The 144,179-nt window shown below is 39.1% G+C and overlaps 1 protein-coding gene and 2 long non-coding RNA genes across 12 annotated transcripts, besides 3 other annotated features; 1 reads left to right on the forward strand and 2 right to left on the reverse strand.

Moving 5' to 3' along the window:
* Positions 1–16,108: 16,108 nt before the first annotated feature.
* On the reverse strand, positions 16,109–23,257 carry LRRC3B-AS1 (LRRC3B antisense RNA 1). Its single transcript, NR_183726.1, has 4 exons — positions 23,095–23,257; positions 21,427–21,466; positions 20,196–20,342; positions 16,109–20,000 (listed from the first exon to the last, which is right to left on the reverse strand). It is a non-coding gene; the product is annotated as an LRRC3B antisense RNA 1 (long non-coding RNA).
* Positions 22,600–23,115: an enhancer, noted in NCBI's record as "H3K4me1 hESC enhancer chr3:26663597-26664112 (GRCh37/hg19 assembly coordinates)". NCBI's record gives its function as "activates a minimal SCP1, AML or CMV promoter by ChIP-STARR-seq in primed H9 embryonic stem cells {active_cell/tissue: H9 hESC(primed)}" and the evidence as "EXISTENCE:reporter gene assay evidence [ECO:0000049][PMID:30033119]".
* An 8-nt stretch (positions 23,258–23,265) lies between the features above and the next one.
* Positions 23,266–111,270, forward strand: LRRC3B (leucine rich repeat containing 3B). Of its 10 annotated transcripts, none has more exons than NM_001317810.3 (3): positions 25,140–25,263; positions 25,678–26,005; positions 110,007–111,270. In NM_001317810.3, exon 3 carries the CDS (start codon positions 110,167–110,169, stop codon positions 110,944–110,946), a length of 780 nt encoding a protein of 259 aa, NP_001304739.1. In that variant the 5' UTR covers positions 25,140–25,263; positions 25,678–26,005; positions 110,007–110,166; the 3' UTR covers positions 110,947–111,270. The 10 variants fall into 10 exon arrangements, with proteins under 10 accessions (NP_443185.1, NP_001382575.1, NP_001304737.1 ...); NM_001317811.2 differs by lacking the exons at positions 25,140–25,263; positions 25,678–26,005 and adding exons at positions 94,999–95,263; positions 101,719–101,790; XM_011533332.4 differs by lacking the exons at positions 25,140–25,263; positions 25,678–26,005 and adding exons at positions 95,283–95,482; positions 101,719–101,790.
* Positions 24,708–25,677: an enhancer, noted in NCBI's record as "H3K4me1 hESC enhancer chr3:26665705-26666674 (GRCh37/hg19 assembly coordinates)". NCBI's record gives its function as "activates a minimal SCP1, AML or CMV promoter by ChIP-STARR-seq in naive H9 embryonic stem cells {active_cell/tissue: H9 hESC(naive)}" and the evidence as "EXISTENCE:reporter gene assay evidence [ECO:0000049][PMID:30033119]".
* On the reverse strand, positions 73,667–74,522 carry LOC124909488 (uncharacterized). Its single transcript, XR_007096251.1, has 2 exons — positions 74,346–74,522; positions 73,667–74,068 (listed from the first exon to the last, which is right to left on the reverse strand). It is a non-coding gene; the product is annotated as an uncharacterized LOC124909488 (long non-coding RNA).
* Positions 86,691–86,899: a silencer, noted in NCBI's record as "fragment chr3:26727688-26727896 (GRCh37/hg19 assembly coordinates)". NCBI's record gives its function as "represses an EF-1alpha promoter that drives an FKBP-Casp9 reporter gene in an ReSE screen in K562 erythroleukemia cells {active_cell/tissue: K562}" and the evidence as "EXISTENCE:reporter gene assay evidence [ECO:0000049][PMID:32094911]".
* Positions 111,271–144,179: the final 32,909 nt, after the last annotated feature.

A 144,179-nucleotide genomic window follows, 5' to 3' on the forward strand; every position in this document is an offset into this window, starting at 1 on the left:
AGGAAGCCAAGGTATAAAGAGGTTAAGTAAATTACCTAAATTCATACAGTTAGTAGGGCAGGACAGAGAGTTAAACTCAGTGCCTTTACTCTCAGAAAACTTGCTCTGAGAAAGATCATCATGATGGCTGTTTAAAATATCAGGTGTTGGGAGATAAGAATTGTGCCAGAAAACCAAGTAGGAGGCTCTTGCAAGAGTTCTAGCAAGAGATGGTAAGTTTGAATCAGTACATTTCCCACAGTGGAGAAGAGAAGATGAACTTGAGACACATTTATGAGGTGGAATTGACAGTAGTTGATGACTAATTGGATGTAATGAGTGACAGAGAGGTAGTTGAAGACCATGTCAAGGTTTCTGTTTAAGGCAGTTAGCTATTTGTTGATGGCATCAACAGACTTTGTGGAGAAAGAACGACTTTGCAGAAAAAAATAGTTGGACATATCATGATTTGATTTGTTGAGACTGAGATGCCTGGGAGGCACCAGTTCTGGCATAACACTTGTAAAACCTTGAATGTGTTCCAGTGATATGAATATATTAGGAGATAATTTGAGCATAACAAGAATTTTGCATTTGCTTATGTGTGATTTCATCCACAAAAAACACTAGGTGAATGCAGAAAACTGCACACAGGTGAACAAAACTACACAGGAATACCAAAATTTGCACACATGCTTACCTCAAACATCTATCCACTATCTCAGTTTGCAGCATGTGTTATGAGCCACACCCATCCACATCTGGTTTCACAACTTTCCGACTGATTTTACATAGCCCTCTTTCTACCACTTCAGAATAACACAGAGTACAACGATTTCAAATCACATTTCTACAAGCAAACTTCAAGTCTTCTTTAAGATAAAGTGCCATATTTATTGTAGTATTTGTGCATTTATTAACCATTTAATATGTGTAAAATTGTGACATTGCTTTTCTTAGGTTTCTATCTTTTTCTCTGTGTCATTGTCTTAAGTGGATTTGGCTGCTGTAACAAAATACCATAAATCCAGTGGCTGGCTTATAAACAACAGAAACGTATTTCTCATAGTTCTGGAGGCTGGTAAGTTCAAGATCAAGGCATCAGCAGATTCAGAGTCAGGTGAGGATTCACTTCCTCATAGATAACCATCTTCTTATTTGTAACTCACATGGTGGAAGGGGCAAGAGATCTCTCTGGGGTTTCTTTTATAATCCCATGTAAGAGAGCTCTAGCCTCATGTTTTAATCACTTCCCAAAGGCTTCACCTCAGAATACCACCACCTTAGGGGCTAGGATTTCAAGATATAAATTTTGGGGAAGACATAAACATTCAGTCCACTACAGTTACTGGCAGACTGTTCTTCTAACTCTGATTTTCTACAAGTCCTATTGTTTTTGTTGCATGATTTTGCATAATGTTGGAATACATAAGTCACATTATAACAGAAATGACTATGTTTGGTTGAAAATAGAAATATGGATCTCAGAAAAGGGACAAGATACAGATTTTGCAAGATTCAGTAGGTCAACGGTAGTCAAGGCCATGGGAATGGATAAGAGATCTCTGAGAGAACTATGGAAAAATAAAAAGACTGAGGACAAGACTGTGGGGAACACCAGCATTTACATGGACAAAGAGCCAGTAAAATAAATTTAAAATGAACTACTGTGAGAGGAAAAGGAACCTTGAGAAACAATGCTGGGAAAACATAAGGGTAGGAAATTTCTAGAAGGAAAAGATGGTTGTAAAAAGAAAAGGTCAAATGAAGTATGTTGGTCAAGGAGAGTGAGAATTAAGAAATAGCCACTGGACTTTGTCACTCAATCATTGGTTCCTCTTTTTAGCCACAACCACGTGAAGAGAACCTTTACCTAAAAGAGCATAGACATCAGAGCCCTTTAACATTAAATTCAGAGACACAGAGTAGATGAGAAGTGTTTTATTCAAAGCACAGGGTAAGCAGGATTGGAGGAAAGAGGTAAAAGGGTACAGTAAAACGTACAAGACTGAGACTCAGGAGCTCTGCTTTACTCTTGTATCTGTCACTTAATAGTGGCATGATTGCAAGCATTTCCTCTAGGCACCATTCTCCAGAAATACTTCCTTTAATTATGACATATCTTTATTAATGGTGTAATTTATAAATCTATCTGGAGCATTTATTGTATTTTTTCCATTTTTATAAAGAGTTGTTTATTTATCATAAATGATGGGGTAACCACTTCTAGGGAAGCCAGGCCTTCTGGATCATAAGGCCAAAAATGAATCATCACCTACTTGGCAACAATATAATATAATTGTAGGCAAAGCACTGCATTGAAAGCATGACGAATTGATGGTTAAGGAAGTATACACAGAAAACAGGACCCTTGATCAGAGGTTGGCATACTGTGGCTTGCAGGCCAAATATTGCCTGCTGCTTGTTTTTGTAAATAAAATATTATTGAACACAGCTATATCAATTTATTCATATATTGTCAATAACTGCTTTTGAACTACAGTGGCAGAATTGAGTGGCTGCAACACAGACCTCATGCTTCACAAAGCCTAAGGTATTTACTATCTGGCCCTTTACAGAAAAAGTCTGCTGGTGTCTGCCCTGGATCAAAATGAACATGAAAGATCTAAATGAGGCTGTCCAACCAAGGTTAGATGAGTGAACCAAGTTTACCAATCCAAAGTCATGAACTCTTCATTCCACAGCCAAGGTCAAGATCATAAATTCAATAGCCATAAGTTTGCAGGAGGATCAAGAAATTCTGAGTTATTAGTACTGAATACCCAATAAACAAGCTAAACATGATAAAATATTTTTAAAATGCAATATTCAATGTTTCAAGATGCATTAATATATTCATCATGGGAAAAAATAAAACTTTATTGGAATTTCAAAAATTTATTTTATTTTTTATTGCTTTAATTTAAACTGCATATGGCAGGTGAGGCAGAGACAGGCAACTTCAATTCTTCCATGCTTAGGGCCTTTAAGGTCTTAATTCAATGTAAGGTCTTAATTGTGTCTCGAGGATTGGATGTTACAGGCTGACCAACAAAATGCCATCAGCTATCATTGTAGCTACTTTTCTTGTTGTATTTCTATTCCCAAACCACCAACTGTCTTTTTAGGTTTTGTCATAGCTCTTCCACTTTCCAATAGGCTATCTCAGTATAAATTCAAACTCCACTGTATTAGTCTGTTTTCATGCTGCTGATAAAGACATACTGGAAGCTGGGTATTTCATTAAAAAAAAAAAAGAGAGAGAGGTTTAATGGACTCACAATTCCACCTGGCTGGGGAGGCCTCACAATCATGGTGAAGGTAAAAGGCATGTCTTACATGGCGGCAGACAAGAGAGAATTGAGAACCAAGCAAAAGGGATTTCCCCTTATAAAACCATCAGATCTCATCATTCACTATGATGAGAAAAGTATGGGGGAAACTGCCCCCATGATTCAATTATCTCCCACCAGGTCATTCCCACAACACGTGTAAATTTTGGGAGCTACAACTCAAGATGAGATTTCGGTGGGGACAAAGTCAACTCATATCATTCTGCCCCGGCCCCTCCCAAATCTTATGTCCTCACTTTTCAAAACCAATCATGCCTTCCCAACAGTCCGCCAAAGTCTTAAATCATTTCAGGATTAACTCAAAAGTCCACGGTCCAAAGCCTCATCTGAGACAAGGAAAGTCCCTTCCACCTATAAGCCTGTAAAATCAAAAGCAAGTTAGTCACTTCCTAGATACATTGGGGGTACAGACATTGGGTAAATACACCCATTCCAAATGGGAGAAATTGGCCAAAATGAAGAGACTAAAGGCCTCATGCAAGTCCAAAATCCAGCAGGACAGTCAAATCTTAAAGCTCCAAAAGGATCTCCTTTGACTCCATATCTCATATCCAGGTCACACTGATGGAAGAGGTAGGTTCCCATGGTCTTGGGCAGCTCTGCCCCTGTGGCTTTGCAGGGTACACCCTCCCTCCCGGCTGCTTTCACTGGCTGGCATTGAATGTCTGTGGCTTTTCCAGATGCACAGTGCAAGCTGTCAATGGATCTACCATTCTGGGGTCTGGAAAATGGTGGCCCTCTTCTCACAGCTCCACTAGGCAGTGCCCCAGTGGGGACTTTGCTCTGTGTGGGGGCTTCAACCCCACATTTCCTTTCTGAACTGCCCTAGCAGAGGCTCTCTATGAGGGCCTTGCACCTGCAACAAATTTCTGCCTGGACATCCAGGCATTTCCATACGTCGTCTGAAATCTAGGCAGAGGTTCCCAAACCTCAATTCTTGACTTCTACGCACTGGCAGGCTCAATACCACATGGAAGCTGCCAAGGCTTGGGGCTTGCACCCTCTAAAGCCATGACCCAAGCTATACATTTGGCCCCTTTTAGCCATAGCTAGAACAACTGGGACACAGGGCACCAGGTCCCTAGGCTGCACACAGCAGGATGGCTCTGGGCCTAGCTCATGGAACCATTTTTTCCTCCTAGGCCTCCAGGCCTGTGATAAGAGGGGCTGGCATAAACGTCTCTGACATGCCCTGGAGACATTTTCCCCACTGTTTTGACAATTAACATTTGGCTCCTCATTACTTACGCAAATTTCTGCAGCCAGCTTGAATTTCTTCTCAGAAAATGAGATTTTCTTTTCTATGGCATCATCAAGCTGCAAATTTTCTGAACTTTTATGTCTGTTTCCTTTTTAAAACTGAATGCCTATAACAGCACCTAAGTCACTTCTTGAATGCCTTGCTGCTTAGAAATTTCTTCCACCAAATACCCTAAATCATCTCCCTCAAGTTCAAAGTTCCACAAATCTCTAGGGAAGGGGCAAAATACCACCAGTCTCTTTGCTAAAACATAGCAAGAGTCACCTTTACTTCAGTTCCCAACAAGTTCCTCATCTCCATTTGAGACCACCCCAGCCTGAATTTCATTGTCTATATCATTATCAGCATTCTTGTCAAAGCCATTCAATAAGTCTCAAGGAAGTTCCAAACTTTTCCACATCTTCCTGTCTTCTTCTGAGCCCTACAAACTGTTCCAGCCTCTCCCTGTTACCCAGTTCCAAAGTCACTTCCATATTTTTGGGTATCTTATCAGCAGCACCCTACTCCACTGGTACCAATTTACCGTATTAGTCTGTTTTCACACTGCTGATAAAGACATACTCGAGACTGGGAAGAAAAATGAGTTTAATGGACTTAGAGTTCCACGTGGCTGAGGAGGCCTCACAATCATGGCAGGTGAAAGGCACATCTTACAGGGCAGCAGACAAGAGAACGAGAGCCAAGCAAAAGGTGTTTCCCCTTATAAAACCATCAGATCATGAGACATTCACTACAATGAGAACAGTATGGGAGAAATCACCCCCATGATTCAGTTGTCTCCCATCGGGTCCCTCCTACAACACATGAGAATTATGGGAGCTACAATTCAAGATGATATTTGGGTGGGTACACAGCCAAACCATATCATTCATCATTTTCTGTTACTTTGGATGAAAAACTTAACCTCTTTCTGCCTTCTGTTTTTCATCTATAAATTGGGGATAGTTGTACTTACTCAGGAGATAATCAATATAAAGTGCTTAGAACAGAATCTGGCACTTATTCAAGCATTCAGAAAATGTTAGTTATTATAAATGCATATCTAAATTCCCAATACACTTTCTTCAAAGGTTAATAAAAACTGAAAAGGGACAGTGGGGATAAATTAGTTTTTTTCTCTATCAATGTTGGATCTTTGAGGTAAAACCATGTATCATGTTCTAATTTGTATAAAATGGTCTTTTATATCCACTATTCTATTCATAAGAATGCAAACCAATTTTGAAAACATTTCAGTCCAGAAGGAAGGGAAGAGAAGAAACACTGACTAATATTTCAAGTGGTATGCTATATAATATTATCTACTTACATCATTAGAATAAGCCTGTAGAATAGGTATTATTCCCATTTCACAAATGAGAAAACCAAGGCTTAGAATTACTTTTTAGCTTGCCCAAAACACAAAGTGGATAGCCCTGCCATGACTCCAAAGATTGTCCTGGTTTCCTTTGGCTTTATCAGTGGTACTCAACTAGGAATCATTTTACCTTCCAGAGGACATTTGGCCCTATGAGGTTGAAGAGGTGAAGCAGACATTCCATTGACATCTAGTAGGTAGAGGCCACGGTGCTGCTAAATACCTGTATTAGTCTGTTCTCACACTGCTAATAAAGACATACCTGAGACTGGGTAATTTATAAAGGAAAGACGTTTAATGGACTCACAGTTTTACATGGCTGGGGAGGCCTCATAATCATGGCAGAAGGCAAAGGAGAAGTGAAGCAAAGGCACATCTTACATGGCAGCAGGCAAGAGAGCATGTGCAGGGGAACTCCCCTTTATAAAACCATCATATCTCATAAGACTTATTCACTATCACGAGAACAGCATAGAAAAACCCACCCCTTTGATTCAATTACTTCCCACTGGGTCCCTCCCACAACACATGGAGATTATTACAATTCAAGGTGAGACACAGCCAAACTGTATCAGTACCCTGCAATGCACAGGACAGCTCCAAATTATCTGGCCCAAAATGTGCATAGTGCTGAGGCTGGGAAACCTTGAGCTGCATTAGAGAATTATTTTAAAAAGAAAATTAGCGAAAAAAAATACATGCAAATAAGATTTCTAAAGGACTTGCTGAAAGGGTTTCAGTTGATCATTATTCAAAGTTATTGGTAAATAGACTCTTTTTTAACTTTTAAATTTGATGTTTAACATCTTAGTTTTGTCTACTGTTCTCTGAGACTTGTTAGTACGACTCTTTGTAAAAGGCTTGGAGCATTTCAAGGAGAGAAGAAGATGTTATTTGGCTTTACAAATATCATGTGGACATTTCCCTATGTTAGTAGAATTCCCTCAGAAAACACTCAGGATGCCAGACATGATTCCCAAGGCCACTGTGAATAATGCTGTGCCAAACAGTTATACTTAGAGAGAGTACTTTGGGGTTTTTTTTCTAACTAATTGTATTTGTGATTCATGTCTCTTTGAGACACTGGCAGACAGGAAAATGCTGTTGCTCCCTCATCCAAGTGCCCTTCAAAGTATAGGGGCACTTCTTCCCCCACAGCTGTCATGATTGTTGGTTGCTAAGGTCTCATAGCTGCCTCCTTCTTAGAGAATTGTCCTCCATGGAATGGGGGAGCTCTTCACCAGGGAGGTGACACCCCATCCTATGGAGCGGCCAAAGGCCAAGGATTGCCAAAGGGTATGAAAGGCTGGTTTCCTTGCTTTTAGGAGGACCAATTCTGCAGTATACTTCATGTTTCAGAGCTCTGCATAAGATCAGACTAAAGCTAGATTCCTGTTAAGACTACATCCTAGTTTAGATTCTTCTTCTGGCCCTATTCTGCTTTCTATACTCCCCTTCTCTGGACAGTAGCTCCTAATAAAACACTTTCACCAAAATACTTACTGCAGGCTCTCATATTATGGAAGCTGACCCAAAACACATGGGGTCCATATATCCAAATGATGAGTATTACAGGTGCTTCTTTTTCCATAACAACATTCTCCTTGCTCTGCTACACCTCTGTGGTTCTTTAGCCAGGGGGTTAAATGTGATGTATGGGGACAATCAGAGCTCAGAAAAGTTTGATTAGAGATGACAGCATATGCTGCTTGCTAATCAGAGGACTTCTGGGAGCCTGTCTCTCCAAACTCAAAGTTTTCTCTGAGAGAAGTTTGTCTCCTTGGCCTGAAACCAGACCCCAAGGCAATTGCAGTTTTGTCAGACTCCCAGCTCCCATCAAAGTTAATGAAGAGGAATTTTCCTTACTTCACCATTCCTACTGAGTTTACACATTTAATATTGTCAGCACAAAATAGTCCATAAAATTTTGTATCCCTTAATAAAGGTATTAATTATATCTTATGTGAATAGATCGAATTGAATGTTTCCCCTTTTGTCCATGATACCTGAAGTATTAGAAAAATATCCTGACCTATTTGCAATACTCAGTCCACAAAGGTATGATCACCAAATAATTAACAGAACAATTAGGACTACTTCTTAAGTATAATTTTGCAAGCAATACTTGATGAGTGTGGGATTTTCTTTTTTTTTGGTAATGTTAGGTTTTTAAAATGTACCTCCATCAGGTTAAGAGGACATTTGTGATTTTTCTCTCTACTCTGACCACACACACATTTCTAGTGGGATTTTTTTTTTGTCTAAGTGAAAGTATGCATTCATTTGTTCACTCCTTGCACATTATCCTAATAACTTTTCTGTCCAGGCACTGTTTTAGGCACTGAAGAGACAAAGATGAGTAAACAAAGCCCCTGCCCTCTTGGAGCTCACTTCCTCATAGGAAAACAGATAATAAACAGAATACACTAACAAAATAATATTAGCTGTTGATAAGTGAAATGAAGGAACATTCATCAGACTAACCTCTCACTTTAATAAGGAGATGATAATTTAGTTAAGATTGTGATTTAATGTTTCTCTAATGAGATGACAATTTAAGTGAGGTATCTGAATGAAGAGAGGGAGTAAGATATTTGGATAATTGAGGAAGAGTTTTTTAGGCAGGGTCAACTAGTGCCAAGTCCTTGATATTAAAACATAATTTGCAGGCCCAAGGGTCATGGGGGATGGTCAATGGCTGGAGCATAGAGAGCAAGATGGAGAGTGGGGTAGACGGTGAACTACTGCATCCTACCAGAGGTGCTAAAAAGCTTGGACAAGTCAGTTTTTCGTAACCTCTCCCATTGCAGGAAAATTAACTTTCTTTGGCCCCAGGTGCTAAATGCCGGTAGCACCGAGCTTATCATGACAGCCAAAAATATGCCCCACACATTTCCAACAGCACACTGGGATATAGCGTTAGTCTGAGTGGAGGACTAAGCTTTATAAAAAGGAAGTGACATGATCAGGTTTTCATTGTTAAAGTTATTGTGGCTGCTGAGTTGAAAACTGGCTGAATGGGTACAGAGCTGAAGAAGACATTCCACCTAGGACGCTAATGCATTGGTCCATGCTAAAGATAATGATGACCAGAACTAGGAGTCATCAGTGAAGGTGGTAAGAAGCAGCTGATTTGGGGATCTAGTTTGAAGGTAGAGATGACAGGATATGCTGACATTGGAAGTCAAGTATGAGTGAAAGAGAAGAGCATAGAAAACTCTAAGGCTTGCTGTTGTTATTACCCTTCTTGATTTTGCTTATAAGCAAGTGTTAGAGATAATTTAGATAGCTATTTTATTCTCTTTTTGTCATCTTTGCATTTATTTGCACGTTTGTGTGTGTGTGTGTGAGTGTGTGTATGTGTGCACGCATGCGTGCACATGAAGGTGACTCTATCGCTGGGTTTCTCAGCCTTGGCCCCACTTGGTTGGACAGCTATTTTGCGTGTTTTAGGATGTTTAGCAGCATCCCTGACCTCTACCTGCTAGACACAATTAGTGCCTTCCTGCTTGTCGTGACAATGCAAAATACCTGCAGACATTGCTCAGTGTTCCCTGGGGGACAAAATTGCCACTAGTTGAGAATCACTGCTCTAAGCAAAAGTGACAATGAGTCTGTGGCCCTGGTTCTACCTCTAATTGTGTGTGCTTGGGCAAGCCACTGCACCTCTTGGGGCTCTCTTGCTTCCTGTGTGTTTATCATAAATATGAGTAAGACGTCTGTTACCCAAGTTGGAAACTCTATAAATTGGTTAACCAAGTTCTTTCTGGGGAATTAACTTTCAGTGAATTTCAAATGAATAGTGCCTCGAAACTATCTTATTAATATAAACATAAAATTAGTTCCTTCTGTGAGGAAAAAAATGCCCTTACCAATTAGAGAATTGATTTTGTCAATTTAAACCATAATCTAAACAGATATAATTTGCTATTGGGCATTCTCAGATCCTTAAATAGCTTCTGTAATTTGCCTCTTTTCAAAGGACAATTGAGGACTTATAGCCACAGCTGTCTGTGTGTGTGTGTGTGTGTGTGTGTGTGTGTGTGTTTTGTGAGCTTTATCAGGCAATTTGGTACAATAAAGTTTAGCTTTTGGTTGAAAATATTGAATTATTATAGTCACTGTTGAGAATTATTTTGCTACATCACGTTTGTTTCTTTGCCCAATTAGAGCTGTCCATAAGCAGATAAAAAAGTCAAAACAGACAGAAAGATTTAGTAACAACCTCTTCTAAATTATTTTACAAAACTCCTAAGAAGTTTTTGAAACTAATTCCTCTAAGTAATTGTATGATTTTTCTCATCCACTCCCAACTTTGAAGTGGAAGGGTGTTCATCATCTAAAGAAGTACTTATATAAATATACTGAGGCTGATATAGGTCCACCTCTAACCTCTCCTCAGTACAGAGCTGGAACCGTAGCTTAGAACTCTTCTTTAGTTCTTGAGCTTTGATCACCATAACTACAATGTCTATTTCTTTGCCAGATGTTGAGGAAGCAGGCAAGCACACAGATTTATTGGATGGGCTATAAAGGTATATTTACAAATAATAGATAGAGCATAACATCAAATGACATGGCTACATATGTGTGCATGTGATGTAAGATGGCTAAGAGCTATTCTCTCCCTCTCTCCATCTCTCTTTGTCTGTCTCTCTATGTGTCTCTGTCTCTCTCTGTTTATCTGTGTGTTTTCTTTATTTGGATGACCTATATGCAGGGTTTCTTCTTTATGAAATCTATAGATTTTTTTTTATTAAATGAAAAAGATAAATCAATTTTCTATATTTAGCCTTGCATTCTAAGCTTCTCTAAGTTAGACCACTTCCAGAGCCATTTAAGGGAAGCAGAGTCACCTGGATGGAATGCTTCTGTCCCTTTTAGGCTTTTCCTGAATTCTAGGAAGCCAGGGATTTCTTTCCTGACCTTATTCAGTGGTCAGTTCTTGATACTAAATGGTGGATTGATTTGTGGCATTGATTACTTTAAATTAAGAATCTATGTGTTTAGAGTGGTATCAATAGGGCTGGATTTGGTGATTTTAACAGGGATAACCTTGAGATGATGTTCATTATTCCAGTAACAACGAGGCAATAAAGCTTTAGGAAAATGGCAGTGATGTGGCCCACCACAAAGAAGATCCAAGGAAGAGCTCTGTGGAACAGGGCTCTATCTGGAAATGTGTTTGCATAAGAAAATGGAATACATTCACAGCCTAAGGCAGATCATCAGCATACCTTAGAAATCCATTGTACCTAATTATTGGAAGTCTAAAATTCTCATTGGCCAGAGGAATTTCAAAGAAATGATTACTCTTTATTCTTTCATTCAACGAGTATTTCAATGACTAATTTTCACAGGGCTTAATGCTAGGTAGCAAGGGAAATGCAAAAGTGAATAGGATATACAGCCTACCCTTAAAGAATGTGTAAATTGCACGGGTCAGATGATCATAGATAGTTTTAACCATTCTACATACACATGACAAAATAAAATGTGTTTTATGATAGAGGAGGTGGTCAAATATTGTAGAATAACAAAAAATGCAATCAATTCTAGTTACGAAAGGAACTGTGTGTATAGTGCGTATGTTAATTAGGATGCCTCCAACTCCAAACAACTAAATACCCAATTAAAAGTGGCTTAAACTTATTCTGGGAATCTTGTTAACATGCATGTTATAATTTAGTATTTCTGGAATACTGCCCAGGCTTCTGCAGTTTTAGCAAGTTCCAGGTGATATTGATACATTTGGTCCACTGACCTCACTCTGAGTAGTAAGAACTTTTAAAATGAGATTTTGTATTATCTTATGTAACCAAAGTTTGGATGTAGGTGTTGACCTCAGTAAGGACACAGGCTCTTTCCATTGTTCCACTTCCCCATACTGGCTTTTCCCTTAAGGTCTCAAGATGGCTGCACTGATTCTAACTAGCACATATAGACACGGCAAAGCTCATGATTAGTAGGAGAAGGATATTGTTTCTCTTGTGATCTTTTTATAAGGAGAAAAGTCTTTGCTACAAATCTCCCAGCAAGCTTCTTCTTAGGTTCCTTTGACTGGAATCATGTCTATTTCCCATTCTTCACTGCAAGGGCATCTGAGAAAGTAGATTTTCAGCTTCTGTAATGAGAAATGGGCTCTACTGGAAGAATGGTGAAGAAGATGATGGTCATTGGGTGAACAACTAACCATGTCTGCCACCGTGGGTCTGGGGTTCTCTTAGTCATGGCAATCCTGACGGGCTAGAAATGCCTCATTAAGTTAGTACATGGAAGGGATGACTGGACTCCATCATAGCACGGGTCACTGAGATAAGGCCATATGCCTTAATTTACCTCAGAACCTTCTTCTCTTATTGGTCTATGCCTCCCCATACCCTCTTGTCTTCTTGATTCAGAACAGCAACTTTTCTTACCTGGAGTGTTCATATGGTTTGGCTGTGTCCCCACCCAAATCTCAACTTGAATTGTTCCTCCCAGAATTCCCACATATTGCAGGAGGGACCTAGAGGGAGGAAATCAAATCATGGGGGCCAGTCTTTCCTGTGCTATTCTTGTAATAGTGAATAAGTCTCACCAGATCTGATGGTTTTATCAGGGGTTTCCACTTTTGCTTTTCCTCATTTTCTTTTGCTGCCACTATGTAAGAAGTGTCTTTCACCTCCCGCCATAATTCTGAGGCCTTCCCAGCCATGTGGAACTCTAAGTCCAATTAAACGTCTCTTTCTTCCCAGTCTCATGTATATATTTAACCACAGTGTGAAAATGGACTAATACAAGTACTGTGATAAAGTCCTAAATGGTCTCACTATTCCCATCCCTTTTACACATTCCCACTATGTTGAATACAACTGTCAAGAGATTTCTAGCTTGAAAATGTGCTTGTGACACAATTTGTTCAAAATTATATTATGGCCCCCATATCCTTTATGTTAAAATGTTAACTCTGTATTACAGTCTTCAAGTCTCAGTATAATTTCCTTTCTGCTGCTTCTCTAGCCTCACCTCTCAATACTCCCCACTAAAAGTCAAAGACTTTGATGTTTAAGACAATAAGAGAAAAATTCTGCTGTAACCTGTGATTAAATTCTGTGGATATACAGTTGTGTAGTTAAAAATTTCTTTTAATATCTCTGCAGGTTATGAAAAGTGATCGTTGAACTTCCCCTTACTTGGGACATTGACACTTTCCAATCCATTCTGCATGCTAATGCTTGATCATCAAGGCCATCCTTAAATATGGCAGGAGGCTTTAATAGTGAGGACTCCAGAGTCTTTTTACTCCCTGTAGGGGGAAAGTCACTTGGAGCCAAAGTTCTTATTTCCTTAATATTATGCTTAGTTTGCTTTCCCTTTCATGATTTATTAGTTTTTCTTTCTGGTTTGTTACTTTTCAAAATACATGATTTTTATTATTATCTTCCCCTCCTCTCATTACTTTTATCATTCTACCAGATATAGCTCATAAACTATGCACTGTTTCCCTCCCTGTTCCCCACCTTCCAAATATCATAGCTTTAGTAAAAATTACAAGTATGCATATGACATATTTTAGGTGTTTAGTAAATGTTCTTTTCATTCTCTTCCTTAGGCATGTATTGAGCACCTTGTATCTGGTTTGGTGGTAAGGAGATGAAGACCCAATACATGGTCTCAGCCTTTAGATGATCGCACTTGAGTTTACCAGGACAATGCTAGTTTGATTATTGCCATGTTGGAAGAATGTAGATTGAGCATTGAGAATGAGAAGGAAACAGTCCTTAGGTCTGCCTGGAGAATCAGGAAAGGGCGCTCAAGAGGGTGTTAGTGAGAGACACACAAAAGATGAGAAGCTGGCTGAGTGAATTGGAGATTCCAGGCTGTATTTCAGTGAGAGGCACAAGAATGTGGTGAATTTTGGAGAACTGTGAGCATCTAAGCTCAGCTGTACCACAGAAGAAAGAAGAATGACAGGAGGTGAGGCTAGTGAAATAGGCAGACAGGAGATTATAATGAGACTTGTGGGCTGTGTAATGAAGTTAAAATGTTATCATGAACCATTGAAGAATTTTGAGCAAGGCATGTCACAGTCACATTAGCAGACTAAAAGGATCACTCCAACTGCTGTGCAGAGAATGGAAGGGAGGTAAGGGGAGAACTAGGGATGGTGAGACCTTTTAGGAGAATACTGAAGTACTCAGATGAGAAATAATAATGTTATGATTCAAGACAGCAGCTGGGAAGAGAGGAGAGGGATGGTGTGCTGTGGGCCATTAGATAGTTATTTAGGAGGTACATTTGGTTGCATTTGGTGGTGCACATGGAGGGTAAGGTGACCTAAAAGTGAATATGTGGTGTGTGAAGAGAAGAATATAACTTTCAGGTGTTCTCATTTTGGAAAGATCTCTGCTTGCTGAAATCGTTAATGGCTCCTTGTATACAAAGTTGTGTGCCAGACATACCCAACAACCTGTAAATACAACTCAACTTTGATTCTTGTTAAAACTCCAGCAGGTACCTGTCTCCATTTAACTCTTGAGGAACTGAGTACCATGATTCGTAGAAGCAGGGCATTGGCCGCGAGTAAATATTGTGCTTTTTCTCTAGGGTAAGATCTCTATTTTTATTGAGCAACTGTCAGTAGGCCATGCAACACTGCCAACAACACACTGAAAATAGAATGAAGACAATTACCTCAGCAAAGATTAACGCAGAAAGTAAAATTGCACTTATGTAATACTCATCTTTCAGCCACTAAGACTAGCCTTCGGTTGGTCTCTCTGTGTCTGCATGAACATCATAACAGAGCAACATCATCTGTACTCATGTTGGAGGAATCTACCCTCTGTATCACTCCCTGTTCCTGTGTTCTCTAAAGCTTTCCTCAGAGCAGACATCAGAACACTGAACTGCTCTCACTGATGATCTCCGAGCAAAATGCTGCAAACAGATGAGAGATAATATTAGCTAGCAACATATCAGCACTCTTCTGGTGTTTGGCAACTGCTTGTCAGTAAACTTCAGGAAAATGCTTGCATTTTGAGAGAATGTCAGGCCTGAGTGAAACTTTAGAGACATTCAAGCCAATCCTCTCATTTTACGGAAGAAAACACTGAAGCCTGAAGGGATTAGATGGCTTGTCTCTGGTTTCCTTAGTTCCTTTTAAGTTTAGAAAGAGGACTGAAACCTCCGCCTCCACTCCAGCAAGGGCATTTCCTCCACACCCTTGGCTTCTACGATGAAATCAGGACCATAGGGAAAGCTTCCTTGTCAAATCCTTGAAACACCCCCAGGGAGTGGAGAAAACTTTACAACAAAAGAAGAAAATAAACCCCATAATTAGAAACAGAATTGACTCCAGACCAACTAACAGAAATATTGTGCTGGCTTTCACAAGTTCTACAGAAGGAGGAAGGAAAGCCTGCATCAGCAACTCGAGGCTTACATGTGGATCTGGTGGAATGCTACCATTTTCATAAAACACACATAAATAACAAAAATAGCTATGATGGGGTGCAAAAGAAACAAGAAAAAAACAATTGCTGAGAAGGGCCACACTGGCATCAGTTATTGATGTCACCCTGCTTTATTTTTTGCCCAAATCTCTGGCATTGAAAACTGAATTGGCTTATTATGTCTATTAAATTGTAGTAATAGGGATATTAACTACACCTTATCGGGCCAAATGTTACACCCGTAAAGTAACAAGAGGACATAAAGGATAATGGAGATTTTAGGGAAAAAAAATCAGATGCCTCAGAAGCAGACGTGGTGCTGTCCATATATCTATATATATATGTATACATACATATATATACACACACATATATATACATGTGTATATATATACATATATATGTGTGTGTGTGTGTATATATATATATGTGTGTATATATATATGTGTGTGTATATATATATATCTCCACATGGGTCCCTATTTTAGTTAGAGGGAGAAGGAGGAGGGGGAAAGAGAGTATTTGCCAGGTACAGTGGTGTCATATATAATATCTCAATTGATTATTACAACCTTAAGAGATGACTGTTTTATATTTACAGAGGAGTTGCAAAGATAGCACAGAGCTGTCATGTATCTTTCACACAACATTAACATTTTGCATCACCACGTGGGGCTAGCTTTTACCACTTTTTTGAGACATAATTCATCTACTTAAAGAATACACTTCAATGGCTTTTATTGATAGATATAGGACAACCAACACTTCAGTCAATGTTAAAACATTTTTATCACCTCAAAAGGAAACCTCACACTCTTTAGTTATCATGTTTTTCATCTCCAACTCATACCACAGCCCTAAGCAACCACTAATCTACTTTCTGTCTCTGTAAATTTCTCTGTCCCAGACATTTCATGTGAATAGAATAACACAATATGTGATCTTTTGTGACTGGCTTCTTATTCTACTTACCATAGTATCATGGTCTATCCATGCTATAGCATGTATCAGTACTTCATCTCTTTTTATGGCCAAGTAATATTTCATTATATGGCTATAATATATTTTCTCTTTCCATTTGTCAGTTGATGGAGACATTTGGGTTGTTTCTACCTTTTGGCTATTATGAATCATGTGAAGCTAATTTTGATGGAAATTAAAATGTCCACTGTATTGCAAATAAAGTTGATTGGAAACGTGATTTTAGATCTATAAGGACTTTGATATGTCCTAATACCTTACTTTTGAAGTAAACTGACTTGTTCATTCAGTGACTAAGACCTTCCCCAAAGTGCAAGTCCTTAAGCACATGGCAGGGTGCAGTCTGAACACGTTTGTGTCCTATGTACTTGATATCTTCAAAAGAGATAAATGTAAGGATAATTTTCAGTGTCTTCTTTTAAACTGATCAATCAGGTAATTTGACCCTCTCTTTTAGAGTTCAAGAGTGAATGGGCCAGAGAGATGCCTTAGTTGGGGGTATCCCAGATGCAAACCTTTGGGATAAGGGTGTGAATTCAAGAAATTTATTTGGAAAATTCTGGTAGAGTTAGGGCAGTGAGACAAGGATGGGAAAGAAGCCAATAAAGGGTTCGCTTTTGGGCAAGCTAGTGTTGTGTGTAACGAGTGCTTAATCATATACAGGACTTCTGGGGCACAGTGTACAACATGCCTTAGAGACATCTCAAAAGAGGAGTTGCATGTGGGATATTTATCCATCATTTCTCATCAGTTATTGGTAATGGAGCAGTAAGTCCCCTGGCACTCGTCAAAAGACCAGGCATAGAGAAGCAGGTGCTTCCTTGCAGTTGGAAGCTGTGTGGTAGAGCAGCAACAGCTACAAGAGACTAAGATGTTATGAAGTCTCTTCATGGGGAGGCAAGAGGAGCAAGAGTGGAGCTTCCATCCTCATAATAAGACTTTCAGAGAAGACATTGATGAATACTGAGGCAACACCATAGACCTCCACTTACTTGTCTATAAAATGGGAACTAATTCTTTATTCATTAAACCCTTGATATTTAAAGCTGCAATTATATATGAAGCAAAATACCAGTCTAGCTCTACGCCTTACATCTTAATACCTCAGGAAAGATTTCTGCCCTATAAAGGAACACATTAATATGTGATTGTGGGATGGTAGAAAAAACACATGTTTTGGAGACAGGTGATCCTGGGTTTAACCCCTAGCCTCAATATATAGAACCTGTGTGCCCTTGAGCAAACTGTTTTATCTATGAGAACAGTTGCCCTCCATCCCCACCCCAACATCTGGTAAAAAATGAAATTTTGACAACATTTTAGCACGATGGCTGTTTTATAGCATGAGTTCAATAAATGAGAATTTTTCATATTCCTACTGGGATTAAGAAAGAGATGCAACAAGGAAATACATCAACTTATTCAATAAATATTAATATCCTACCCTACGTAGAATTCTATTCTAGTTGTTGGAATATAGTAGCAAAGGATCCAAATCTCTGCCTTCATGAAGTCTACATTCTAGTAAATTACAAACACTGGGATCATGTTTTCACATTTAAGGTCCTATTTTTACTGTCTGGAAAAATAGTTCAGTTTATGTTGCTTTTGGGCTTTTAACTTTGAAAAATGTAAGCCTTATATCAAAGCATCCCAAAATACTTCTCTCCAACTTTTAATTAAACATTTTCTGAGAGTCATTCCTCAAATCTTTCTTTGATGTTGCATTAGTTGAAATTTTTTGGGTCCCAAATGATGGAAAGAAAATTTGAATGACTTTAAGTAAAAAGGGAAACTTATTGAAATGAGTGGATATATAAAAAGCTATGGGAAGAACAGAGACATGGCTGGACCTTTAAATAGCTGTATCCAGGGGCATAGAAGCTACAGGGAATTGCCCTGTCTCTCACGTCTGTACCTGTGTGGCAGCTTTATCACTCATACTGCAGTATGGCTTTCTCCACATGGCAGACAGTATACCTGCTCATTGCACCTATGATTTAAATCTTGCAGCTTTAGCTACCAGAGAGGTTAACCCAACCCTCCCAGTTTTCTTATACAAAATTTCCAGAGGAGAGACAGTTCCACTTTGGGGCAAGGATTCTCTATTAGATCATGCAGCTTTGTAGTTACATCACAGTAATTATGTGGCTGGGGCACTCCTAGAATTGTATAGGTACCCGTACTATCTGTTAAGACATAGAACCCCAAGAAGGCCGATTCTCATGTCATGGTCACCTTTCTGGCAAGAAGCATGTATAAATAGTGGCTCTGAAAGTTGGAGAAATAAACAAATAATAGAGCTAGAAGAGACCACATCTTATTCAGTCCACACAGGTGTCCATTAGTAGAAATGAGCCAACAATACATTACTTTCTGCAAATTTGTCCAGTACATCCAAAACAAACACACTAAAAAGGGATTATTTACCATTTATGTGTCAGGGAAGTAATAATAATGTATGTATTACACATATTAATGTTCCTGTGTGCTTCTAAAGTACTGTGGAACTTCAAAACATTTTCCAGTTTCAGGGAATTAATTAGCTTCCCTGTGAAGTAACTCATGACCAATATTGCCATTTTGGAAAATGAATGATTGAATTAGAAAGCCAAGGGATGTTGAATTATTCATTTTTTCAGTAAAGGTATATCAAGCACATACTTCATGCATGTCTCAGGGCTGAGGGTTGTGGGGACATAAACTGAAAAAGTCTCTGCTCTCAAGGAACTTAGAGTCTAGTAAGAAAGGGAGACTTCTCAACATTCAGCCCTAATACAAGTCAAAACAAGGCTCAGGTAAGATGGATAAATATGAGAGACTAGAGGAGGTGATGAGATAGGACTGGGAAGAGAGTTAAATTGCAGAGGCCTTTAAAAATACCATGAGAAATTTAGTCTTCCCTATGTGAAGACATCATTAATTTTTTTAATATAGAAACTATTGTGAATTCATTTAATTGACTAAGACTCCAATTGTTGATGAAATTATCTCAACATATAAAAGAAAAATTGATCCATTTGCCTAAATCGTTCAAATGATTCGTTAGTTCACTGGTTCAGTTTGCCTGGTGTGTTCTGGGCTAAAATTTATGATACTGTTTGAAGACTGGATGAATTTGTACAATTGATAAGGCTAAATTGTTCAGGTTTTCATTATCTGGAAAGGGTCTGACCCCTGTTGGAGCTCTCCTGGTGAACCCAACCGCTATGCGGTGAGGAAGTCTTTGAGAACCTATGGTGTGATGCACAGGGAGAGCCCCGCATGGAGAGAAACTAAGGTCCCTGGTTCTCAACTCCTGTCGGATGCTCAACCAATAGCCAACAGCCAACACAGCCTGTCAGGTATATGGCGAGCCATGTGGGAAGTGGATCAGAGGTGCGCATTACTCAGTGAGCCTTGTCCAAATTTTAGATTCAGGCTAAATAAATGATGGCTGTTATCTTAAGCCAAGAAGTTTAAGGATGGTTTGTTATTAGTAGTTAACTGGATCACCTTGTACAAAGGATTCATGGTAATCATATCTTCACATTTTCGACCCATTCATCCATTAGACAGCAGAGTTTCAGGCACCCCAGTGATTCAGATTTCAGAAACTCAATTCCTGGGCTCAGAGAAATGCATTTCCATTTCTGTAAAGAGTGTCAGAGAGAGAATACAATTTAAAATTCAAAGAATTTCCTTTACATGAAAAGTGTTCTGGAACATATTGATTTTTAAATCGCGTGCCCCTATTTCTAAAGAAAGTTAAACTGAAAACACCATAAATCATATTCCCCCCTGTATTTCTATAACATTTTTAATATACATAGAAAACTTGTACAAACCATCCATCTCTGACCCAGAGGGGCCACTAAAGTAGATGTGAAGGTCATGGTCCTGCAGTGTTAGGCTTCCTTCTGTAGTTCACTAATCAAAAGTTACAAATATAGCTTCTGATCCCTCCTTTTTCTCTCTCCCTCTCTCTGTATTGGCTGTCAAGAGAAGGCAAGGGTAGCAACGAATCAGCTCTTTATATTAAACAGCATATTTTGCTGAGCTGGACTTGACTTCTGGTTGCTACAAAACAAATCTAAGTTTATATCAGAGGTGACAAACTCCATGCCCTGTCATTTATCCTTTTTATAGCATGGGTGACACCAACAGTCAACAAGTAATGTTGATGACTTGTTGATGAATCAACAAAAACAGAAAACTTCCAAATCTAGAGGTTTCCTATGTCCATAGTTAGTCGTATTTTAATTAAAAGACAATTAAATTAAAAACAAATTCCGCTGTTATTTACTATATAATTTTACTTTATGATTACTACAGAATTTTTTTAAGACACCCCAAATCCCAGTGCCAACAGAGATAGCCACTGGTAATATTGAAGTATATCTTACTGTAGAAATGAGTCTATATATGTATATATTTTTACCAGAAAATATATCATACCTTAAACTCATGTTTATACATTTGTTTGCCAAATAAATCTATTTAATATATTGAGATTTTACTATGCATTAGGCACCATGCTAAGGGCTTCATAAATGCTATTTCACTTAATCGCAACAATACTACAATGTAAATAACATCAACCCAATTATACAGTCGATGTATTGGAGGTTCAGGTCCATAATCACATAGTCAGCAAGTAGAAATGCCTGGTTTCAAACCCAGATTTGTCAACTCCAGATTTTATTTTTTACTATTCTACTTCTCACTTTGTGCATCTGAAATTTTTGACTAAAATTATATTACAACCATAAATCATGATAATATTCACCTACAACATTTTAGTGTCTGACTGATATTCCATTGTATAGATTTACAAAATATTTTACCATTCCTCTCTTGGTAGACATTTGAGTTTAGTTTTGTTTCTTTTCAATTTTTCACTAATATAAACAACACTACAATGAATATCCAGGTAGATAAATCTTGTTGCTCAACCTTAGTTATTTCCTGAGGATGAATTTGAAGAATTAGAGTCACTGGAAAAATGAAATGCAAAAATGTTATGCTTTCAATAGCATGCCAAATTTCCCTTCAGAAAAACGACACCAAATTACATACCTGCTATCCACATGTATCTATGTTTGTGTTCTAAAATCTCCTTTAAAAAACAAAAACAAAAATTAAAAAAAAAAAAAACTTTAAACCGCAATCTTTTAAATCACAGTATCATAACGTCTAAGAGACAGAAGATATCTTAAGAGTCATTTAGTCTAATCTCCTGCATTATGGACATACTTTTTCATGCAGCATTCCTGATCTGAGGTATCTATCGTGCAATTTGTAGAAGGTGGGACAGAAAACAAACAAACAAACAAACAAATCTTAAATATCCTTAAACTACAAAGCAATTTTCTTCACCTCTGAGCAATGTAACACTGTTCAAACTGTTCTAAAATGCATCCAGAATAAGAGTGCTTCAATAGAAATGAGGAAACTTTGGCAGGCTTTCAACATACTTGACACAGGTCAAGAAATAATCAAGATTTTTTGGTCATTCTCCACTTGGAATGGGTTTGCTCTAGGTGTTGGCAGCTGAACATACATGTCTTGCTCTAGGCAGTTGCTTAGCAGTTTGGTTTTCTTTTGCTTTTGGGAATTCAGGAAACAGAGGTGGGTGGTCAGTGGGAGAAGGTTGATTGTCTAGAGACCAAAATGAATTAAATACTTTATTACCTTTCCAGTAAAGGGGCTGTGAGTCTAACTGTATGTGTGGTTCCCTCCACCACACCCTAAATCAAAAGTTCCATCCCTGGAGTCTCTTTAATTCTAGAGACACTGAGATTTAGCTCATACAGAAGGAGAAAATGACCTTCAACTGGATAAGCTTTCCTTGAGTACCCATTAGATACAAAACACTGCTGGATGTTGCAGTGAGAACAAACAAACAAAAAGCACAGGGAATACTCATATGTGAGTGAAGAGATAAATCTATAAATATATAAGTTCCGCAAGTGATTGGCAAATAAAATTCTGAGAGGGCAAAGAGAGGGGAAAGATTTCTGCCTCGAGTCAGAGGACTGGGGTAGCGGAAAAAAGCTTTAGAAAAAAAGGTGGTATTTGTAGAGTCTGGAGAGGCGGGTTCCTCTGCCCCAAACTGGTGTCTACTGCAGATATGGTAAATAATTAAAATCATGAAATAAGAACATCACTAAAACCATTAATTTGACTTACTCTTAAAACACACGCGCGCACGCGAGCGCGCTCGCACACACACACACTGGCGTGCGCGCGCTTTTTTAAGGGGCCTATAGACTCCATTTCGGCTGCAGGTTAAAGTCATCCCAGGAAGGAGAAAGGAAAATTGAATTCCACCTTCTTCTGATTTAGAAAGCTAGATTGGTTGAGGATCGGGATCAGGGACCACAACTCAACCCCGAAACTTTGGGCTTCCAGAACTGCAGGGGAAACTGATTCTGAGATCAGACAACGGACCCTGGGGCGGGAGGGGGGTACCTTATTCATAACCCTCCCTCACAATAGCGGAGCACAGTACTCAGCACCCAGTAAACACTCATTTGTCGAATTGATTTTAAGCCTCCGCTTTTCCCCCAAGGAGGGCAATCAATCCCTTGCACGTTTTGCTCCTTTCACCAGCTTAATTCAGCTCTGATCTCAGTAGTTAGAAAAATAGGAGAAAGAATGGGGCCATAGCCTGCTGCAAGTAGAGCTGTGTAAGGGGGTGCGAGGAAGGCAGGCGAGAGCAGCAGAGGGAGTTAATACTCCTACCTCAGCTGGTCTCCGGCAGCCAACGCTCAGCCCCCGCCTCCTCTCTCCATTCCGGACCCCGCAACCGCGAGGCGAGAGAGCAGCGCCGGCGAGGCACTGGCTGGGCTCTGACTGTCACGTTAATTCCCTGCTGCTTTTTCTAGTCCCCAGCCGCCTCGCCCCTCCTCCCTCATTCCCAGCCTGGGTTTGGAGGCGATTTCCCTCTATTGACTGAGCCGACTGCATCTCTGGGCAAGCGGCGCTTTGCCTCTCTCCTGTCTTTGTCTGCTCTTCCTGCAAGGCTACGGCGCCTGGAGCAGGGTCTGCAGCGGCCGCCGCAGCAACGCGAGCCAAGTCGTGCCCCGCACGGCCGCCCGGGGCCGCACCCTCGCTCGGTGGCGGCGCCCGAAGACGCCAGCCGCGCCACGCACTGCCTGCGTCCCGCGCCCCAGCCGCCGCGCACCAACGCCGCCGCCTTCGCCGGGAGCCAAGCCCGCCGGGCCGGCCCGGTCCCAGGTGGGCAGCTCGGCTTGCAGCTGGTTGGAGGTGGCGGCCGCTGCAGCCCTGGCAGCGGGCACACCCCTAAGCATACGCACCCAACGCCTCCTCCCTGAGCCACGAGGATGGAGCAGCCACCCCGGCCCGGGACTGGCGCAAGGTAAGGTGCAGCCGCCTGTTGCTTTTCGCAGAGCGCGGGATCATCCCTCTGCCCGGGTACCTAGGCCGTCCCTCCAAGGAACAAGTAGAGGAGAACTATTACACCAGTTCTAAGCCGTGCCTGTCTAAGCCTCCCTGATCCCTTTTGCGCAGACCCTGGGAGAGACCTCCTCCTGGAGAGAGAGAGTCGACCCTCTTCGCTCCTGTTCAGCCGGCTGCTATACAATAGTCTGCAAACTTTTGTGACCCCTTCCCTGCGCGGTGCTCACCCCGTGCTGTGCAACTTGCAGGTTTAGTTCTTGCCCTTCCCCCAGCCCCTCTTGCCATATGCATCTGCCCATTTCTCTCTGTGTGTTCTTGCCAGTCGACTTTTCACTCCCCGCAGCTCTGGCTCCTGAGGCGAGGGTTTGGGACCCAGCAGTGCTCGTCCTGCCTCTAGGAGCTGGGTAGGGACAGAGAAGGTGAAATAAGAGAGGTGGGACATGGAGGATGGCTGCGGCCACCCCTGAAGCTTCGTCCAGCGCGATGGGAGTCAGTCCATCCTTGCACACGCCACCCCCAACTCGGCAATGAAACCTTTGGAGTGGCTTGCGGCTGTGCGCCGTGGGAACTGCAAGTGCAGATATGGGTGGGTGAAGTAAGTGGCTCAGGGAGGGAAAGGCTGCTCGTGCGGTGGAGGAGGAAGCTGAGGGTCGGGTAGATCTGCCCACGGTTGAGGGAAATGAAAAGGTACTGCTAATGTGGGCGAGCGGCCAGCCCTGAGAGGCCATCTGACGAAGAGGAAAAGGGATTTGAGTCCGGAGGGCGCTGGCCTGGGTATGTAAATACAGATGGGGGAGGGGCTGGGTACCTGGGGGCGCGTGGAGACAAGGAATGGAGCCCCGGAATGCCGGGCCCTTGGGTACTTGGGAAGGCAGGCTGCTGAGTGCCTGGGATGGGGCGATCTTCCTCCCCAGAAGCAAACAAACCTCCCCGCGAGAATCTGAATGCGTTGGCATCTTGGGTGGTGACTGAATGGTCAGATCGTGGACTAGGGATGCTTCTCCAAGCTCTAAGAGGACCATAGTCTGCTCTCTTCTCTGGCACCCGCTTGCTTCTACGCTCCTTCACCTCTGCAGCCAGGTCGGTAGACCCACGCCCACCTTCCCTGCCAGGCACTCAGGAGTCAAGGATGTTTCCACAGCCGCAGTGTAGGAAGGGGACTCCTGCCTCCCAGGGGGAGACGTGTGTGCGGGGTAGAGGGGAGTCCCCAGCGCGCGGCGAGTAAACAGGGGTCCAAAGTGGTTGGAGGAGAGCGCAGGAGCGGAGGCTGCGGTGGGAGCCACTTTCCCCCGCCCCTCCACAAATCGCACCTGGGCGGAGCGAGGGAGTGGGGGGAGCCCTGTGCTGCGCCCGGGAGGCTGGGGAGCGCAGAGCTGGAGGGCGTGCAGGGAAACGCAGAGCTAGGAGGTGTGGGCCTCGGGTGAGGGGAGACCCAGCTCTTAGACCTGGGAGCCCAGACAGAGGTGGATCTGCCCACCTTGCAGCTCCCAGGTAGATTCTTCTTGTGGCTCCAGATGCTCTGGCGAATGCAGGAGGGGGAGGCTCTTTTCTCCTTTGCACCCCAGCAATCTGGAGTGCAAGACCGTTTGCGGGAGGGGGCTTAGTCGGCTGTTTCGAAGAGGCAGCCTCCCCTCCCTTTTATCCATCAAGCCCCCTATTTCCTGGTGGGGGCACAGTGACTGCCAAGGCCAGTAAGCACCTCACTTAACCCTTCTCTCCCTGAGGAGGTGCATGCTCCTCTCCCAGAGGTGCCTTTGGCTGAGAGTGGATCCCTGGTTCCTAGTAGCCCTATAGGGAAACATTTGGAGGTTGGGTGGGTTTGGAACCCTGTACAACCTTTAGGTCCTCCCTGTTCAGACCTTCCACGTGCAGGCTTTTCTTACTTTCTCCGCGGGTGCCCTACAGAGGACTCCTGCTGCCTTGTACCAGTTGGGAAAAAGCAAAATTCAGAGCAGTTCCTTTTTCTGGGTCCCTCGCCTTGGCCACATCGGAGGAAACGTCGACTCGCCAGGGCTCCCGGGAGAAATCCCGAGGTCAGTCCCTCCCATTCTGGGGCACCCCTGGAGCAGCTAGCTCCCTGCCTAGCGGTGGCAAACTCCAGAGCCCCAAGGAGCAGAACGGGGATTCCCTGTGCGCAGGCTCCTGGTGCAGCTCCTGAGCACAAAGGCCACACCCTCACAGACCAGGCCTGGTGAGAGAGCCGGGCTTCTTCAGAAGTACCTGGATACCTGAGGTAGGATCCTAGACTTGAAACTCGCACTCCACGAGATTTAGCTCTGACCCCCCCAAGGCTCATTTCTTTCTGGGTGCTTATCTATCGCCTGAATTTGCGCTCTGGCCACTTCTTTTTGCATGTAGAAACAAATTAGACCATGTTCCTTGGCAACTTGAGGAAAGACTCCAAATCCACACCAAGGTGGATTTATTTCAGGTTGCTGAACTGTTCTGGGGAGACAAATAGTAATGTAACAATCAGTGCTAGCTAGCAGTTGTGGAGTTCTTACTATGTGCCAGACACTATCTTTGATGTTGTGTGTGTTTGTGTTAGATTTAACCCTCACAACAACCCTGAAAAATGGGTAGAGTTATTTATCTCATGTTATAGATGGAGAAACCCAGTATTGAAGAATTCAAGTTATTTGCTTATTGACATTCAGCCAGGAAATGGTGGGGCTGAGTGGTCTGGTGATCAGAGAACACTGAGTGTGTCCCATACTCCCAGCCCTATTTGGTACTAAAAACCATTTGTCTGGAAGGAAGCATGAGTGAGGCCCCTCACCCTTTACTCCAAACTGCAGCGGCGTACTATAAGTGCCAGTCCTGGCCTGTGAGCCCCTGTGACTAGAGTATTAGGGAGACTGATGTTACATATCGCCTGTCTCAAAGTTTGTTGGGGTACACCTTGGTATAGTGGAATACTAGTAGAGGAAATCGATTTGGAGAACTGGCTACTGGTAATGGACTTCTCTTCTGAACCTTTTGTAGACATTCCCTTTTTAAATAGGAAGGTAAATGGAAGGAGGGATCCAAATATGAACAGAGATTTGCTCTGTAGTCAAAAACTAGAGGCAGTTTTATGTAGCAGTTGTATTCTGCAAATGAAAGCCTCTCTCTGAATTGAGTCACATAATTAGTTAGAGCTAAGAGGGATCTCAGATATTATCCCACCCAATCCAGACTCAGGGAGGAGATTCAATGCTGAGCTCAAGGCCATTTGGTGCATTTGTAGCATAACTAATGCTGGAACCACTGCCTTTTGACCCTTGCTCAAATATGGTACCATTATACATAAATAAATTATGCTCACTCCTGCTGTTTTTTTAACATCTTAAAATTAATTAGGAAAAGGCTTTTTATTTTTAAAAAGACTGTTTTGCTTATTTTCGTATAAATGCTTCTCAATCAGCATAACCAGAAAAACTCTATATCATATATAATGAATAAGCTACCACAAATGTGACTCTTTTTGCAAAAATAAAACATTGCAGAATATTTGTAAGCCTTCAAATCAACAAAAATTAACTATGCAAACCTCTGGATGATTCTAAATAAGATTAAATGATTTCTAATGATTTTAGCAGTCTTCTGTTAGATTGAGTTGCTTCATCCTTCTGCACTCCCAGGTATTTGTGAAAATAACAGGGAATTTTTCCTATCACAGGAAACATTCTTTTGAATACAGTGGCATAAATTCTTGGATTTCTCCTGGATTCTTGACTTTTCATTAAAGTTTATGCTGATGTAAAGCTGAGGCAAAACAATATATTTCTGTACTTGGGGCTCAGAAAGAGGAAAAATAGTTCTTTGTCACTTCCGATAATATTTGCCACTTCCTCGCCTACCTGGCCCCTTCAACAAAGGGGACTTTCTGCAGTCACTTGAGGATTTCATATACCTTTAAGCGTTTTTGTGGGACAAAGTTCTAGTTTCCAAGAACACCTCATGTCTTTTCTCTGTAGCTGTAGTACCAGGATGTCCTCCCCTTGGAGACAAACCAACAAAAAGTCAGCCAGGGTAAACAGGGAGGAGGGATAGAAGAATCCTGTTTTTCAGAATCAGATCAGCGGGGCAAGAGTCATAGACAGATAGTGGAAACCTGGTGCCTTTTAGGTCACCTGGAATAGGATTTCCATCTCTAATGCTGTGGCACACTAGGACCTAGGCCATCCTATAGTGAGGACCTAGGCCATCCTATAGTGGAGGAAGAAAAGAAGAGAGTGAGGCAACAATATTGTCAGAGGAGGGATGAGGTGGAGGAAGATGGAGGTGAGGCTTGGCTGCTGAGGCACCCAAGTGTGACCAAAATGCCCACAGAGAGCCAACGTGCACTAAGAGCTGCTCCTCCTCTTCCTTTTTTTCCTACCCTCGACCTCAGTCTGCGTTTTGTGTCAGGTTGACTGTTCTGAATCCCCAAGACCCCAGTTATCTCAAGGAGAAGCATTCATTTTCCGGAGAATTCATTAGAAGTCAATTTTGTTTTTATGCAAGTAGGAAAAACTTGCACAGCTGCCCCACTCTTCAGGAAGAGCCATTCAAAACCAGATCATCCAGAAGGGTGACCTTCTGGAGGTGGGGATACCGGCTTAGTTGAGTTGCAGCAGTGTTAAAGAAAAGAGACATAACACTGAAGTTAAGTGTGACAATATCCAAAAGAAATGGTCTATGTCCTAGGAACCACAGGAAGGGGAATCCTTTGGAACCTGGGCAGACATTCTGGTTTCCAATTCCCAGTTTATTCAGGGGAGCTCTATCCTCATCTTACTTATGTGGTCCAATCCCCTCTACTTATTTTACTGTGGCTGCTAGGTGGTGCAATATCAAAAGTCCCACATGACACGTCTGCTGGGGAGATTCTTTGGGGTGTACCTTTATCTTAAATCATATAAATATGAGTTCATTGACATTTAGAATAACAATTATTATTAAGCAATATGCTCTAAGACAAAGGATATGGAAAAATAAAAACTTTTATTCAGAACACAATGAATAGATATGTTTATACAATACATAGTATGAGTTAAAAGTCTTGGGTAAGATATTTGAAAAAAAATAATCAAGATTCGGAATATCTGATCTTGATTAATTTTAATAGCAAGAGAAGCTAAATAATAAGGTTCTGTAGAAAGAGTTTGAAGAAGATACTGGAAAAAAAAAAAAAAAAGCTCAGAGTAGGACCTGAGAAGCTTTACCCTTATTGATTTTATTTAAAAAAATATAAAATATCTTAATCTATATTTAGATTTGAATAATCCATAAGATTAATAAATTTTGTATTCATTTTATTATCTGAAGATTGTGACTTTGATGAACTTTATTTGATAAATGGTTTGGAGCCATGATGGAAGCTCTGAGATGTTAGTATATATCTACATATACTTTATAAAAACTTAGTGAATTAATACATCTCAACATGATAATGACATATGAAATGGCCATTTCATATGAGAATGAAATCTGGAATCTTCTCAAAAGCTGATAGGCTTGAACATACTATTTCTCCACCACAGGTGGTAAGTTAATAGTAAGGGCCATTTAGTTCTTTCAAAATAGATAAATGAGTAAATACTAAAAAAAAAAAAAAAAAATCCTCCACAAATAAAAACAGATTTTATTCTTTAGGAGGATAAATGAACAGATTAGGAAAGGTTATGAAATTTACAGTTTCATTTGATCCTAAGCTCTCTAAGCTACCTTTTATGTTAATACTTGTCCAGTGCAAATGTCACTACCTTTTCAGACAGTTTAAAAAATGCTTTAGGTGCCTTTTATTAGAAATAAAATGGAAACAAATATTATTTAAAAATGTGAAGCTATTCTCAACCATGGAGTAATATTTGACAAAGTGGTAAGTATGTTTTCAAATACAGATTAGTTTCCTTTTATTCTCTTTTCCTCCTCTACCCCTCCCCCTCCCTCCCTGCGTCCTTCCTTCCTTCCCTCCCTCACTCCCTCCCACTCTTCCTCCCTTCCTTCCTTTCTTCCTTTCTTCCCTTCTTCCTTCCAATTTTAGGTCATTGATAGAAGAAGTATTCAGTAACTTACTGGGAGAGACTGCTATAATATTTCAGGACAAATACGTCCTCTGGCGAGGACAGTGCTGAAGGCACAGTGCATAGTTCTCTAAAGCTAAAGCACAAAGGTCATGAGGTCTCATGGCTTTCCCCTGAGTCTTCTAACCTGAGCTCTGATTTGGAGAAATAATCATTGTATAGGCCTGCTACAGAGGGCTCCCCCTGTTAGCGGTGACTAAGCAGTATGCTTTCCCTATGCTGCACTGGGAATTTATACACTGAGAAGAGTCCTGGTCCAGGCTGCTGATCTTCTCTAGATGTCTGGCCATCAGGGATTATTAAGTGGAATACTTTTCACCCTTTCCACAATTATATTTAAGCTTAGGGTTTCAAAGTTTTTATTTTCCTGCTGCTATGTGTTGTGTGGTTTTTTATTGGGGTGGCTAGTTTGTTATTTTAACTGTGGCTCAGAAACAGTGTCTGTTAGTAAACTGAAAATGATTCCCAAAGGGAAGATGTACTGTGGACTGTTGATACCCAATGTTTCTGCTACAAAACCTGTGAAAGGGGTATGGTGTGTGGCCAGCCAAGTCAGGAGGGCCAAGCAATTGGCAGCAGACAACAGCAGAGAAAGGTGGGAAAGGTGGGGGCAGGAGAGAAAGAGGTGTAAGAGAAGCATGGCAAAAAAAAAAAAAAAAAAAATCTATCCAAAGGAAGAGAACCCAATACTTAGCACAGTAAGACTAAGAGATATCTGATAGTAAACCTAAACCAAAGGATAAGGGGAAAAAAAAATCCCATAAGAATAAGAGAAGACAAAAAAAAGAGAATGGGAGTAATAAAGACTGAAAGAAGAGGGCTTATAAGGAAGAGGAATGTACTAAATAATACCTCATAGCATAGATCAGTTCAAAGGCAGCCTAGCTCCCCAGCCAGAGGGCAAGGTCTCTTTCTCACATATCAGAGTGCCACATTAATGTGGCTTTATCAATCTCCAGGCCAAGGTCTTCTACTCTGATTTACTCCATAGTGCCCTTTGACAGTCTGACAAAGCCTGCGGGCCCTGGAATGGTGTTTAAATGCATAAAATATAATACATAAGATTATAGCACAAACCAATTTTATTGAAATATCTGTTTATCGACTTATAAAAGAAACCACTGTTACTAATATATGTGCCTCTTACATAATAATGCCTCTATAACAAGATCTTGTAGTGGGACTAGTGGCTACTATTGTTTCGAAGTAGGAATGGGCATAAATGCTACTATGAGATAACTGTGGCAGCTGTATTGTGATATGAAAATATTTATATTGGTGACATAATCACTAGTATGGCTACTATTGAGGTTTATGGCCTGTGTTCAAATGGGAATGAGATGGTACATTGCCATTTAAGCTTCACAAACAAAGTTGCGACTTTTTTTTCCATGCAAGTTCATGGATGCCTTGAATTCTATTGGTGGATGCCTTGAATTCTATTGGTAGATGCCTTGGAGGTCTCTAACCCCAAGAACTGCAGACAATGGTAACCATAAAATTTATCATTTCCCACTGGGACACTTTGGAGAATGAAAGGGCTCTCAGTTGTTTTTCCAAGACAGTAGGTATAAATCAGGACAGGCCCGGGCAAATGGTAATACAGCTGCTTTAGCTCTCTGGGATCTTCTAGCTGTGTTAGCACTTTGGGATCTTCCTCCCCAGACCAGTTTTCACTTCTCTGGCTCAGGGAATTGGCTTTTTCTGCTCTGTTCTTAGGGATCAAGACTGTGGATACTGGTATTGGAAAGTAGAGAAGACCTTCAGCTGGAAAAGGATCCTTTATCAGGGCCACAACCAAGATATGGGATGCCTTTGTGAGAAATGAAAAATGTGCCTCCTTGGAGAAGCAATAGCCTCCTGGATCCTGGCCCGATGAACATTCGCTTGTGTTTTAGCTCCCAGTGGCCCCCTTGGCTAGGTTCACTGTAGCCTTGGCCAATATCACCTGAAATGAGGGTGAATTATCAGACTACATTGCATTTCAGCCAAAAGTTTCAACTTCCCCTCCAACAATTTCTCTTAAGTAGACTTGCCAAAATAGTTTTTAAAGATTCACTTCGTTTCCCTTCCCACTTCCCAGTTATCAGGAAATGGCTTTGGCACAGGCAGGTAGATGGAGAACCATGGGAAAAGGTCAGGATCTGAAGAATTTTTAAAGTAGATAATAAGGCCCTAAGTGATAAAGAGGGAACTGTGGTCATGGAGTGTTTCCTAAACAGATGGCTCATGTTATCCAGTGTTGGGAGAAGATAACAGAATGTCCCTGTCTTGGAAATTAGCATGTTTTTGTTTGTTCTATTTGATGAAATAGAACCTGCTTAGTAGAAGAAGAAAACTCTTCTAAGAAAGGCTTTGACCTTGTAGGGGTGGCAACATCTCAGAAAATGCCCTCTTTTTGTGCACATAGACTATTTGGGAACCAGGCAACCTAGTTCTAGTTCCAGCTTTGACTCTAACCATCTCTGTGGCACTGGGCTGGTTACATCAAATGTTCTGGGCTCTACTTCCCCCGTAAGAGGGAAATTAGGAGTTAAATGGTTTCTAAAATCCCTTTCAGTTATATGGGTTTATAATGTCAAGGATGTGTCTGACATTGTTTTATTTTTACTCCATATGATGTCTTCTCTGTTTAAGTTGACTCAGACTCATTTCTTTGCTTAGGGCTTCCAGCCCTTATATGTTACAGATCCAACAATGATAGATGGACACTCTGCAGTCCTGAGGGTCTGTTACATCTGGAGCACTTCTGGGAGCCTACAATAAAAGGATGAGGGGGAGTGACACAAAAAGAGCAATAGCTGACTGGTAAAGGGACAAGGTACAAAGGGGTGAAACAATTAATAACTTTTCTTGCAGCAATAATTGCCATGCGGGCAAGATGTTGGAAGATGAAGAAGGTTCCTAAGATTTTGACTATGTGCCCATCTTGTGTCCAACTCTTTATAACCATATGATCATATTACTCTCTGCTAAAAACCTTTAAATCACTCCTGCTTGCATATAAGAGGATTACATCCTTAGTATGGCTTAATAGATCCTTGTTTAGCAATGGGCAGGTCTATGCAAACCTATCTCAAAGTTCAAGGAAGCTGAGAGGCTGAAGAAAGAGGCTGACAAATCTAGTTTATCAGAAAGAAACCTATAATTGGGACTTCTGAACAGAAGCCATATCTGTATCTCGGGCGATGGCGAGACAAGATGGTGGATCCCCGAGCCGTTACCCCCTAGACCCAGGGTTTATATATGGTAGGAAAGGGGTGATTCAGAAAGGATTTGTAGAACTATTGAAGTAGGGTAACATCAAGTTTGTTTGACCTAAGGGCAGGATTTATAGTAAGTAAGTACCTGTTCTTACACAAGGAACATTAGATAAGTGGGAAATCTTAGAGGCCTTCCAGGAACTGAAGTTAATCAGAAGTCAACATGGTGGATTAGCATCCAAGATGGAGTTGCTTTGGCCTCCACAGTCCTTTGTCACCTGGCTGTTACCTGTCGCTTTACCTGCCATTTTCCTTGGCATACCCTGTGCTCTGGTGTGTTCGAACTGGCCTGTGCTGACGATTGTCCACATTTTTTCTCTCCAACTCTGTGATCAGATATTGTGTTGGCATCATGAAATCAGCCATGGTAGGAGGATTTACACCACTATTTATACTACAAAGCAAGCATTTTCCCCTAGAAAGCTGGTTGTAGAGTTTACAAGCATATACCACTGCCCCTGCCCCACCAAAAGACTTGATGTTCCTGCAACAGAAAGCGCTCTTTCACATCTGCCTCCACTGCCATTCCCTATTGCTGACAGTTTATCTGTCCTCCCCTCTCTTCTTCCTTTCTCTTCTTCTCTCTCTCTCCCTTTCTTCCATCTAATTATTCATCCACCTACCCATCCACCCATTCATCCAAAGGTAGCCCGACTAAGTTCTAATTAGTCGGCCATTTAATAGCTGAGTGAGTGACTGTGGGAAATTTTTCTAACCTTTAGTATGCCTCAGTTTTCTCTATGTGAAATGGGTATAATAATAGGTAGTTGTGAGGCTTAAATGAATTAACATGAACAAGGTGCTTTTTAACAGTATCTGGCACATGAGAAGTACTACTTAAGTTATTATTATTAGTATAGAACAAAATATTATTGATTGCTTACAGTGTACTCAGCACTGAATATGCACATATGAAAACAGGTTTGTAAAACAAGCATAAGAAAATGTTCAAGAACCCTGAACAAAGCCTGGTTATTCCAGGGGTATCAGAATTGACTTCATGGTCAATTTTTCATGGAACCAGGGACATTTGAACCGAATCCTGGAAGATGATTACATATACCCACAAAATTGATAAGACAGATAGGAATATCCCAGGAGGAGGGAAAGCACAGACACAGGAAAAGGGAACAGAATAATGACTTGTTAGGGTTTTATGCAGCTGAGCATGAGGTCACAGACAGAGGACATCTTTGATCAGCTCTGGGTTATGGCAAGATCTTCCAGGGAGTGAGCTGCAGTTTCCTTTTAGTCCTTTTTTTAAAATTTTCCTGTTGCCTGCACCAATATAGGGAACTTTGGGTTTTCCAAAAAGTGTCAGAAATCCATATTTTTATGTGTAAGCTCCTAATGTTTTGTAGAACTAATTCAATTAAAACATGGTAGAACTAATTAAATTAAAAACAAAATAAAACAAAACAAAATAAAACACATATGCAGGCTATATTCAGCTTTCCACAGCAAAGTGGAGCCCTGGGTTGCCAAGCTTGGTTAAAGATGATAAGCTCTGCAATTGAAATTTCTTATTTTGAATATGATTCTGCCATTAGCTGTTGACCACAGGTGAGAGTTTCTTCAGCTCTCTGAGCCTTGGTTTTCTGCCAGATGGCTATATTTCTTGTCTTTCATGCCTTGCTGTGAGGAGCTTTTTGGATGATGGAGATGAAAACCCTTGCAAAGAATCAGACAAGTGTTAGAATTCTTCCTGGGTCCTAGCATGCTGTGGCAGAGCCATACACTCAGTACCGCCCTACGCATGGTTTAAGTCACCCAAAGATACCTGAATGTCCTCACCTGCCTTGTTAATTTTAACAATAGATGGGGGAAGAAAAACGTAGGTGTAGTTTTCCCCTTTATTCTGTTAAAAACATCACAAGGAGCTTGACATTCCATTTTGAATGTCTGTGTGTCAAAGATCCAGCTAAGAGTTATTTATTGATTCTGCATGGATTCAGGGTGACAGGGAAAAGGTTCAATTCACCTCGACATGGTGTGTGTTGGCTGTTCCCTTGAGATGGGGGGAGGATTCTCTGAAAAAGAATCTGCTGCACTACTTGTTAGTAGGGATTATGTCAAAATCTGCACTTGCATTTGCGTAATTTCCCATCTTTTGATCCCTTTCCATTCCAGGTTGGCTTTGATCATAAAGGCTTTTAAGGAAATGATCAAACCCTATAAAAGTCAAATTATTTCTGGTTGAGGGGCTGAGCTTGGTGGATGTTGGCTTTGACGCTGCTGAGAGTTGGATATGTACCCAGCTTGCTTCATTGGGCCTGGTTAAAAGCTCTCTGTAATTGCAGCTTTGCAAAAACTCCAGGCTATTATAATACGTTGAATGTTGGCGTTGTCTGATCTGTGTTATCTTTATTTGTTTTGTTGTATTGCCTGATCGAACATGATCATGAGAAGCTTCAAAGATACAGGCAGACCTTGAAATAAGGATACCTAACTTACAGAAGCACATTCATTATGAGTTTTGGCTCCACTGCAGAAATTTTACTACCTCTGCTTCTGGAACTGACCTGAGCCTCAGAATGTGTTTTAGTCTCCTCTGAGCCTCAAGCCACCTGGACCTCAGGACTGCAGTGTCTGATGCCTCTATAGCTCCCATTTCCTGCCAGTTTCTGGAGCCCTATCCCCTGAGCCACTGCAGGAGTCCCAGAGGAGCCAAGGTTCCTCTCCTCTGAGGTGGATTTGAGACACCTTGGTCTACTGAACTAATATTATAGATGAAATACCACATTTGCTATTAAGGAGGTATCAAAGTCCTAACCCCCAATGTGATGGTATTTGGAGATAGGGCCTTTGGGAAGTAATTAGATCTAGATGAAGTCATGAAGGTGGGGTCCTCAACATGAGATTAGTGTTCTTACAAGAAAAGACAACAGAAAGCATGCTTCCTCTCTCTCTCTCTGCCTGCACACACCAAGGAAAGGCCATGTGAGGACACAGTGAGAAGGCGGCTGTCTGCAACCCAAGGAAAGAGCCTACACCAGGCATCAACCCTGCTGGTATCTTCTCCAGAACTGTGAGAAATGAATTCCTGTTGTTTAAGCCAACCAGTCTATGGCAATTTGTTATGGCAGCCCTAGCTAAGACAAGAAACTAATGTAGGTTAGCCTGGGCATCTAGTCACCTTGTAAGCATCTCTTGGGATAAAAATGGACCTCGCTTTTGCATCTGTGTATACCACCAGCCTGGCACATAATTGGCACTCAGTAACTGTCTGTTTAATGAATCAATGAACACTAATGATTTAAGTGAAAAATATCCAATTTATAAATAAACATTTAGTGAACAATTTATTCTAGTGTTGGGGACTTCTTGCAATCATGGAATAATGGTTTGAGATTAAGAAAAAATAAATTATTTTAGGATGCGCATACACACACATACACACACCCCAAAATATTAGCAACCTCTACTTTTTTTTACTAGCTCACCCCACGGTGATATAATGATACAAAAATAAATACAGTCAGCATGCTTTCCTATTTACCCAGGATGCAAGCAAGTGACTGTTTCTAAGCATTTGCAATTTCATCAAGATCTCTTAGAACCATTCCCTATAAAGAGATGCTGAGTGGAGCTGCTGACCTGCCAAAACCTAATTAACTTGAGTTTAGTAAAATAAAGAAGTCCTTTAAAAAAAAGAGAGAGAATTACAGGAAGGGAATTCTAAGGTGCCTTTTAATTTGAAATCCCCAGTGGGCAGGTTGCCATAGAAGGATGTGATTTTTTTTTACAAAATGGTGACTTTAGGATGCTTTCTTGTTGCTCTTAGAAATTCCTTAGACACTATGAGGAGTATACTCCATGGCTTTTGCCATTTGAGAATGGAGAAGCAATTTCCTCAAGATGCTATTCATCTTTATTCATATCTGGATGCAGATGAGTTCAGAATGTGTGGGTGTGGGATTTGAAGAGTCTGAAGTGCTTAGGTAACAGTTGGCGTGCCAGTTGTGTAATGAAGAGTATGTATTGACAATATTAAATTGTGGGCTAAATCTCATTTTTTAGTGTAAAAAAAAAACAGGACACAATTTCTAAAAGCTACAGTGTTGTTTTTATGCCAGGGGTGTTTCTAAATGTTAGGACAACAGTGCTGAAAAATATGGGCCTCCAATATGCATCAATTTCTTCTGCCCAGCCTGGGTTTAGTGTGGAAAGCCCATATAGCTTTCTTTTTAACTGGAGAGTGCTGTAGTCTTTCTTTCCCTCCCTCCCTCCCTCCCTCCCTCCCTCCCTGCCTCCCTCCCTCCCTCCCTCCCTCCCTTCCTTCCTTCCTTCCTTCCTTTCTCTCTCTCTCTCTTTCTCTCTTTCTCTCTTTCTTTCTTTCTTTCTTTCTTTCTTTCTTTCTTTCTTTCTTTCTTTCTTTCTTTCTCTCTCTCTCTTTCTCTCTTTCTCTCTTTCTTTCTTTCTTTTGAGACGGAGTCTAACTGTCACCCAGGCTGGAGTGCAATGGCGTGATCTCGGCTCACTGCAACCTCCGCCTCTCGAGTTCAAGCAATCCTCCTGCCTTAGCCTCCAGAATAGCTGTGATTACAGGCGCCCACCACCATGCCCAGCTAATTTTTTAGTAGAGACAGGGTTTCACTGTGTTGGCCAGGATGTGTTTCTAAATGTACATTCATGTTGTATTCAACTGAGTGAGGGAAATGGCATCAGTAGGAACAGGTAAGAATAATTCACTTTTCATATTGAAGAACCAACTGGTTTCTAGAAAAATTAGTGGTAATTTATGGAGTTACCATGAAGTTGTTGTTTGCTTCTCAACCTCCACCACCTCAAATTCACCGTCAACTTCTAGGGCTTTCTCAGGTGAAATTGTGTGCCATTACTAGTTTTATAAAGTCATGTTCTTTTCTCTACCTTACCTTTCCTTCACGTGGATGGCAATGAAGAGGTCTTCTTTCCACTGAGTTGTAAATTGACCAGGAAGTCTGGACACATTGTGTCCAGGGCTAGGAAACACTTGTGGATTCTGTGGATAGCAGCCATCTCTAGTAATACGTGGATATTCAGGGTCCTAGATTAGTCATGGGATGCCTAGAGCAGGAGATTTAGCTATTTTTCCTACTATAGATCCCTGGGCAGTCTGGTGAAACCTATGTACCCTTTTTCAGAATGATATTTTTAAATTTAAAAAAGTACATAGGATTACCAAGAGCAAGACAATAATAACACAAAGTACACTGAATCTCACAGAATTTACAACATTATGGATGACTAATATCATCACCCAATGTGTCATCAATAATAATCTTAAAATTACTTTGAATAACACATTTCAACATTTTGTTTAACCATCAGATGTGTTTGAACTTGCCTGGTCTAGACTTGTAGCCTACATGTATATCATATTTCAAACAACAATAGTAAGTTATGAAGAATCAAAAATTCTCATTTGAACTTTCCAATTTTGCAAAATTGTAACAACTAATTTAAATGGCAGACTTCTTTCCATTGATGAAGAACAAACAAGTATGAATAAGGAATTCCACAAAGCATTGTAGATGTCTAAATATCTAGGGTGGGATAATGCATCTTCCGCCTTTCATGGCTGAATGACTGCCAAGTGAAAATTGACCAATACTTGTTTCTATATATTATGAGGTGCTATGATCAGGAGAAATTAACTATCATGACTTTAATGTCATGATATAAAAAAAATTTCAGGATTTGTAGAAAACATATTGTCATATGAAAAAAAAAGTTGTGACTTTTATTGGTGATGTCATAGGTACTATAAAGGTAGTGTAGTCTGTTGCCTGCCTTTTAAATGGAAGGAAATGCCAAATTTCAATTAAGGGTCAACGGAAAAAAAAATCAGAAAAGATCCTATACAGTTGTGGATCCCTTGCATTCTAGCCATGGCCTCATCATGGACCTGTCAGACCCTCAAGTTATAAACTTCTGTCTCAAAGTGTGAATCAATACCTGATGATGTGGAAAATAACAACTAAAGCAGTTCTTAGAAAAATAAGACCTGCAGATGGGATTATAAAAAGAATGTAATTTACTGGTTGTTAACTTATTTAACAAACATGCCATAGTTCAACCTAAAGTTTGCAATTGACTTCATAATTGGTCCCTTTGGAGAGAGATGCTGTTGCCTTTATTCAAAATAGTGTTGGGTCTTCTCTGAGAACCAGTGGTATAATGCTTTGAATATTGTCATCAGTGTTCATTCTTAGACTGTTTTGGGGTAGGTCTGGTGTTTTGAAATGAGCCAAAGTCAATTGAAGTAAGGCTGCTGAATGAAGAAGGTAATCAAGGTGTGTGAACACCAGATTGGGACTTGAAAGTCCTAAGGATTTTTTTGGAAGGGGCTCATCAGCTACCCTGAAGGTTGCTTTGTAGCAGGTGGAGACGAGGTAGGGATGAGATTCAGAAAGGATTGCATTTCCAAAATGATAACATCCTTGGAGTCAGCTTATAATCCCCTGGAATGAATACCTTATAGAGGAACACTCTTTTCCCTCATTAAATAGTCCCATTCTATATAGTCTTGAATAGAGCTGCACTGTTCAATACAAATATAATGGTAGCCACTTGTGTAATTTAAAATTTTTTTCAGTAGCTACATTAAACATGTAAAAAGAAAAAGGTATAGTTAATTTCAGTAATATACTTAACCCAGTATATTCAAAATTATCGTTTTGACTTGTAATCTAATAAAATGTATTGAATTTTACAGACTAAGTCTTTGAGATCTGGTGTTATATTTTATACTTACACCATGTTGCACTTTGGACACTAAATTTTCATTAGAAATACTTGACCTATATTTAGAGTTGATAAAATTTACAGTTGAAAAAAACAGGTTCATATGTCTAAATTGTTTCAAACATACTTAAACATTTTCCAATGACTGAATTGGAATCTTTAAATTTAAATTAAATTTAAATTAAATTAAATTAAATTAAATTAAATTTAAATCTTTAAATTTAAATTAATCACAGTTAAATAAACTTAAATATTTAGTTCCTCAGTCACACTAGCTACATTTCAAGTGCTCAATAGCCACATGTGGCCAGTGATTACTGCATGGACAGGACAGGTATAAACTATACGAAGAAACAATTGGAGAGGAATTCAGAAGCACCGTGTGGGCTTTAAACTCACTGGAAATGTTAGAGTCCTGCTTGTCTTTCCAGTTTTTAGTTGTCTTTTCTATGAACCACTTTGTTTAGTCTTTTTGTTAATCTAATATTTTTCCAAAAATCTCCCCACCTTCTCTTTAGAATCCTTTTGTGTGACCCTTCCCAAAGGCCTTTCCTTATGAGTATTTATTATTTATATCCAGAGACACCACATGGTCTCTGCTTCATAGACAGAAGGTTCAGGGGTGAGTTTAGGTGACTAGATGAAGACAGGAAGTTAATGTCTCTACACCAAATCAGGATGGATAAACAGCTAAAGCACAGGAGTGAATGTTCCTTGCTCCAAGCCCCACAAGGCAGCCATCACTTTTAAAGCACCTCTGCCTCTGATTATGAAGATTTGGTGTGGGATCTAGGAAACTGCATTTTTGTTAAGTTTCTCTTACTCCCTTTACTCTCCCCACTAAGTGATTCAAAGAGCCTAATTTAAGAATTGTTACCCTAAACCCCTATCCTCCCACTATATTCTTTTTACGAGTGGTCCTCAAGCTGTGTTCTTCTCTTTTCGTGAGATCACCCTGTGTCTTGTTCAATTGAAGAATTCTAGGCCCTGCCCCAAGTCTGCAAATCAGAATATATGAAAGCATGGCACTAGGAATCTACTTTAAAATAAAACAAAACAAAACATACCCCCAAAACTCCCTAAGTCATTGTTATGCCTTATAAACTAAAAAAAAAAAAAAAACCCAAAAAACAAAAACAAACAAACAAATGAAAACGCTGCTTTATGCAGACCCCAGCTTAGAAATAAAGAATTTGCTAATCCCAGCCTTTCTCATTCATCCTCTTTTCCAGTAACTGACATTTAAAAATCCATGTCATATTTATTTTGCCTCCCCTCTGTCAGGGTTATTTTTAAAATATGGGACTGGGATACAAAGGTATAGATCATGAGATCCTGTTTCTGATCTCAGAGAGCTTGCAGTTGTAGGAGGAAGAGAGACCTGTGGAAAACTGTGTTTATAAAGCACTGTAAGTGGAGTTCTGCATGGCATGCTGGGTGTAGGAAGGACATGGAGAGCACAAGAGTCATATCCATTGGACTGTGAGCTGGCGAAATGGCTTAAAAAGGACTTTGGGAATCCTGAGTTGATCCAGGAAAGGTCAAATTGGTGTTCTCCCAGACAGCTAGAGGCAGGGAAGGACACCTGGAGACTTCATATGAATTGAGGTGTGAACAGGGAAGCAGAGTCCTTATGAATGACATAGAATAATACATTTATTACTAGAATAAACAGACTTTCTACAGTTGTGGGAGATGTTTGGAATGCAAAGGTCTGGCAGTGCACAAAAAGTCACTTAGTAGGGACCGTGAAGGAAGCTGGTGAAGAAATCTATGGCAGGTATTGCCTCTACTGCTAGTGGTGGGACTGAAGTTGCTCTAGGTCAGCAGGGCTCAGAGAAGAAGAAATCGGGACTGGTGTGAAGAGAAGCAAGGGCAAACTAGAACCTATGAGGATGAACTAGGACCTGTGCCCCAGTAGCATAGGTGGCCTAAGGAGGAAGCAGGCACCCTTTGCCCTGGAGCTGCACACCCAGACTAGGAAACTGGGGGTGGAGACCCAGGGGGATGTGGAAGAGCTGTGGGCCCACCTGTGCTCTCCCTAACACTGCCAGTCAGGAGATTAGCAGCAATGTGTGTTAGCTGAGATGGTGCCTTCCAAGTGTAATTCTGCATGGCATGTCTGCCTTCCAGATCTCAGGATGACTTTTTTCATGGCCAACCTCGACTGGATTCCCACAGGAAAGGGAAATCTGGGAAACATGTTCCCACGTAGCTAAGTCAACACAATAGAAAACCACTGCAGTTGGCTTAGGAAACCCGAGCTGGAAGTGGCAGGATGGAACGTGGGCACGTTGGGGCAGGAGACTGGGGTGGTATGATAGGGTGTTAGCCTATGTACAGTGGTAAAGCAGCAATGATGACCTTGAGGAGTTTTATCCTCTGTATATCAATGGATTAAAATGGCGGAGTAACTTGATAAAATAGATTTTCTTTAAAAAAATTAATAAATTTAAAAAAATCAAATTTTTAAAAAATTAAAAAATGTTAAATGTCAGAGTAGTTCTCAAACTTTTTGGTATCAGAACCCTTTTAGACACTCAGCAATTACAGAGGATCTTAAAGAGGTCTTGTTCATGTGGGTTATATTTATCCATATTCACCATATTAAAAATTAAAACTGATAAAATTTTAAAATGTTTACTAATTGAAAAAGGTAAGCCTATCACATGTTAACATGAAAACACATTTTTATGAAAAAAATTATGTTGTGCAAAACAAAAAATATTTCCTGAGAAGAGTGGTATTATTGTATAGTTCTGCACGTCTCCTTCATGTCTCGCTTAATAGAAAACAGTTGAATTCTCATATCTGCTTCTACATTCACTCTGTTGTGATATTCCATGTCAGGAGGCTTCAGAAAACTCCACTGTATGTTTGTGAGAGAAAGAATAAAAAAGGCAAATCACATCTTAATCACATTGTACAAATAGTCTCATCTTCAGGAATCCCCTGCAAGGATCTTAGGGACTTCCTGGAGTCCCTGGACCAAACTTTGAGAGCCACTGGTGTGGTGGAGGAGATGGCTCTACCAGCAAGTGGGGATACCAGCAGACCTTGTAATAGCTTAGGGGAGAAAGATGAAGGCCTGCACCAAGGTGTATCTTCAGGAAAGGAGAAGAGGATGAATGGGAGAGAAGCTAAGGAGAAATAAGCCAGAGAACTTCATAACCCATAGGATGTGGGGATGGCGGAGAGAGCAGAGTCTCTGAGAATGACTTGGCCAAATGAATAGCTGGATGTCAGCAAGCTGCTGGTACAGGTATAGGGTGTTCCTCAGCCACCCCGACCCCACACAGGCCTGTTTCTCTACAGGCTTTGGCACGGTGAAAAGGAAGCAGGAGGTCCAGCTCTAGGTCAATGACTGGACTTTAAGAATATCACTACACATCAGCAGGAATTAAATGCGCAGAGTTGCCCGGGCGTGGTGCCTCGTGCCTGTAATCCCAGCACTTTGGGAGGCCGAGGGAGGCAGATCACGAAGTCAGGAGATCGAGGCCATCCTGGCTAACATGGTGAAAGCCTGTCTCTACTAAAAATACAAAAATTAGCTGGGTGTGGTGGTGTGTTCCTGTAATCCCAGCTATTCGGGAGGCTGAGGCAGGAGAATCACCTGAACCCAGGAGGCAGAGGTTGCAGAGAGCCGAGATCACACCACTGCACTCCAGCCTGGTGACAGAGCGAGACTCCGTTTCAAAAAAAAAAGGCAGAATTACCAGGAGCATTCAAGTGTGGGCTGGTTTAGTCTGCGATGTTCACATATGCAGCGACACAGGGAAAACTAATTGGTGGGTGAGTGACAAAGACAATAAGGGATGAAGTTTGTGGAATACCCTTCTCCTTGGGGCTGGACACATTCATGGTTGTAAGAGGACTTGGGAGGGACTCAGGAATCCAGAATGGTGATGTGGTTTTGTATACACACATATGTGTGAGTGTGTGTGTGTGTGTGTGTGTATACATGTATATGTATATATATATGTGGTTGTATGAAAACACATATATAAAACCATATACACTAGACACATACATGTATGTACACATATATATGTGTCTGTGTTTATATGTGTGTGATATACCTGTATAGATGGTTTTATAGAGAAATGGTTATGTCAGCCCAGGGCTCAGCATGGAGTGGTGGAATGAGCTGGCCTGGGCATTTAGAGTCATCTCCCAGTTTTCCACCCACCCACCAGCTGTGTGATCTTGGACAACTCACAAGGGTCTCTGGGCCTCAGTCTCATTGTCTGGGATATACAGTAGGTGTGAAGTGTCAGGAATTCTGTGATGCAATGTGCCTTTTTTACAGGCCACAAAGAGTGATCTTCTGGAGGACACAAGGATTCCATCACTGTCAGAGTTTGGCTGAGTAGCATTTTCCTGAGCCCCTTTTCAATCTTGTCTGTTGAATGATTTGAAAGTGAATGAGGATGCAGTGAGTCTGATGTCAGGGGACTATATATAGCAGCTGCAAGTCTCAGGAGTTACAGGTCTTGTCATTTATTTGGATATGGTCCCCAGTTTGGCCGGGCAACCTTGGCATTTTCTTGTTTTCTTAGTTCTTGAGAAGCCTTTTCTTACCAGCGAATTCTGCATAGACACACACTCATGCACAAGTATGCACACACATATACGCACAAAGAGCAATTTGACCACGCTCTGCTCAGCATTTCCAAGTATACCACTGCGGTGTGAAAGGTGATTTAGATGTGTACGAATTATTTTTTGGTATTTACATATGCTTTGATAAGTATTAGAAAAATAAAACAAGCATAACAAAGCCATTTATGCAGATATTATTTCTTAGGATGAGGAATCATTTAAATAAGTTGACTTCAAGAAGAAGATTACATAAGTATGAACACAGGTAGAGCTTAGATATAGCAGAAATCTTGAAGGTAGTATTCGAGTGACTAATATGTGGGAAGCACTAACTTAATTGTGTTGATGAGGCTTTTGTTCTAACAAATTCAGAAGAGGAGATTGCCTTAGCAGGTAATACCCAGTACCTATGTCAGAAGTGTTTTTATTCATTCATTTGGTAACTCAGCCTAAAAATTCCTTTGAGAATCTGAGTTATTTCACATCTACTTCATATTGGTCATACCTGGTACTTAGAATGTTAGACTTTAACCTGGATACAATTAGGGGGAACAATCAGACACATTTAAATGAGGAAAAATTATGCAAAGCAACTGACCCTGGAATCTACGAAAATGTCAGTGTCATAAAGGACAGGGTAAAAAACCATGCTGGAGAACAGTTCTAAATTAAAGTAAAATAAAGAGATATGACAATGAAATATAATGTGTGATTCATAATGGAACCCTGGATTAAAAATAAAAAGTTATTAAGGGCATTTTGGGACACTTAAGGAAATTTGAAAACCCACTGCTTATTAGAAAATAGTCTAGGTATCAATTTTGGACCTCCAAAGTGTGATAATTGCAGTATAGGACCATATTCCTGGTCTTAAGAGATTCATATTGAACTATTTGAGGATGAAGTATATCAATGTCTACAACTAACTCTCAAATGGTTCAGCCAAAATACACATACATAAACATACACTCACACATATAATGCCCATATATACACAGGTAATATACAAATATACACATATACATATGCATATGAAAACATAGACCTGCAGACACATACACATACAGACATACATACATATATGCATAGATACAGACAAAGACACAGACATACATCCATACATGGAGAGGGAAAGCAAACATGACAGAATATTAACAATTGGTCAATCCAGAGTGTTTATTTGCAATTCTCACAACTATTCAGTAGACTTAGACTTAAACTTTTCAAATTAATAGTTGCAGGAAAAAATAGACTTTTTGAGTTAAAGAAATCTCAGAGATAAATCTTTGTCATGTGGATTAAGAAGCAGGTGTTGAGAACTTGGATAAAATTTTTTGAGCCTACTAAAGAGGATGTTTACATTGTGCAGAGACCCATAGTTCCTTCCCAACTATTCCACAGACAAGATTCCCTCCACAAAGTAACTATGAGACATAAAGATGGTCTCTGGTAAGCAAAGAAATCATTTAAATAAGTAAATTGACTTGCTCAGACACACTCAGCAAAGATAGTTCATAGTGACTGCCTGGATTCTAGATTGCATAGACTTTATTTACTGTAACAGCTGATCAAACAATACTATTACACAAAGAATGGCCTCTGCTATTATATATGTGCATATATCTATATCTATATATATATAGATATATACACATGTATAATTTTCATTCAATAAATATTTTTTGAATGCCTACTATGCTTCCGGCATTGCTCTTAGGCTCTGGAGGTAAGAAAATTAAGATCCTACTTCTCAAACACATTACTTTCTGGAGTGTGAGGGATAGAAAATAGCCAAACAAGTAATTAAAGGAATGGATGTATTTCAAAAATTGCAATCTTGTAATGGAAAAAAAATTATGAGGGTATCATGTCAGAAAGTGATTGAGGATGGGTTCTCTGAGGAGATGGCCAACCATTAAGATTAGAAGGAAGAGTATTTTATTTTTCATGTCTCTGCTATTGATTCTTAATTCCCCTAGCCTTTGAGTTTGCCGTCATATCAAGGTCAAAGGCCTTCTGAAACTTGACCATTCTGCTGGACTACCCCAGGATCTGTTTCTGACTGTGGTCCATTCCAAGTGACCATACAATGTGGCCAACCCAAGGGTGTGCGCTTGTTTCCTTGTTCTCTTGTTGATGAATGCAGACATTCTCTATACACTTATCGTTCATAATGTAGGCCACCTCATCTTTATGATAAACTTTCAAAGAAGCTTAATCCAAAAACCATAGAAATCTCCTCATTTGTTCATTCTGATACATGGTGATGAAAGTGAGTTATAATCCCTGAATAATACAGCAGGAAGCCTTCCAACCAGCGATTTTCAATAATGCCACATTGGCACCCCTCTGAATTATTATCTGCTTTTACTAATTCAATATGACAGGTTTCTAAAGCAATTTGAATTCATGTAAAAGCAGTGAGAGAGAGAGTATTCAAACTTGCTTGAAGGAGAGTCAGGGTAAAGAACTTATATTGCATTCTCCTTGCAACACCGATCAAGATCCATTTGGATTCATTTCCTGGAGGCATTAAGTATGTTTTATCTTTCTTTTGCAGTCACCTTTTCAGTTTCCTCTGATAATTATATTCTATCTGCAGTGCTTTGAATTTACCCCAGAGTGTAGAACCAGTAAGCTGATTCTTCAGCCCAGAGGCCACTAAGGATAGGAGGTAAAAAAAAAAAAAAAAAAAAAAAAAAAAAAAAAAAAAACGGATTTTAACATGCAGGCCAAAAATATGCCCCTCATGCAAAAATCACTCAAGAGATAGGCCAGCAGGTGAAGAGGATCCTGTGGAGGATGCAAAATATTAATGTTTTTTCTATTTCCCCTGTTTCCACCTGTGTGAACCAAAGCTAGCCTCCAGATGGTAGGGTGTGGGTGAGGCAGTGTGGTATAGTGTCAGATGTACAGGATTTGGAGTCAGGGAACCTAATTTGAGTCCCAGTCCCACCACTTATGGCTGTGAATTTGGCTCAAGGCCTGGCCCATTGTAAGTACTCAGCAAATATGAGCCCCACATCTTCCTTCTCCATCTTAATTCTTTTTACTCAAGTGCGTAGCTCCTTCTCACCTTCCCAACTCATCTCTTTCCATCCGCTCCCTCAGCTACAGCCATACTGGCCTTCCTTCTGTTTGTAGAACATACCAAGAACCTTCCTGTTTCCAAGCTGCTGAACTTACACTTCCTTCTACTTGATGCATTCCTCCCTCCAATCACCCCATGGCATGCTAATCACTTTTTTCAGTTCTCAGCTCAAATGTCACCCCTAAGAGTAGCCTTTCCTCCCTCTGTCACCCTCCAACACATGTTACCCTGAGGTTTTTCTTCATGGCGTTTCTCACTATCTTAACGGTTTTGATGACTCATTTGTGTTTTGTGCATATTGTCAGCCTCTCTCTCTCAACCCAGAGATCCTGGGAGCAGAGACCGTAGCTTTTGTGCTTTCACTCCTGTATGCCAGCACCTGGCACATACTAGTTGCTCAACAAATATTTTTGGATGGAAGTTACTTGGAACTCTAAAAGAAGCAGAACAGCCTTGAAGGGCTGTTTTGAAGATCAGATAACACAAGGCTTCTGAGAGTGCCTTAGAAATTATAAAACATTATGTGAATAAAATGTATTATTAAGCCTTCCCTACCTGTCCATGAAGAAACTCTTCCATTGCCCCAGCCCAAATTATCCTCTTCATATTCTTACAGCGTTATGCATCACTCTAAAGATACGGCGTTTCTGACACATGATTTAACGCCTGATACAGCTCATTGCCAGGAGTTTCAAATGAAACTCGGAGGAATTTGAAGCAAGAGAAAAAAAGTCTCCTAGCTTGGAAATTGCCACTAGGCAAAGAATTTGCAGGTGTAAACTTCAATCCCATGGAGTACACAGAGCATGCCATGTTTAAACAATACCCAGCTTCAGAGGGAGACTGTTAAGAATTTAAGCTACATATAGCTTCCCCGCGCCAAGCTTTGCTTAAAGAAAATGTCATATGCCTGTGTTTGGGGATGAGGAGGCAGAAATCTATGCAGAGGAGAGTTCAGCTTGGAGGCCCATTTTTGTTCATTGTGTTCTGTGACTCGACAGTGCCTTGATGAAGGACAGAACTGATGAGGAAGGAGTACATCTTGCCCATGTATGGTATAAAAAGTTTGGGGTTTTTTTTTTTCATCTACTTACCTTTGTGGAAAATTTTCAAGCTTTACTATTTATAACATTTTCAGGCTTCAACCAAGATGTAGTATGTTGGCTTTGAAAGAGCTTGATTTAAATTGTGGAGGGAAAGAAAGGGGATTTCAGAACTCTCAATCCATTATTCATGATGTTTAGAAAGATGTGTTTTTTTTAGAAGTGTGAAAATCATCCTAATAAAGACTAAATCAGACAGCGATTGGCACTGATTTCAGAAGGTGGAAACCCCTCCTTCCCTGACACCTTGTAGATACAGTGCAGAATAGTACTGTGCCTTTTTGTACACACACTCCATTTTTACAAGAAATGAAAAGGGCTTTTTTTTTGTTTCAGTAAAAATTTAAATCTCCAGTTTTCAAGAAAATGAAACAAAATCCTGAACCTGGTAGAAATCATTGTACTTGGGGCTTTCAAAATGAATACTCTCCATTTTTCTTAAAGTATCAATAAAAGGATTTTGAATCCAGTCTGTGTTTCTCCTGTCCCCTCCCTAGAGAACCAGAATCCTGCCACATCTCCTACCATATGGGCTCTCTTTGTTTGACTCCTAAGAGGACCCCTCACACAAATGCGCATGTCTACTGGGAAAAATGTGTATAGCACACAAAGATTTTGATGCTTGATTTGTAATGTTTAAACTGTAGCATTTTAATGTTTAATTTGAGTGCTTTGAAGAATGGGCAGTTGCAACACCGAACTTGTAATATGGACTCTGCCTTAACATCAGCAAATGATCTGTAATAAAGACAATGAGTATACTGGCTGTCTTAAACTCTCAAAGCTTACATTCCTCCCTTGAGGCAACTCAAAAATAAGAATGGGGCATTTTTCTCCACTTCAGAGCTGAAGGTTTCTTTTAGAGAGCTTTGTTTGAAGAAAGAGGTGGATTAAGTAGTACAGAATAAATCACAAATTAAGTGCAGCCCTGAAATACAGCTCATTTAGAGGATTAAAACACTACCTTTAAAAAAGTGTTTATAATAGAGGCTACTTATTTTCTTGAGAAAAGAATTAGAAATAGAGTATAGATCTGATACCTAAAGGGTTCCAAGGGTTTTGTCATCTGACTTAAGGCCAGGCTGTCCCAAGTACAGGAAAACACTGAACAGAATTATCTTAGAACATCACACAGGTGATCCTTTCGTTTGTTTGCTTGTTTTCGAGAATGGGCAGCCTCTACTGGTCTTAGTGGAAAAACTACCATTGGGGTTCTAAGATTCATAAAGAATTATTTGCCTCTCTGGTTTCTCCTCTATTTTGTTTCTTTGGCTTATTTAGTTGAGAATATTCAGCATGAAATACTTTATCAAGGAAGCGAAGAGAACACTTCTAGATCCCAACTGTGTGACTCTTTTTCCCCAGATCCCTGTTTTCATACTCCTCAAATTAAAGATAAAATCAAACTCTGAGTTTTAATTTCATGATGTTGCCCAATATCCTGCATTTTCATCATATTTGAAGGTACAATACCTCAACTTAGACCTTAACACTTTGTGCCTGTGTCCAAATTCACTGCTCCTTCTCCTTCTCCCTCTACCTCATATTTCACATCACTGACAGATTCATCATGTTAAAATACCACTTTAATTTGGTTACTTCCTTTAAGGCATTTGGTAACCTTAAACTATCTATAATGCCAAATTCCTTAGCCTGGCATCTAAGGCCACCCTATGGGCCCGTTCTTCTCCTAAGATGTTGCATGGTGCTATTCTGTGCTCATCTTGAACATCATCCAAAATGTTTCTTCACTTCTTAACACACTTTCCCTTTTGTATAGCCCCGATGTAGCCCCCACTTGGAACTTTCTCCCTCTTTCCCTCTACTTATCCAGTGCAATTTCATCTTTTTAAGACCCAGGACAAACACAAATACAGAAGTTTCATTGACCACCTGTGATGAAAATAATTCCTCTTTTTAAATAAACTTCTATTTCTTGAATTTATTTGTCCCATGTCTTCTGCCTATATTTCTATGTTTTCTCTCTCAAACTTAATTACAAAAAACTTAAAGTCTAAGACCATGTCTCATAGCTTTGTGTGTCTCCACTTACTGCCTACCTTGTCCTCTTACACATTATGAGTACTCAGTAAATATCTGTCACCTGCTCTCAAAAGTAAGGTTATGTCCTTTCTAAAAACCATCAGGGCCGTATGGCTCCCATTTCTATGGGTATTAAATAAGCTTTTCTGTTGAGTCTCAGTGATTGTGTCAGGTTTTTCTTCTTTTACTTCCAGGATGTGGGTTGCTGGATTCAGAGTTTAAAAGGTCCAAGAGGGAGAGTGTAAAACATATTTGGAAGAAAAGATCATGCTAGATCTGGAAATGAAGAGAAAGGGGTCACACAGCTCCCCCCACCAGTGGCAGACTGAGGTCAGAGCAGTGGGAACAGCACACCCTGGATACAGGCAATAAGCAAGTACAGAGAGAATTTGAAAATATTGTAAACCAACTCGGAGGTGTTTTGCTTTTTTTTTCACCAAACACTAGCATTTCCAAACAATGTTAGTGATAAAATACCCCTTCTTTTCCAAAATATTTTGTTGTAGTAGTTACTATTAAATTTTAATAATGTATGCAAGCTCCAAATAGCTCATTATTATTATTATTGCTGTTATTATTAGTTAGTAAACACTGTAGCCTATAAGAAAATTAATTCAGAGAAGTCCCAGTTATGTCCACTGACACAAGACTTCCGTTATCTACTCGACGGTAAGTGCATAACAGTTCCAGATTTTTGTCTTGCGTCAGGCATAGCTCATGTCTCCAGCCCCTCTTGGTGCCATGTATTCCTGTATCTAAACAGTAAATTGATGTGAAACGTGGAGAGCACAGAGATTGTAAAAATGAAGAAATGCACCTCAAGTTAAATTAATTCTGTCATTCTGTGTGTCCACACTTGTGGTGTTTATATTGGTATTTAATATTTGGATCCTGCAAAGTAGATCATTTTGTTTGGTGAGCGCACATTTTGTATACATGAAATATATTTGTTCCATTCCATGATGATCACTGAAAATCATTTTGTCATATAGAGAATGGGTGTAGTTAAAAATGACTTACTCTGAGACTCATAAGTACTAGGAATTCCTTTGTATCCAATGTGCTTTTGTTTTAGTGAAGAACAATTTTCTGGGAGGTCATCAGAGATGGTTATATGCAAACATCACCTCATCAGAGAGGGTTTCTGTGACCACCTGTATAAAATATGTAATCACTCCCTTTTATTCTCTGCCTTATTCTCTATCATTTTTACCACAGTTTGTTTTTCTTCCCATGCTTGTCACCACCTGAACTATTATAAATGAGCACACGTGGTGTGTACCTGTGTGTATCTGTGTGTATATTTACTTGTTTAGTATTTGTCTCCTCTGTTACTCTCTAAGTTTCATGTGGTCAGAAAATTTACTTTATCAATGCTGTGTTCTAGACACCAATGAGACAATCTGGCATAAAGTCAATACTCAATAAATATCTGTTGAATGAATGAATGAATGAATGAATGAATGAAGTGTAGTAACATATTCTGAAGAGACATTTCATCTCTTCTCTCTGGGGCTCATTTGAAGTGGGTAAAAAGAAGCTGACCTTTCAATAGGTTACAGAAGTACCCTTTTGCCTTTTTCCTAGCCTTACAAATACAGTCCTCTTGAAGTAGATGGCAATTGCCTCAACTTTCCTACCTGTCAGTTCAGCCTGTAAGCCTAATTCAGAAGGTTACCTTATAATAAAAATGGACATATATTGAGAGTTTACTAGCGTTAGACCCTTTAATACATATTATCTCAATGGATTCTCAAGAATAGCCACTTTACAGAGGAGAAATGACATCATATCTCATTGGAACTTGCCCAGGATCCTGGTGCTAGCAAACATCAAAAATTGGATTTGAACCCAGGTCTAACTGCAGAACCGGCTCTTAACTGTTACACTGTCTTGATGCTTTGCTGCCCCTACTATAATTTTATTGGGCAATGGTGGGAGTGCAGGTACAAAGTGGCTGAATCCACAGCACTTCCCATGAAATGGAAGAAAAGTCAGAGGGTTTTTCAACCAGCTAAGGTAATGTTTCGCTTTCTGAAAACCCTACAGAACACTGTATATATGTGGAATAACACCTGCATGATCAACTGGGGCTGCTCTGTCCCTGAGACTGGGAGGGAAGGACAGCTGGGGCCTGCGAAGCAGAGCCCAACCCTTTATGGGATCCTCTCCCGTTCTCACAGTCTCTGCTGACTTGGCACCTGTTCCTGCCAGCATATGCTGCCGGGAAGTGTTAGATGTCACTGCACAGCTGTGAAGTGGGGCGGAAGAAAGAAGCCAAAGGAATCTCATAGAAGAGCTGGGTAACTAAATGCAAGTCTGCAGAGGGGTAGTAGAACAGAGTCAGCTCAAATCCTGCAAGAATAAAGGAGAGTCCAGTGGGGGGAAAATGTGTAGGAATCCTTTAGTCTGCAGAGTCAACGGTACATAAAGACAGTGAGACAGTTTCCTACGTCCATGTACTAAGTATGTCTCTGCAAAGGCACACACTATTTTCTATCTCATTCCTTGGATTACTCACTTCCAAAACCCCTTTATTTTTCTTTTTTTTAAAAAAAAATCACAGATGTTTTAGAGATTTCAAGTCAACTTTTTAAAAAGTACATAATTTTTTATTTAAAAGTATAAAATTCTAACAGTTATAACAGCACTAATGAAAGTAAACAAAGCATCTCCCCAAATTTTATTATGCTAAAAAATATTTTTGTTTCATTCTGCATTCTTCCCTTTCTAGTTCTTGTCTATATCCATACCTATTTTTATTATGGCATAATCTCATATCTCTTACATGCTGAAATCTATTTCTGGAGATAACTGTCATTTCCACCAGTTCCAGGCATTGCTGGGTCAACAAGCAGGGGATGGAGATGACAGTGCCCCCTAGTAGATTCATACTTAAGGAGAAGGCCTCAAAACCTTAGGCTGAGCTTGTGGGATCAAAAAAAAAAAAAAAGAAAAATGAGTCAGATATCAGGTAAGGTGCTAAAGATGAGGAAACAAAAATGACTAAAAGACTGGATGAAAAAATTCAAAAGACTTAAGTGGGGAAAGAGGAAAATGAGGGAAAAAATATTAGTAGGAATTAATGAAAGGAAAATGACTTGCATCTCCTTGACATTCAGTTCAGCTGGTTTGTGTTAGTCAGAGCCTGTACCTGAACAGTTCCTCCAAGAAATCTAGAATTTCTGTCATTTTTTTTACAGACAGGAACAAAGACTTCAAAAAGCTGATTTGAAATATTCTCAAAGATGAGCTTGGATATACATGTGAGTTCAGATGATGTTGCAGAAATTGATCTGTCATTAATAATGGTTTAGGAGAAGCTGACATGTCATTTCTCACTGACTTAAGCCTCTGGGAAGCTGAGAGAGATGAAGTATAAAACAAAACATGTAAACTGTCAAAAAGAAGAACTCACAGAAAAAAAAAAATAAGCTGACAATGTCCTTTAAAAAACAGTAAGATAACCTGAAGTCTAGCTGAGATTTTTGAGAACTCTTGATCATGCTGGATGTTTTAGGCCTAAGTCATTTCTCTGAGTACGGCTCAGGACCAGGTGTCAGATTTTCACCATGAATTATAATGTCCCCCATGTAAACTCACTGTGAACCGTTTGTTTCTGAGAGCAGACTGTACCCATATGTGTGTCCTGAAGTAGTTAGCATGACCACACAAAGATACCTTATTGAAAACAATAGTTCACCTAATAAGTGACATTTAGTTTATAAAGAAGTGAATTAGACTATATGGATATTGGAGAAAAAGTTTATAATGCCCATACCTGGTGGCACCAGATGGCTATTTTTTTTTCCATGTCTAATTAACAGCCTAAAATAGCCTGTGTGATACATTTCCTAGATGGGGAAACAGTCCAAAGCCTAGCTGAATTGCTGTGATGTTTTCCTGTTCCTGGTGATCTGTTTCTAATAACCTGCAAAATAATGGAATAGAATCATGATTTAAAATCTGTCAGAGAGTTGGGTGTCCTGGAACAAGACCAGGATGGACCTAAAAAATGCTGAAGTGGCTGTTTAAGTATTTCTTGAATGCTGTTCAAGTATTTCTTGCTATTCCATCTATACTAAGACAAGCAGACATAAGAAGCCGGCTGTCCAACAGTGGGGCTTAGAGAAGATTGTGAGCATGTGTAGCAATGCTTCTCAAGTTTTGCTGCATGCTAGAATCTCTTAGAGAGCTCTGGAAAACATCCTAGGTCCAGATTGCACTATATATAAATTAAACCAGAATTTCTAAGGCTGGAACTAAGGCACCAGTAGCTTTAAAATTTTCCCAGGTGGTTCTGATACACAGCCATAAAACAAGGCCTGGTATGATAAATGCAAATGAGGATTACCTGTATGCTCTGGGAGTACTTCAGAGAAAAGAGAAATCAGAAAGACTTCTTTGATGGGGAGTAAGGAGGATGTTCTAGGCAGAGAGAACAGCATAAGCAAAAACAGAGATGAGAAAGTGTGTAGTGGGACAGTGCAAAGTTCTTTTTGACTATAGCCTGGAGGCATAAAGGAGCAGCAGGGGAGAATATCAGAACATCAGAATATTCTGTAGAAGTGCTTGGATACCAGGCTGATGCAATCTTATATGCCATTTCATAGGCAAAAATAATCACTGGAGAAAGAATATTTTGTTTGTTTGTTAATGAACATAGCACCAGTGAGTAAAAAGTGCCTGGAAAAAAGCAGAAATTATAAGCCTGTGTCATATTAGTGGGCTGTTGTTGCTTTAAAATGGCATTTCCTAACTTGAGTCATTGCCTTATCATCTTCATAATTTTTGAATATAATTGTCTAATATATTTTTAAATTACTTAGTTTTACTTAAATATATTTATAAAGGATATCTACGTCTTCATTTATTTATCAATCTACTTATTTAGCTATCATCTGTCTATCTGTCTGTCTGTCCATGAACATTTATATTGCTCTCTCAATGGAAAACTAGTGCCACTTTTCATAAGTTGAAGTTTAACCTTAAAAATCAATACCATAAAAATAAAAATTGTTTCTTCTTAGATACTCTACTGCAGTGAATTAAACAGTGAAGAATTTCTTTATCTAGTAAAGAAATTAGTAGATATTACAAGAAAGAAATAAGCCTATAGTCATAGAGCAAACATTATGACCCTATCATTAAAGCCAATGATGAACTAAAAAGGAAATCTATTTCTCTCTTACGCTCTGAAGCTCTGTTAAAGCCTGTGAGAGGCACCATAATGTCTATATCTTGAGTTACTTGCAGTTTGTTTATGTAGACTATTAGTAAAAGCCAAACTCGAGCCTTCCTACAATGGACATGACTAAGGCATTTTACTGATAAGCAGATCTTACTTGATAGGTTGGCCTAGGATTATTAGTAAAGCCTGGTAGTGCTGAAGACAAATATTCTTTTTTCCTTTTCACTAATTCATCTGTCCTGTTTTCATTAACAATACTTAGCTTTATCTTTTTAGTTATCTTTCATAGATGTGCCCTTTTTATAATACCAAGTGAAGCAGAGCTCATATCTCCAATTCATCATTATTAACCACCCTATTACCTTCAGCTGCAATTCTAACTGTGTCATGGTGACAGAAATGCTCAGTAGTACATTATATTAATAATGTCTACTGGTTACTAAGTGTCTGTCATATGCCAGGTACTGGGCCAAGGTCTGTGCCAAGCATATCACACACATTGTGATATGGTTTAAAATTCTTCATGACCTTATTGCTATTTATTATCACCTTTTTACAGACAAGGAAACCACGACTCAGAGACTAAAGGACTAGTCAAAATGGTCATACTAATAAATGATAGTGCCGGACTTCAGACTAAGGTTCATTTGACTGCAAAGCCTGACCTCATCTACTTCTCTATTCTGCCTCCAACTGACTATGCCTGGTTGTTCAGCTTATTTTAGCTCAATGATTTATGAAAGCCCTGAAGAATCACTGCAAGGATGGATTTGATAGTCTCTGTAAGGCAGAACAAGAGGTATATTGGTGCTGCTGCTGCTGCCACTGCCACTGCCACTGCCACTGCTGCTGTCCCAAATGAGCTGACACGCAGGATGGTTGCATATTGCAGCGAAGATCGTCTAATCACTATAACAAACTGATCCAAATACGTAATGACTCACCACAACAAAAGTTTATTTCTTGATTACATGATTGTGCGGGCAGTTTGAGGGTGGTGGTAAAGTGGGAGGGGAAGGTAGGTTTGCTCCCTGTAGTCATTCAGGGAGCTAAGTTGACTCTAGCTCTATTATTGTGTATACATGGCTTCCAAGTTTGCCACTGTTATCTCTGTTACTGTTAGCCACAAGGCAACAAAGAGGAGCACGCATAGGATGATTTTATGGACCAAGCTTCAGAAAAGACATGAATTTTTTGCATTTCCATTCCACTGGCCAGAATTCTGTTACATGGCTACACCTAATTGCAAGAGAGGCAGTGGAATGTTGTCAAGCCAGGTATCCAAGAAGAAATGAATTTTAGAGAGACCCGTATTAGGGAAGGAGAGGAAAGCATTTAAGACTAGAAATCCACAGATTGGGATCTGAATCCTGACAACCATTGCTAGAGTCACTTGACAAGTTGCTCATCTGAAAATCAGAATCAATGGCTCCTGTTGCTTTCTACTCCACAGGGTAATAGGGTAATTTAAAATCAAAATTAGAGTGAAATAAGATGTGTGGGTATGCTTTGTAAAGCAAGTTAAGACTTAGCATGGGACAATAGACAAAGACCTAGATTTTGGAATAGAATCCAAGTTCAGATTCTTTTTTCTGCCACTTTATAGCTATGCAAGCACAACTTGGCTCTCTGAGATGCAAAAACTTTTTCTATTATTTAGGAGGAAAAACACTTGCCTCACCTTTTTTATAGGATCCAGAGTATACAACTCAGTAGCATATGATACAGTTTTTAAAAATGATTAAATATCAGAGGTATATAAAATATTTGTTTTTAATATAATCACAGCTTTCTGCTTAAGAGCCTATTGCTTAGAGAATGCTTTCCAAACCACAAACTCCCAGCTTTTCCCTGAATGAAATAAAAATAGTAAATTTTATCAAAGAACTGAAATAGATGCTCACTCTCAACACGCACCTTTAATGCCTATAAACTCTATGAGAGAACAGTCTGAATCACCTCCATGTTTGAAATTCTTAGCATTCCAGGTATACAGTGCATACCTGATTGATTGAATTATACTTATTGAATTATATTCAATTTCAAAATTTACTTTGGGTCAATGACAGAAGTGTCCAGTAGGCTGACACAAGAGTAGTGACTAAGTCTCCTGGGATGGAACATGGAACTCTTACAACTCCCATGTCTCTCCTTGAGGGTAAAATTTATCCTTAGTGATCACATTCTAACTTTCTTATTTGCTAAGTCACTTCTCTGAGTTGATGGTATTAGTCATTTAAAAAGTCCATGCCTGCTTTCATGCTTTGAGTCGATCCAGAATTAGAGTGATTGATTATTTTCCTTTTCCTCTTTTTTTTTTCTTGTTGAAGTCTCTTGAAACTTCTTAATTCCAGCCAAGGCGCTCATTACTTTCGAGGTTGCTCTCTGAGCTGCATTTGACAGAGGGATGATTGTCTGGCTTGGCTTTTCATTCATTTCTGGGCTCACCCAACTATGAATCGACGGGCATAGCCTGTTCTTCTAAATGTGAAATGAGATGACTCACTCTTATTTTTCTGGGTTGTTGCAGGTGAGGCCGCATCTGCCTTTTCAAACTTTGATAAGTAAATACCAAGAGATATAAGAGAAAATCAGTGAGAGATTGGATACCTTTAGTGACAGAATAATTGCTGCATTATATCATAGTACTGACTATCAAATTTAGATAATCTTGACTTTACTCAAGCCACTGAACACCAAGCAGAGTGTCATCATTTAAGTCAGCTTTCTTTCTTTCTTTTTTTGAGATGGAGTCTCGCTCTGTTGCCCAGGCTGGAGTTTCAGTGGCACCATCTTGGCTACTGCAAGCTCGGCCTCCCGGGTTCACGCCATTCTCCTGCCTCAGTCTCCCGAGTAGCCACCACGCCCAGCTAATTTTTTGTATTTTTTAGTAGAGACGGGGTTTCACCATGTTAGCCAGAATGGTCTCTATCTCCTGACCTTGTGATCTGCCCGCCTCGGCCTCCCAGAGTGCTGGGATTATAGGCGTGAGCCACCACGCCCGGCCAAGTCAGCTTTTCAATGAAGCATAATTTGCAAATAAAGTACCTGCAGAGAGATAGCCCAATGCTTCCCAAATTTTCATGTGTACAGTAATTACGTGGGAACTTCTTAAAATGTGTTTTGATGCAGTAGATCTAGGATGGGGCCAGGGATTTGGCATTTCTAACAAGTTTTCCAGGGATGCTACTGGTATCACACATTGAAGAGGAGGGGAAGTTGAAGAGACAGGTCCTGTTCTTATCAAAGCCTCATTCTTTATACAAAACACTTTCAGATGATGTGCTCTCTTTGACAAAGAGTAATAACCAGGCTGCGCCTGTGAAAATTGATGAAAAAATTGCAATCAGGGGAAAGTGTGATCTGTTCTGTGTTTTTCAATCTACAGTATTTTTACAAAGTGCCACCTCTAGGTCATTGTGAGTTTGCATAATTTAGGCAGCTTCAAGTCTAAGATTGCATCTACACTGACAATAAACAAGGAAATAATAGATCATACTGCATTTGAGTGGTGACATGGACATGACTGCAACAAATTACCTGAAAAAAGGATTGTTAACTGTAAGAGGACAGCTGTATGCGGATCTGCAGACAATTAAGGATCTGGGGTGGTATCAGGTGCTAACTTCCTAATGATTTTGCACAATGCATTGGGAGTTTCAGGAAATGCTGATGTGGATATTGGGAACTTAACTTTACAAATATATTCTTATGTTAAAAATGGGAGGTGGAAGTAAATATGTATGTGTATATCGATTAATAACAGCCATATGTATGCTGCCAAACACTTTGCAAATACTAACTTATTTTATCTTCATAACAATCCTATGAAGTAGGTACTATTATTGTCTTCACTGAATAAAGAAACTGAATCACAAAAAGGTTAAGTACGTTCCCTAAATCAGCAGAGCTCAGATTTTGAATCAGGGCAGCATTCTTACCATGCTCACATATGAAACTCACACACTCAAATACTCATGTGATTTAAATTCAGATTCTTCCATTTGCATTTGTCCTTGAATAAGTCCTTTCATCTCTCCAACCCAGTTCCACCATCTGCAAGGTGGGCCTAAGATGCCCTGGCAACCTCTCAGGATTTTTGGAAAGTTTAAATAAGATAATACATATGAAAGTTTATAAGTGATATACAGATATTAAGAGAGATTTAAGAATTCAATGGAAACTCATAAATAGTGGCATTTGATTACCATGGAGATAATTTGAATAGTATTTTGTAAATATCCACTTTATATTTCTTTAGTCTCTATTTCTATATTTTTCCTACTTCTTTAGGAAGAACTGGTTTTGCCTGGGACACACACATGAAAAACAATACAAAAAAAACCCTCTCTTCTTGGATTTGCTTTGTTTAGGTTTTCTGAAAATAGAATGTTCTACAGAGGCTAAAAACCAATGGAAGATCCATCAGCTGATTTCATTCATTCCTAGGTTCTGAGAAATTATCCCCTGTAGAGTCTTCTCTGAAGTGTTAGCCCATCTGGGTTGAAATGATTCTCTAACGCCTCCTGTATTTAGCTCTTTCTTTTGGAAAGGTGTTTCATGAGGAAAGTAATTTCACCATAGAATTGTGCTCTCAGATGTAGCCCATAATTTTTCTTGTTGGCTTGCCTTATCCCAGCAAATTTCTCATTCTGCAAAAACCCTCACTTTGCTTAGAGTTTTAATCTTCCAGCTGCACACATTTTTCTCCCTCCGAGTTTTAGTAGGAGAAAATATAGGGCTCCCTTCATAATTATATTACTCCATCCCTCCTCAGTCTAAGATTTCAGAGGACCTGATAATACAGAATTGTGATTAGGAAGGATTGTAGGGGGTTTGCTTGTGTTGCTGTGTCTGGTTCCCGGATGCAGGTAGTAGAGTTGCCCCTTAATTACAGATTCTCTTTTCTCTGTCAGAAAGGCATGGTAGAAGAGCAAGTAAATTTTAAGCCAGAACTTTATTCTATTTCATTTCATTTAGCCAGATCAAAATTTGTTTCCTTTTAGGCTACACATGATGATAAGTCTTTTAGAGTAAATGTTAGGGTTAGATATAATTAAGTCTCTTAAATAAATTATCAAATGCAAACTAGAACAAAGATTAAGTGATTTTTTTCTGTGTAAACAGGTAACATTTTAAAGCTGATTTAATAAAAGGAGAACCATCAAACATCATCATTTTCCTTCAACTGTGGCTTCTAAGATAGGGTTCATTTAGGTTTTTGAAGTGGCCAGTATAAGATACTTGAGTAGTCAGTACGTGCCTGTGTCTTCCAGAGCATTGCTTGCTTTCCCTGGTATTGTTCTAGGGCAAATGTTGACAAAGGAAAATGGTCTTCTGACATATCTAGATGTATATTACTGATGTAAAAAAAATCAAGACACTATAGAATAATGGTCAAAGATGTAGACCTTGAGGTCAGAGAGCACTCAGTCCAAATTCTGCTTTTTTCATTTCTGAGCTGCATGATTGAGTTACCTATTTTGCCCAAACCTATTTCCTTATTTTTACAATGGAGATAATAAGAATACATACCATGGGACTGTGGTGGGAATTATACAATCATGCTATGTGGCATATGGTAAATATATTTTAAAATAATACAAATTATCCATGTAAGAGTTACTTTTTAGATACTCTTGACCATTATTAATGTGTGATCATAATAGCTTCAAAAAATTTTCTTAGATATTTGAACAATTTGAAAAACATCCTGAATAGATTGTGTCAAATCAGCCAATAGAAGTGCTGACCCCAGGGGTATGTACATCAGTGACTGAAATCTCCCCTAACACTTGCACACACACATATTGGCTTCTGTTTAGGGGAAGGTCTTGTTCAAAGGGAATACAAAGTGTTATGGCTCCCAATGTGCAGTCAAAAGGCAGATTCCTCTCTTAAGACTTGCACTGCCTACAGAAATGAAGTCTGTAGGTAGAGCAAGTACCCATACTTTATCCAAAGTTCACTATTGTTTTTAGTCCATCTTGTTCCTCCATGCTTAAATTGGGAGAATGCTAATAAATCAGAGGATGACAAATGCCACACAAAATCTTCTTCCTCACATCCAAACCTTCTTAATATTTTGGTGATTTTTATGTCTTTAGGTATGTAGTTGTCGTGAATTGTCATCATACTATATGGGTAATTGTATATCTTCCCTTTATACCCTATTTTAAAAAATGTTTCCAAGCATTATTACTAAGTCTTTATAAACATCATTTTAATGGCTACATAACATCACATCAAATGGATATATTATAGTTACTCTAGCCAACTTTATAGAATAAAACACTTATGTCTTCCCCATTCTTTCCTGTTATAAACAATGCTGCCATGAACATCTTTGTGATTGCTAATGCTGCAGTGTTTATAGTAGTGGCCACACTCTCTTGAATATGACAAATTTATAAAAATCATTACAGTTAGAACTTGGTTGATGCAGTTTCCATTAATTTCCTACACTGCTTTTCTGTATTTCTTTAGATTCTACCAGCTCAGGATCAACACCCAAAGTTGGTCTCTGACACTTCTGTGCCTTTTAAAGACTGGTGGTCAGGAATTGCAGAAAGGCCCAGAATAAAGAGATGTTTTCTCAGAGTTACAGGTTCTGACCTCTGTGACTCCTCAAAAACTAGTAATCCCCTGAGTGTTCTGGGGCTCCTCTGAGAAATCTTGTTGTCCTTAACATATCACCCCAGCATTTACTTCTCTGTTCCAAAAACCAGTCATACCATTAAAGAAATATGCATTTCCTATCTTTTAATGAAAGTCCTCCTTTACTCCTCTTGAGTTTGATAATTGAGTCATTTTTTCTGGCTATTAATGCTAACTTGTCCTATCTTATTTTTTCCTAGACCATTATAGTCAATTAAATTTATTTACTGTTCTTAGACTCTCTGCCATGCCCAACTTGTGCTCCACATTCTGAGATTTGGACAGTTTAATGCAAGAAAAATATTCTTGTTTGCTAGGACTGATATTCATCTGATATGCATGAGTATGAATATACAGTTGTTGAAATATTGAAATGTATTACTCCGGATTAAAATTTTCTGCCACTCTGTTCCCTTAAAGTGCCCCCATTCACCCTTTAACTTCCTCCTACTCCTGCTATACCCTGGCAGCCCCAGCCCCTCCTCTGAAATCTCTCTACCGCTAAAACTACAACATTGTCCATTCTGATTGGTTGCTGTCTAAGTCATTGATAGATAGATAGATAGACAGACAGACAGATAAACAGGCATGTATGTGGGATGTGTGTATGAGTGAGTTTTAACATTACCCTTGTTTTATTCAAGCTGGGATTTGAGTATGTAACAAAATTTCTTGAAGAGAGTGTGGCTACTTTGGTGGTAGGAATGTCTCTTGAGTCCTACCACTGCTTCTTCTTGTCACCTTGCCACCAACTCAGCCCACTTCTTTAGTGAACAGTCTTTTCTCGGGTTAGTGGTGGGATGATAAGGCCAATAGACATTATCATTATTTTTAGGAAGGCCTGAAATTGGTTTGTTTATTTTCCTGTTGCTAATTCTTTTATGTCATGAGGATTTGAAGTCAAATGGAGGATGAGGAAGGAGGGATATGAGGGTTTGCAGCTGTGTTACTCAGGAGGTGCCTTCTGGGAATCAAGAGATTGAACCTTTGGGCAGAAGGGAAACCAAGTTGCTGTGCCAGATCTGCCACTCTTTCATGTTGATTCCCAGTGCATCAGATTCTAGAGGCTAGGGCTAGACTGAGTTGGGCTTTAGGCCCTCTCATGCACGATTCTAGTAAAAACTTCTTCCAAAGCATTTCCATAGGTTTCTCCTTTTTTTGTAGCCAGCTTTTAGCTTGATTGAGTTCTGTCTCTGGCAATATTTTTGTGCCAGAGTTAGGTATTGTGTTTGCTTTTGTTCATATAGTGATTTGGGGAATTCGTTTTGCAGCTTACTCTGTTGAAAGCTCACATTAATCATGTTTTTCATTCCCCCCACCCCAATACACACATGCATCTTTATTTTACTATTTGCTCTTCTAGTAAACTTTTGCATATCTCTGTGTTTAATTCTTTTAAGAGAATTTTGTTAATTACTAAAGAAATACTGAAAAATTCTATAAACTCTCCATTTAATGTAATCATGCCTAAATTGTATTTAACTGAAAGGGCATATTTATTAATTGTACCTGGTGTTTTTGTTGATTAGGCAATTCTATATCAGTACTAGTCAGAGGTGCCTTGCATTTTTCAGCACTGATAAAGCTTTCCATTGACTGTGTTGATTTGGAATATTAATTGTATCTAGCTTTCCCAAGGTAAGGGGGCGATTCTCAGTGTGGCTGTTTTAGTCCTTACTCTGAACTGGCAACATGGAAATGGTTATGACTAAGTTAATTGTATCACTCAAGCCAGAAATCTGGATTTGTCCTTGCCTTATTCCTCCCTGTCAATCAATACTACATTTATTCAGTTACCATCTTGCCAGTTTGGGCTCCTACATATTTCCTGGGTTCCATATTCTCCTCCAGTTCAGAACCTTGCCATGTCTTGCTTGGATTTCTACTATAGCCTTTGAGTTGGTCTTCCTGCCGATAAAATTGCCCCTTTTTAATTCAATCAGAGGATTTTTCTATGAACACATTTGAACATGTACTTTCATGCTTAAAACCTACCAGCACATACCTGTCACCCACCAAATAAAGCCCACACTACTTAGAAGGACATAGAAGTCTTCCTATGCTTTGGAACTTCCCAATTTTTTCACTTTATCATCTGCCCCTCTCCAATTTGAACTAGACACCACATGAACACCAAACTATGCATGGTTCTTCTCTGTCTCTTATTCCCATGTTTTGGTCCATGAGTTTTGCTGGAATACTTCATTCACTTTTCATACCCTGACAAGTCTTCATCCACATTCAGGAGTGAGCTTGGCCCATTGCTTCTTCCAGGAGTTTTGGGTAACATTTTTTCCTACACTGTTGAGAATTTGAGTATTGCTATATACACAATATCCTTTCAGGTGTCTGTCCCCCCACCCCCACGACTACTGCTACTACCCCTAGTTTTCTAGGGGCAGAGAAAGTCCTATTTATCTGGTTATCCCCAGCCTCTAGTGCCATGTGTGGAGTCTAGGATTATTGCTAATGTGATGCCAGATCACCAGACTGTAAACAATAAAGTTGAGGTTTTCATGAAAGAAGGTATTTTTGGTTTAGTTCCCTAGAAGCAGATCCTATGCTGAAGAGTCCTATGAAATTGAATTATTAGGAAGTGGTCCTGTGAAACACTGGTTGGGTGGTGGGGAAGTAAAGAGAAGGCCAAGAAAGGCTGTGCTATCGAGAGAGACCCACAGAGAATAATTTTGGGTCAGTTCTGTGGTGGAGTTCTAGGAGACAGTTTAGGTCTCGCCTCCGATTTGTTCCCACAAGGGGTGAGGCAGCTCTCGCATCTATCAGCATTGGTTAAGGGATGCTTTCCCTCAAAATGTAAACTCCCAGTCACTTGACTCCCCACGTGTCAGTGGGTCTGAAAATTGAGCATGTATCAGAATTACTAGAAGGCTTAATAAAATGTAGTTTGATGGGCCCCTCTTCTATAGTTTCTGATCTAGTAGGTCTGGGATAGGGTACAAGAATTTACATTTTCAGCATGTTCCTAGGTGATATGGATGCTGCTGGTCTGTACCAGTTTAAGCAAAATGGGCTGCAGCAGCCTAAGGGCCATCCTACCATAAAGGTACGGTCAGGCTTTTGGGAGTGAAAGCAGCACTACAGAATCTGCTGTATTTGGAGATTATTAAGAAATCTAAGGGAATGTGGGCAGAGCATCCACAGCATCTCCTTCTGAAGACTGGGCCCTGACTAAATGCCCAGGAGGATCTGAACTACCCAGAGCAGAGTTCTGTGGCCTCATTTCTAATTCAAGGCCAGATCCCAGTTTGAAAGACTGGCTTATCTCAGGATTTAACTTCTAAATCAAACTTCACTTTGCTTGATTGAAAAATCACATTTACTAAACTACTTCTTCCTATCGTCTTTGTTTTCTTCTTGTCCTTCTTATTGTGTTCTGCTATAAATACTTTCTGGAGGCACCATTGCTTTGTCTCGTTGATGTGTTTTTCTTCCCAGCTTACTTCCGTTTGTGTTTTCTTCTATTGTAATCTACCAAAACAACTTCAAAATATTGCCATCTAATCTGAAAAGCATGGAGTTCGGTATTGACAAGTATAGAAAAGAGAGTTGAGGCAACAAGCTATAAAAACATAGTGTGAAAAGTAAATAAACTGACACTAAGTTTGGCTAAATAACCAAGAAAAGACCTGGAAAAATAAATTATCTTCTTGATTTACCAGGCATTATTTGAAAACCAGTGAGAAACCTTTTGGTAATTGTTGAAATTCCAGTCAAATCTTAGGTATACTTTTTTAAGCTAAAAGAAAGTTTTCTTCACTGTATTCATCTTGGTTCTTTGTAAGAGTTCATGGAAGTCCCAAAGGCATGTGATGTTCACCAGAGTAGCTCATGTCCTGGAAAATCTGTCTAACTGGGTTCTTTGAAATAAATATAAGAGAGCTAAAAGTTTAATGTTGTAATTACATCTGACATCATGCTCAAATGTTTGCAAAGATAATAAATCATTCAAGGATTATGAAATAGTCCTTTGACTATATCCCATCTTCATTAATTCAAATCAATTTAACAGAAACATTGAGAATGTGTTCTGTGTAAAACCAAGGGAAAGAGTGAAGGAGAGAGAACCATGGAGAAAAGAGGATTTATGTCCATAAGTTTATCGTGGGATGCCTTTGCAAGAGTACTGAGTATGATCTGGATCCTAAATTTAGTCAAATGAATTTAGAAAGACTACAGAGAAAAAAGACGTCAAAGAAGAAAGCAGAGTAACCGCAAGGAAAAGGTGAAGACAAATAGATTATTAATAGTGGAGAAGAAAAGGAAAGGAAAATACATGGCTGCCTTCAAATTTATGAAAGTTTATTATAAGACAATTATTTTTTTCAGCCATACCAAGACAGAAGAAGTACATGTGAAAGAATTTATCTGATAATAGAAAATGTTAAAGATTGGGGGGATTTTAAGGGTCTTCATGGAAGGGAGGGTAATAATATTTATTAGATCTCTACTACAAGCTCAGGGCTTTGTACCTATTATCTCAACCAATCCTGCCAACTGCTTGGCAATAGATACTGCTATTTTTAAATGAAATTAGAAATTTAGAATAGTTTTAGTTGTACAGAAAAGTTGTAAATATAGAACAGGGAGTTCCTATATAACCCCACCAAGTTTCCCCTGTTGTTCACATATTATTCTGGTACATTTGCCACAATTAAGACTCCAATATGGGTTACATCACTATCAATCAAACTCCAAACAATATTTGGATGTCACCAGTTTTCCCACTAATGTGCTTTTCTTTTCCAGGATCCACATTACATTTAGTTGTCATACCACCCTTTTCTCCTCTGGTCTGTGACAGTTTCTCAATATTTCCTTGCTTTTCATGACCTTGACAGTTGTGAAGAGTCAGGTATTTTGTAGAATAGAAATTGTTGGTTCTAATAGAAATGTGTCAACTACAACACTTTCATCAAATGTAGGGATTTTAACTAAAAAGAGCGGTATTACTAACAACTAACAACTTTTGCCAGCAACAACAGTTATAACTAAGAATTAACTATTTTTTAGTGATGTCTGGGCTCCTTGAATTCTAGTAAAATGTCCCTCTGTGATTTTTTTTTAAACCATTATTAGTAAAGTCTCACTTTCAAGAAAAAAAAAAAAAAAAGCCTCAGTTGAGACTGGTATACCCAATCCCATGGCCTTTCAGCCCCTGGGAGATTTGATGAGGATGCTAGCCTTCTAAGTGAATTTTGAAAATCACTAACACTTGATGTCCACTAACTGGACTTAGTGCATTATTAAGTTTGTTAAGGGTTCTCATTCTATATTCTGTTAAAATGTCTGGGTTGTCATGCAAAGCTCCATACCTCCTTTAAGACTAGCTTTGGCTGCAAATACAGAGAGAGACCTGAAAAAAAATTGGCCTGCATTTACAGAGACTTAAAGAAAGTAACAGTTTATTCTTTTCTCACCTAGCAACAATTTAGAGTAGGCAGTCCAGAGCTAGAAAGGGAGCTACTGAAACTATTCAGGGACTTAGGCTCCTTCCAGCTCACTGTTCTACCATCCCTAAAGTATGGCCCCCACCCAGTCTTCTGACCTGGAAGGGCTGGTGAAGCTCCTGTCATCACATCCACATTCCATGGAATTGGATAGAGCAAAAGGAGGGTGTGCCTTGTCTCTTTAAAAAAGATTTTCTGGAAATATCATATAATATTTTCTTTTTATATCTCATTGGACAAAACATGGTCACATGGGAACTTACTAAAAGAACAGACTGAGAAATATAATCTTCATTGTAGGCAGTGTTGTGCCTGGCAAAAACAGGGTGTCTCTTGTCAAAGAAGAGGATGAGCCCGGGCATTGGGAGGCAAATACCAACCCTGAACATATAAATACAGATCATTGGATTACCAATTTTTTTTTACATAAAACAAACTTTATTTTATTTTATTTTTTTATTTTATTATTATTATACTTTAAGTTTTTAATGCACCATCAGTATTGAATTTTTTACTCAACATTGTTTTGAACCTGCCATTAATTTTTGCATAAGTAATGTTTTGGACATATAATTTTCAGAGTACATGATGGGGCATTTCTGGGTTGCAGTTAGATATTATTATAAAAAAAGTATGAGTTTGCTCTCTTTGTAATCTACACGGGGAATACAGAGTAGGTTAGTTTTCTTTTTTCCCTGCATTAACGAGCCCTGTTGAAACAATCAGAGAGCCTTTGTTTCATGGGATGTGCTCTGAGAAATGACTAGACTTTTCCAAGGAGTAGCAAGCAAGAAAGCTATGAGGGGCCGTTAACAGAGCCAGAGCTGGTTACTTAAGGGAGTGATTGATCATGACATTAGAGAGCTTAGTGGTGCAGGATCAGAAAGATTTGGGGGCCATGAAATTGCCCAATGGGACAATGGGGGATCCATTGAAGGACTTCAAGGAGTGTGATAGGATAAATTTTGCAATGGAAATATGCTTGCTCTGGCCAGAAACTTAGTTTTTGTGGAATGCACATTTAGGTTTCCATAGTTTTCTACATCACTGTGAAGGAATAGGTCCCCCAGGAACAAGGAGAATCGACTATTAGGGGCATTTTCCAAGAATCTGGGTTTTTAAGTTTACAAAGGACTGCTAAAGCCTTTTTAATGTGGCAGCATTGAGACCTTTTGTTAACTTTTTTGCTTTGCTTTTTTGTTGTTTATTTTTACTACAAAAGGGATAAATAATTATTGTTAAAAGTTTGGAAAATACAGAAAAGCAAATAAAGCTCCCTAAACCATTTTAGCCAGCAATGAACAGTTACCATTTCAGTGTATGATCCTCTGGCTCCTTTTCAATGCATATAGACTGCAAATTTTGCTGAATATCATGCTGGAATGCCTTCTATAAGTCTATTTTTATATTATGAGTATTTAGTAGAGAGAAAGGGTTCAGTAGTTCCTATTTGGCAGCTGAAGAACTCTGGGGAGCTATGGATTGCTTACAAGGGTCCTCAAATCCACATACTTATCAAGCATTGTCTATAGACTGAACAAATTAATATGTCATGTACACATGTTCAACCACTAGGTAAACATGCAAAGATGCTATTCATTAAGATTAATAAATGCAAATTCATCCAAAAGTCCTACTGAATTTAGAATAGCTTGCTGTCATTAGTTATTTTTTTCAGTCAGTGAACATTAAGGAGCTCAACTATTTTGTGGATGTTCCAATGTATTCTTGTGTTTGTGAAGGTGAAAGCAAAAATTCGATGGGAAGATGAGTGTCGTGCAGAGCTATTGCTGTTTCCACTGTGCCATTTCTGAGCTCATGCCAGGTGTGTGCTTCTAGAACAATTCCTTCTCCTTCAGTTTTTTCATTCCTTTCATTACGATGGAGTGAACTGATTGCATTGTTGGATGGGCCTTCTTCCATAATTGGATTAACAAATCTCAACTAGTTTTACTAGATCCAGTAAATGAAAGATTTAATTCTTCAAGCAAAAATATTGTCTAAATTTACAAGTATTTGTGAAATAAGGAGATGAATATTACCTTTTTAACCCCATGATAACCCCAAGAATCATGTAGCTGAACTCCAATTTTCACTAATTGCTTGATTTTTATTCTTTAAGATTTACTCTGTTAGTAAAATCTGTCTTATTTGAAGAGAGCAAACCAATAAATTGGAAAATAAAAGAGGTTTCCTATTTGCCATTTAAAGAAAAAGCTATTTTATACTTCATTTATTTTCTTTCCCCAAAGTTGAATCTTACTTAATGTCATATGGTTGCCGGTGAAAGATGATTTTTTTGGATTTCCATAAGTGGCATGTGCTAACAGATACCCCTCACAGGCTGATTATTTTATTTTAGTTTATGTTGCTTTGGTTTGGTTCAGTTCAATTAGGTTCAGTTTGCTTCCTTGAGGATGGGGACTGGCTCCCAGGTGAGAGTCCTCCTTATCCACACCATTACATTCCAATGTTCATCACATTTTCTTGAGCTTGATAATATGCTACTTCCCCTTCCTCCACCTTGCTCTGCTTTTTCAACTTATTGGTATTAATATTCCTGATGTTTTCTGGACCTGACTGGGTCTATTATCAGTTTAGAGCTCCATGCTAATCACTTTTTTTCTTTTGTCTCACTCATTTTTATCCTGTGTGTGCTGTTAATTAATCTACTTCTTTCATCACAGAAGAAATGAGGGTGATTTAGGAAAGGATGTGCATTTCTTGGTAGATGCTCAGTTTCAAAGAGAAGTCATTTCCTCACTTTGCCTTGCAGAAATGAGAGAGAGATGAAGCAGTCTCCTAGAATACAGACAGACACATTAGTAGTATGTTTCCAAAAATAACTGAAGGGATTTAGTTTTGTGTCCTAATCCCTTCTTCTTACCCCATTGCATGCTAGAAGATCATAATAGATTATACAGTGAAATGTTCATTGTGTTATGATTCCGAGGGCTTCATTTCTTGTTCATTCTACCACTTATATCTTCGGGGAAATTATTTCTTCTTTCTGAGCACCGGGTTTTTTAATCTACAAAATGGAGCTAAGGATATTACTAGGTTGTTTGGGAATCCCATGAAATACCACATGCTCTATAAAAATGTCAGTAATTATTACTACATCAAGGGTTTTATTAAGCTGGAGGCAAAGAAACATTTGTTTCATTATTGTGGAAAGAAGTAGTGAGTCCACATATGAATCTCATTTTACTAGTTAACTGTGTGACCTTGAACAAGTTCCTTAACCTCTGTGTGTCTCAATTTCCCCAAGTATAATATAGAGATAATTATAGCTACTACTTCAATAGATTAGGAAAATGGAAAGCAATAATCTACATGAAAAGTTCAATCTGGTATTGGGGACATAATAAAAGCTCAATAACTATTAATGGTTTTATTATCATATACAAAGAACTATCAAGGAGAATTCTGGTGCTTTAGTTCTTTTATTTAATGTGTGTTCATAGCATGCTATGGCATTTGCATAATACTATACTCAGTATTGGGAGAGGTGGGCACAGTCTACCTTCTCATGTATCTTTTTTTTTTTTTTTTTTTTTTGAGACGGAGTCTCGCTCTGTCGCCCAGGCTGGAGTGCAGTGGCGGGATCTCGGCTCACTGCAAGCTCCGCCTCCCGGGTTCACGCCATTCTCCTGCCTCAGCCTCCCAAGTAGCTGGGACTACAGGCGCCCGCCACTACGCCCGGCTAATTTTTTGTATTTTTAGTAGAGACGGGGTTTCACCGTTTTAGCCGGGATGGTCTCGATCTCCTGACCTCGTGATCCGCCCGCCTCGGCCTCCCAAAGTGCTGGGATTACAGGCGTGAGCCACCGCGCCCGGCCTCATGTATCTTATAAATGTGTGTGTATATATGTGTGTATATATATATATATATATATATAGAGAGAGAGAGAGAGAGAGAGAGAGAGAGAGAGAGAGAGACGAAGTCTTGCTCTGTCGCCAGGCTGGAGTGCAGTGGCATGATCTCAGCTCACTGCAACCTCTGCCTCCCAGTTTCAAGCAATTCTCCTGCCTCAGCCTCCCAAGTAGCTGGGACTACAGGCGCGCGCCACCAAGCCCAGCTAATTTTTTTGTATTTTTTAGTAGAGACGGGGTTTCGTCATGTTGGCCAGGACGGTCTCCATCTCTTGATCTCATGGTCCGCCCGCCTTGGCCTCCCAAAGTGCTGGGATTACAGGTGCGAGCCACCGCACCTGGCCATAAAAATAATTTTATACATGGAGTGATCAACACTAGCTCTTTTCTGCAAATGAAGAAAATGAGGCTTAGTATGTGAAGCATACTCAGGATTTGAAGCAAATTAATTTAACCAGAACCACACTTTGGGCCTTTAGATATCTGTCCTAGAATTCTTTCTCTTACATTTGCAAACTTGAGGTTGCCATCCTTCCTTGACAGAACACTCCCAGAAATGCCAAGAATTAAAATGTTGTCGCTTTTGAACACAAGATCTATTTAGGCGGTTGAAAATGGAAACTCTAGTAAAGTAACAATGACTCATTGTTAAACTCATTTTAAATACATTTTAAAGACGTTTCAATAACGTGTTCTCTGCACCTCAACACCCCAGCTCCAGGCTTTAACCATTTAAAGAAGTTGTTGCTCAGTAACTGAGGTGTTCATTTATCATTTTGTTTTATGTTTTAATTAACAGAGTGCATTTTGAAGAAAATAGTTTTGATTTTTTCAAAAGGCAAAGCAGAAGATATTAAGAAAAAAAAGTGCCACAGCCTCTAGTTAATATAATATCCTAGAAATCACAGTCAGTACTTTTTTTACAGGAGAAGGGTAGTGATTAATAGGTTGCAATAGGCCATACACTTTTGCCAGCCTGATTTCTTATTTTTATTCCTCAGTTGGTAGCTCAGTTCTTAATGGCTTAGTAAGACTTGGTTTTGATGCAGAGATATGAAAATATCTCCTCATAATTTCATGTTAATTGTAAATAATCCAAAACAAGTGGCCCTTCACTTGAGGGCCTGAGAAGACACTGGGAAGACCACTTTCCTTTTGAAACAGAAGGTTAATTCTATCATCCTGTTCCTGAACTGGCAGTTTATACTCAGTTTCTGCTCCCAGCCTCCAACCTAGTCAGCCTAAGGGTAATAACCATTTTTATTGTTAAACGTAAAATCTCAAATTTATTATCCAGTTTCTATTAGCAAATGTAATCTCAGCCCCAACTCTATTGCTCCAATTAGAGTGGCTATGCTATGTAGCTGCTTAAGATTTTTGGATTCAGTATATTTCATCTTTTCCTTTTTTGCCCCATTTTCATGTCTTTGAAATACATTTCTAATAGAGTATATCCAAGTCTTTATGGAACATCTTAATTCAGAAACAACTCCATAGTACGCTTTGTTTAAGAGCCACTTTTTTGAGCAATAATATTTTTAACATTCCACCAGATCAGCTGTACAGAATGACTTTGAGAGAACAGCACTTCTCCTTCAAAATGTGAAATGAGGGTTCTGGTTGGCGAAGTAGGTTTATTTATTGTCCAAAAATTTTACTCCACTAGTCCAGTCTCATAGCACCTGAGAATCAAATTTCTAGCCTCTGTATGTCAGTGTTGCCACATGAAATAAATCTTAGAAGTTACTCTTAAATAAAACAAAGGTCTGCTGCAGTGGCAAGCAATTGTTTTCTGCATAAATATAAAATCAAGAAAAATCAAAGTGGTCATAGGTTGCTTTTATTTTTTTTCTAGAAGTCATTCTTTAAAAAAAATCAGAACATGCAGTATTGAAAACTGAATTCATACAGTCTTTTATTTCTCTTATCTTAAGGTTTTCATTTCAAACAACAATACTGATTATAATGCTGTGCCTTTAGATACACTTTGTGTGAGATGAAAACCCAACAATGCTGAAGAGGGTATTGGGAGATAGGTAGATGGGGAGAAAAAAATAGCACCAAGGTTGAGCTACAGAACAATGAAAATGTATTCATTTCATGTTAAGTTTTGTTCAACTGCTTGGGGAGGTTTTGAGAAGCAGTCTTAGAAAATTATGCAGTGCAATAAGGTATGGTGGACACAAATACTTTCTGGTGCTTGCCTGTTTTATACGTCTTCTTTGCCTATAAAAGAGAAGAGAATATTCCAGTGGTTACAGTAGCCTGACATAGCATGAAGTGGAAGCAGTGCCCTCCATCTTGCTTCTTGGCTTAGGTCTCTAAGCTGCTCTGCCTTCTTACTGTGTCATATGCCCTGTGAGATCCCCCTCATATTATCTCCATCCTTACCTCCACCTGCTGAAGAACAGCCTCCTCCACTGAAACAGGAAGTCTGCACAAAATCAGTCAGCTCTAGGAGAGTTTTCTTAATGTAGTGCATTAATTGGTGAATGACACTCACCCTGTCCACTCTTTTGAGGTTCTTCTTGAAATTGGTCCCTGGTTTGTGGACCACATTGGAAAGCCAGCCAGACTGCAGGAGGCCCAATTTCATCTCCTGACCTAGTGTAGATTGTAAATAACAAATAATAAATACATAATAAAGAAACACATAGGCTTGTCAATGATGAGCTTTTGAACTAAGTCAACTTTGTGATTTAATATAAATCATTTAAATCACTTGAATTTTTGAAACAAGCATACTCTGCATTTTATAGGTGAGGAGAGGTTTATGTTGAGTTAGTTTTTGGATTACTGATGCTGTACTATCAGAAATATGATGACTTTCATCACCTCCAAAAGTTAATCAATCAATGGAGAAGATCCTTCTGAAGTCTGTGGGAGGTTGCACCATCTCCAATTCAACAGGTTAATTATGAATATTTGTTAAATATTTTTTGTCGTGCTGTCATAGGACAGAAGCAAAACATTTACTTATGAATGTAAAAACATTAACATGAAACTAAATGGACTAAAAAAAAGTTTAAGCTTTTGACTAATTTAGCCAGATCAAAATAAAGTAAAATATTGGTATTATGCAAATGACTTAGTACTTGGCTTCTATTCTTGTGTTCTTATAAAAAGGAAAGAAGGTTGCTTTTTAAAATTTCTAAATAAATTATATATTTCAAAACAAGTTTTCTCAAAGAATAAAAACATTCTATCTATTCAATTCCTGATGTTAAAATCTAGGTTATTCATGGAAGCAGGGCCTATATTCTGTCTTATGCCTAGCACCAAACACAGGGTTTGATGGTAAATATATATAATGAATATTTTAGATGACTAAATCAACTTATAAGTACCCACTAGACATCACAACCGGGAAGCCCCACAAACATCTCAGATTGGGCATTTCTAAAAATGAACTCATCCTTGCTCTCTCCTAATTTGCTCCAACCTACAACCTTCTCTCTACTTCTTCTCCCATGTTTTCCTTCTCAGTGAGGTTGCCCGGCCTAATACCTGGGTGTCAGTGTAGACCAGGGCCTGTCTATGGTTTTTCCTGAAGATTTCCCAAATAGCATGGGCTTAAATGTAATTTAAAAAGGATTCCAAGTAGTTTTATGTTGGGCTATTTTGTTGATATTCCGTGACATGACTTGAAATAATTGGAAACACCCTGGGGTATCACAGGCAGAAAGAACAAGAAATCCTCCTCTCAACATGTTCTAGTCTTTCTTTGATCTTTGTTTTCCGTGTACTTTAGTAGTATGTCTTCCCGGTGTGGTTCTGCCCGCCTGATTCTATTGCATATAAGTAGATACCTATATAAGCAGGTAGATACAGGTAGGAGCTTTTGTCATTTTCGTAAAATAAAATGGATACATTCAGGTACAGCATATAAACAAAGCCAATGATTCTTAAAATCAAGTCTGCATGTCTCTTTGATACCCCAATCAGATGAATTCGCCACTGACAAGGTTGAGGTTGTGAGTCAGGCCTATGCCATGAGCTCTAGGTGCCACATGCCCCTTCCTGGAGTACTTGCTACCTTCAGCCAGACACACACTGTGCCAACTACCCACTGTCTTCCTGGTGCTCCAGAGAGTGAGAATGTAGGAAAAGCGGTTGGTGGCATGGAAACAGTTAATTCTCAACTTCTTTCAGTTTGCCCAGAATATTCCAAGCTGTGTGAAGAAGCCTCACTGAGTGTTTTTTCCTTTTTTGCCAAACAGCATGTGAAACTGGAAGTCTGACAAAGGTATTGATTAAAAAATAAGTTAATTGGAATAACCAACTGTTTTTCTTCTGGCATTGTTGAATATATATGCATATATTTGAATATATACTCAGGTTGGCAAACAGGTATCAATTAAATAATTACAGCGTAGTTAAAGGAAAATTGTTTTAAATTTGAAAATATACAGTGTTTTTAAAAATAGGTTGATATGAAACGCCTTAATTGTTGTTTCTTGGGAAAAACTAGCCCTTATTCTAGAATGTTTACCTTCTTATTCTTTATGATGAAACATACAATTTTTTTATTAAATAATGGTGGTAGTTGGTAAAATAAAATGTGGGAATCTGACATCATCCTTCATTCATTTCATTTTTTTTATAGTTATAAAGCCCCTTTCTTTTTTTTTTTAATGGTTTCCCAATCTTTATTTTCATGACATTAACGTTTTTGAAGAGTGTTGGCCAGTTACTTCAAAGAATAGCCTTCAATTTGGGCCTGTTTTTTCTTTTTTTTTAATTATTATTAATACTTAAAGTTTTAGGGTACATGTGCACAACGTGCAGGTTTGTTACATATGTATACATGTGCCATGTTGGTGTGCTGCACCCATTAACTTGTCATTTAGCATTAGGTATATCTCCTAATGCTATCCCTTCCCCCTCCCCCCACCCCACAACAGGCCCTGGTGTGTGATGTTCCCCTTCCTGTGTCCATGTGTTCTCATTGTTCAATTCCCACCTATGAGTGAGAACATGCAGTGTTTGGTTTTTTTGTCCTTGCGATAGTTTGCTGAGAATGATGGTTTCCAGCTTCATCCGTGTCCCTACAAAGGACATGAACTCATCATTTTTTATGGCTGCATAGTATTCCATGGTGTATATGTGCCACATTTTCTTAATCCAGTCTATCATTGTTGGACCATAATCACTGGCCATCAGAGAAATGCAAATCAAAAGCACAATGAGATACCATCTCACACCAGTTAGAATGACAATCATTAAAAAGTCAGGAAACAACAGGTGCTGGAGAGGATGTGGAGAAATAGGAACACTTTTACATGGTTGGTGGGACTGTAAACTAGTTCAACCATTGTGGAAGTCAGTGTGGCGATTCCTCAGGGATCTAGAACTAGAAATACCATTTGACCCAGCCATCCCATTACGGGTATATACCCAAAGGATTGTAAATCATGCTGCTATAAAGACACATGCACACGTATGTTTCTTGAGGCACTATTCACAATAGCAAAGACTTGGAACCAACCCAAATGTCATTTCATTTTTAAATTTGCACATCCATGAACACTGATCTGGCAGTGTGATTTATAAGGAGGAGCTCCAGGCTTCACTGTAGACATGCTCTGGGTGGAAGTGTAGAATGGAGGTGTTAGTACTTCCAAAATCACAATATAAAGCAGGGTTGGGCAAGGTGTCATGGTGGAATAGAAATGACACTAGTCTAGGGGTCAAGAGCACACATTCTTATTCTAGCTCCATCAGTCATGAGTCAAGAAGGTGAGTCATCAATCTCATTTGCAAAATGGAGACAAAAACCATACCATCCTTCTTCACAGGGATGTTGAATAATCAAAGAAAATCATGTGCATGAAGTACCTTGATAACTGCACAGGGCTATGCAAAAAATAAGGCACTTATCATACAAGGAAGCCATGTTTTTTTCTGGAGAGTGGGAATGTGAGGGGAGGGTTGATACTGAAAATAAACACCAGTATTCTGGTGTACTTCCCATAAACTGTACTTCCCATAATGTTTCATACCAGGGTGAACCTAAGGGAGGTTCAGCCAGTGACTGGCAGTGGTCACAACCCCAGGCAGGAGGCAGGTGTTCATTTGCCTGTGATCGACTTGCACTGCTGCCAGGGGGCAGGCTGCTCACCAGCATTCTAGCCCACATTGGAAGGGCTGGCAGGCTTGTATGTGAGGAAGGGATGGCCTATGTGAGTCAAAGCAGATTGGGCAGTGGGCCAGCTTGTTGGCGGACACTGGGAGCATCCCTGTGCTAATGGCATAGACCTTCGAAGAATATTTAGAGCATGTTAGGACAATAATGCCACAATCCCAAAGAAACACATGTATACATATAACACATTCTTATTTTCAACCAAAGAAACACATGTATACATATAACACATTCTTATTGTCAGTCAAAATTGATCACCAATATGATAAATAGCCATTTTTTTTCTGTTTTGCCTTTTGTTTGTTTGTTTGTTTGTTTGTTTTGTGAGACAGGGTCTCACTCTGTCATCCAGGCTGGAGTGCTGTGGTGCGATCATGGCTCACTGCAGCCTTGACCTCCTGGGCTCAAGTGATCCTCCCACCTCAGTTCCCGAGTAGCTGGGACTACAGGCATGTGCCAACATGCTTGGCTAATTTTTGTATTTTTCTTCTTTTTTATTTTTTTGTAGAGACGAGATCTCGCCATGTTGCCCAGGCTGGTCTCAAACTCCTGGGTTCAAGTGACCAACCTGCCTTGGCCTCCCAAAGTGCTCGGTTTACAGGTGTGAGCCACCACGTCCAACCAACACTGGTATTTTTAACAGTAGTTTTAGGTACATATGAAAGTCCAAGAGGCTTTCTTGTGAGATTTATAAGCATATGGGAGAAGTAGTGGAATTCACTGGGTGCGGTGGATCATGCCTGTAATCCCAGCACTTTGGGAAGCTGAGGTGGGTGGATCACATGAGACCAGGAGTTTGAGACCAGCCTGGTCAACATGACAAAACCCCATCTCTACTAAACATACAAAAATTAGCTGGGTGTGGTGGCACATGCCTGTAATCCCAGCTACTCGGGAGGCTGAGGTAGGAGAATAGCTTGAGCCTGGGAGGCGAAGGTTACAGTGATCCAAGATCATACCACTGCATTTCAGCCTGGGTAACAGATTGAGACCCTGTCTCAAAAAACGAAAAAAAAAAAAGTAGTAGGATTCCTGGTCAGTGCTGATGCCTGAAGAATCAGATTCTGCATCCTGAGTAGCATCTATACCCAAGGTTTGTACCTAAGAGCCAGGGGACCCTCAAAACCACATGAGAAGCATGATGCTGGTTCTTAAAGCTTACTCTGAAAGAAGGATTGGAAAAGCACCACAATAGGAGGATATTAAATCATAGATTCATAGAACCAGATATAAAAATGACTTTGGGGGTTATCCAATACCCAATTCATATTCTGTTGACGGTTAGCACAAAAGCCTTAGAGAATAAAGAGAGAATAAAGACTTTCTGGGAAGAAGAATTATGAGTTGTTTCATAAGTGCTTTCCATGGGAAAGATGTGTACCTTTTCTCTTTCTCATTTAAAAAAAAAGTGAAAACTGGAATTCCTCTAACCTCAGATCTTCCAGGAGTATTTGGGTGGGCTCTGTTGACAACAGGTCTGCTATCATACAACAAATACAAATGTATTTGATGAGAAAAGATATTATCAAATCCTATGCTCATGAATAAGACAGCATAGGATTGTTATGCATAGCCATAACCTAGACAGCTAGAACCATTCATTCATCCATTCATCAGTTATTCATTCAGTTATTCAAATATTTAAACAGAGTTGTACAAAATCCTCTAGGTTGGATGATCTGTCAACTGGGTGCTTCTGCAAGAAAGATGATAGCAGGTAGTCTTGGTGTGACCGCAACAGCCAGAGTGATCTTTTCAATATGTAAATCAGTTCATCTCACTTCTGTGATTAAATCCCAGTGGCTTCTCATAATTCTTAGAATAAAATCCAAACCTTCTGGCATAGTATTTGAGATCTCCATGGTCTCCCTGATGGCCTCACCAAGCCGGTCTCTACCACTGTGCCTCTGCCTGCTTAGCTGCAGTCACACTCAACTTTTCACTTTTCTTCAAAGAAGTTGAGGGTAGCTCAGGGTCTTGGTACATGGTGTTCCTTCTCCTGGAGCTCTGTACCTTTCACTGTCTTCAAAGATTGTTTCCTCACTTCAGTCAGTTCTCTGTTCAAGTGTTACCTCCCTGGGGAGGCTTCTACTAACCTTCCTATTTAAAATAGCACCATCCACTGCAACATGTTCCATGCTTTTATTCTGCTTTGTTGTTATTCCGCTTGGTAGTTATTACTTCTCCTGACATTACATCATTTATTTGGGTGTCACCTGTCCTCCCTGCCCTCCTCCACCAGAATGTGGAGCTTTATGAGGGCAGAAACCTTGTCTGTTGTGTTCTCTGCTGTAGGCTCAACATCAAGAACAGTCCCTGGCATGTAGGAGGCTCATAAGAAACTATCTGTTAAATGAGCAAATAAATGATGAGAAGGAGTGATGAAAGGATTTGGGTTAGGAGAAAAAAGGTGTGTCACATAACAGAGAACACGGAATCCCTGAGCTTCATCTTCTTCATTGGCCACTACCCCATCCTCTACAGAGCTCACTTGCTTTTCTTCTTCAGCCTGCAGAGGAGGCCTAAGCAAAGCGATTCAAACTTTCATGTGCAACAAATTTCCCAGATCTTGTGAAAATGCAGATTCTGACACAGTAGGTCTGAGACAGGGCTTAAAATTCAGTATTTCTAGGACTCTCCCAGGTGATGCAGATGCTGCTGGTCCACAGTCCAGGGAAGGGCAAATATTACAAAGCCCGCCCGACAGGCACAGGTGCTTCCCAGCCTTTCCAATACCACCTCTCCACCCCCACTTCCCAGTAAAAACACCCATTGAGAGGGGAATAATTAAATGTATAAATTCTCTTCTTGAAGTTTCTATGTTTAGGAATCTTGTTAAGTTGTGCTTTTGGAATATTTGTCTCATTAATCTATTTAGGAAATGGCTTGTATCTCTGTTTTAGAAATAAAGTAAAAGAACGTTCTTACAGGATTTCTCCTATTTGAGGTCTAATGCCACAAGCAAAGAAAGACTGTAAATTTCCCCAAGGTGTCTGGGAAATAGAATTTTATATTGCATCCATTTGTGGGTAGGGTAGCCCAGAAGTGTCACACGTATTACACCTCAGTAGTTCCCCAACGCCTCTCCGTCATTCCATGTCACAGCGTGCAATTCCTACTCTACATCCCAGTATTGTCCAAACAAACAATTGACTTCCCATATCTTCACACAGAATATCATAAGCCTGTGCATAAAATATGCCAAGATTATTTGGCATTGCATTTGGTAAAGGAAACTCTATAGCTGATTTTTCCCTCCTTGTCTCCAACAACTTTGTTTCATTGTGACCAAAAGATACAAAGTATAGTCTAGCCCAGACAGGGGATTTATTTTGGCATATCCTAAAAGACAGATTTCCAAATATTTCAGAAAAGCATCCTAATCTAGAAAGAAGGTGTTATCATTCCTATATCATTATTAATCATAGAATTTAGTTTTGTAAGCCAAGGACCAAAGGTAACATTGGACAGGGAAGAGAAACATCTGTTATTTTGTTCTCTCAAATATTTATTTTTGTCACTTATATACTACAAAAGACAACTGAATTATTGTGGTCTGGAGTAGGCTTTTTAAAAAAGTAGATTTTGAGGGAGGAAGAAGAAAGGAAGGATAGTTTGGAAATAATATATAGTTTCTGTTCTTATTGACATTGCTTGTACTTTTTATTGTTCTTTTGATGTTTATGGAAGTGCTTTTAGACATAATTAACAATGCGAATCCTTTGGGATCACACTGAATTGTATTAATGAACATAATTATAGGTGTTGATTTCGTGGGGAGAAAAATGTGTCCTATTTAATATGTAGTTTTAACAGGGAAATTGATTTGAAAACTAAGGCTAAATTAAATATACTTATGAGAACATATTAGTAGCACATGCAACCTCTCTTCCTCACAGTCTACTAGGAAAGAACAGACATAAACCTCATTGTCTCTGCTCAGCAAGAGAGAATATTCCATAATGTCTATGAGCTCAGGCTCTAGAATTGGCAGATCTGGATTGAAATCAGGCTTAGCAATTATTAATAATTCAAGCAAGCTTCTCTGAGACTTGATTTTTCTTATCTGTAAAAGGGGATGATAGTGATTCATATCTTTCAGGGTAGCTCTGGAGGTGAAATAGGATAACATGAAGTGTATAAAGCCTATAGTCCCAAATAAGGGCCGAATAAATGTCAGCCACTACAATTATAATAATTATTCTTATCACTATATTATCATTAATGTCAATCACTGTCAGGCACTAGAGTAGCAACCAGATGGTTGATAGATCTGGTAAAAACAAAAGTATTTCTAAAATAAGCCAAAGCCTCTTGAATTGAATATAGTAGTCATCACTTACCCTTAGGGAATACATTCCAAAACCCCCAGCAGATGCCTGAAGCCATGAATAGTACTAAACCCTACATATGCTGTGTTTCTTCCATACATACAAGTTTTTGTGTATACATTTCTTGTCATATTATATCCTACGATAAAGTTTAATTTATAAATTAGACACAATAAGATATTAACAATAAATAATAATAAAATATAATGATTATAAAAATATTCTTAATAAAATTTATATGAATGTGGTCTCTCCCTCTCTCTCTCAGAATAACTCATGATACTGTATCCACCTATCTGGGGACTATGGTTGACCAGGGGTAACCGAAACCATGGAGAGCAAAACCGCGAATAAGAGGGTACTGTGGTTAACTCCCAATCCCTTCTCCACAAGACTTGCCAATAGCTTTGTAGCTGCCCTTTCCTCTTGTCCAACTGTTTTTCAAGCTCCTTTTGTTTTTTTTACACACTACCTAGGCTTGAGAACCGCTACACACATAGCTTGCCTCTCATTACTGCCACCTTTTTCCTGGCAAACTCTGAAGTTCACTGCCCCTTTCTCCTTTGCTTCTCTTGCCACCTCTCCAACCTCAAACTTTCATGCGTATATACATTGTCACTTGCAGGAAAGAACTGCTTTGGTTGCTGTCTCAAGTCACCTTATTTACTGAATAACTGTAGTTATTCATAACTACATTTCCTTTTGCCTTTGTTCCTGGTGGGAAGATCTATTTATTTTCCCCCAGGAGGTCCTGTCATTGAGATGGGAAAGTATGTTTCCTGGCCAAGTGCCACCAGAAAGACAATCCCCAGCCTGGAGAAAAACTAAATGCTCCTTTTGGTGGGGCTGTCATTCACTTTTAAGTACCACTGGGCCTCTGCACAGCTCCCCTCTCAGGGTTCTCACATGAAAGTGGCATTGCCTCAGTGGATAGTCTTCCCCTTCCCATTGCATACTGCATGTGGCATTCAGCTGCAGCACATTAAAAGTGTCAAAAAATTGCTGTGTTTTCCTCTTCTACATCAATTAGCTCTCTATTTCCTGTTTCACTTTTCCATTTTGTTTACCCCAAACAATGTAAAATCTGAGATTTTCTAATTTATACCCTGTGTTTCTCTCACAGGCATTCTGCAGCATGTAAGAATGACACACAAAAACAATCCTATCTATAGTTTTTATGCCAGTTTTTAAGTCCCGGAAGCTCAATTCTGAGATCTTTTTTATTCCAGTCACACTTACTTGGTTACAAGATGTTCTGGGACTTCTAGGGCACCATTTGGGAATGGGAGGAGTTTAGGAAAGGCCAAGACCAAGGAAAGAGAAACTAAGAGGCTATGGTGCATGTGCATCCCTTGTCCCATCAAGGAAGAGGGCAGCAGTTTAAAATCACACTACAGGCCAGAGGCATCCTTTGTCCCATCAAGGAAGGAGACAGCAGTTTAAACTACATTATAGGACCACTTTACTACACGATGGCATTTCAGTACCACAACCATCTGATCTGTTGGGTAAATTGTAGCAGCAGCTGAAATATCCAAATATTGGCAAAGCCAGATTTCAGCAGTTGTAGCATCATATTTCTTTGGGGCCCACCAGTTTAGGCCAAACATAAGCTCTAGCAAGGTCTAGAGAAATAAACAAGGGGGTTGGAAAAGATATGCTATGAGTTGGATCCCCAGGAGGCAGAGGTTTATGGCAGGTCCTCACCAGGGGATGTTGAACTCAAATGAGGAATAAAAGCACAGCCGTATTCAAAGTCCTTGTCCATGAGGTTAGGAAGGCTGTGGCTGGGTGGAACCATACATGCATAAGGTTGCACCCTATTGAAACAATGAAACTAGAAATACTACTTTCTCAAAGCAGAACCACTCCACCACTCTGTTCAGCCCATTAGTTATCAATTCTTCTGGCCTAAGACAGCAGCCTTGCCAGCTTTCCATTTTCTGTCTACCTCCCCTAACCTCATTTATTTGTGTAGAGATAGGATGCACACTTTTCCTGAGATATCTGCAGCGCAATTTCTCAGGAATAAATCTCTGTTCTTACTTTATAGCACTTTGTCAGACAAATCTTGGCGCCAGCTCTTTGGGTTCCTTTTTGAGCATAAGTCATATTGATGTGTGAGAAAAGCTGATCCTCTGTCCACAGGACTTGTTTCTCTCAATATTTTCTCAGGGTCCTTCTGGCTGAATTGTCTGCTGTGGACTTGTCCCGTTTCTCCTGGTGAATCAGCCAATTTAGATGATTTGCTCAAGTTGTTATTCAGTCAGGATCACGGTTGGATGAACAATTCCTTGGAATCTTTATTCTCCACGTTTTTTAAAAACAAAGTTGGGAAAGTTCCAGCCCTCTCTGTGCTTTCACAAAGCTTTGTGCTTTCTGATAGTATCCAAGGAACCAGGGGTGAAAGTAGATTGTATGTAACTGTCAATCCCACTGGTTCCCACTGAAATTAAGTCAGCCTCAATCTATATGGCTTTTAAAGGACTATGCGATATTCAGAAATGGGCAAGTTGGTTGGAAAATTATGATACTATCCTTGCCTTGACCATGATATGTGCTGCATCTGTGCTTACTCTTTTCTATCTCCTTTCTGACAATTTCTGGTTCTTTACTTCAGCTCTCTTACTGACTGCCTTAGTCCATTTTGTGCATTATGACAGAACACCCGAGACTGGGCAACTTATAATGAACAGAAGCTTATTTTCTCACAGTTCTGGATACTGAGAAGTCCAAGATCTAGGTGCTGGCATCTTGCAAGGGCCCTCTTGCTGCACCACCACATGGCAGAAGGCAGAAGGGCAAAGAGACTAAAAGGGGGCCAAACTTGTCCTTTTTTAATGGCATTAATCCACCCAGGAGGGCAAAGCCCTCATAGCCTAATCACCTCTCAAAGGTATCACCTCTTAATACTGTGGATAGCAGTTAAATGTCAACACGTGTTTTGGAGGGGACAAACATTGAAACCATAGCACTGACTTTCAATAAACATATGTAATATGTTCAGAGTGGAACTCATTATTCATTCAGATCCCTGAGTTCACCAGTAGCAGATCTCTGTTACTCCATTCTCACATACAATGGAGTGCTTGCAGTCACTCAAACACAGGTTTCTTTATTTTATTTTATTTTATTTTATTTTATTTTAAATGGAGTTTTGCTCTTGTTGCCCAGGCTGGAGTGCAGTGGTGCGATCTCAGCTCACTGCAATCTCCACCTCCAGGCTTCAACCAATTCTCCTGCCTGAGCCTCCTGCGTAGCTGGGATTATGGGCGTGTGCCACCACACCCAGCTAATTTTGTATTTCTAGTAGAGATGGGGTTTCAACAAGTTGGTCAGGCTGGTCTCGAACTCCCGACCTCAGGTGATCCACCCACCTTGGCCTCTCAAAATGCTGGGATTGCAGGCATGAGGTACTGTGCCTGGCCCACATGGGGGTTATTGTTGTTGTTTTTTGGCGGGTTTCATGTTTGTTCATTTATTTTTGCCTTCTTGATTTTACTTGACTTTCTTGTTTTCTAAAATGATCACCTCCCTTCAGTCTCTGCTTGTCAAAATGCTACCTATCTTACTAGTATGTGACCAAGGACCAGTCATTACATTTCTCTGAATCTTAGTTTGTGGAAGGAGGATACCCAACTAAGATATGGTAGACTCTCTCCCTCTCTCTCTCTCTCTCTCTCTCTCTCTCTCTCTCTCTATATATATATATATATATATATATATATATATATTCACATATATTCTTCAAATATATACAAGCTTCACTCATATATATATATGTGTGTGTGTATATATATATATATATATCTATATACCTCATTTTTAAAAACTACTATTACTATTTTATGACTATACCTTAATTTACTTAGGCAGTGCAGTTGATGGAAATTTCATATACAATAATTCAGAAAGATCTTAGTTTCATGAATCTCTATTCACTGAGCAAGTTGCCTGCTTTCCTCCTTTCAGACTTGGGGTTTAAATACTGTGTCTAATGTCATTTAGTGGTTCAGTGGGGGCACATGCCCAGATATGCTCCATCAATAGCTTAGTCCAGTCTCTCAGTTATGACATCTTTTTCTGGTGGCAAACATTCTCTAAGATTCTATTGGCAGTAGCTACCTCAGATAGGAAATACCAAGTTCTTAGGCTTAGTTAAAAAAAGTTACTTGTTCATTAATAGACTCGGCCGTGGTATAGGATTCATATAGACTATACCCCTTGCTTTGCCTAGGTAAATGGTTATTTATTTTCCTTTCTTTTTTTTTTCGAGATGGAGTCTCACTCTGTCACCCAGGCGGGAGTGCAGTGGTGCAATTGTGGCTCACTGCAAGCTCCGCCTCCCGGGTTCACGCCATTCTCCTGCCTCAGCCTCCCAAGTAGCTGGGACTACAGGTGCCCGCCACCACGCCCGGCTAATTTTTTGTATTTTTAGTAAAGATGGGGTTTCTCCATGTTAGCCAGGATTGTCTCGATCTCCTGGCCTCGTGATCCGCCTGCCTTGGCCTCCCAAAGTGCTGGGATTACAGGCGTGAGCCACCGCGCCCGGCCGGTAAATGGTTATTTCTTAATTTTCCATGCTCCTTATGGTAACTTCAACACTGCTTCTTTATATATCTAATTTGAAGCCCAATCTTTTTATCCAATTTCCATTTGGATCATTCATAGCCTTTTTCTCTCCTGCATCCCCCACCAACCAACCTGCATTTCTTCTTTGATGTGTTACATAACTTCTTGGAGTATATACCAACCTCATTGAAAAAAGTAAATATTCAGCTCAGAAAAAAAGTGTTAAGAAAATAAAAAAAGCCAGAGTGTGCAAAGATTAGTGACTATTAACTGTTGCATGTTGAGATTCTAGGGAAGAAGACTCTGAGATGGGATTTGGCATGCAAGAGGTTTATTAAGGAGTACCCTTGGGATCAACATTTGTGAATGGGGTGGGAAGGAATGGCAAGAAGGAGAAGATAAGCTGTGATGCAGAACCAACCACAGCCTCAGCCAACCTCTCAGCCAGCTCTGGATCTAGACTGGTCCTTCAGAGTTGTCCCATATTAGGCTGAGGGAGCTAGACCTTCATCCTCCCCCACTGGTCAGTCATTGGATGTGGGCTGTTTCTGGAAGGCAAAGTGTCTCTCTGCCACAGAGACAATCCCCGAATGGGTCACTAATTGAAAGCTCTCTGCTGCCAACACTCCCAGAAGCTGGGGCAAACCCTTTGTTGCAGGGTCATCTAGGTGGTGCCTCACAATGTCCACCACTGAGAACAGGACAGGGCATTGGTGACTGTAGTCCAACCCTTTCTTATAAGTGCAGGGAGAAAAAGACAATTCCATTGGTTCCAGGGTTCTATTCTCTCCCTGCCATTCTACATGTGTTGGAAACAGTGGTTTTAAAGGTCCTAATGTATTTTTCTTCCTTTTCATTATCCTTTAGGATTTTGATACAGCCTTTGCTTGCTTCTGCTTTTGATGTCCTTGGCATAATCTTTTAAGGAAATGTCCTCTTTATTTAAAATTTTTGCTGCTATGACAATCAGTGTATCCTCTGCATTATAATTGCTCTAAATATGTTCTAAGCATTCCTTTCTCTCTAGTTCTGAGGGGATAATATGCTTCCAAATATGAGTTTGTTTAATAAAATTTGGGCTTCTCTGTGTGGCACGCTGCCGCTGAGCATATAATTGCTTTTTCTTTTCTTTGAAGAAGCTACTGTTAGAGGGAGCTACCCCCACTTCTTTTTTCATCCCAGAGATCGTTTCCATACAGCCCACTCAATATTGCCTGGCAGCATGGGGTACAAGAATAGCAAGGAGAATTGAAACCCACAGAAGAGCTGCAGCCTCCTCCCTTTGTGTACTTGTGAGCTGAGCTGCTAACAAGTGGTAGAATCGATTCATTTGAATTTCAACTTCCTTCATTTCCTCTGTCTTCCCTCTGGTGCTGGTGATAATGAGCAATGAAAATGACCCAGGACTGAGGAGACAGATGGAATGGGAAGAGTATCAAGGGTTGAGATAATCCATAGTTTGAATAAGAATTAGCCTTGGCTCCTCTGCCTCCTGCAGCTTTATCTCATCCCACAGCAGCCACTGGACAGAACCACCAAACAAGGAGATGCTTCACAAGTAGCCTCTGGGAAGACTTTTGTCAGATTCCTCCTTGCTTTGGTGACATAAAGACACCTCATTGAAGCTTCCATCTTGGTTACATCAGAAGGAGGCTCAGGTATCCCTGGTGCACATGGGAGGACATAACATGGAAGTTTTATAATAACAGATTAATAGAAAAGGGACGAACCTATAAAGATATATCCAGATGTGAACCCATGAATTACGTTGAGTAAAAAATAATTAAAATACATCCACAGCTCTTTCTAAATATCTAGGCATCCATATTTTTCTGGTCAGCAGAAAAGAATGTTCCCTTACAGAGAAGAGCAGGCACACATTTTAAATAAAGAACCGCAGAAAGAATAATATTTGCTACTGCTTTGTGCCAAGGTTGAAAGTTCGACTTGGTCAGGGAATATTTGCCAGCACCAATAAAAAATAATGACTGTTCCCATCTGTATTAGCCTATTCCTAGATTTCTATAAAAAATACCTGAGACTGGGTCATTTATAACGAAAAGAAGTTTAATTTGCTCATGGTTCTTTAGGCTGTACAGGAAGCATGATGCTGGCATCTGCTCAGCTTCTGGGGAGGCCTCAGGAAACTTTCAATCATGGCACAAAGCAAAGGGGAATCAGGCATATCTTACATGGCCAGAGCAGGAAGAAGGAGAGGGAGATGCCACACACTTTTCAACAACCAGATCTCATGAGAACTCATCATCATGAGAACAGCACCAAGGGGATGGTGCTAAACCATTCACGAAAGATCCTCCCCCGTGTTCCAATCACCTCCCACCAGGCCCCACCTCCAACATTGAGGATTACAATTGAAAATGAGATTTGAGTGGGGACACAGATCCAGATCATATCACCATCTCACCCCCATAATCCCTGGCTAGAGTACAGTTTTTAACCACTTTGATTTGTGGCTGTAGAATGGCAAGCACAGCATTTCCACAAATAATTGTTGGTCACTTGTAAACAGATGTGCCTAGATTCCCAAACAGATAAGAATCTACTACCTGCAAAGGAGAAGAATCAGCTTTTAACGTCACCAAGGCCTCAGTTATCCCATAATAGGATGAGTGCCACTTTCCACAGGTGGAGAGACCTCAGTGTCTGCAGACCTGCGATGTTTCCTAGACTCCAGGGAGTTCCAGCAGCTGAGCATGAGGAGCCCTTATAGACTCTCAGACACTCCATCTCCCTAAGGGTTGAAAATGATGTCTTTTCTTCTAAGTTGGAGACAAAGTAGAGGAAAAGAGAGAAATGCTGGTACATTTAAAGTGAAAAATTTACTTAGTACACATTCAGTCTCTCCCTGACTCTCACTCTTTGTAAATATTTTACCCTCATGTTTTGATTAGGTGTTTCTCAAACTTGTAGGCCAGGCTAGCATCACAGGTTCAGTAACAGTGCATCTGGGACACCAGGACCAGTCCTGACAGGTTAAACAATGGTGACCTCCTCACAGAATCTGACCTCCTTCTGACAGTGGCCATCCCTGGGTGGCTTTCCCGGAGAACAGAGGTGTCATCCTCTTCATCTTTCCAGATTTTAGTTTTCATGAATTAAATACTGTTGTTTCCATTTCCCCAATGTGAGAAGCTTCCTCCTTTTGTTTTGAACCTGATTGTGCAAGGAGGAGCCGGTAATTAGTGGCTCACCCTCTCTCCTGCTCTTTCTCCATTTCCATATGGACTTCCATAAAGAGGTGGCAAAATCTGCATTGTTAAGGGTAGAGTGGCCCACCCCCAGGACTTTTAGGTTCTTGAGAGGCTCCCATCATCTTTTAGCCATCCAGATCTTCATTGAGCAAACATATTCTGAGCACAGACTATATTATTTGCTCCAAGGCAGCTCTGCGGATGCCCACAGCTGTAACAGTCAGATGGTCCGCAGGCCCCCCAACACATGGGTGTCTTGCTCTGCTCTGTCCAGTCCTCCCATCTGTGACTTTTGGTGTTGGTGAATTGGAAAGACGAAGAGGAGGAAATGCTCAGGGTGGATTGTGCCTCTGCTTAGACTGAATGTTACTAAATCAGGGAATTGAGGAGACCCCACCTGGTTCCCCACCACCTTCTTCCTCTTACATGCTGTGACTCTGCACAAAGCAAAAGCCATAGGCATGGTAAAAATGTAAAACATGGGTGTACCTGACCAAAAACAGGTTTGTTGAGCTGAATATGGGTAAAAATTGGTTTGATGTGGTAGCAATTTGGTCATGATTCTTGAAACTACCTCAGAGGCCATAAAATTTGTGACTTCATGTTAATATGATGATGTCTATTTTTAAAAGATTGTGCACGTATCTAAAGAAGGCTAGATGAAGATTTACATTATCTTGTTCTGGAAATGGCTGTCTCTCCTCTGCTTGACTTTCTTAGTTTTGCCTGCATGGATTCTACTGTCTTTACTTATCTTACCTGCCATTTGGTTCACCAAGAGAGAATAAATGCGAGGTTGGAGAATGCCAATCTGGTTTTATTTAAATGGGTGTGTTATGTCTGAGCAAGGAGACAGGGGAAGTCTTACTGCATCGTGCAGACAATTAAATGGGTTTGGAAAGTTTTATGTGGTTCATTGTTGACAAAAGCTAAGTCCCTAGGTAGCTGTTAATTTTTCCGGGTGCTTCCCAGAGGAAAATCAACTCAGAGCAACATTATTCTCTGTGGAACTTCGACTAACTGCACAGTATAGAAAAGATGGGTGGTAATCTCAGTTCTGATTTTCTTTTTTGTTCTTGGGGGTTTCCTTACTATGTAAGGAAGATTTCTCTTGGTTGGAAAAAATCTATATCTAACTGAGAAGATAAACTATTCATGTGATAACAGAGAGGCAAGAACATTTCTGGACCATATCCAAATAATTGGTTTAAAAGGGTTGCCTAGTTATGTATTGGCATAATTAGGTAAACAGGAGGCAGCCTATATGATTATCTTACTGTTAGAATTACATTGCCATTGATACTATTTAGGCAACATTTTGTATGACTTCATTGTTCTACAAATATTAGTTGATTGGCTTTTCCATTCTGTCATTTTCTTTAGGGAACAAGGACTTAAGCTTTTATATACTTACATATATATATATGTGTGTATATATGTATATATGTACATACATATATATATGTATATGTGTGTGTGTATATGTGTGTGTGTGTGTATATATATATATATATATATATATATATGAGACAGGATAAATCAAATGAGGAAAACTTTGACCTTACATGATCTCCCGTGTGATCATTCAGAAGATGAAATTTGAAAATTTACATTAGGATGCTTAAGAGAATGAAGAATCTAAATCTGAAATCAAGGACAAATTATATGAAGGTTAGGGATGATTTATACACTACTTGACTTCTACCAACAAATTGGAGGGGTAGTTATTCCATTTGATTTGATGGACAGTGGTTCTGGAAAAGAAAAATGATGAGATTCACAAGAGCAACTTTGTTTTGAAATGATTCTTGAAAATTTGGCTCTCTATTTCATGCTTCATGGGTGTAAGCTGTCTCAACTCCAAGCTGCTTACCCACCTCACTGACTCTGTAACCAGATTTTTGACTTCCTGATTAGGAAATAAAAACGGGAAGGAAGGATAAGTATTGTGTGAAAATAACTTCTCCATCCATTTCTAATTGAAATCAGCATCCAGGTGTCAGTCTTAGGTCATTAGTCTGGATAGTTCAGTGAGAATTTGCATGATGCCTCAGTTCTGGACAAGGATTGTTGGGGGACCAATGGTCAAAATGAAATGGGGGAGAGCACTCTCTTGATAGCCTACTCTTCAGTCGTGGATAATGGACAGTGGGCTCCATTTGATGGAAGCCTTTTGCAGACATAATATTGGGTGAGAACCTTATACTATCCACATGCTGGCAATATTCCTGAATTAACAGAATGTTATTTATGTCAGTTCTGTTTCATCAGAATTGCCAAGACATGTCATTTAAATTCTTCACTGAATCTCTAGAATTTTTGCTTCGTTTGTAGTTGTCTCTTTGATGTTTGTCTTCGTGTTTGCAAAAGAGCTTCTGAGAGCTGCAGAGAATCAACAGGCACTAGGATGGCTATCCACACATGTCCACTAAGATGACTATATGCCACACAGGCTCTATTTCCAAGAGTATGCTTAAAACAAAAATCACTCAACAAAGAGAAATAGCTAATATTTATTTTGTACTTATTCTGCCAGGTATCATTCTATTTTGCCTAAATAATATCACTTAGTCCTTTCTACCAATAGAAGAAATAAGTACTGCGGTTACACTCGTTTTACAGGTGGAGAAACTGAGTAAGGCAAGGTTAATATGGAAACTTGGGTTTAGACTCAGATAGTCTGACTTCTGAGTCCCTGGTCTTAACCCCTGGACTATACTAATACAGCACTAATTCCACACCAGGAACTGTGCTAGACACCAGGGATATGTGAGCAAACAATATTTAAATTTATTATTCAGATTACACCTTAGACGTGCATGGATATCTTTCATCTGTGTATCAGTTTTTCTCAGCTGCTTGAAAGTTACCATAACAACTTAGAACATTATTGACTGTCATGGTCAGCAAATAGAATTAAATAATTTGGTATCTAATGACAATGGAACTGCATTGTCCTTCAGCATTGAGCAATTACAAAATTTTAAAATGAGGTTTCTATTATACTTTTATTAAAAAGCATACTGTTCTGTTAGTTGTTAGTGTATATGTGTGAAACAAATATTAATCAGGGTTTGTGATAAAAACATAAATATAAATATATTAACTTATTTAATTGGTAAAATAGCCATGTGTATCAGTTAGCTTTCGCTACATAACAAGTATTTACAAATTCAGTGGCATTTATTATTGCTCACAAATCCGTGAGTAGCTTGGTGGTTCTTCTAGTCTTGGCTCCTTAGCCTATGGTCAGCTGCAGATCAAGTAGTTGGCTCTAATGATCAGGCTGGTTTTCCCATATGTTTGGAGTGTGGCTGGCTCTAGGCTGGGATACCTCAGCTAGAACAACAGGCTTCTCCTTTATATGGTTTCTTAACATCCAGCAGGCTAGCCAGGGCTTGTTCACATGATGGCTGGGCAGGGTTCTAAGATCAAGAGCAGGCCGGGCGCGGTGGCTCACGCCTGTAATCCCAGCACTTTGGGAGGCCGAGACGGGCGGATCACGAGGTCAGGAGATCGAGACCATCCTGGCTAACACGGTGAAACCCCGTCTCTACTAAAAATACAAAAATTAGCCGGGCATGGTGGCGCGTGCCTGTAGTCCCAGCTACACAGGAGGCTGAGGCAGGAGAATGGCGTGAACCCGGGAGGCGGAGCTTGCAGTGAGTCGAGATCGCGCCACTGCACTCCAGCCTGGGCGACAGAGCGAAACTCCGTCTCAAAAAAAAAAAAAAAAAAAAAAAAGATCAAGAGCAGGAACATGCAAGACCTTTTGGAGAAGCCTAGGATCAGAACTGGCATAGTGTCACATCTGCCTCATGAATGTCTCATCTGCCTCAACAGTCCCAATCTAGACTAAAGAATGGGAAAATAGGCTCAACCTGTTAATTTAAGGAGCTTTAAAGTTGCATTGCAAAAGACCATGGATAATACAAGATGAGGAATCATGGAAGTCAGTTTTGGAAGCAATCTATCAAACCATGCGAAATAGATATTATCATGCCCATTTTATAGATGAAAACGTTGAGGTCCAGTGTTAAGCAACATGCCCTAAAAATCACAAAACTAATAAGTTCAAATTACTAGCAGTAACTAGTAACTACTAAGAGGCTGAATGACAAAGTTAGACAAACTTAGGTATGCCTAATTCCAAAGTCCTTTAAAAAATTACTGCTTTATAAGGTTTTCAAAGCCTTTAAGGGTAATAGTATTAAATAATCTTTTCAAAAAGAAAAGTGGTATCTGAAGATGAGGAAATAGCAGAGTATAAAATTGAAACACAATAGTCCATTCATCTTCATTTACTTATAAGTATGTCTAGTTTAAGTCCAGGGACATTTCTTTAATAAAACAAAAAATAACCCTTAGTGATAACTATTGATTATTAATTTTTTCTTCTCTGCCTGCAATAGACATTAGTTGGTGGTGGGTGTTTCTCTATGGTAATATTATGCAACTTGACAGTGATCAAGTGCAACTAGAATCCTCATTTGCAAAACCTGTCACCTCATACTCTTTGAGAATATTTAGGTAAAGTGTGAATGTATTGGTAGTAGTAATTGTAGTAGTAGAGGTAGTATTAAATGTTGTGCATTTCAATCTGAATGTATTAATTTATCAATAGCAATGTTTTATTCTATGGGCGATTTCACTATAAAAATAAGAAGACCTGGGGACGCCTTCAGCAGGGAGCCAAATATATTTGGGACAATCTGGGTTAATAAATACTTTACTGCAACTGTCAGAACCTTTAACAGGCTGATATCCATTGTGAGTCTCAGAAAGAGTGTTTTTCAGACTTATGACTTCATAATATTCATTTGTAGAACGCTCAGACACCTAACTTTCCATAGAACCCCTGGAAAATGTAAATGTGATTCTGATCCCTTTGAAGGTGTATTCAGAGCTAATAATATTTGCCAAGCATCTACCATGAGACAGTCATTATCAGAACCACATCGGAAATCAATGAAATAAGCATTATTCTTAGTTCTAGTTGAGGAAACTGACATGCGGAACAATTAGTTGGCCTGTCCAAGACCTCCTAGCTGGTATCAGAAATGAAAGTTGAACTTGATTTTATCTAGCTTCAGGTTCTGGATGATTTCTGTACATTTTGTTGAGACCAAGAAAGTTTAAACGGTCCAGGGTGGCTCCACTGGTAAGAAGAGGCACTATGTCTCATATACTTTCCTATCTTCTATAGCACTTAACACGGAATAGGTTGTCTATCAATGCCTCCTGGCCAATCTCTTTGTTTGTTGCTTAGTTGTTATTCTGACTGTGCTCATGGTGAAAAATTATGACTATAGAAAATGATATAAGGTAAAAAGTAAAAATTCTCCTTAATATCATCAACCCCCAGAACCGTCCCCTAAAGGTAAAACTATTATCAATTTGTTCTTGTTTTTCCACAACTTTTAAAGCTTTTGCGTGTGTGTGTGTGTGTAGATGCTTCTGTTCTGCCTTACACAGATGGGATTACACATTCAAATTTTTCTCTCAGTGATATGTATTTGACAACTTTTTATCAGAATTTGCAGATTGCTTCATTCATTTTGATGTACCATATTTATTTAATCAATCTCTTTATGACAAATATTTAGATTAATTCTATTATTTTTTAAAAAATACTTCAGCTGGGCATGGTGGCTCACGCCTGTAATCCCAGCACTTTGGGGGGCCGAGGCGGGGGGACCACGAGGTCAGGAGATCGAGACCATCCTGGCTAACACGGTGAAACCCAGTCTCTACTAAAAATACAAAAAATTAGCCGGGCATTGTGGTGAGCGCCTGTAGTCCCAGCTACTTGGGAGGCCGAGGCAGGAGAATGGCGTGAAACCGGGAGGCGGAGCTTGCAGTGAGCTGAGATCGCGCCACTGCAGTCCAGCCTGGGCGACAGAGCCAGACAACATCTCAAACAAACAAACAAACAAAAAAACTTCTTGATTTTTCTTTTTTGCTGTAACAGACAGTTTGAAAAAAACAGGTTTATATACATGTGTTTGCACAGTTACGTTTTTAATAGAAAACACATAAAGGGCATTATTTTTCCCCAATGTCTCTTCTTAGGAAACATAGTGGACCATTTCTAAGAAATGTTATAGAATCTGTAGATAAACATGTGTGTTTAAATATATATTTTTGACCAAAAAGTAGGACCCTGACTTTCTGGTCTGCTCTGTTCTAACAAGGGAGCAAAAGGACTGAGACAATGGTTCTCATCAGATGCCTATATGTCCAAAATCCACAATGGCTAAAACCAGGAGAGGGCATTTCGGCCTCCTCAGGCTGTTACCTTCCCATGGAACAGCTCTGCACAGTTTAACTTTGATGCCAAGAACACAGATGTAACCAAACCTTTCTCATTTTAAAGGTATTCCCATTTTGTTATCAGCTGGCTCGTTCAATGATGTAGACCAGGAATGGAATAATTTTATTTCACATTATTTATGATAGCAAATCATGGGAGACAACCTAAATATCTAACAAAAGAATAATGTGTAAATAGATCTAACATATAACCCCATTCACTGAGGTACTATGCAGGCATTAAAATGATGAAAGTCATGACAATTTACAACCCTGAAAAAGAAACACAAAATTGTTACCTATGCTAACATGGCAATTGTAAAATGATGCGTGTGTACACATATAAGGCCTGGAAGAACAAAATATTTGATGTGTTACATGTATGAATTATGCATTTTTTTATTTTTTAAAGTTCAAATGTTTTTTAGCGCTATTTGTAAAATTTTAAATTAATAGCCTACAGGGGCTAATCTCTGTGGATGTCTAGGAAGACTATGATCTGTGCATGGAGGTTTGTTGTAGTCTCAGGGCTTGACATTTTCTTTTAAAATGGCATTCTGTAAATTTGATCAGACTCTCCCCTAACTCTTCAGAATGCTGTTTGTAAGTGAGGTTACTACATGTTCCATTTTGCGTAGGACTGTTCCTTCTTGAACCTGTTGTCCCAGCACAGTTGTCACTAGCTTTGCTTTTCACTGTTAGACTTGTCTTTGTTTGTACAATAAATTCTGTGGGCCCCTCACTGTGAGGGACATACTAACTATCCTGTTCCACCACATTTCTATCTCATCCTGGTTTTATCCTGACCTCTAGTAAACATCATCCCTAGATCATAATTTAACTTTCTATGGCTTAGAAAGTCTTGTACACCTCAATGATTTCACTGTATGCAAAAGACCAAAGAAGAATGTATCTGCATCATCAGTGAAATCTTAAAGACATTGTCCATTATGTTGTTTGGCAGCTCTTTCCTAGGATTTTTTGAAAATGATAAAATTTGAAAAAATTTTATCTCTGCTAATAACTAATTGTTTTGACTGTTTTAGATAATAACCATTTTGTAATCTGATGTTTTTGTTTTCTGTCTTTAGCTGCCAGGAAACTCAGAGTTAAGCCAGGTACTTAGTTGCAGCAAAAACTCTTAACTCACATAATGGGGAGTCAGATAGAATTGACTTCAAGTTCTATTCTCCATTTACTACTCTATTAGTTTCCTATAGCTTCTGTAGCAAATTGCCACAATCTTGGTGGCTAAAAATAACACACATCTATTTTCTTATAGTTCTGGAGGTAGAGTCTGAAATCAGTTTCAATGGACAAAAAATCAATTTTGGGGGTATGGCCACACTAACTCCAAAGACTATAAAGGACAATCCATTGCTTGCAACTTTTAGCTTCTGGTAGCTTGTCAGCACTTCTTGACTTGTGGCTATATCACTTCAATCCTTACCTTAGTTGTTACATTGCCTTTTCTTCTGTGTTAGATCTCCCTCTGTATCCTTCTTATAAGAGCACTCAAAATTACATTTAGGGCTCATCCAGATAATCCAAGATAATCTTTCCATCTCAAGATCCTTAATTTAATCTCATCTGCAAAGATTCTTTTTCCATACAAGGTAACATTCACAGGTTCCAGAGATCAGGACCTAAATATTTTTAGACCATTTTTGGCTTATCATAATCTATCCTCTGATTCCGAAAGATTTACATCCATCCTCCATGCAAAATATATTAATCATATTCAAACATCCCCCAAAATTCTCAATTCATTACAGCATCAACTCAGAGTACAAAATCTCATCTAAATATCACCCCAAAACCCTCACATTTTAGCATTTAAATCAGATGTGCAAAGACTCTAGGTATAAGCATCTTGGGAGCAAAATTTCTTTCTATTTTTAAAGTACAGCTTTTGGCCCTGTGCCTTGTACATAGAAGGTGCCCACAAAATGTTAGCCACCATCAGAATTATGCTCTTCATACTCTTCCCTCATTATATGGTTCATTTTCTTTACCATTCTATGATTCTGATTTACCTATGTCTCTGAACGTGGATCCCTCTTGGAATAACATGAAAAAGTTGATAAAATGAAATCATTGACTCTTTAGAAACATTGTCATAGCAGAGAGAAGACAAGGTGTAAGATGGTGAAGGCTCCACATTGTCATAGCAGACATCAGTGTAAGATGATGATGATAGTGGTGGTGGTGGTGGTGGTGGCAGTAGTACTAGGAGTGGTAGTAGCAGTAACTCTGACTGAGAGTTTATCTTGTAAAAGCAGATATTCTAAATGTGTTACATGTGTTATCTCATTTAATCCTCATCTCACCCTTGTGAGGTGGAACTTTTATTACCCTCATGTTCAGATGAGAAAACTAGGATAGAGAAATTATGCAATGAGTTAGTGGCCAAGCTGTGATCTCCATATTGGCCAATTAAAACCAAGTGCACCTTGCACATGTCTCATAGGGCAGTGAAATGGAGTCCTGGAGTTCATGAGATGCAATTGCAGAGAATCACTGCTCATTTCACCTTGGGTTTCCATTTTGTATCACTCTGAGGGGATAAGCCTTACTCTATCTAGGATTCCTAAGACTTTTTTGCATCACCAAAAAAGGACTTATCTTCCCCTCGAAGATTTTTGTTAAGATGTAGAATCTCCCCTACCCCAAATTTTTACTTGAAAAATTTGAAACTTTCAGACAAGTTGAAAAATTGGTACAATGAACACATATATCCATCACCATCCCTTTAAAATTGTTAAATTTTTCCCATCACTGTTTCTCACAATATATAGGCAGATATATTTCGTTTTTGCTGAATAATTTGACAGCTGCGGTTGTCAAGACACTTTACCCCAAAATACTTCAGTATGTTCCTCTTAAGAACAACTACCTCCATTCTACTCATATCAGCATAAATTTTAAGAAACGTAAATTTGATGCAATAATACCTTACATACAGTATACATTCAAATTTCCCCCAGTTGTTCCAATAATGTCCCTTTCTAGCATTTTCTTTAAATCCAGAAGTTGATCTCTTGCGTTGTTTTCAGTTGTGACATCTCTTTTCTTTATCTAGAACAGTTCTAAAGCCTGTGTTTTATTGTTATTTTGTTTTGTTTATTTTTTATTTTTGTTTTTTGTTTTTCTTCAGTGAAATTTCAAAAACTCCAGATTAGTAAAATACCTCAAGTTGTGAATTGGTCTGATGCTTTCCTCTTGATTAGATTCGGGTTAAATATGTATTGGCATGAATACTGTATGTGATGTGAGAATCATTTCCTAATTAGTTATACTTAAGAAATGTGAAACCCTCAAGACAGAATGATCTTATATTTTAGGAAAATAATTAAATTTTAAACCTAATCATCTTTGAATGGTCATTGACAGTTTTTGAAGCACATTTCACACATATTTTATTGTCTCCTTGTAACTGTGAGACCAATGAGGTGGATATTATTGATCATAGTCCTAGGGCAACTAAGGGATGGAAGTATGTGTGTTGTGCTAAATTCCTGAAATTCATTACTTGGGAAGCTGAGTTTTGAATCCAGTTTCTGAGTCTTCATTTTGGATCTCAATCCTGTGTTTTTCCCACCAACCCAGTGAATATTATTACAGCATCTTGTGTAAGAAGGATAAAGCAGGGTTAAGCAGGATATGTTTTTAAAAAAATTGTGACACTCATCCTACTCAGAAGTACAACTGAATTCACCATAAGTAAGGGCTTTCTAAAGGAAGCTTTCAAGTTATCCTGGACTCTGGTGAATCTTGAGAGCCTACATTTATGTAGATTAGATGTTAAAAGTTTGCAAAGCTCTCACGTTGTAAATGTCATAAGCATTTGCTGTGAAATAATAGTAGAGAAGCAGAAAGAAACCAAGATGGATAGATTCCCACTCAGTCTCCCTATAAACTTGCAACATGTTGCATAATAAATATGGATGTAGCAGAGACATCGTGGTATCTTTATGCTGTGCTCAGTATCCACAGAGGGATAAATGCTGGGTTCATAAAAAGTGGGTTTCAAAAATGTATTTGTTTGTTTTTCCAGTGGATTCATTGGTAGGAAGAACTTCTAAACCCACTCTGAAGATCCATAAGCACTAGATCTTGTAGGAAGGAGTTAATGTATTCAGAAGAGTCAGTTCTTTCCCAATATATTGAGGGTTTGCTTGAGGATTTATCTTGTGAAATAGATTTCAAAAGTGGAAAAGTAGTGCCTTAACTGACTGAGATCTAGAACAAATGGATTTCATGTGATTTTGATAAAAGTTTTATATCAGAGTGGCCTTTAAGAAATTCTAACAGGAAAAGGGGTTGTCTCCCTCTTTGATTTTCCCAAATTTGGCAGGAAGAGGTCAACAGAGGGCTGGTGAGGCATTTGAAACTCAGCATTTGTGTTTACAGACATTCATATAAAAAGTGGCCAGGAAAAGAGATATAGAAACCAATGCATGTTAAATGAGACCTGTTCTGGGGGATATCTGAGATGCAGGTCCTTTCCTGCTGCTAACCAGCTGTATGGCTTTGAGGAGTCTCCATTTTATGAGTTCCTCTACTGTATTAACATAGAGACTAATAATGTCCACTATGTGTAATTGACAGTGCTGTTTAGAGATAATCAAATGAAAGCATGCATGTGAACTTGCCCCACAAGCTTCTAAAGTAGTTCACGAATGTAAGGCAAATGGATAATTTTAGAGCTTTTGACTTGGAAGTATACTTCCCTTAATTTAAAAATCCATCTTGGTCCTTGTTTCCTATCTTAGTGGGACCAGTTAGGAAGGAAAAAAATTAGAGTTTAGCTGTAAAATGGTGTATGGTGCCATGTTTGATCACACATGCTCTGGAAACCAAAGGACTTCAGTTAAGTTCTTGCCTCTGTCATTTAGCTGTAGTTACCATAAATGGGTTATATAACCTCTTTAAGCCTCAATTTGTTCATCCGTACAAGGGTTGCAATTACTACCTTTTAGGGGCTTTGTGAGAATTGTGGTGAGGTGATACATGTGTAACCAGTATAAAATGAAACTTTCCTTCTTGCCTCTACTGTTCCTTTAATTTCTATCCTCTTGATCATTCTCTTCTAGTCCCTGAATGCAAACATTAGTAAGCCCCACAATGTTGTACTTACTCCTAGATAATAGATTGTCCTAATATTATTTTAAGTCACAAACTCAGTTAATTTAAACCAAAATAAAAATTAATCATGATCATTTAAATGTATAGTTTAAGAGATTAACAAAAACCCTGAATTTCATTTAATATTTAACTGTTCTCCCCTTCCCTTTGTTTCAGGCTCAAAGGGAAAGAGGATTTAGTAAGTGGCTTGATTTCTCTTCTCTGCCTTCCATTCCACTCCACCCCCAGGTGAGCATAACTGGGTGGCAGCTGCTCAGGAGGTAGAATTAATAGGATGAGAGGATTCAGGTCTCTCTCTCCTGAGACTTTCATACCCTCCCCCCATGTGGCTCCCCTGACTCTGATAGTGGATTCGTTTCAGATGGCCACTTGCTCGAAATCTAAGCATCTACCCTACAGTTTTGTGTTGCTGGAGTCCCTCTGTTCTATGAAGGAATTCTGTGGGACAGTGAAATAAGACTCAAGATGCTCGCTCCTTGAAAATCTCTTCCCCTCTAGTGACCGCATTTGACCTATAGGAAATAGTTTCCCATCCCTTATTGACAAACTCTGGGAGTGTAGGCTCACCCCAACATCGAAACATCACCCAACTCCATCTCCAGACAACAGGTTAACCCGGTTCTCTTTCCAAGACACTCTGCCTCCCAACTCCAGGGGTCATGTACTAAACTTTCTCCTTTCCTTGGGAAGGTGACATGATAGGTACCTCTTGACTGTTTTACTTTCAAAGTGGGCAAGGACACATTGACTCACAGAACATGTGTCAGCCAAGCTTTATATGGTAACTTAACCCCTTAATTCCAAAAAAAGTTATATGGTAACTAACTTTTTAACTCTACATTCATTTAACCAAGAACCTTGTCAGAATTTCAGTTTTACCATCCTGCTAGATGAATTCATCACTTAACAAATACCTGATGTGTAATAAATGCCAAGCAAATGATAGCTGTGTTATAATGAAATGAGAATGGATTATAATTCATTTCAATAAATAAATGTTTATTAAATTCTTACCATGGGCAATGTGAGAATGTAAAATGGGTAAAACAGTGACCCTGCCTGTTGGAACCTCATGGTCTAGCAGTAGAGAAGGTAAAGTGATGTATTTAATATGAAGTAGAAAACAGTAAATAATATAGTAAAGGCTGGAATATTAGAGAAAGGAGAGTTTGGAGATTGCAAGAGTTCCTTGCCTTAAACAGTTCTGGATCTGCTACCAGATTATTCTCTTTTTAAATGAAAATATTCTCTGTTCCTCATGCATCTGTCTGCCTTGTCAGTTCATATCCTTGACTAAAGGATCACAGCTGTTGTTATTAATGAGCCACCTAAATGGCTCATGGGCCAGAACTTTATAATTGGATTTTAAATCAGGAAAGCTATTCTACAGTGTAGAGATCTTCAGCTGGATTGGTTTCTGATAAATCTCATATTTGTGGAACGAAGTGCCATTCATCATCAGTTTTCTCCTCATTGAGCTGTTTGTTGAATTCATGTTTCTATGTCTGTGTAAGAAAACATGGTGGGAGATACAACTGTAAAAGGAGATTGTTATGAACCATCGGGAGTCATTAGTGCTTTTTTGACCTGCAGGATGATGTGGTTAAGAGTGTTACTTTAACTTGACATTAGAAGGATGGAAGCACAGAGACTGGACACCAACAATTCAGGAAGGAGGCTTTTGCTCTTTCAGAACAGGATGTTGGAGATCTGAATTAGGAAAGAGGCCATGAGAATGCAAAGCAAGGGACACGTAGAATGGAGAACAGAAAAAAACTTCAAGAAATCGGGAGGGAAGACAGGGTGGTCTACAGTGGAGGCGGGAGTCATTGGGTAAAGCTGAGGGTAAAATTATGATTTTACTTTTGGGTATGCAAAGTTGAGGCCCTGATGAACTCTTCCTGTAGTAGATGGTTGAGAATGGAAATGGAGAACTAAAGTCCATGGCAGAACTCAGTCCTAAAGATGTGAATGAAGAAGTTATTATCTCCAAACATGATCCCAAAGACCAGCAGTGGAAAAATTACTTATGCAATTTATTCACTTGAATTAGCCCTGTCCCAACTCTCTTTTCCTAGTTATTTTAGTCACAAATACACAGGAATTAGACATATTGATGGTTTATGCAACCCACACTTATTTTATGGATAACCTGATCATATAAATAAATAATATCTAAGCTCTATGATAGTCAATAAGACTAATTTTGGGAATATTGCATTAAAGATATCAAGTACTCAAACTTCAGGTTTTGTGAAAATAAACAAAAACCACCCAAATGAGAATAAGCAAATGCTATTCATTCAGAGCTTCCTACAGCAAAAGAGGCAACCACCATCCCTTGCTTTTGACAGAGAGACTCAAAGGCTGGCAGAGGAGTGTAAAAGCATTATAGTGGGAAAAAAGGAAGACTTCAGGAGAGTTCTGGTTGAAGGCTGTTGACATGGGGAAGCTATAGGTGGGCTAACTACAAGAAGGGCAGCCTACATGATTGGTTAGGGGTGTACATTTCGTGTTCTTTGGTTGGTCCTAAGTTGGAAGCAAGGTCAAAAATTAGAAAAATTATCAGTTAATAATCAGTTCTTGGCTGATTTGGGCTGTTTGCTACAGAGATTGTGGTTTGGTTTCCTGATCTAGTTGCTGCAGATTGTGCGTCAGAGATCTATTTTTGTATATGGTGTGGCCACTGTCCGTTTGTATATTCAGTCTCTCATCATGAAACATGTACTGCTTTTAATAATTCATTGTTCTTTCATTTGCCTTTGCCATCTTGGCCACCATTGTTCAACTCTTTCATGCACTGAATAGTTGCTTTCTGAGGCATTAAATTTAGGTTCATTTTTTGGCTAATCTTAGTCCTTTTGCATTATCTTTTAAATATTTATTGTAAAATAAAATAAAATATACATTTATACCATCAGGAATTAAAACTGTACAAAAGAATATAAAATAAAAAGGCAATTCCTCTTCTCCCCCTGACAGCCCCTCAGTTCCACTACTCACTTGGAGTTAACCATTACTAATAGTTTCTGATATACCCTTTTGGAAGTGATCTATGCATATGTAAACATATTAATTGCATATTTATATTTGCATATTTATCTTCTTTAAAAAAATCTACACAAATGTGATTATATTATAAGTATTTGCTTTTTTTTGAGCTGCTCTTTAGGGTAATCTTTGGACATCTTTATATCATCAACAGCTTATTCTTCAATTTTAAATTTTTGATAGATATTCCCAAATTGCTCGTATGACAAGAGTGCACCATCAATCCTCTTATCAAGTGTTTGAGAATGCTTTGTTCTTAACATGTTTATTGACACTAAATACTATGCCTAATTTTAATCTAGATGATAAGTACTTTAACCTGAATTTATTTTACTGACAGTGAGATCAAGAATCTTTTTATATTGTTTATTTTGTATACATCATATACATTGCTATTTATGTATATTATTTTCCCATCCATTTTTCTTTTCTGCTTTTTTTCTTCTTTTTATTTTTATTTTTTAGAGACAGGGTCTTGCTATGTTGCCCTGTCTGAACTCAAACTTCTGGGCTCAAATAATCCTTGCACCTCAATCTATCTCATAAGTAGCAGGGACTATAGGTGTGTACTGTTGCACCCAGCTCTCCATTTTTTAAATTAGTTTATCATTCTTTTGTAAGGATTTTCTGTGTATTAAAATAATCAACCTTTTGTTTTGTCATTTGTTCTTTGACTTTGCTTATGACCTTAACTTTTTGCCATAGAGAAGTTTTAAATTTTAAATAATTAGATGTATGAGGGTTTTTCCCCGTTGATTTGAATTTTATCTTTTAAATTAAAAGCCCTTCCTGTTTTGCTATCTATTTCCTTTTTAATCAAATTCTGCTGTTTAGTAATAGAGTTGCATAGACTATAATTGGAAGAAACTGGTGTATCTGGTATTTCTCTGTGAGTTGGTACGCTCACTTATCTCAGAAGGGTTAATAAAAGCTTTTGGGTTAGAATCTCTGAATGTTCCTATCATTTAATGATGAAAAGAAAGAAATAAGCAGAAAGACAGTTGTTAATCAGCCACTGAATGGCCTGTCTTCTCAGTGAATGAACACCCTGTTAAATGCACTGGTTTTTTTCTTCTGGAAATGGTATTTGATGGTTGCCACCCAATCCCAGAATTAACTGCTGATGCGCAGTAACCTGGATGGCAAGAAAATATGAGCGAAATATGAGTCTGGATAAAGTAATTCTCCTTTGGGGTGCAGTGCATACTTAAACACCACATCTAGAAATATTACGGCTTCTGCTTGACCCAGACGTAGTTAAAGGGAATGAGTAGATGGGGACAGGGTAGTCCAGTGAGTCGAGATTTGCAGAGGGGGAGTTAGGAGGGAGGAAAGATGCTGTTTAACTTGGTCCGTCCCTTTAATGGGTCTTATTCCCTATCAGAAAGACAGGCAGTATTGCTGTTGCTGTTTTTGCCATTACCAGTGTGACCCCAGGCCCTTCTTTATGTTCTAACCACTCATTCTGAAGTTAGTAGGAAGGCACTCTTCTTGCCCAGCAGCATAGCTTGTTTACTGCTTTGGGTTTGTGTGTAGTTGTGATTCAATCAAAGCAGGAGGGAGTTTTAGGCTTTCAAGCTAAGGGAGTTTTAGGCTTCCAAGCTTTTTAGCCCTGTATTCTGCTGGATGATAACCAATGTCAGAAGAATATCCACCTCTTTTTCTCTGAGGCACATGTCCTCATACCTTCCTTTTCCAACAGCCACTGTTGACCTAGCTAGTAATATAAAGCAATGTCAAACTGATAATCCCTTTGGAAACTATAGAACCAGTATCATAGAGTGGAGAGCAGCTCTTCCATCCTCCCTGGTGAAGATGACCTTGACTTGATACCTTTGGCTTTGCTGTCTACATCCTGGACATCTAAGTCTTTTTGCACTGCTAAAGCAATAGAAATTTATTTCTTACAGTTCTGGAGCCTGCAAAGCTCAACATCAAGGTGCCAGAAGATTTGGTTTCTGGTGAGATCCTGTTTCTTGGCTTATTGATGGCTCTCTTCTCTCTGTTTCTTCACATGGCAGAAGGGATGAGAGAATTCTCTGGGGCCTCTTTTATAAGGGCACGAACTCCATTCATGATGGCTCTGCTTTCATGACCTAATCACTTCTCAAAGGCCCCACCTCCAAATATCCTCACACTGGGGATTAGATTTAGATATAGATATCAGAATATGTGAAGGACCCACATATTCAAACCACAGCAGCATCCCAGGGCTCAGCTCTCTACATCCTGCATCTTTTGTCACTTTATTCTGGCTGGGGGTGATGGCTCTAGAGGCTGAGTCACAGTAGCTCAGCAATATAGCCAAATCCCAGAAAATTTTATTCTCTTTTTATCAAACATAATAGAAAATGAAACAGTTCAAGTCCAACTCCTCTGAAAGCAAGGCGTGCTCTGTATTTGTACTCCTAACAAGCATTACATCCAGTTCACAAGCATTACATCCAGTTCACAGGTAGACCATTTGGGATATGACGGATTCCATCTCAAGAAAGACTGCAATCTGAGTAGAGAACTCAACCTGTGTCCTAAACATTTCTTATATGTGACCATGACCATTGGACTGATCATTCTGGAGAAACCCTGATTATGGAGAAACCCTGATTAAGTATAAAGAAGCCTGCTGAGGAAGAGTTCCATTCTTCTTTCCATCTCCTAGGAGCCTGAACATATATGACTTTTCCAAAGTCCACTATGTTGCCATATAAGACCAGTAGACATTTGATGAGCCAATGTTTATGTTTAAAATATTTATAAAAATAATTGCCATGGAGAAGGAAAAGCGTACCTAGACTCTTCAATATTTTGTTGCTTTATTCATATAACATATTTATTTAGTCCTCACTATATGCGAAGCACTATGCTGGGTGTTGGGAATGTATCCGAGAATAATAATAGTAACTAAAACTATGGCTAAAAAGCATCGAACTTTTACTACCAATTTCGTACTGTGCTAAGCGCAGTGGCTCATACCTGTAATCCTAGCACTTTGGGAGGCGAGGCAGGTAGATCACTTAAGGTCAGGAGTTCAAGACCAGCCTGGCCAACATGGTGAAACCCTGTCTCTACTAAAAATACAGAAAAAAAAAAAAAAAAATAGCTGGGCGTGGTGGTGTGTGCCTATAGTTCCAGATACTCGGGAGGCTGGGGTGGGAGAATTGCTGGAACCTGGCAGGCGGAGATTTGCAGTGAGCCGAGATCACACCACTGCTCTCCAGCCTGGGCAACAGAGCAAGATTCCATCTCAAAAAATAAAAATAAAATAATAAATAAATAAAGCTGATATACAAACTCAGTGTACTTTTTATTTTTTTAATTGCTTACTATTGTCTCTGCAAGAGGCAGAAACAAGCCTCTGCTGTCATGGAGCTTGTACTCTGAATAGAGAACACTTCTTTTCTATGCCAAACTCCTTTAATGAATCCCAAGAGAAATATGAAGTGTCCTCCAGAAAAGGCTTCTCATCTTTCAGCATGTTTTAGGCTGGTTGCATATACTCAATGGATGGAAATCACTTGGCTGATGTGGACTCCCTTTATTTTCTTCAATTACATTAATTAATTTCTTCCATCTCCTGTGTTTTTCTCATGCCCTTTTCCTAGAATTCGTTGCCTTGTCCTTCTACTCCTCTGTCTCCTCTCTTCCCTTCCACACCTGTTTTTTTTTTTCTTTCCCATCTAGATTCCTAGAGTCCCCAAGTACCATGCAATACAGTTTTGAAGGGAAACATGAAAAGGAGGACACTTTCATTGCCAATGAAATGATCTGTTGATGGAGGGCTTAGTAAGCTTAGGGTCTCTCTTTAGCATTCTCTGGTATTTAAGGGACTCGACTCAGTTTTCCAAAAGCACGTCTGCTCCATTCTGCTGTTGCTAATCTCATTTTTTCCATGATTAACAATCCAGATCATTATGTTTTCAGCTCACATTAATCTTCTCTTCTGTGAGTTTGGTAACATTTGGAGTCATTTCCCTTTGTATTTATCCATCTGGGATCTTCATAAAAGACAAGTTTTCAGAAAGTCATTAGTTGCTCATGCAGAAAGTTGTTTGTTGTCCACTGCTGTAAGAGGACTGAATGCTCTTCTTGTTTCTTAGATCCTGGGAGGGAATCTTCTAAGTCAGGCATGGGTTCCCTACAAAATGCAGAGGGACCCCTCACTTGAGCTCCATGGGGTCCTCAACTTGGAACAGTATTCATAGCATAAAAGATAGGGCTGCAACATAACAGCATCAGAAATCACAATAAGCAATACTTGCTGGATACTTATAGAGTAGATGAGACTGGAAGAGAGTGTGTGGATAGTGGAAAGAGTTTTGATATTAATGAGTCAGAACAAAGACTTTGGCTTGAGTCCTGTCTCTACACCTCAATCTGTTTGACCTTGGGTAAGTAACCTCATCTCTCTGGGATCCACTTGTCTCCTTTGTGAACTGGTCCCAAAGATGTGTGCTTTCTTCTCTATATTAAAGGGTAATTTTGAGAGTTAACTTATATTCTTATCTCTGCTGTCGAGTAAGTTTCATAACTTTGTTCATCACTTAATTTTGCAATTTCTGTAGCCCCTGCCAACACTAACAGTATATGTATGCAACATGCAACATATGGAGAGTGAAGTCTATTGGGGAAGTCTTCAAAGACAGTATTTCTTAATTCTCTTGTTATATAAAAAAGTCATGGAGGTGTGTGCCATATTTAAGCATTTATTGGGAAGGGGATATGGTCCTTAGAAAAGAGAGAGAAGATCCTCTGGAAATTCAGTTAAAAGCATCCTCCCAGGTATAATGTACTTTAAAGAGGTCACAAGGAAGGCAACTATCCTGGAGGTTCTTGGTTGTCAGCCTCTAGCAATATTTTGTTGGAATGCATTTATTATTTTCTTAATTCAAGTAAGATGTTTCTTTAGAGACAATATTCCAAATTGGGCATCCATTCAAAAGCCATGACAGATATCCCTGTCTATAGTCATTAACCATGAAATATTGGTATTATTTCTCATTGCTGCCCAAGTGCAGGACTAAATTACATTAATGCATCTGTTATCTCAGAAAGGGTGAGAGACATAATTAAATTTTATTTCTGTAGAATTCGAAGGGGTCCAGGATGTGGAGAGCAGCAGAGAAATAGGGAGTATTTGTTCTCATTCTATCCAACTGAAAACCAGGCAACAGAACTCAGAAATATCTTCATATGTTCACAGTTCTCTCCCCCAGCACCTGGGATTTGAACAGGAGACTCCCATTTCGCAGATAACTCCCAGTGGCATTGATGGAAATTACCTGCATAACTAACCCCCCTGCTCAAGCAGAATGCCAGACACCTGAGAACACCTTTCATTACAATGTACCTCCCTTTGCAAAGGAACTAATTGCATCTGTTTCTCTTTCCTTTAGGTGCCCAAGCAAGGAAAGAAATAATGAAGAGACACATGTGTTAGCTGCAGCCTTTTGAAACACGCAAGAAGGAAATCAATAGTGTGGACAGGGCTGGAACCTTTACCACGCTTGTTGGAGTAGATGAGGAATGGGCTCGTGATTATGCTGACATTCCAGCATGAATCTGGTAGACCTGTGGTTAACCCGTTCCCTCTCCATGTGTCTCCTCCTACAAAGTTTTGTTCTTATGATACTGTGCTTTCATTCTGCCAGTATGTGTCCCAAGGGCTGTCTTTGTTCTTCCTCTGGGGGTTTAAATGTCACCTGTAGCAATGCAAATCTCAAGGAAATACCTAGAGATCTTCCTCCTGAAACAGTCTTACTGTATCTGGACTCCAATCAGATCACATCTATTCCCAATGAAATTTTTAAGGACCTCCATCAACTGAGAGTTCTCAACCTGTCCAAAAATGGCATTGAGTTTATCGATGAGCATGCCTTCAAAGGAGTAGCTGAAACCTTGCAGACTCTGGACTTGTCCGACAATCGGATTCAAAGTGTGCACAAAAATGCCTTCAATAACCTGAAGGCCAGGGCCAGAATTGCCAACAACCCCTGGCACTGCGACTGTACTCTACAGCAAGTTCTGAGGAGCATGGCGTCCAATCATGAGACAGCCCACAACGTGATCTGTAAAACGTCCGTGTTGGATGAACATGCTGGCAGACCATTCCTCAATGCTGCCAACGACGCTGACCTTTGTAACCTCCCTAAAAAAACTACCGATTATGCCATGCTGGTCACCATGTTTGGCTGGTTCACTATGGTGATCTCATATGTGGTATATTATGTGAGGCAAAATCAGGAGGATGCCCGGAGACACCTCGAATACTTGAAATCCCTGCCAAGCAGGCAGAAGAAAGCAGATGAACCTGATGATATTAGCACTGTGGTATAGTGTCCAAACTGACTGTCATTGAGAAAGAAAGAAAGTAGTTTGCGATTGCAGTAGAAATAAGTGGTTTACTTCTCCCATCCATTGTAAACATTTGAAACTTTGTATTTCAGTTTCTTTTGAATTATGCCACTGCTGAACTTTTAACAAACACTACAACATAAATAATTTGAGTTTAGGTGATCCACCCCTTAATTGTACCCCCGATGGTATATTTCTGAGTAAGCTACTATCTGAACATTAGTTAGATCCATCTCACTATTTAATAATGAAATTTATTTTTTTAATTTAAAAGCAAATAAAAGCTTAACTTTGAACCATGGAAAACAGAGTGACTTATTGGTCAAGAAAACAGTATAGTCATTCTACTTGCTCTAAAGAAAAACAGACAACCTTTATGAACTCAAAGAACTATCACAATGAAAAAATGTGTTATTAAGCCCTACTGTACACTGGGGAGCCGTAGCTGAATTACTGGCCGAGTTAAGTGTCTGTCAGACTCTAAAATACTGAGCTTTACTAGGTGGTTATACACAAGTGTGGCATCCTTCAGAGGCTTAAGTCAGGATGCCTTTTGGCATTTACTCTTCAAAAATAGATATAATTAGCTATTGAATCCAAATACTTACTTATTGTACCTTTGCTCTATGCTGGACAAAATGGAAAAGAAAAAGACAGCACATAGCCTGTACTCAAGATTACTTTCTGGTGGACTGAGGTGTGTGTGACAAATACAGAAATGGTTATGCTAGGGAGGAAGGTCCTCGTAATCATGTAGCATCAACAGGGTGCAAGCACTGTGAGAGGCATTTTTATGCTATTATTGTGTCCTGTAAACTCTCACAACAAGAGAAGAAAGTGACAGCTGCTCTATTTACATAGGAAAAAACTTCAAGTAAGAGAGCTTCATTGAGTTGCCAGGTAGAAAGTATTAGAACTTCTTAAATTTGAATCAGATCTTTCTGTCTCCAAAGAAAGGTCTTCACATTATGTTCCTACTGAGTTGGTTTATAGTTATAATTTTCTGTTAAAAAAAGCACCTAGGTTAAGTACACAGTTCTGAGTTTTAAAATATATATACTCCTGGCATCTGTCATACAATCAAGATATTGTGTCCTTGTCATTGGCCAGAGATAGATAGGAGAAAGCACATTTGGTTCTTAAGAGTAGGGAATTGTGTGGAAGTTATTGGTTTTAAGGTACCATTACAGATAATCTTTAAAACTTGGGTGGGATCTCATAAGGTGATGATGTAGACAAGGAAGATAGAAGAAGCAGAGGGATACCATATAGGGAGGTGTTTGGGATGAAGGAGTCCATGCAAAGAAGTGAGAAACAAGGCTGGAACTATATAGTAGAGATCTCAGTTCCAGACTAAGGAATAATAGAACTGATGGCATTTATGGAACACTTACTATGCACCAAGTACTTTCTTTGGAGTATCTTAATGAGTCCTTACAAACTCCCCTATGAGACAGTCTTTTGTGAATGAGAATCAGAGACACAGGAGTTAAGTAATTAATACAGAGTTTGTAAGCATAGCAGGCATTGAAACCCAGTCTGTCAACTCCAGAACCTATGAACATTTTATCCACTGTGCTGCCTTATGGTCATCAACTTTACTACCTAAAGTTGCTGATTCCTCAGACCTAGAGTTTTGCAGCCTCCTACATGATGGTTTTATTTTTCAAATAGCACAAAAATAGCCCTTTGTGAGATTTATGTAGGTAAGAGGGAACCTCTGCCCTTTTGAGACACTTAGCCTTCTCCAACCCAAGTTAGGGTATCTTTGGGCCTAATATTTCTGCTCTCGGAAAGCCCTAGAGGTCCTAGGCAGCAATAGTCTCTTTAAATGTTTATTTATTGCAAGGGACAATCAGGGTCAGCTAATCCAGGACCTGTGGCGAGGCATGCAGAGCACTGTGGCCAGGCTCTGCTCATGGTACACACACCCCAGGGCCATGGGCTTTTCACCCCAACCCCACCAAACTTGCTAAAAGTGTTAGATCTAGTCTAGAAGCCTGAGGTAACTCCTAGATGTAAAATTCAGGATATAGGCCCAAGAATTCCTGCATCCCAGCAAGAAGGAAGCCAGACTGTCTGCTTTTACGAACTGAATTGAGAATTCACCTTTCCAGTGAGACTGAAGCTTTGCTGAAGATTTATCGCCCCCTGGAGGACAATAGTATAATATATCTCTTCAGGTACTCTAGAAAAGATGCCCAACTGAACTGAAATACACATTTTTTTCCTAAAGAATAGGAAAATCAAGCCTTTGCTAAGACAACCCTTTAAAAAGGTAAATTAATTGTATTTATTTGAGTGTATGAATGAGTCACGTTCATTTTAGAAAAGCTTTCACAAATAAGATAATCCATTCCAGGCTGCTTCTTCCAAAATAATCTTTGTCTTCACTAATGGGAGCTTATTTTCCCAATGGTCAATTGTATTATTCAAGTAAAAGTACTTGTAAAGCAAAAATCTCTGAAAAGTTTTGTAAGCATAGTTATATCCTTGTTCAGATGCAGGAAAGTTAAATTTCCACATATTCACTTTGAAATTCTCCATATACATAGAGCTGAGAGGTGTGTCATAGGTTAATAATTCTCCTGCCTGAATTCTATGTGTAGATTTTTAGTTAACAGCACCTTAAGCGCTTTTTTTTTTTTTTTTTTAAAAAGAGCCTTTAAGTTCGGTTGCCATGAATCATGTATAAGCCATTGGAGGAGAAAATTAATTCTTTTGTTTGTTTCTTTATTTTAAAATAAATACCAGGCTATGGCACCCGTTTGTGATCAGAATTGAGAAGAAGCACTCTTCCTGCCAGCTTGTGGGAATGCTGTGTCCCCCAAGGCCAACAGTATATGCTGCCAATGAGTGAAAAGAACTAAGACTCAAGTCTGCACAGAAAAAGGCCCAACATGCATGCTTCAGTTTTGATCCCAGCTTGGCCCTTAATTTTCCAAACCCTTGCAGATGGAGAGCTACCTATTTTGGGACTGTAAGGTTTTTGAAATTAACTGTCAACTCATTATCCAAGGCACATACTATCTTACCTCTATCTTACCTTCTAAATATTTTAAATAACGCTTTTCTCAGCCTTCTCTTTTGGCATCTCTTTCTTAACCCCAACCTTTTAAATTCAGAAATACCTAGGAATTTTACTCTAATTTTTGACAATGTGCTTATCTTTGAAGCAAGGAAAATCGGAAAACATGCCAACCCAACTGGAACATTTTTAACAAAGTAATGAAAAGTTATGTAATGGAAGATTTAGCTTTCAAGAACACTTTGGCAAATTGTAATGCAATGATATACAAAATCTGCCAGGTACGCATTGTTCTTTTTTACGTCCTTCTCTGATTCTTCACAATAACTCTTGTCCTGACATCAACAAACATAAGGCAGTCTCAGATGTGGGTAGGTTTTTCTTATTGGCTTAATACTTTCAATTCATATAGTAAGTTCTCTCATCTATCTGGCAGAGGCAGGAAGTGGAAAATTCTGCTTAATTAAATGTTTTTGTTACTACAGCTAGGTGAATTCCTAGATTGTTAGGGCTGGGAGAGTCTTAGGGATGAGCTTACCTACTTATTTTACAGGTGTTGAAATTGAAACCCTTGCAGGCCTACAGATTAGCATCCATGTCCTCACGTTCCCCAACCAGTATCCCTTAAAGTACACTAATTTCCTCTCTTGATAAATTGTTTCCCAATCAACAACAAAAAAAAATAGCATAACAATATACACCATGAAAATGTCACTGACCATCAGCAAGTTTCCTTGAGGATTCAAAAGGCATGTAAGGCTCCCACATTGTCACAGTCATAGTAAAGAAAATTTATGATTCCAAAAACCCTCTTGTTCTTTCAAGATAGGATGAGGAGATCAGTTTGCCTTTTAAAATAGACCCCAGATAACATGCTCCATGTTGAGCATGACCTGGCTTCCCAGTGGAGAGATGGAGAAAATAATCCTGGTGCAAGTTGCTGGAGAGGGAGAGTTGATTAGCATTTGTTTCCTTGAGTAACAACATAAACCACAAGTGATCGAGTGCATCCCTGCTTGGCAGGAGGAGAATGACTGTTCATAAATGATGCCCTTCTCCATTTCCAGAGCTCTTGTCAGCTTGGCTTCCCAAAGTGGTATCACTCATCTGTCAAGTTGATTGGGTCTGACCCAGACAAAGCAAACCAGAGGCAATCTCAATTACGACACATTTGTAAATGTCCTGTCCAACTCATTCCAAAGTCCAAATAGGTGAATCAGAATTCGCAAAAAAAAAAAAAAAAAAAAAAAAAGGAAGATCTGCATTCCTCATCCCACATTTGCCCACACTCATGATATGGATGGTCCCAAATGTGCCAAATGACTTAGTGGGCTACATACCCTCAGCCAGGGGCACTCCTCAAGGTCCAAGACTTTTTCATCCAACTCAGGGAAATTATGCTGTAGAGGCCACAAGGTGAACATAGAGTCTCATGGTTTCATTGGTGGATGACAGTAAAAAGGAAAGCCACTAGTTTTATGGCTATAATCTCTTCAATAGGAAAAGAACCAGAAGCTAGTGAGGATCACTTAAGAACCATGTGTGTGAGTGTGTGTGTCTGCATGCACATTGGGGTAACATGGAATTGGGTTCTGAAAACATCAGGAAAACAGATGCTGGAAACATTGAAAACAAAGTGTACCTGCCAAATTTGGCCTAGGGATGGCCTAAGTTTCAGGTTTCTGGGGAAATTACTAGATATATTTTTAAGGCTGTCTCCAAGTTGAGTGCAAACATTTACACTTCTCACTCACTAGTGGCAACTGAGTTGATCAATTTCATAAGTTGTATTTCTTCTTTGGCTGGAAAATGTTCTTCATTTTGCTCACCATTTACAAAAAAGAATCGATGTATTTTTTCTTCTTTCCCTGTAGATGTCCAGGCATCCAAATGGCAGGAGTTCTCTGGATCTGACCTCAAAAGCTAGGCCTGAAATGAATACATTGTGGGTCTCTCTGGGGTTGGAACCAAAACCTCATTTTTTTTTTTGTTTTATTCTTTTTATTTTCTTACAAAGAAGAGTTTGTAAAACAAAAGGCAATCTGAAATCTGGCTGTTGGTCCAAGAATTAACAAGCAATCTGTTGTGCTAATGACATCGACTGTTGAATAGATTTCCAAAGAAAATGACCCATGGGGAGTAGGATGAGGTTAATTCACAGAAAGCCGGCTTCCTTGGGATTGTCTGCATTTCTTCTGAAGGAAAATGTCTGAAAGATGCTGGTCTTCCCTCAAAGTCTTTCATTCCCACAGACAGCCCTGCCAGTTCCTGGGCTCCCACAGGAGCCAACTGCTGTGAGAAGAGGTGAATGAGATACGAGAAAGGAAGAAGAAAATCTCGGAAAAGTGTTGCCTGGAGTAAGTCTTTAGGAGGACAAACAGGACTGACTTAAACTGATATTTTCAGCACTTCACCATTAACAAGACTTTTTATATTCACATGAACTGAGGAATCCTGTGCATAAGCCACAGATAAAGAATGTCTTATCAAATAATTCCACCTTTCCCTAACAATGGTTATCATTTATTTGGCATAGTGCAAGATTCTGTTTCCATCTTTCCTAGTTCTCACAACATTTATTATCAAGTAGATATTATTTTTCTCATTTTACAGATGAGGAAACTAAAACTTAGAAAGCATCCTGCAAGAGCAGAGCCAGTTAGCTATCTGCAAAGCCCTTTGCTCCACCAATGTCACATTGCCTAGTCCTTTCGTTTTATGAAGTCTCATCTTAAGACATGATAAGTGGAGGAGGATAGGGAAAGACATTTTTCTTAATTTGCACAAGAGGGAAGTGAGGTTCTAAAGAACAAAGCAAGTCTTAGCTCACTCAGCTAGTCAGCAGAGCTTGGTGTTTGGGGACCACTATGGTTTATCCCTTTTTTATACCCATCCCTTTAGGCCCAGCTCTGAAATCCCACATACACCTAAAGTAAACTAGGCTCCTGGATGGGGCAGATGTACATATAGTTTTCAATCATGGGAATGATGACTTTTATTTCAAGGTTGCTCATGGGATGGTGGGGATGTTGAGGAGGGTGGTGTCACTGGCAGCCACATGTGCCTTCAGTCCTACCATCTGCATGTACACCAGCCAAATTCCAACTGGCACCTCCTGCCTCCACTTGCCTGAGGGTTTTCTGTGGCCACCATGGCACATTTTGCCACTTACATAGCAGGTTTGGAATGCTGGCGAGTTGCACCTTTCAGGTGCAATCCTCAACCGATGACTACTAAGAACTTGGTGTATAAACACCCAGACCCCTCACTCTTGGAAGCATACATTCTACCCCATGTTGCAGAGTTTCCCCAGCAGAATGAAGCTCAACTCATACATCAAAATAATGGGCTTTGTGAGGGATGAATTCTTGCTGTCTTTTTTCCCTTGTCTCACTTTTCTACTTCCCTTTTTGTGTTTCCCAAATAAACCTTTGGGAAACACTTCCTAAATAAACTCTTTGCATTCAAATTTCATCTCATTGCCCACTTTTCGGGAGAACCCAACCTAAGTCACCTGAATATACCCTACATCAATACTTTCCAAACCTGGCTAATGATCAGACAGATTGAGAAAGTCTTTGAAAAATATAAGTATGAATGCGTTACCCAGATCTACTAAACTAAGATCTCTGGAGGTTGGGTTCATGCCTCTGTCTTTTCTGTTAATCTCCCTTCTTCTGAAGATTTAGTGATTAGTCAGGATACCAACACTGACCCATAAAGCATCCTGCACTAGAAATTTTTTCTGGAACATTGCACTTGGCAAAACTTTGCTGCCATTAAAAAAAAAAAAAAAAAAAAAAGTGAACTCTGTTCCTTCGGGAAGAGTGAGTGTCATGTGAGCCCATAATAATGTTCCCTGTTTTGCCTTACATCCTAGGAATATCATGAGAAAAACAAATCTATGCTTCAGATATACAACCTCACAGCCCATCTAGCTGTAGCCCAATTTCCTCTACTTTTGGCTATTTCATTTAAGTCATTAGTTATTCTGATTATTTTAAATTTGTTATTTGTATGTTCCCATTTTATTATAAGTATTTATTTACCATCTCTCAAATCCTTTATGTAATGAAATAAAGAAGAAAATGACATTTATTTGTTGTCTTTTACATTTCTCTCAAATTTATAGATGGTTCCCAGACTCATTTAATATTCTATATTGCTCAAGTTCTGATTTCTTATAATTTGTTTCCTCAAACTTGGTTTCATGTTCCAGAAATATTGGATATCCATTTATCCTTTGCTATGAAACTATGCCTTGATCACCAAGATTCAAGATCAGACACAAGTCTCCCAATCTCACAGCCCCCCAGTAGCTTTTGCTAATTTGATCCCCATTCACCTTGGAAGGAGGGAGGTAGAGTGGATGAGAGCATTATTTTTCAAATGAGGGAACTGAGACCCAGAGATGCTAAGTTACTTGCCCAAGGTGTTCCCTGGTAAGAGAGCTGGGGCTTACAGAAAATTCAGTTGACACCAAAGCTCATGTTCCGTCCACTTTTCATTTATGAGGCATGAACACCTTTGGAGAGGCATCAGGCAATTGCAAGAAGAAGAGTAATGATCTGGCTTGAGCAGCTTCTTGGTTTTCTTTGGAGTGAAAAAGGCCCATATTTATCTGTTTACTCAGATTTGGAAGATTATCTTATCACTGTTGCTATTGTTATAAGAGAGCGAATAATATCTTAGTTGCTTTATTGTTTCATTTTGTCAATTTGTGCTTTCCAACTGATGCTATATATGACGGGCTGAATTATGACAAAAAGTAATATGTTGAAGCCCTAAGCCCTAGTGCCTCAGAATGTGACTGTATTTTGAAACAGTGCCTTTAAAGAGATAAGTCAAAAGTGAAGCTATTAGAGTGGGCCCTAATCCAATCTGACTGATATCTTAAGAAAGGTGAATAGGACACACAGAGAGCCACCAAGGATGTAAGTGTTCAAAGGCTCAGTGAGAAGTCAGCCATCTGCAAGCCAAGGAGAGAGGCCTCAGAAGAAAGCAAACATGCCAGCACTTTGATCTTGAACTTCTAGCTTCAAAAGAGCTGAGAAAATCAATTTCTGGTATTTAATCCACGCAGTCTGTGCTATTATTTAGTTATGACATTCCAGCAAACTACTACACTGTATTAACCCTTTTTCTCCAAGGACTTTTGGAAGGTTTTCTTAGTAGGCAATATGGGAAAATTGTAGGAAGTGCAAATGATCAATTAATACCATCCCATTTTGAGTGCTATATGTGTATCTTTCTGTGTTGCCCTTAGTTTTCAGGGGCAACTTTGCCTTTGAAACAGATCTACCTCTGTCTTTTGGAAATGCCCTGTGCTGAGAAGCATGTGTCGTACCTCTGAGAAATGAGAACTTATGTGTAGATACATGAGAACAAATGAGAAAAAATGAATACATGATTAGATCATGCTGCCTCTATTTCCAGATAACTATTTTAAAGGGGAAATAGCCATATATCATGAAATATCTTAATTGGGAGAATTATATAATTATCTGCATTTAATTATATTTGAATTCTTATTCTACCCCCTGGCCCAGCTTCATTAGGAATTTTCCTCAGAGATAAAAATCCCAAATACCCATTAAAATAGTTTTCCTTAAAAACAGGGAAAAAAATGAGAAGGCTTTATTAATTCCCTTCCAGCAATTTTCACAGTAGATTGGCTCTGTTTACAACTCCAATGATCACTTCTGAGGTTGGGAGATCTGAAAACTCTGACCAGGATTGTAAATGATGGCTCTTGTCCCTTTCCTCTCAAAGAGTAACAAAAACACTGTAATTACAATCGGCTTACCATTCGGTCAATGATACTCACAGCTGGCTCGGCTCAGCTAGCAGGGGCTATGGTTCCGCCAGTAAGAGACTCAAAAAGACTTCTTCAGGCAAGAAATTTGGAAACCAGAGACAGTGGGAAGCCTATTAGAAAACAGTTCATTGGGCCAGAGATTTAGCTACAATAAGAGACAAGAGCAGAGGGGCCCAATTAACTCAGTATTTTAATTTGCCTTGTGGAGTGGTAAAAAAAAAAAAAAAAAAGAGCTCAGGACTTTTGCTTTTGTTTTAGTTTGCTTACAGAACAAAAATAACTTCAACGTTTAAAAATTGGAGGGTATAAAATCATGTAGAAAATGAGAGCAATATTAAAAGACACTAGGAGAAATTATAAATTATTCCAAAGCCACTAAGAAATAAGTATTCTTTCCTATTCTGTGCTTTCTTTTAGACCTCTTCTCTCTCCCTGCACATACGTTTCTAAAATTTCATATAAAAGCGACATATTATGCACATTGTTGAGATACATTTAATAACTCCCTATGCCCCTCTCAATAATGTTCAGGCCAGACCCCTTCATGCTGATATGGCCCTTCCAGATCAACCTTGTCCAGTTTTCTGGAATAATCTCTCGTCTACATACTCATAACCCACTAGGTTCCTACCTCTCTTATCTTGAATTCCTGGAAACAACATCCTTCTAACCCGCCACTCCACCCCACTGCAATCCTTTGAAGAGCTTCAAGCTGAGATGGGAGTGTGTGATCAACTTTGTATTTCTGAAAGCTAACTGGCAGCAGCATTCAGAATGAATTGTCAAGAGTGGGGGGAAAATTAGATATAAGTAGCCCGGGTATTTATTGCACTAATTCCAGGTGAACAAAAGCTAGAGGCATAGACCAGAGTTGTGGCAGTGGAGACAGAAAGTAGGTGAATTTGAGAGATGCTTGGGAGATGCAATCAGGCATATGTTAGATGCTATCTATCTATCTATCTCCCTATCTGTCTGTCTATCATTATCATCATTTTTGTAGTTATTGTGCTCTGGCCCTTAAATTTAATGATTATGAAGCTCATGATTAAAATACATGGAGTCAGAGGCTTTGTAAAACCAGCTTAATTATTCTAGCCAGCAACATAGTTTCACTGTCAAGTTGAACCTGATCTAGCCAAAAATAGGTTTGATTTAAACTGTATCACAGAATAAATGGTCTCAAATCTTTTATATTGGTTGTCAGAAAAGAATGGAGTTAATTTTATTTGAAGACATCCTTTAATGAAGGCTTTATATCAAAAACTATAACCACTTATCACCTTGCAAGAAAATGACTGAGCTCCTGTTAATGTCATTTATTACATTTCTTGTGTAATTTTTGACCTGAGAGTTGTAATCAGCTGGAACCTCTGCCCTTCTAGCACCTTCTACATCTCCACACATGTGTGGACCTGTTTCTTGAAAAACCTAGGTAATGTCTGAGCTTTTTATTCAGGAGATTAGGGTGTGGCATGCTGTACCTGGAATTCACCAAAAGAGATGTCTTTTAAAGGTGGGTGAACACAACTAAATATTATTTTCCAAGCCACTCGGATACCATCCCATGGAGTCTAAAAGACCAACAAAAAATGGCATAAAGGATTAATGCCTGGTTTTCAAAATGAAATGAAGTACATTGTTTTTAAGACTCAATGTAATAAAATGCCCTCTGGGACCCTTTAGTGTTGCATAAATTCAGCACACTTTAAAATAATGAAAATGATAACTTTTAGCTAACAACAGTTATTAAGGATTTACTATGTGCCAGGTATCATGCTAAGCATTTTTCATGCCTTCTTTGATTACTCTTCACAGCAACACTCTGAAGTAGATACATTACAATTCATATTTTACAGATGAAAGAAATGAAATTCAGAGAGGGTAATAAACTCATCTGTGGTCACACCTTCTTCAAGTGGTAGAGCAGGGGATTGCAGTTCAAGCATTCTGACTCTATAGGTCACATCACCAAACCACAGCTGTGCAACGCTGCCCCATGCCAGGATAATACACGTCTACATGTTTTTCATCATCATGATAATTAACACTTGGGTTAATTAAGCTTGAGAACTTACACTATGTACCATTATAATCTTCCATGCCCCCAAACTTTTAGTGTCTTACCAGCCTTTCAAAGTTAGTAAGGTAGAATGGGGACCATAACCTCAGTCTTCTGACACTCAGTGCTGATGAGTGTGATGTATCAGCATCATATAATCTATTTCCAAGTCTGTACTGGCAGTCCTGAATTTACCTACTTCCTGTCCTGAATTTACCTACTCTTCTGCTCATGCAGAAAAGTAGCTGAGCATTTTACAAATTAAGGAACATTAGATTTGTTAAAGGTAATTATTTGTATGTTTTAACCATCTACCATGATGTGATAAAAACTCTTGTTCATCATAAGTAATAGACTTGACAATTTAATATTAATAACTACATTCACGTTCGATTCTCACCTATATTACAGTACACTGCCAGTAACAAGAATCTACTAACCATTTTAAGATAAAAAGATCTTACTTAAGACAATAAATTAAAATGCATCACATTCTGGGCACATGCTTTAATCCAATTCATGAATGCGTACATTTCTCTTCTCTATGGAAAATTGGGTGATTTAGCTATAACATACAGACTTTTCTGTATGCAATAAATTTAGTTTCTGGTTCTTCCTAAACAGTGGAGATATCTCCAAAACACAACTTTTTTATTCATCCTGAAAGAAAAATATAAAACATAAGAAAAATATCAGCTTTGGGGGTGAAGTAATCTTGGTGTAATTTTAATCTTTTTTGAGGGTTTAGCTTTGCCTAAATTAAATATACTCTAACGTGGCTCTTCATATAGCTATTTGCTGTGATTTTATATATAGACATAGATATCAATATAGATTTAGATATATAGAAAGAGGAATCAGGAGGCAAAATTTAAAGAGCCAAAAGCAGGAAAACAAATGTCCCTGTACCAGTACGTTGGGTGCCCTGTGGCAGATTAGATCATAGCCCTATCACTTCTTACCCAGTGCCAAGGGATTTGCAGTACCTCCCACTGGTCAAAAGTAGCAGTGTGTCCTTTCAGAGCCAGGGTGTCAAATGTTTCCACATACCCTCCTACACTTCTGCTATTCATTATTAGAAGAACATATACCAGGTAGCCACTGATCTAACAAGGCTGGCAGACTCATGAAACTGACTCCTTGAGTCCCCTGAAGTGGACCACCTAGCAGCTTGAAGCAGAGTCATCCTTGCTGACTTGCAGAACAACAATCAAGAGAAATAACTGTTCCCTCTTTTAAGCCACTGAGACATTTAGGTTGTTTCTTATGCAGTATTATGGCAGCAATAGCTAACTGCTAAAACCCATAAGATATACCTAAAATAAAGGGATGAGAAAAAGAGTGATCTAAAATTTTCTGTCTGCTGCTGTAAGTGAATGCTCCTCTCCATCAACAGTGGAGAAATTGATCAGTGCCACTGCATTCGGAGCCTGGAGGGGACAACCACTTTATTTTAAGAGAAAATACACCATCTGTGTGATATGTATAGAAACAACCTATGCTCTTCTTTTGTAAAATTCTTTGGGAAAACCATTCATCAATAGCAAATGCCCTTGTGTATTCAGTCTGATTCTGACATAAAAGATGAATAATGGTAGGCATTAGTATCAGTTAATATTTAGCTCGCTTCTGAAAATAGCCATAGATGACTTTAATTGAACCATTCCAAGTCACATGTCCCATTTTAATCTAAAATGTCTCCCTGAGATTGGCATGATAACTTCAAAAATCTTAAGGGAAACATAATCCATGGGAAATAGAAGCTGTTAAGGTTTTGTGAGATATTAGCACTTTGCATAAGAACCAAGGTACTCACTGTACCCAAGGGTTTTCCATCAGTTGAGCTGCAGTTCATTGAGAAGAGTAGGCATCAGGAGCATCACAAATCTACACCTCACTTTCTCATCTACATTCTAGTGTCAACATGCATTGTGAGTTGGAAGCATGGCCTGGTATGATTCACAAGGAATGCTTTACAATCTGTGTCACTATACATGTCACAACTATAGAGAGATAGAGATCCAGGTTTGAATCTTGGATTTTCCATTTATTAGAAAATTACATGGGGTGGTTTAAATTCTATGAACTTTAGTTTCTTCAACTGTAAAATAAGAGATAAAAATAACTCTCTAGTAGAGTTATTAAGAAGGTTAAATGAGATAATATATAGAAAGTACATAGTAAGGAGAACTCACCTTCTTGGTACTATAAAGCGTGCCAACCATAGCCATTAGTTGTTTGTGCTGTTCCTGAATACAGCCCCTGTGTAACCTTATATGGTGTGTGGTATTCTTCTCCCTGGGGATGTGAGTATATGTGACTAATAAATGGCTATCAATGTCATCTGCCCAGTATGTATAAGGTGTTGTATGTTTAGTCATCCCTATAACTCTTGGGCAAGAACCCGTCTCTTAACAATGTGTTGAACAGGGTATGATCAAAAGAAATAAGCACCACATTAAAAATAATGAATGGTAATTGATGTTATAATTTTCAAGGAAAATAAACCCTAATATTGCTTTCCAGCCGCCCAGAAACACCTTTACAGTTGCTTCTCTCCAAAGCAGAGGGGTTGCCAGCTTCTGTACTGTCCAGAAGCTGACATTTGGAGCTAGGGATAGGGAAGAGGAGTGAGAGCCATAACTGCAGCAAAAAGGGGCGTTTGGCCTATGTGATTCCTGATCACTGTGGCCCACAATATAAAGAAAACAGAAATGAAAGTCCAGTTCCATAGTCACTATCACTATCTCAACATCTCTAGGATCTCTTATGCCACCGTGATCTTATGCGATCACCTCAGGGACATGTCAGTGTTATTGACAGTGTATTCCTGGAAACTTCCTGGAAGCTTCTTGGCCTGTGAGCCCAGATATAAACCCAAAAGTAGATGAGGGGAAGCTTGAGCTCAAAAAGGACCTCTGAGGGTTCTTAGAAAGCTAGAGACGGAGATAGTATATCCTCAGTTGTTGGTTCCTGCTGCTTCCTGAGGAACACTTCTTCATGAATCTTCAGTCATTACACTAAATAAGAAGCAGGGGTGTATTGTTCACTGTAGCCTTCACAGTACTTAGTATGATGCCTCACATTTAAAGGACTTTCAACAAACTTGTGTTTAATGAAATATTATTTGAATGAATGCGAAAGTGAAATGAATTTACTGTACACTTAATACAATAAAAGTATAAGAATTATAAAATATGGTCCCTAAAATTAAGGAAACTGCAGTATTTTTGAGAAGACAAAACCCCAGAACTATATGAAGGAAGGGGAAACTCAGTGTGCACAAGGAGAATTGTTGGTGACTCCTTGAAGAAGGTAATAATTGAGTCTGAAAAGAGAAGAAATTTGGTCAGCCAGGTGTGAGAACAGGGTGAGCAAATACCTGTGCTTTCGCATTTAAGAATACTCTACATGTTTCTTGCCCCTTATTTCAAGAAGGAAAGAAACATGTAGATAAATAGGCACATGTTGTCCTGCAAGAAATGCCTGTGAGCCTTTCAAATAAATTGTCTTTTATGCATCGTACTGAAAGTATGCAAATTAAATCAAAGGATTTCTCATAATAAAAGATAGCAATTTTGTCCCAGTTACCTTTTGAACAACATTATCAATGTTTGAATTTCCGATCTATGAAATGCAGTGTACCCAGTGTGACACTAAAATACAGTAGATACAATGTAAATGAATTCCCATCTCAGAAATAAACTCATGAAAAGTGTCAGTTTTCCCTTGATGCTCTTGTTCATTATTTGCAGAATAAAAAGAGAGTCATGGTATAAAAAAGACTTGACAAAGCAATGTTGAAGCGACAAATATCTGAGGCATAGAGTTGAAATGTGGCATAAAATATGATCACTAAAGGAAAATAATGATACCTTTCAAATAAAAAAAAAAAATCCTCACTATAGAAATAGAAAAATGGTATTCATGCTGTTAGGAAGACATGAAGTCAAATTCATTCCTACTGTTAAGGTGTGGTTCTATGTCAAAATATTAGAACTAGAAATTGAAATATAGGTTTAAGAGCCTGGATTAATGGACGAAAATCACGTTAGTAAGCTAAAAGAAGTTCCTAACCTTCAGGATAAAATAAATTGTGTTTGGAGACAGCATTCCAACTCCATTGTGAACAGGAGAGATACAGAACATTCACTGATAATTTAGAAGTGTTTTATGACTGAGGTAAATAGCTTCTAGGTATCATTTTTTAACATACACACATGTGCATTCATGCACACACACACAAACACATGCACTGTTCCTTAGTTACTATTTTGAAATAGAGACTTCATTTTTAAACCAAATGAAAAATATTATCTTTATGTCTGATTAATTTACCTCAATAGCTCACCCTCACCAAAAATTCTGAAGGATACAATGCTTTCCTTTAGTTAGAAACTTGAGATAACTAACATTGTGTTGTATTGATTAGTCTCTTCCAGGGATTAGGAATTTGTGATTTGGGCTTAGAGAGTCTCTGTCATGGTAATACAAATGCTTTTTGAATTAACTCGGGGAAAGGGGTGAATGCTTTTGTAGTCATTGTAAGGCCATGCTATTAGTTTATGAAAGAAAACCAAAATTAAATTAACATGAGGAATAGTTGTTTCTCAAGACTTTCAGACTTGAGACTTAGGAAAGAAATTAAACCTTATGGTATTGTGATGTGTTTGAATTTAAATATCCCTAAAGGGAACAATTTACTGCTTGGAATAGAACCCCTCTCTCATTCTTCCCCTTTCTGAGTGAATGGGAACCAAGCTCATCCCCCACACAATGTCCAAGCTTTTGGACACTGAGATCAGAGCAATATCAACAAAGCAAAGGATAAAAACGTTGCCAACTGATGCCCACGAGTATCAAATTTATAGGGCATAAAAAGGGGAAAATAAGAGACTAAGAGTTGATCATATTCTTGGTAAATCTGGTGGTTCCCCAAATTAAAAAAAGTGAACAGTGGGGACCTGAGTAAAAAAGAACTAAAGGGGAAAAAGTTTCAGAAGTAGGATGGGAAACAAGCAACAGAATGTCCTGGTGAAAGCTCCTTCTAGGAAGGACGCCTTCCAGAGTATTACTTGTTTCATGGGCGTTACCTAAAACTGGGTATAGGACCTGGTGCCAAACACCCTATTCCCCTCCTCAGCTCTCTACTCCTTTGGAGTAATCTCTCAAACCCCTTTAGGTAAGGACATTGAAATTCTTCTTTGAATTCCACTTAATATAGAAGTGGATTTCCTTTATTCCTGATTATCAGTAAGCAGAGGTAGCACCCTCACAACAAACCACCGGTCAGGAAGGAGCTTCTCTCTGAGGCCAGACACACAGTGGGAAGCACAGAATGATTCCCTCCAACCTGCCAACTTTTCCTCAGAGAGCAAACCTGTGAGCAGAGAAAAACTAGTAGTGCAGGGCAGTTCCTTCTTTGGTTGCTATGCTTCAGTTATGTTTTCCAGTTACAGAACTATTTCAACATGAAAAAATAAATCAAGAAAATCAGTTTGGGCCCGATCTGTGGGATGGCCAACAAGTCAAATATCGAGTAGAAAACCTTGCCCAAGCAGTCAATGCCTTGCATCAGGCACCCTGAGCAGAAGGTCCACAAAACTGTACCAGCCATCAGGTGGAGGCCCAAAATACAGATGTTCAGTTCACTCCAAATGGAGTCAAAGCCTCCACAGCAGTTTCTCATGTAGGTCATTACCCAAGGAAATTTAGCAGGAAATGGAGATGGAGAAGAGGGAGTAAGAGTAAGGGAGAAAAGGCTAGGGCAAAAATGGTGTGAATTCTGTGGCCTTTAGAATTTAGTCCAGTGGGTCTCAATCTTGACCACGCATTAGAATCACCTTGGGGAACTTTAAAAGTCCCAGTGCCCATGCCACACCTTGGACCAATTAACTCAGCATTTTGAAGGGTGGGACTCAAGTTAATTTAGGTTCCTCAAGTGACTTCAATGTGCAAGAAGATTGTGAACCATGACACTGGTCCATTTTTATGTCAGAAAGCGATGGGAGGCTGTGCACGGTGGCTCATGTCTGTAATCCCAGCACTTTGGGAGGACCAGGTGGGAGGATCACTTGAGGTCAGGAATTCGAGAACAGCCTAGCCAACACAGTGAAACCCCGTCTCTACTAAAAATACAAAAATTAGCCAGGCATGGTGGTGGGCACCTGTAATCCCAGCTACTCAGGAGGCTGAGGCATGAAAATTGCTTGAACCAGGGAGGCAGAGGATACAGTGAGCCAGAATTGTGTCACTGCACTCCAGCCTGGGCAACAGGGTAAGATTTCATTTTTTAAAGTTGAAATAAAAAATGAGACCTGAAAAATCAGATACAAGAGGCAAAATTAAGCCTTAGAAATATGATCAGTCTCCATAGGGTCAGTAGAGTGGAAGGTGAGTGTACAGGGAGGTGAATTTGGGTAAATAACTTTGGATCAGACTGTAGTAAAGTTTCAGGTTCCAGAGGCATCTTTATATAGTATCAGGTGTGTAATTAAAGAGATCTATTGGTTCTGAGAAATCAGAGGCACTGCCTTAATCCCAGTCCTTGGGATTTCCAGGTGGGCCATATATCGATGAGTAGGTGACTTAGGTGAAATGGCCTTTCCTGCTTTTCCTCTAGCTGAATGGTGAGAACATAGATTGTGTCCAGCTGGGACAATTCTTCCTTTAGTTAATCATACCCCTAATGAATTTCAACCATATGTCTAGGGATAAAATTCCCCCACCCAGCATGTTCTGCAGGGGACAACAATTGGTGCTGACCTGGTGAGCAGAAAGAATCAAGTTTTCTCATATTTCAGAAATACCTTGTCTTTTTCTATTGATTGGAATAGTTTCAGAAGGAATGGTACCAGTTCCTCCTTGTACCTCTGGTAGAATTCGGCTGTGAATCCATCTGGTCCTGGACTCTTTTTGGTTGGTAAGCTATTGATTATTGCCACAATTTCAGAACCTGTTATTGGTCTATTCAGAGATTCAACTTCTTCCTGGTTTAGTCCTGGGAGGGTGTATGTGTCAAGGAATTTATCCATTTCTTCTAGATTTTCTAGTTTATTTGCGTAGAGGTGTTTGTAGTATTCTCTGAGGGTAGTTTGTATTTCTGTGGGATCGGTGGTGATATCCCCTTTATCATTTTTTATTGCGTCTATTTGATTCTTCTCTCTTTTTTTCTTTATTAGTCTTGCTAGCGGTTTATCAATTTTGTTGATCCTTTCAAAAAACCAGCTCCTGGATTCATTAATTTTTTGAAGGGTTTTTTGCATCTCTATTTCCTTCAGTTCTGCTCTGATTTTAGTTATTTCTTGCCTTCTGCTAGCTTTTGAATGTGTTTGCTCTTGCTTTTCTAGTTCTTTTAATTGTGATGTTAGGGTGTCAATTTTGGATCTTTCCTGCTTTCTCTTGTGGGAATTTAGTGCTATAAATTTCCCTCTACACACTGCTTTGAATGTGTCCCAGATATTCTGGTATGTTGTGTCTTTGTTCTCATTGGTTTCAAAGAACATCTTTATTTCTGCCTTCATTTCGTTATGTACCCAGTAGTCATTCAGGAGCAGGTTGTTCAGTTTCCATGTAGTTGAGCGGTTTTGAGTGAGATTCTTAATCCTGAGTTCTAGTTTGATTGCACTGTGGTCTGAGAGATAGTTTGTTATAATTTCTGTTCTTTTACATTTGCTGAGGAGAGCTTTACTTCCAACTATGTGGTCAATTTTGGAATAGGTGTGCTGTGGGGCTGAAAAAAATGTATATTCTGTTGATTTGGGATGGAGAGTTCTGTAGATGTCTATTAGGTCTGCTTCGTGCAGAGCTGAGTTCAATTCCTGGGTATCCTTGTTGACTTTCTGTCACGTTGTTCTGTCTAATGTTGACAGTGGGGTGTTAAAGTCTCCCATTATTAATGTGTGGGAGTCTAAGTCTCTTTGTAGGTCACTCAGGAGTTGCTTTATGAATCTGGGTGCTCCTGTATTGGGTGCATATATATGTAGGATAGTTAGCTCTTCTTGTTGAATTGATCCCTTTACCATTATGTAATGGCCTTCTTTGTCTCTTTTGATCTTTGTTGGTTTAAAGTCTGTTTTATCAGAGACTAGGATTGCATCCCCTGCCTTTTTTTGTTTTCCATTTGCTTGGTAGATCTTCCTCCATCCTTTTATTTTGAGCCTATGTGTGTCTCTGCATGTGCAATGGGTTTCCTGAATACAGCACACTGATGGGTCTTGACTCTTTATCCAATTTGCCAGTCTGTGTCTTTTAATTGGAGCATTTAGTCCATTTACATTTAAAGTTAATATTGTTATGTGTGAATTTGATCCTGTCATTATGATGTTAGCTGGTTATTTTGCTCGTTAGTTGATGCAGTTTCTTCCTAGTCTCAATGTTCTTTACATTTTGGCATGATTTTGCAGTGGCTGGTACTGGTTGTTCCTTTCCATGTTTAGCGCTTCCTTCAGGAGCTCTTTTAGGGCAGACCTAGGGGTGACAAAATCTCTCAGCATTTGCTTGTCTGTAAAATATTTTATTTCTCCTTCACTTATGAAGCTTAGTTTGGCTGGATATGAAATTCTGGGTTGAAAATTCTTTTCTTTGAGAATGTTGAATATTGGCCCCCACTCTCTTCTGGCTTGTAGAGTTTCTGCCGAAAGATCTGCTGTTAGTCTGATGGGCTTCCCTTTGAGGGTAACCCGACCTTTGTCTCTGGCTGCCCTTACCATTTTTTCCTTCATTTCAACTTTGGTGAATCTGACAATTATGTGTCTTGGAGTATGACTTTCTTCACATAATTGGAAAAAACTACTTTAAAGTTCTTATGGAACCAAAAAAGAGCCCGCATCACCAAGTCAATCCTAAGCCAAAAGAACAAAGCTGGAGGCATCACACTACCTGACTTCAAACTATACTACAAGGCTACAGTAACCAAAACAGCATGGTACTGGTACCAAAACAGAGATATAGATCAATGGAACAGAACAGAGCCCTCAGAAATAACGCCGCATACCTACAACTATCTGATCTTTGACAAACCTGAGAAAAACAAGCAATGGGGAAAGGATTCCCTATTTAATAAATGGTGCTGGGAAAACTGGATAGCCATATGTAGAAAGCTGAAACTGGATCCCTTCCTTACACCTTATACAAAAATCAATTCAAGATGGATTAAAGACTTAAATGTTAGACCTAAAACCATAAAAACCCTAGAAGAAAACCTAGGCATTACCATTCAGGACATAGGCATGGGCAAGGACTTCATGTCTAAAACACCAAAAGCAATGGCACAAAAGCCAAAATTGACAAATGGGATCTAATTAAACTAAAGAGCTTCTGCACAGCAAAAGAAACTACCATCAGAGTGAACAGGCAACCTACAAAATGGGAGAAAATTTTCTCAACCTACTCATCTGACAAAGGGCTAATATCCAGAATCTACATTGAGCTCAAACAAATTTACAAGAAAAAAACAAACAACCCCATCAAAAAGTGGGCAAAGGACATGAACAGACACTTCTCAAAAGAAGACATTTATGCAGCCAAAAAACACATGAAAAAATGCTCACCATCACTGGCCATCAGAGAAATGCAAATCAAAACCACAATGAGATACCATCTCACACCAGTTAGAATGGCAATCATTAAAAAGTCAGGAAACAACAGGTGCTGGAGAGGATGTGGAGAAATAGGAACACTTTTACACTGTTGGTGGGACTGTAAACTAGTTCAACCATTGTGGAAGTCAGTGTGGCTATTCCTCAGGGATCTTGAACTAGAAATACCATTTGACCCAGCCATCCCATTACTGGGTATATACCCAAAGGACTATAAATCATGCTGCTATAAAGACACATGCACACGTATGTTTATTGCGGCACTATTCACAATAGCAAAGACTTGGAACCAACCCAAATGTCCAACAATGATAGACTGGATTAAGAAAATGGGGCACATATACACCATGGAATACTATGCAGCCATAAAAAAGGATGAGTTCATGTCCTTTGTAGGGACATGGATGAAATTGGAAATCATCATTCTCAGTAAACTATCGCAAGAACAAAAAACCAAACACCACATATTCTCACTCATATGTGGGAATTGAACAATGAGAACACATGGACACAGGAAGGGGAACATCACACTCTGGGTACTGTTGTGGGGTGGGGGGAGTGGGGAGGGATAGCATTGGGAGATATACCTAATGCTAGATGATGAGTTAGCGGGTGCAGCGCACCAGCATGGCACATGTATACATATGTAACTAACCTGCACATTGTGCACATGTACCCTAAAACTTAAAGTATAGCAATAATAAAAAAAAGAAATGCCTTGTCTTATAAATGACATCTTTATTTACCCAAAAAAGAAATAATTTAAAACATTGACATCATTTCCATCATTTTCATACTGTACTCATTCCATACAGGTAAATCTGGTTTTCAGTTTCCCACTGAAGCTCTATTCCAATTTATTTCTTATTATTATTGCATGTGGGTCTCTAGAGACACTAAGAATCATTTCTTTAAAAGTTATATTCCTTGAAACCATTGTGAAACAATTCCAGAAACAGTCCCATCCTCACTAGAATTAATAACAAACCTCTCACTCATCCCACCATTCTTAGTAGAGTCCAATTTTGAGTCCCAGCCATTGAAGCCTTCTCCTTAAATCAGCAGTCAGCAAATTTTACTTGGATATCTAGGCTTTGGGTTTAAGCATTAGGTTTAATTGAAAAAAACACACAAAGAAACAAACAAAAAAAAAACAGAAAGGAAAAGAAGAAACTAGTCCTCGGCTCAGCAAATTAATCTGGATAATCCAAATACAAATCCTTTTGTTAGGGACAGATTTGAAAAGCCTCAATCAACACAAATGGAACCTTTCATAAAAGCTTCTCTCTGCCACATAATATTTCGCTCTCTTATTCTTAAAAAGCAGGCCTTTCCAATGAGATGCCTAACACTCTGCATTATTTAGTCTTTTTAATCCTTTCTAAAGTTTTACTACATTAAAAAATAAGATCAAGGAATTGCAGGTGTCACAATAATAACATGTTTCTACAATTTGCAAAATTATTCCTGAAATTGCATACTTTAGCCTATTACTTCCTTTATTTATGCTTATAGTTATCCTTTTCTATTTTCAATTGTCATTCTTTCCTCTCCCTTTCAACCCTTTCTTCCTTCTCCCCTTTTGCTGCCAAGTACAAAGCCACCTTAGAATATATTCTAGAGAAATACATCTTTCCTGATTTTTCAGAGACAGATTCTTTTCATGAAATCCTATCTCGTTTTCAATGGAATGTCGCATTTGGTTTATAGGATGCTTCAAGACTTCTCAGTTTCTTTGGAGCTGGAGATGAAGGGAAGAATGGAAACTCATAACTTGGAGGAAGTTTCCTATTTTTATCTGTAATGTTCAAGTTGACAGTTCTCCTTATAGGTGACTTTTATCACTTTAAAAATTGGAGGAGGACAAAGATTGGTCTATTTCCCTTCTAAAGAAAAAAAAAAGCACAGCAATTTTGAAAACTCTGTCGAAATAATGCTTTCTCAAGGACAGATTGCTTCTTTTATTTCAGAGGTTTCTGGAATTCCACAGCACTCTTCCAGGAGAACCGCCTAGTGTCCAAAGATTGGAAACGTTATAATTCAGTTGGAGGCCATACACTCAGGAAAATAAGTGGTTAGGCCCAGGAACAACTATCATGATGAAATTTAGCATTTGTAATCAACTTCGCCAAGAGCTATAGCTCAGCTTCAGGTCAAGATACAGCCAATCTTCATTTTATACAAATGATCTCAGAAGAAATTATTCTGGTCAATTGAATATGTAAACTAGGTTATTCTAAATGTGGTTCATTAATTGTATACAAGCACATACCACACTGTATAGTGAGTATCATCCTGTGCTTTTCTGTCTCCATCAAATAGCTGTTTAATATTAAAGTCAAGAACTATGTTATATTTATCTTTGTTGGCACATACTCAATGTGTAGGAGACACAAGCACAAGTTAGGCATTGTTTTAATGTGGCAAGCAATGAAAAATGCAACTCAAATTGGCTTAAATAGTAATCTGAGCAATCTAGAAGTAATGTTAAACTGCAGATAAAGCTTGATCCAGAAGCAATGAAGATGTCTTCAGGTACCTTACACACTTAGTATGTAAGCAAAAGTTTAGAAGTATTTAAAATTATTTGAGAGTTTATAAGCATTTCTTCCCCAGGGTATCTGTGGTACCAAAGGAAAGATGATCAGTCCCTTTAAGTCAAAGTCATGTGATTGGAAGAAGATTTAAAAGGGTCTCACACAGCACCCTGCCACAAGTACTTTCAAACATGTGCCTAATGGTTGAAAATTATTTAACAGTGGACTAAGGTGTTCTAAAGAGACCAGACTTATAAGGCAAGCATCTTTGAATGAAAAGAAAAACCGGAACAGATCTTCCCTCCAGAATGAGTGATTGAGAGAATCTTTGCAAGAGAGAAGAGTTGAGTTATGGACCAAGTGGAAGCAATGCATGTAAAGGATGAAACCACTGTTCCTGCCACTTGGAGATGTTGTTCCTCTGCTTTTCTCCTCACGAACACCTACTGATCCTAAAAAACCTTGCTCTTATTCATTCTTATATCCCCAGTTGCTGAATTAGGGCCTGGTTCAAAATAGGCTCTGAATAAATATTTGTTGAGGAAAAGCTTATTGAGACCCATTCTATTGTAAAGGAATAAAGGAGATGTTGGTCATATAAATCCAAACTCCAGTAGCCCTCATGGCAGAGACATCAGTCATATTGTGTCTAAGGCCTATCTCAAGAGCAACCCTGAAAAGGCAGCCAAAGCTTGTGTGAGGAGGACCCCTGGCACCTTGTAAGATCTTATTCTCTGACACAGACTGCACAGATGGGGAACAGTCTCTATACAAAAATACACAGCAGTCACTTTCTGATGTTTTTAAAAATAGAAACTTATTTAAAATTTGAATTGTATAAAGTACTTCAAGGGTTTAAGATATCATCAAAAACTTTTTGTTTGCAGAATTGTGGGTAAAATGTCAGTTTTGAAAAGGGCAAATTTCTCAAATGCTATTGACAGAAAAAAATTCAATAACAAACATGACAGAAAAGAATTCAACAACAAACAACAAACAAACAAAAAGTACCAGCTAAGATTCCTGTTGGGAGTAACTTTTCTTTATTGAGCTTCTTGATGTTTATCATGCATGTCAGGGTGCTTTACGAGGTGGAAAAGAAAAAAAAGACAGTAGGAATAAAAATATATGTTACATTGACCTCACTCTAAAAATATTTTGGATATTAAATTACAAATTCATGTGGAAGCTAAAGGAGGAGGAATGAAGTACTTATTTTTAGCTTTATATCATTTATTCATTCTTTTATTCATCCATATCATCCTTCATTTCAAAAATGATTTTCATGCAACTTAAAAACATTTAAACACTATAGAGTGGTATATGGGTAGCTGTTTAATACTTTACTTTGAGGGTCAATCACTGCAGAGAAAGGACTGAGTGAGGGCACTAACTGTCACCCAAGAGTAATTTTTCTGACAATAAGCAAGAGGAAAGACAGTGCAAGAGTTATACATTAAATAAAATGAAGTTTTTATTTAAAAGGCAGTCCATTTGGTTTTCTACCTGGTATGCCATCCTATCACTTACAGCCAGGCACATTCTGCCACCATAAATATAGACTCTCTTGTCTCTTGGGAAGAGAAGCTTCAAATTGGTGAGATGGTAGGTAGGATGAATTGGGACTGGATGGGTCAAGCACTCAGCAGAGAGTTGTGAGTTGGGTAGAATGAAATGAGCTCTCTTCCTCTGTGATCCCACAGAACTCAAATATAAGCTTATTTTCTCTAAGAAACCATGAGGTTGGGAAGAGGGCAGGGTTGAGTAACAAGCTAGATTTGAGCAATGCCTACATTGAACATGTCACAAACACAGGATCAGAGTGGAAGATGCCATAAGGAATTGCAAATAGTAATTCATGGACATGTCAAGGAGAGCCATGTTTTTACAACTCTCCAGTGAAGGAAAGGTCCCAAGTGATATCTAGATTCCATATAGCTGCAGAGCCAACAGCAAGTCACTTTCTGCTTTCCTTCCCTCTACTCCATATTTGCCCCACTCATGTCAAGCTTTTCATCACCACTCCTGTGTCTTCTGGCCCCAAATAGGAGGTATTCTGAAAGATCACTACATGAACCTTTCCATTTGGACTTCATTCATGGCCTTTCTACACTTGACACACTGAAGCTAACACCTACTTAGGTCTTAGTTTACACATCAGAATTCGTGTCCCTGCTTTAAAGAATCATTGACTTTCCCATGGAGAAATTTTTAAAATTGCCTTAAAAAGTGTTAACTAGATGCCTGCATCTCATTACTGTTTCTAATTTCTGTCTGAATACCTCAGATTCGGATTTTAGGAAGTTTCATTTTTAGTTTATTCTCATTGAAGAATATACTGAATGAGGTGATCTATGGGACCACCTCTCAAGGGGGAAAAGAAGAGTCAACATTATGCAGGCTACAAAAGTCTTACTTCAGACTAAAAAAGTAATTGTAGCCCTGCAAATTGCCTTTATTACCAAAAATATAGCACCTGTCTGCTGAGGAGTAGCCTCACTTATTTCATATGAAGCAGCTTCTTGATACTAATTACAAACATCATCAAGCATGCTATACCCAGCTGAATTCCTTAAAGTCCAGGCCCAGCTCACTGCCAACCAAATAGTTCTCTGAAGCAAATGGAAGATACAAGTTTGAGGTGGCACTGTGTGGTGATGACTTCCCCGGAAAGTAGAGTTATAAGAGTACTGGAAGGCCCCTATCCTTCATAAATGTAATTGCTAGCTACTGGTACTTGAAAAATAAACAATTCTAACCTCTGTGTATCTCCATTTAATAAACAAATGGCCCTTGGGAAACTCACTTGCTTGTTAATATATTGCTGTTTGTATTCCTCATTTAATCTGATGGAACAAAGAAAGCAAATAAACAGGCATGATGATGAAGAACCAAGGTGCAGTCATGTCCAGGACACCTTGTCCCTTATAGTAATTCTAGCTCCAATCCATGTGGACATTTGGGAAGTAATGTGGAGCATGTGGTACAAGCAAAAAGCGGTGTGACCCCAGACAAATGATCACTTTCTCTGTTAATGATTCCCTCAATGAAAATAAGAGACAAGAGCTAGATAATTATGGAGGGCCCCTCCCTTAACAACACAGGTGGTGGAGACTGTCTTTTCGTAAGTCCAATCTTCTTTCTGTTGTTTATGAAATAAAGTTCAAATTTATCATGTCAGCTTTACATGCCCTTAACAATCTGACCCCAATTTATATTGCACTTCTCTTCCCTCCCCCCGTGCAGACAGCCACAATTTATTCTCAAGAAGGCAGGAGATAAGTACACTTATTCTGAGCTTCAGAAAATGGGTGACACCTGTGGGCCTTCCCCCATTTGTCCCTAGCCCGAGCTTTTTGCTTCTTTGGATGCCTCGGCTGACCCAGATCCTGGCACATTGTAAGTATTCAATAAGTAATTGTAATGAAGAAACACAATAACTTACTTCTGCCGGGGCCCTTTATTTATTAAATGAAGATGGACAAAGGTTAAAGTTGTTTATTTTTCAAGTACCAGTAGCTAGCAATTACATTTATGAAGTATAGGGATCTTCCAGTACACTTGTAGCTCTACCTCCTGGGGATATCATTACACTCCCAAGGCTGTGGTCATTTTTATCTTCCATCCTTTTTTCATGCACTTTCTGGGGCCTGGTAAGGTTCCCTGTCTGCCTCCAATTTTTCCAAGTTCCATATTATCCAGAAGGTCTTCTCAATATGACAGCCTATATTTGTCTTTGCTCTTCTAAAGTTCTATATCAGTTAGCACATCGTCTAACATTAACTCACTGCTTATTCATTAGTATTTAACATTCCATAGGCAAAAATTTCATAGGTAAAAAAACTCCACGTCCTGCATGTAGTAGCTGCTTTATAACGATGTTTTGAATAAATACTTAAACTAGACAAATTTTGAAAGTAGCCATTGAAATTAAATCAAAATACATTGAAAGAAATATATAGATTTCTTTTTTCAATGCATATTCTTTCAAGAGTTTATTTTTACCTCACTACTCTGAGATTTTAAAATGTGGGTTTCTCTGGAAAGAATTCCATATATCCAATGTAAGAATGAAAATATTTTAAATGCTACTAAAGGGTTATAGTCATATTCTTGATGAATTCCATATGATTAGGTAATTGAAATATTTCCTTTTTTCTCTTTTTTTTTGCATGCAGCATTTATTTTTAGCTTTATTGAGAACCATTTGCTTACCATAAAGTTAATCCTTTTAAAGTATAGAAGTCAGTAGTTTTTAATATATTAGAGGAGTGTACCCGTCACCACTAATTCCAAATTTTTAAAAATTATCTCCCAAATAAACCCTGTATCTGTTTGCAGTTATTCCTCATTCTTCCCTTTCACTGGCCTCTGGTAACTATTAAACTACTTTTTGTCTCTATGGGTTTGCCTATTTTGGACATTTTCTATAAATAGAATCACACGACATGTGGTCTTTTGTATCTAGCTTCTTCCACTTTGCATAATATTTTTAAGGTTCATTTATTTTTAGCATGTATCAGTGTTTCATTTCTTTTTATGAATGAATAATATTCCATTGTATGGCTATACCACAATTTCTTCATTAACTCATCAATTCATAGACACTTGGTGCTTTTCTACTTTTTGGCTCTTATGAATAATGTTCTTATGAACACATGCAGGTTTTTGTGCAGGCGTTTGTTTTCCATTCTCTTGGGTACATATGTAAGAGGGGAATTGTTGGGTCAAATGTCAGCTCTGTTTTTAACTTTTTAAATAACTCTTGAAACAGAAATACTGGGGGATATACAGGCATAAGATTAATCACACATATTTTATTTGTATTATTGCTAAATGATAAGTCCCAACTTACCCCTCCACTTCTGTAATCAAGGAATTTAGTGACACACTTGATTAGCAGCAGGGACACTGAGGAGGGAATTGGGCTTCAGTCATGAGTAGCATGAACTAGTACAGATAGGGAAAGCCTCATTGTTACTAACTCTGTCCCCACACACTTTGTGAAGATAATGCCAGTTTTCAGAAATCAGTGGGGCAGGAAATGTCAGCAGAGAGAGCAGTTATCTGTGAGATTGCTTCAAGGGAATGAGTCCTGAGTCTGATAGGCACAGCACAGGCAGCTACCAATCTTTGGACAATTTGTCAGAAATACTTCCTCCTTTTCTTTATTCTAATTATTTTCTGGGAACATCTGCTTTTCCTTTTCCACCCCACAGATTATTTTTGTTAACAATCTGGGAGCTAATTTCTTAGTGAAGATCAAAACATTTGAAAGACAACTGATCCTGAAGCTGATTCTGGAATGTACCTGAACCTGTGTTCCCATCTACAATGATACCTATTTCAGGGGATTGTTTTGAGAAAATATGACATAATCAATGAAAACTGCCTGAGGTGGTGTGATCACACAGAAGAATTCTAAATGGACCTTTCAAGTGCTTTCCCTTCTCTCCAATATAATGCAAATTTGGATGGTCCAAAGAATAGTAGACTTATAGTCAGAAGACATAGATTTGGGTTTCAATTTAGTTTCTACTTACGTTTGTTTTTCTAGTTCTATGAACTTGGACAATTCAATCTAGCCTGTTTTGGTGTCTAAGATGGAGATAATCATGCCTCCTTTGCAGCTGCCTACCTCTCAAGACTTTCAAGAGAGTATAAAGAAGTGCTTTGTAAATGTATGGGTATGTTTACTCTGACTCACATTCTACGAACGTGTATTAATAGGATTTCTTTTTTCCTCCATTCCCTTGACTGGTTCCATTCTTTATTCATGCTCTCATTGGCAACAAGGGATTTGAGGAAAATAAAACACACCTCGACTCCAAAAATTTGGATTGCCATGGCTGCTATCCTCACTTACCCTATGACACATACATTCCACAATATTGGGAATCAAAATTTCCCTTTTCCTGATTTCTGAAACTCAATACTGAGATAAACATTATGCTGCACTAAAATGAAGGTAAATCTTCCAACATGGAGCAGTAGCAAGTCCCCAGGTTTCAGAGATGGCACAGAATTATTGTAGGTCTGGCAGAGGTCCGTGTGCCCAGGTAAGTGAGCCCAAGTGTGTAATTTTTATTACTAACCCTCCATCATGCTAAAAGCACACAATATCAGATAGACGTCCCTACAAGAACAATGAATGCTTTATTTTCTAGGGGAGGGGGATTCCAAAGAGGAAAGCCTAATACAGTTATCCCTTGGTATCCACAAGGAATTGATTCCAGGACTCCCTCCGATAACAAGATTGGCAGATGCTCAAATCCCTTATGTAAAATGATATAGTACTTGCATATAATCTATGCACATTTGTATACTTTAAATCATCTTTTGAGTATTTATAATAGTTAATAAAATGTAAATGCTATTGAGATTGCAGTAATATTCTGTTGTTTTTATTTTTGTTGCTTTTTATTGTTGTATTTTTATTTATTTATTTAAATATTTTTAACGTGCAGTTGGTTAAATGGGCAGATGCAGAGCCCACAAATATGGAGAGGCGACTGCCCTTACAGCATCTAGTGTAGATCACCTGACTTAGCACAGATTCTAGCTTGCCCTCCTGAACTACTAAGTCTGTAAAACTACAAGTTACCTTTTAAAACTCTTGAGAAGCTAGAAGTCCACAGGTAAACTAAGTTTTACCACACAGACAATCCCACATTTCTTAGAGGGAGAGAGAGAAAATTGAAGCAGTGCTCCACACGAGAAGTTCCACTTTTTGGAAAACAGGTGTCTGGTTACTCTGGACCATAGGGAACACTGTAAGATCCAGGCCTTCGTATTATATTGCTGAGTGGTAGATGGTAGCAGCAGTGATATTTCTAGGAGACAGCTTCATGATATGGTTTGTTTTATTTCACTGCATTGTTCTTCACTGAGTAGCATCTAAGCCTGAATCCCTGTGAAATACTTAATATCATTTCATAGCTCTTTCTGATCAATAGCTATAGTGGATTCTGTGTCAGTGACTAAGAACCTTGAGCAAAAGTACTCCATCAAGGTATTCTTACCAGAATGAAAAAGAACCACTGAATTAGAATTTAACCAAATATTTGTAAAGCTTCAAAAAGAGGTATTATTTTTATAAAATTAGTTCCATGTAATATTTCTAATATTATGATGTTGAGAGATAGAGTTCTTATTCCAATGATTGTTGTAAATTTAGTCTTATATGTATGCAAGTTTGATGTAGTCATAAAGTTGGTATTTTTTCTGTAAAGTCTATTTTTCCTTTTCAATATTTTCAAACTTTTCTTCTAGCTCTGTTTTTCTCAAATTAAGAACAGCAGCTCCCTGCCAAAAGTTAATAAGGATATTTTCATTGGTGTTAGGAAAGCTACTTAATTTGCAAGTAAAGATATTTTAAAATTATGATTTGTAAAAATAGCACAGAATTAAACATATTTTGCCCTTCTGGGAATGTTCTGCTATAGAACTCTTGGTTTTTCTGGCCCAAGACCTGGAGCCACTATGTAGAAAACATGGGTTGTGCCTTGGAATAAATTTTGAGGCAGAAACACCTGTATTTATTTTAGACAAGACAGCCAGATGAAAGTCATAGCAACTGGCTACTGCCCCATTCTTGTTAAAAATGTTCACATTAGTCTTTTGTTCCAAAACCTGGAGACTTTCACTATTTCTTCCAAGTTGAAGTCCCCATTCTATTCTTATTTGAATTTCCCAAACTGTAGTCCTTCCGTCCTTCTTTAAATCCTTTTTTAAATTTATTTTCCTAGAGACAGAGTCCCACTCTGTCACCTAGGCTGGAGTGCAGTGGCATGACCTCAGCTCACTTCAACCTCTGCCTCCCAGATTCAAGCAATTCTCCTGCCTCAGCCTCCCGAGTAGCTGGGACCACAGGTGCACACCACCACGCCCAGCTAATTTTTGTATTTTTAGTAGAGACAGGGTTTCACCATGTTGCCCACGTGGTCTTAAACTCCTTAGCTCAGGCAATCCGCCTGCCTTTGCCTCTCAAAGTGCTAGGATTATAGACCTGAGCCACCTTACCTGGCATCCTTCTTTAAATCCTAAGCACTTTGCTAGAGCACTGTAATTGGTTGAAGAATGTCAAAGATGACCTCCCTGTCTGCTCAGAGCAATGCTTGTTATCTTCTCATAATTAATTAATTCCTTTGGTGGATTACTTTCCATGTAATGGACATTGGAAAGTCCATTACATGGACATTGCTATAAATTTACCACAACCTGTTTCTTCCTTGTGGTTGATAGAATAAGGCCTCCCAAAGATGTCCAAGAGGATCACATTCTAATTCCTAGGCCCTATGAATAGGTGACCTTACATGGTCAAAGGATATTTGCAGAGGTGATTAAGTTAATGATCTTGAGATGGGAAGATTATCAGAGATTATCTGGTGGGCTGAATGTAATCACAAGGGTCTTTGGAAAGCAGGAGGCTCAAAGTAAGAACAGATGTGATGACAGAGGTCACAGAAAGAGAAGAGATTGAAGGTGCTACACTGCTGGCTTTAAAGATGAAGTAATGAGTCATGAGCCAATAAATGTAGGCAGCCTCTTGAAGCTGGGTAAGGAAAGAAAATGGATTGTCAGCTAGAGCCTCCAGAAGTAATTCAGCCCAGCCAACACTTTGGTTGTAAGACTTCTGAGCTGCAGAACCCAAAGATAATAGCATTGTGCTAGCTGCTAAATTTGTGGTAATTTATTATAGCAACACTGGTATACTAATACATTCTTCTTCCTACTAATACATTCTTCTAATGTAGTTAGACTACATTTTCCAACTTGCTTTGCAGCTAGATGTGACCATATGACTGAGTTGTGGTCAATGGAACTTGGAAGAAGTGAAATGCACGATTTCCAGGCCAAGCCAATATAAAATCTTTTCTCATGATCCTGCGTGATCTTTCCCCTTTAGCTAGCTGTATGAAAATGATACAGCAGAGGACTCTAAGACTCTGTGAAAGGCTAGAGCCAGAATATGGAAGGATATTGCTACCCTGAATGTCCATATGGAAAGTAATCCACCAAAGAACCACAGTGAACTGATATATAAGTAAAAAATAAAGTTCTAAGGTATTAAGTCACTGAGATTATAGGTATGTTTGTTATGTAGCAGTAATGTATCACTTGATCAATAAATATTTATTAAGCATCTACACTATATTAAGCACTAACAAAATGTGAAAAAGAGACATAATTTTTACCCCCTTAAAGTTTATAATTGTCTTAGACAATTTTCTGTCTACTTACTGAAAAACCTCAACACTAAATGATGTTGTTAATGCCAATTATCTCTGTGGTGGTGGTTTTGTGTGAAGAGAAATGTGAAATGATGTTAGTGATGAGGTTAATAATACATTAGTGACTCACCTGTAGAAATAAAAATAACTACACCTGTTCATCAGACAATACTAACTTTATAATAAATAACCTTAAAATCTCAGTGTTTTAACACAATAAAAATTTGTTCCCCTTTCTTTCTTGATCCTGAAAATCCACTGTGAGGTGAGGTTCTTTTGGATAATTTATGTGAGAGTTGACTGAGAGACACTTTCATTTCCATCTTATAGCTCCAAGATTCCTTGGGTATCCTCTAGTCAAAAACTGGACAGAAGAAAGAGTGAGGAAGGCACACAGATAATTCAGCCAGCTAGGATCAAAGGTGTCACACATCACTTCCACTGACATATCATTAGCCAGAGCCAGCCACATGACCCCCCTAGGTGCAAGAGAGCTGGGAAACGGAGGTCCCAGATGGATCATCATTTCCCATTAGTCATTCTGGAAGAGGAGCATACACTGTGAATGGTCTACAAAGCCATCTCTGCCAGGGATCAGTGGGCCACGGATTTAATTATTTACTCTCAAAGAAACTCTTTGAGATGGTTATTATTTTCCATAATTTACAGATGAGATAAATATGGCTCAGAAAGAAGAACTGACAAGGTTGTGTAGACACTGTAGGGGCAAAGCCAGAATTCAAAGGAGTTTTTAAGCTTGTATCCTGAGAACATACAGAGTTCTCAGGATAGCAACCAACATAGCATAACCTAAAAAAAAAGAAAGAAAGAAAGAAAGAAATTGATAACAAAATTGAAGCAGAAATGGAACTGGCTCCTAACATTCTTCTGGTGAGATAGATTGCACCTCACCTTCAGAAAGGAGTGCTTATAGAGGCTTA

Source organism: Homo sapiens, chromosome 3 (genome assembly GCF_000001405.40).
Source record: "Homo sapiens chromosome 3, GRCh38.p14 Primary Assembly".
In the NCBI taxonomy this organism is placed as follows: domain Eukaryota; kingdom Metazoa; phylum Chordata; class Mammalia; order Primates; family Hominidae; genus Homo; species Homo sapiens.

Coding starts and splice junctions, on each gene's coding strand:
- LRRC3B (NM_052953.4), top strand. CDS start 110,167: ATGAATCTGGTAGACCTGTGGTTAACCCGTTCCCTCTCCATGTGTCTC.